At 48.6% G+C, this 140,249-nt stretch overlaps 6 protein-coding genes and 1 long non-coding RNA gene across 23 annotated transcripts in view; 3 read left to right on the top strand and 4 right to left on the bottom strand.

Annotated features, from left to right (window-relative positions):
* The first annotated feature begins 19,650 nt into the window (after nt 1-19,650).
* On the top strand, nt 19,651-29,439 carry Noxa1 (NADPH oxidase activator 1). 4 transcript variants are annotated; one of them, XM_038335951.1, is made up of 12 exons: nt 19,651-20,007; nt 22,266-22,348; nt 22,444-22,552; nt 23,759-23,893; nt 24,082-24,189; nt 25,272-25,325; nt 27,888-27,933; nt 28,075-28,163; nt 28,309-28,463; nt 28,777-28,888; nt 28,988-29,102; nt 29,209-29,439. In XM_038335951.1, the coding sequence occupies exons 1-12, from the start codon at nt 19,831-19,833 to the stop codon at nt 29,337-29,339; spliced, it is 1,314 nt and encodes a 437-aa protein (XP_038191879.1). In that variant the 5' UTR covers nt 19,651-19,830; the 3' UTR covers nt 29,340-29,439. The 4 variants fall into 4 exon arrangements, with proteins under 4 accessions (XP_038191879.1, XP_038191880.1, XP_038191877.1 ...); XM_038335952.1 differs by lacking the exon at nt 24,082-24,189; XM_038335949.1 differs by having other exon boundaries at nt 27,888-28,163.
* On the bottom strand, nt 29,345-35,962 carry Entpd8 (ectonucleoside triphosphate diphosphohydrolase 8). Of its 6 annotated transcripts, XM_038335945.1 has the most exons (13): nt 35,817-35,886; nt 35,175-35,248; nt 34,975-35,062; nt 34,647-34,858; nt 33,371-33,511; nt 33,166-33,283; nt 32,248-32,398; nt 31,901-32,060; nt 31,559-31,786; nt 31,198-31,458; nt 30,918-31,028; nt 30,358-30,492; nt 29,345-30,256 (listed from the first exon to the last, which is right to left on the bottom strand). In XM_038335945.1, the coding sequence occupies exons 5-13, from the start codon at nt 33,494-33,496 to the stop codon at nt 30,065-30,067; spliced, it is 1,482 nt and encodes a 493-aa protein (XP_038191873.1). In that variant the 5' UTR covers nt 33,497-33,511; nt 34,647-34,858; nt 34,975-35,062; nt 35,175-35,248; nt 35,817-35,886; the 3' UTR covers nt 29,345-30,064. The 6 variants fall into 6 exon arrangements, with proteins under 6 accessions (XP_038191873.1, XP_038191871.1, XP_038191875.1 ...); XM_038335943.1 differs by lacking the exon at nt 35,175-35,248 and having other exon boundaries at nt 35,817-35,962; XM_038335947.1 differs by lacking the exon at nt 34,647-34,858 and having other exon boundaries at nt 35,817-35,891.
* LOC119818503 lies at nt 34,179-38,252 on the top strand. The gene is made up of 2 exons (XR_005286136.1): nt 34,179-35,070; nt 37,936-38,252. It is a non-coding gene; the product is annotated as an uncharacterized LOC119818503 (long non-coding RNA).
* A 15,495-nt stretch (nt 38,253-53,747) lies between these two features.
* Nucleotides 53,748-62,525, bottom strand: Nsmf (NMDA receptor synaptonuclear signaling and neuronal migration factor). Of its 6 annotated transcripts, none has more exons than XM_038337434.1 (16): nt 62,004-62,525; nt 61,605-61,666; nt 60,530-61,030; nt 59,389-59,464; nt 58,645-58,650; nt 58,295-58,363; nt 57,554-57,606; nt 56,942-57,031; nt 56,395-56,519; nt 56,033-56,116; nt 55,868-55,901; nt 55,708-55,778; nt 55,470-55,549; nt 55,232-55,334; nt 54,990-55,065; nt 53,748-54,886 (listed from the first exon to the last, which is right to left on the bottom strand). In XM_038337434.1, the coding sequence occupies exons 1-16, from the start codon at nt 62,072-62,074 to the stop codon at nt 54,789-54,791; spliced, it is 1,599 nt and encodes a 532-aa protein (XP_038193362.1). In that variant the 5' UTR covers nt 62,075-62,525; the 3' UTR covers nt 53,748-54,788. The 6 variants fall into 6 exon arrangements, with proteins under 6 accessions (XP_038193362.1, XP_038193363.1, XP_038193365.1 ...); XM_038337435.1 differs by having other exon boundaries at nt 56,401-56,519; XM_038337437.1 differs by lacking the exon at nt 56,942-57,031.
* Nucleotides 62,526-62,656: 131 nt separating this feature from the next.
* Nucleotides 62,657-134,380, bottom strand: Pnpla7 (patatin like phospholipase domain containing 7). Of its 2 annotated transcripts, none has more exons than XM_038337432.1 (35): nt 134,130-134,380; nt 131,429-131,503; nt 131,246-131,333; nt 130,758-130,837; nt 129,143-129,234; nt 128,855-128,995; nt 127,371-127,530; nt 124,476-124,556; nt 119,988-120,116; nt 118,392-118,472; nt 116,997-117,123; nt 115,197-115,337; nt 110,337-110,437; nt 110,012-110,158; nt 101,365-101,442; nt 100,458-100,663; nt 97,551-97,682; nt 96,608-96,731; nt 94,088-94,201; nt 88,880-88,949; nt 83,439-83,588; nt 75,005-75,068; nt 74,270-74,438; nt 72,971-73,153; nt 72,078-72,196; nt 68,562-68,718; nt 66,557-66,673; nt 66,334-66,403; nt 65,709-65,825; nt 64,917-65,065; nt 64,499-64,651; nt 64,279-64,389; nt 64,061-64,145; nt 63,237-63,340; nt 62,657-63,055 (listed from the first exon to the last, which is right to left on the bottom strand). In XM_038337432.1, the coding sequence occupies exons 1-35, from the start codon at nt 134,157-134,159 to the stop codon at nt 62,945-62,947; spliced, it is 4,056 nt and encodes a 1,351-aa protein (XP_038193360.1). In that variant the 5' UTR covers nt 134,160-134,380; the 3' UTR covers nt 62,657-62,944. The 2 variants fall into 2 exon arrangements, with proteins under 2 accessions (XP_038193360.1, XP_038193361.1); XM_038337433.1 differs by lacking the exon at nt 134,130-134,380 and adding an exon at nt 132,967-133,086.
* Nucleotides 134,381-134,549: 169 nt separating this feature from the next.
* Mrpl41 (mitochondrial ribosomal protein L41) lies at nt 134,550-136,258 on the top strand. 2 transcript variants are annotated; one of them, XM_038337226.2, is made up of 2 exons: nt 134,550-135,275; nt 135,705-136,258. In XM_038337226.2, the coding sequence occupies exon 2, from the start codon at nt 135,727-135,729 to the stop codon at nt 136,132-136,134; it is 408 nt and encodes a 135-aa protein (XP_038193154.1). In that variant the 5' UTR covers nt 134,550-135,275; nt 135,705-135,726; the 3' UTR covers nt 136,135-136,258. The 2 variants fall into 2 exon arrangements, with proteins under 2 accessions (XP_038193154.1, XP_038193153.1); XM_038337225.2 differs by lacking the exon at nt 134,550-135,275 and adding an exon at nt 135,361-135,526.
* Nucleotides 136,259-139,183: 2,925 nt separating this feature from the next.
* Nucleotides 139,184-140,249, bottom strand: part of Dph7 (diphthamide biosynthesis 7) — an 11,544-nt gene continuing 10,478 nt past the window's right edge. Inside the window, exons 9-10 of one of the 2 annotated variants that reach the window (XM_038337010.2) lie at nt 139,620-139,822; nt 139,415-139,546 (exon numbers count right to left, since the gene is read on the bottom strand). In XM_038337010.2, coding sequence (XP_038192938.1) covers nt 139,544-139,546; nt 139,620-139,822 — 206 coding nt within the window. In that variant the 3' untranslated portion in view covers nt 139,415-139,543. Of the gene's footprint in view, nt 139,823-140,249 lie in introns of both variants that reach the window. The other variant, XM_038337008.2, reaches the window with a different exon arrangement.

Below are 140,249 nucleotides of genomic sequence, written 5' to 3'. Positions count from 1 at the left end.
CGGCCTGCTCGGAGGGCCTTTCATTCACTCCCCGTGATGGTCTCCAGCTCCACCCCTCCCCATACCAGACCTGGGACCAGGCCATGCCCAAGCTCACAGCTGTTGCTATAAGGACATCCTGGGCCTGCCAGCAGAAGGTCTCGCTGGCAAGTCTGGGACAGCAAGACAGATGGCTTCTGGCCAGAGCCTGACCCCTGACCCCAGGCCCTGCTTCACAGGAACACCGTGGCGGGGGAGGAGAAGCTACAACCTCGGAAAGCAGACTTACCGAAGTTCTGAACGGTCGAATCACAGATTCTTCAGAAATGCCATGCCTAGTGCACAAGTGCCCAGGGACAACCTCTGCATCTTTAGGAGGGGTCCTGGGAGCCATTTAAACCACTGACGTCTCCCAGCTGTCTTCATGCTTATCCTAACATGGCTCTAAGGGCTGCAGGAGAGACTCTGAGATGGTCCACAGGAGGACGGGGCGAGGCATGGGGACATTGGTGGCAGCACAGTGGTTGCTACTTTATCCACAGTCACACACAGCTGGCTGCAAAACCATCGATTCAGTCACCTACACTCTGAGGACTTCACAAACCCAGGTAGGGACTCTTGCTGCCAAGTCACCTCCCAAAGTCAGCTCCAGTACCATTATACAGTCAGGGTAGGTGGTAGGGACCACGGAACCTGGTGTCTGGGAGGTTGGGCAGTGATTGTCCATGCAGTCGTGGCTGAGGATGGCCGCACTATACTGGATACCTGACTGCCTCAAAGGGTCCCGTGGCACATGGTCTCTCCAGAGCCACTCAGAGCTGGGCTCAGCTCCTGCCGGACTCTGTTGACAGCAACTAGCACAGCAGTCAGGGCCCTCTGCCTCCCAGAGGAAGCTAAGCTGGTGCTCCATCAGGGCTGCTCAATGGGCAAGCAGCAGAAGAGCCCGAGAAAGGGCACTGCCATTAGCCCCCCTGGAGGTCCATAACACCCCCTATGATGCCTGAAACTGCCATCCCTTCTGAGAGTTACACTCTGGCATCGCCTTCCAACCTCGGTGGACTCTGGGTGCACAGGTCCTCGACCAAGGCCAGCTCTGTCTGTAGTCCAACCCTTCTTGGGCCACTGTTCTACCCACGTCTGCTGTGCTGTGTTAAGATACGGAACAAGTGTCCCCATGCTCAGGCAGGCAGCCGGTGAAGAGACCATCAGGCTGCATATGACAACCCACCCTGATGTCCCCAAGGGAGCTGCCTGAGCTGAGGCCAGTGGCCAGAAACCAGTGTGGCATCTAGAACAGGAACCCTTCCTCAGTTCTCAGTGCTCCACTCCATAGCACGACCTCCGGCCACAGTCTCATTGCTCGGTGCACACTGCTGAATGCTGTCCACACAGTGGTCATTGGCTGGCCGTGATCATGTACCATTCACTGCGTACCAGTTGGCCACAGTCACACACAGCTCACTATATAGTCACCGGATGTGGTCATACTACGTGTTGTACACCAGCTGGTCATGGCCACTTAACTGTTCATTGCACACCCACTGGCCACAGTCACACACAGCTGGCTGTAAAACCATCAGCTACAGTCAGATAACACTGGCTAGACACCTACCGAAGTCGGAAAGCTTGCTTCATAGTCTGTAGCCTGGCTGTGTTTATGGAGGCTGAAGACTGCAACAGAGCCGGCATGGACCTGAGACCCTGCTGCCGGCAGCGCATCTACAAAGACGCCATTCGCTCAGAGGTGGAGAGGAAAAGGAGGCTGAAAGGCCAGAAAAAGAGAAAAGATGCAACAGAAAACCCTTCACTGCCAGGATGGGGCTAGATTCAGCAGAGCAAAAGTGGGGAGCACCAGAATTCAGGGACACACCCAGACGTAAAGACCCAAGTTCCATGTTAGAGAGACGGCTCATAGGTCAAGAACACTGGCTGCTCTTCCAGAGGTCCTGAGTTAAATTCCCAGCAACCACATGGTGACTCCCAACAAAAGACCTAGGTTCCATCCTAGAACCTATGTAAAAAGCCAAGTGTGCTAATGCAAGCCTCTAACCCTAGTCCTGAGAAGTTAGAAAGAGGATCCCTGGTGCTTGCTGGTCAGCCTAGCCAAATGGTGAGCTCCAGGTTTAGTGAGAGACCCTGCCTCACAAAATAAGGTGGAAGACAGGTGTAGTGGTGCATACCTTTAATCCCAGCACTTGAGAGGATGTCTGTGAGTTCAAGACTAGCCTGGCTTACATAGAGAGTTCCAGGGTAGCCAGAGCTACACAGTGACACCCGGACTCAAACAAGACAAAATAAGTTGGAAGACAACCGAAGAAGATATCTAACATTCATATGTCCCTGGAGGGACAGGACCTATATATAAATACACACACATGTGTATGTGCACCCTCATGCATGTGTGTGCACGTATACCCCTCAGGTCCACTTGCAGTCTGGTGAAAAGCTGAGGGGCGAAAAGAAAACCCACTGACACTTGGCAGAAGGCTGTAAGAGAGGTATGATGTAGAAAAAGCTACAGACCACCTAAGAACCAGACTCTTTCTTCACCTAAGGTGACTCTTTCTTCAAGGGTCCCTTCCATAGCGGCGCCAAGAACACACACACCAGCCACCTGTTATCCTCAGACCACAGATTGTCACGTCCCGGAACTCCTCACACATGGTGCCTGCATCCCCAGGTGAGAGGCCTGAGACAGGCAGGTGGGAGCCATGTCCCCACCCTGGCTCGTTCAGCACCTGCAGCATCCTATGCACCTCTGCCTGTTAGGACAGTCATGAGACCAACACGTGAAGGAGTCAGATCCTTCCCAGCAGAAGGACTTCTGGGATCATCCAATCAGGTTTCATAGCACCCTAGGCAGGATGCTGGGTACCAGGAAGAGCACCAGGGCACCCAGACAAACTGTAAACAGTAGTACTCTGTCAAGACGACAAGAGGATCTTTGTAAACCGGAACAGGCTCATTCGGACGCTTAATGGGGAAAGGGAGACAGAAAAGCAAAGAGCAGAGAAGTGTTTTCAGTTTCACCGGTCTTCACCCCTCAGAGCAGCCTGTTAACGGCAGGAGAACACACCAACAAGGGGGCGGAGCTGAGCCAAGGAAAAACCGGATAGTGGGGTTGGCCTGGGAAGGAGGTATCTCATGGATCAATTGGCTCTCATTGGGATATGTGAGCGGTAGGATGCTGGGTGATTTTACATAAATTAACTTGCTTGGTGTTCACAAAGCAATGGAGCAACATATTGATAACATCGCGATTGTTCAAAAGAAAAACCAGAAGGGGGTTCTGTAACTTGTTCTCATGGTTTTATGAAGCCAGCTTGAACCTCCCTCCTATGGTCCCAGAGAGAGAAAGCTATCCTCAGTCGGCAGCTAGGCTTGGGCAGGAGCTGGGTTAGGGTGCATTTGACTCTCTTTTCAGACGGCTGGAGGAGAGAGAGGGAGAGCAGCTCCAACACTGGCTTGGGGCAGTTGGCACCAGGGAACTCAGGTTTGGGGAGGAAACAAGGTGGAGCCCAACAAGAAACAGGAGGAGCTAAAGGGAAAAGCACGGAGGGAAAGGGGCTGGCCAGGCTCTGATACGCGTCTGCCGGAGGCCATTCTAGCCAGAGGCCTCTTAGCTGAACTAGACACACAGGTAAATCAGGCAGGTAAAGTTCATGTCCTGTACAGACACACGGCCTGAGGTCCTTGTCTACCCGAAGATGACCTCAGGATAGGTGAGCAGAAAGGTCAGGGAAGCCCTGTGCCTGCCATCCCACTCCCTGTGGCTGGAGTCCACGAGAGGGATGGAGGGATGGCAGATAGACAGGTTAGGAGTCTGGGATGGTGATGTCTTGTCCCTCCGGGGACATTGTCTCGCCTCTTCGCTGCTCAAGGCCCTGGGACCCCTCTACTGGTTTTGACCTAGACTCCTGGCCAGAGCCAACTCCCAAGAGACAGTGACCTAGTTTAGAGCCTGCTGTGAAGAAAATTAGGATCAGGTGGTCGCCAGGATGAACGAGGCATTCTGGGAATCCTATAGCAGTTTCTGGCTTGATCATCCCCATGTCCAGACCAGAAGCACTGCCCAGGCACAGACCTCTGGCCTTCCGGGACTTAGGCCGCCCACCAGGGGAGAACAGGGCACAGGACCCTGCGGGAAGGGCCTTGGCATCAAGGCCGAGTAGGGAGCAAGGAGACAAACCAGTTTTAGGTTCCCATACTCAGATCTTGGCCAGGCATGTCTTGTTTTTCAGGCATGTCTCCAAGTCCCTTCTCCTCATCCCTCTTGGCAGGGTGGATAAATGCCTTTATGTCACGTCAGAGCCATACAGATAAGGGCTCACGCGGAGAGCAGTACCAGGCGCGGGGAAGGTCCCCTGGCTCCCCCATCCTCAGTTCCTCTGGTCTTGCTCAGACTTTATCTTGCTTCGTCTGAAGGTGGAAAAGTGAGGGATTCAGAAGAACTGACGAGGGTCTCAGCCTGGAGGACGGGACTCTCATGAAGCCAAGGTACAGCCTTGAGCGTGGACCTGCACATGTCCCAGCTGCCACTGTCCTAGGCTGATGAAGGAGTGTTTAACTTCAGGAGGCAGCAGGAGGCCCTAGGACAGCTGGCGCCATGGAGAGCCCGCCCCTCAGCTGCCGAGAGCTCCTGGCTCCCAAGGCTTTGCCCACAGAACATGCTAACTGCCTTTCTGTCATTTCAACCTCCAAACTGTGAGGTGGCTGGTGTGGAATATTCCTTTATGCTGCCTGAGGATGTGTCACTGTGACCGATTGGTTTAATAAGAAGCTAGATGGCCAGGTTGCTAAGCAGGAGGTCTAGCGGGGACTTCTGGACTGAGAGAGCTCTGGGAGGAAGAAAGGCTGAGTCACCAGCCAGACATTGAGGAAGCTGGATGGGGGAATATGGAGTAAAGGTAATTGAGCCCCGTGAGAGAACACAGATTAAAAATATGAGTTAATTTAAGCTATGAGAACTAGTTAGGAACAAGCCTAAGCTAAGACCGAGCTTTCATAATTAATAAAATGTCTCCGTGTTGTTTTATGAGCTGGTGGCCCCCCAAAAAAGTCTGACTGCACATGATAGGTATGAGTCTTAGCTTAAAGGGATTAAAAGGATGGCCCTTTATGAAAAAGCAACGAACTTGAACTAATACCACGGAAGACGGAAGAAACCAGTGGGCTCCTTGAATCTGCTGGAGGTGGGCATTGCCCCACCCCCAAGACAGGCATCAGTGCCTCCCTGGAATGCCCCGAGCAGTAGCACAGTGAGAACTCACATCCCATCTAGAAGAAGTTGATACTTGTTGCCAAGATTGTCCCTGAGTAGGTCTGTCTACACACAGAGCGTCTGATCTGTGGCTCAAGATGGTAGCCTTTGCTGAGGCCGGAGATGACCCCAGTCACAGGAGTCCTGTGCCTCCTAGGTTCACAGAAGCCTAGGCTATCACCACTAAGGAGAGGTCCTCAGGGAGGAGCCTGCAGGGTCCCAGGGAGGCCTCTGTGTGCAGAGACAAGTCGTTACCATACTGACCCCCACATCTCTCCTAAACACACTCAACTAGGGCACAGGCTCAACTATGGAGTAGCATGTGCCCACAGAGAGAACACCAAGGGGATAGTAGCAGCAAAGTCTCCAGCAGTGAGCATTTCAGGAGTGGGCTCTCGGGCAGTGGGGTCTTCGGAAGTGGTGTCTCTAGCAGTGGGGTCTCCTGGGTTCACGTTGGCAGGGTTGAGGTTGGGGACGCTCAACTTGAGAAAGGAGGAACTAGAAGAAAAAAGGTCAATGCATCCATTTTCTCCTGAGACAGCCTGGGGGTCTGTCTGGCAGCCCTGGGAGGAGACAGAAGGGCTTTGGAACATCAAAGCACACACATAAGCAGGGACCTAGCCATGAGCACAGGTGACCAGCGTGGTGACAGGAGAGACCAAGGGACTGCTCCTGCCACAGTGTCTCGAGCCCAGGGAGGGTCCAGGGGCTGAGAGAAGAGGTTGCTGCAGCTGACCAGCAACCATTCTGACCTTCTGCCTCCAGCATCTGTAGCAATGCTGCTCCTCAGGGAGGAAGTCCCACCATTAGATGCTAAGCCACTACTGTCACAAGCTGTTACCCTGGACTGCTGACTTTGAGGGCCTTGGTTTCCTTTGGGACTTAGAGACACTTGAAGGGCCCAGTCTAAACCCAGGCTGGCAACAGCCATAGCATCCCCAGGGTAGGGGATGCAGGATTGCAGTAAAGGTTTTACTTAAGACCCCCTTTCCATCCATTCCTCAGGACTGTAAAATGATGCTCTAGCTAACCTCGGCTTCAGTCTGCCTTCCACAAAGTTGATTGCGGTGTTCTGGATCCTGACGAAAGTGTGTAGTAAGGAGCTGCTTCTCCCCGTCCCCACATGAGGTAACCCCTGCCACAGGCATGACGTCAGACACTGGTGCTTTGTCAGGAGGGGCGTGTCCTAAGACCCTCACGGTGGTCTGAAACAGCAGTCAGTTCTGAGCTCACAAATCTAGCTCCTTCTCCATTTTAGTGTGTGCCCTGTGGCTGTAACGTTTGCAGTGCAAAGTCTGATGGCAGGACTAGCACAGATTTCTTTCACCATCTTATGGAAAGTGAGTTCTTAGCATTGCTCTTGGCTACCTCAGCTTTAAGACTTTTATTAGCTGGGTGGTAGTGGCACACTCCTTTAATCCCAACACTTGGGTGGCAGAGACAGGCGGATCTCTGTGAGTTTGAGGCCAGCCTAATCTAGAGTGGGTTCCAGGACAGGCTCCAAAGTTACAGGAGAAACCCTGTCTCGAAAAAAAAAAAAAAAGAAATCTCCTATCTTTTCCCTTAAAGGAAGCACTTTATGCTTCTCTGCAGTTTGGAAAGATCATGTCTATCCTTGTACTTTGAAATGTGAATATGGCAGTGTGGAAAGTTCCCTGACTAGTGAGAGCCAACAAGCAGGGAGCATGGCCAGTGTGGACACACTGTGCAAAAAGGTGACCTGTCCTCAAGTGGAACAGAATGGAGATGCGGATTTCTTCAGCTGACTCGGAATGGCACCTGACTTAAAAGCTGAGAGAACCGCTAATTTGTGGACTTTCCCATTTCACATGTTTTGGTCAGGGGATCCACCAAGACTGCAGGAAGTAGAGCTGGACGTAAAAAGGTCCTGGATTTACACTCAGGCATCTAAATTATCCACTCACATGGTTATTTCTTGGGTTTCTAGTTTATGTGTTATCGACTGCTTCCTGTACAAGGTGAAAATTCACTTGTCATTGTATTGGCTGACTGGAAGTCACAGCCTGGAAGGGCTCTGTGCAGACCTGCGGCCACTCAGCACTCTGTGACACAGCACATCCTGGAGTGTGACTCTCAGCTGGATTGCCCATGCAACAGGGTCTCTCCATATCTCCACACCTTACTGCTGGATACGGTGCTTCAGGCCACCAGTTTCTGAAGAAGAAGCAGCGCAGGACCATGCATCCTGACAGGCTACTCTCAGGGAGGTCATAGATACTGTCCACACGTGCATCACCTCCCATGCTGAGTCCCTGAGCATAAGTCAAGGAGGTAGTTCATCTAAGGGTGGTGCTCTGTAGGAAGGGCCCACAGGGAGCCCTCATGGGCGTCAGACAAGACTTCCAAGTCTCCCAGGAAAAGCTATGTATATAGGACTGCTTAGAGTCCAGCTCAGCCAAGAGAAAGGTTCTTGACTAACAACGGAATAGCCATGCTGAGAGCAAGGCCTACTTATGAAGCGGCTCAGTCCAAAATTAAGCTCCCCCCTCCCAAATTCTCAGAAGGCTGCTACAGACCATGGTCCCCTCCAGAATGAAGGTAATGAAAAAAAAAAAAAAAACGTCAAGTCCCTTGGGGCTGGAGAAATGGCTCAGAGGTTAAGAGCATTGTCTGCTCTTCCAAAGGTCCTGTGATCAATTCCCAGCAACCACATGGTGGCTCCCAACCATCTGTAATGGGGTCTGGTGCCCTCTTCTGGCCTGCAGGCATACACACAGTACAGAATATTGTAGACATAATAAATAAAGAAAAAAAAAAGTCAAGTCCCGAGGAACCATGTGGTGGTGATTTGAAAGAAAATGGCCCCTAAAGGGAGTGGCACAAGGAGGTGTGGCCTTGTTGGAGGAAGTGTGTCACCATGGGGGCGGGTTTTGAGGTGTCATATATGCTCAAGCCATGCCCAGTGAGACAGACCATTTCCTGTTGCCTGCCTATCAAGATGTAGGACTCTCAGCTCCAGCACCATGTCTGCCTGCATGACACTATGTTGTACCATGATGATAGAGGACTAAACCTCTGAAAATGTAAGCAACCCCAATGAAATGTTTTTCCCTTATAAGAATTGCCATGGTTATGGTGTCTCTTTACAGAAATAGAAACCCTAACTAAGACAGGCTATGAATGTTCAATATACCCCTAGGCCAGTCTTCTAGAGTAAGTCCATGCCCTCCACAGGATGACAGTAGAATTCAGCAGTCTGTAAGGTTTAATTAAAGATGATCAATTCAGCCAGGTGTGATGGTGCACACCTTTAACCCCAACACTTGGGAGGTAGAGACAGGAGAATCTCTGTGAGTTTAATGCCAGACAGATCTATAGAGTGAGTTCCAGGCCATCCAGGGCCTGGGGAGGAGAGGTTTGCTGCAGTCTGGCACGGGGTCAAACGCTTTTAATCCCAGAGTTCGAGGCCAGCCTGATCTACAGAGCGAGTTCCAGGACAGTCAGGGCTACAAAAACAAAACAAAACAAAACAAAACAAAAACACCTGCTTTGAAAAAGAAAAACAAACAAAAAAGGATCAGCTCAAAATAAAAAAACCAGAAAAAAACCAGAGATCCAGAAAGAAGGAAGATTTGTCTTATCATAGGCCAGAGAGATCACAGAATGAAGCTCTGACATGAATTAGCAAAGATCTGAGCACAGCTGGACACAGAAAACATACTCGATAAGTCAAAGGAAAATATGGTCTCAATGAGCAAAGAAGAAACGGAAATTATATGGGAAACTAAACTGGAATCCCCCCCCAAAAAAAGTCTTCCCAGGGCCTGGGGCGATGGCTCGGTGAAAACAAAGCCTGCTGTATGGTCACGAGGGTTTAGGGGTTTAGGTCCCCAGAAGTCATGTGTGATGTCATGCTCCTGTAACCTTAGGGCAGAACCAGAACCAGCTAGCCAACAAGTCTGGCCAATCAGAGACTCTAGGTTCACTGAAAACCCTATCTCAAAACATAAGCTGGAGGGTCAGTGAGCCAGTCCCACTTGCCAATAAAGCTCTTGCCGACAAGGCTGTCAACCTGAGCTTGGTCTGTGAGACTCCCAGGGTGGACAAAGAGGAGCCTCAGCAGGGCACTGCCTCTTACTCAGAAACTGATGACCTGAAACAAGGTCCGGTGTTAAGATGTGGAAGAGCCAGTCTGGCACTGGTAGTCATTCCCATGGCCAGAGCAGAGACATGGAGAAGCTTCCGGCACATTAGCAGCTCGGCAGAGACCCATACTCCAGGGTACGCACGCAGGACAGCTAATACAAGCTGTGGCAGTCTGAGTGTAATTGGCCCCCATAAACTCATAGGGAGTGGTCCTGTTAGGGGGTGTGGCTTTGTTGGAGTAGGTGTGGCCTTGCTGAAGGAAGAATGACTGTGGGGGAGGCTTTGAGGTTTGCTATGCTCAGAATATCGCCCAGTATCTCAGTTGGCTTCCTATTGCCTACAAGATGTAGGACTTTCAGTTACTTCTCCAGCACAACGTCTGTCTGCCTGCTGCCATGTTCTCTGCCATGATAATAAACTGACCCTCTGAAACTGTAAGCGAGCCACCCCATTAAATATATATATATATATATATATGAGTTGTTGTGGGGCTGGAGAGATTGGCTCAGAGGTTAAGAGCACTGGCTGCTCTTCCAGAGGACCTGAGTTCAATTTCCAGCAACCACATGGTGGCTCACACCGTCTATAATGAGATCTGGTGTTCTGGTGTGCCCAGGCAGAACACTATATACATAATAAATAAATAAATTTATTTATTGTTTGTTTGTTTGTTGTTTGGTTTTTCGAGACAGGGTTTTTCATTGTAGCAACCCTCCCTGGCTCATACCTTGTGCCTTAGTTAGGGTCTCTATTGCTGTGAAGAGACACACAATGACCACAGCAACTCTTTTTTTTTTTTGAAGATTAATTAATTTGTTTAAGCTGGGTGGTGGTGGCACATGCCTTCAATCCCAGCACTGGGAGATGGGGCAGGTGGATCTCTGCAAGTTCAAGGCTAGCCTGATCTACAAATTAAATTCCAGGACATCTAGGATTGTTACACAGAGAAACCCTGTCTCGAAGGGGGAAAAAAGACACAAGATGTCCATTCTCTCTCTCTCTCTCTCTCTCTCTCTCTCTCTCTCAGACACACACACAATACAATAAATAGAATAAAAACATTTTAAATATAAGGTACAGAGCACTAGAGGAAAGACACCCAAGGCTGACCACTGGCCTACAAAGGCATACACAAACACAAACACACCCACATGCATGAGCATGCAGGCGCACACACATACACACACACACACACACACACACACCTCCACCAACCGTCCCACAAATGTAAAAGAATGCATTATCACTGGGCAGTGTTAGCACACGCCTTTCACTCAGGAGGCAGAAGCAGGTGGCTCTCTGTGAGTTCCAGGCCATTCTGGTCTAGAAAGCCAGTTCCAGGACAGCCAGGGCTACACAGAAAAACAAAAGATTCAGCGAAAAGTTCCGTGACAGCTTGACATTCAGTTGGAGATGGCAGGAGTCAGTGAATCTAAAGGCAGAGGGACAGACCTAAGGTCTAAGGGGAGAGTGGAGGAAATCGGACGCCAGATCCCTGCAGTTGGTCCTGTCACCTGTCACCCTTGGTACCATGATAGCATCACATCTCTCCTGACACAGCCATACAGTTGCATGCCTCTCGGCAACTTTTCCACAGGGTCTCAGGCTCTGCCTACTGCATTCTGCACAGCTACTGCCTGGGTCTGCTATGCACATTAAAAATGCATATGCACCCACACACAAAAGATGGAAAAAAAACAGCAGAGAACTACAGACTTTTCTTGTAATCAGGGATAGGACCGGGAACCAGTGTTACTATAAACAGGAGAACCTAATCCAGTGTGGTAACACTTCCTGAGCATTCCAGAGCCAAGGTCATCCTCTGAACTTCCTCTGGGGTCCTCTCAAGGGATCATGTTGGGCAGAAGGGGAGTGGGACATAGCTCCTGGTCTCTTATGGTTTGGGGGACTCTAAAGCCATCCTAGAAAACTCCTGCTAGTAGTACAGCCCCGTATGAATAGCACAGAGTCTTTCTATGCAAAGGCCACAGACAGCCATTAGAAGCTGGTCTCTGGGCCCCTCTGCTGGCCAAACCCAGCGTCTCCTCCCGGTCTCTCTACAGCAGCAGGATCAGTCTGCTCCTAGTCTCCTAGTTACTGCTGCCTCAGAGCTCCTTCCTGTCTGCACGCTCAGGCAACTCTCTACATCAGGCAGGTCCTGCCCTCAGCTAGCTACGGAGATAACATACAACAGAACACGGGAACAACCACCCAGGGCCCAGTCCATCTCTCTGTCCTAACTGCAGCAGAATCTGGCCTCGCGGGGTCCATCGCGAACAGTGCCCTGTCTGGTCCCTCTGTTTCTTCTCTATTCCACCCTCAAGGCCACCTCAGGCTGGCTCTGTTGGAAGCGGCATCAGGCTAGGAGGCATCACTGGCAGGCAAGGTGAGTTCCTCCTGTCCTCCTGCTGGGTCAGAGCCTAGAGCCCTGGCTTTGAGTGGGTTCCCAGGACCCTCTGCATTTTGACTTGCAGCAGGTATGGACTGATCCCTGGTGGTCTCCTAGTAGCTCTCCAGGTCCCTCAGCCCCTGACACCAGGGTTGCATGTGATTCTGGACTACAGAGCCTGGGAGGCCAGGGGAAGGAAGAGTGGCAAAGAGCAAACCTCTCCTCTTCAGAGAGATGATGTAGGAGTATTTCTATCTATCTGCTGTTTCATTGGTTAATTAATAAAGAAACTGCTTGGCCTGGTAGGTTAGAACATAGATGGGTGGAGTAGACAGAACAGGATGCTGGGAGTGAGGCAGATGACTCAGGCAATTGCCCTGCCTCTCCTCTCTGGGACAGTCACCATGACTCTCCTCTCCGAGATGGATGCAGGCTAGAATCTTCCCAGTAAGCCACTCCTCGTGGTGCTACACAGATTACTAAATATGGGTTAATCAAGATGTGAGAGAATTAGCTAATAAGAGGCTGAAACTAATGGGCCAGGCAGTGTTTAAATGAATACAATTTGTGTGCTGTTATTTTGGGGCATAAGCTAGCCAGGCGGCCCGGAGCCGGGCGGGATGAGAAACAGGAACACAGCCTGCAGCTCCTACTACAGAGAGAAGGTAAAAGCACTGTCCCCAGGGCCCCAGGCTATGCTTCTCAGAGGAATGGGGTTTTAGGCAATGACCTCACAAACCTGATTCTAAACCCAGAAGACCTCATTCCTACCTGGGCAGAAAGAGACCAGTTGCTTCTCAGGGGACTTCTGGAGCCACTGGACTATAGAGGGTGACTTCTTGGTGCTCCTCCCTCAAGGTGTTACACACTGGGTAACACAGTGTGTCTTCTTACTCCTTACTGCTGTTAAAATGCATGGTGGTATATAGCTTTAATTCCAGCACTCAGGAGTTAGAGACAGACAAATCTTTATGAATTAGAGGTCAGCTTCATCTACATAGCAAGTTCTAGGCCAGCCAATGCTACACAGTAATACCTTGTCCCAAAACCCCAAACACCAGACCAAACAAAAACAAAAACAAGTGGCCTCCAGCTTCTGAAGTTATTCATTAAAGATGACAAGGCCAGAGGGCACCCTTTGGCCACACAGCACTGGTAGATGTGGCAGGTAGGACTACAGGGACTACAGGGGGGCAGACAGGTGGGCTCCAGGGGCCCCTGCAGATTTCTGGGTTCAGTTGGGGTGAGAGCAGGGTGATGACCAAAGAGTGGGTCCAGTGAACAGTCCCTACCCCATCTTCCTGCTTACCTAGCCTCCTCTCAACTAGGCCCCAGAGGTTGGTGTGGGATAGGAGGCAAGGAGGTGGGGTAACACTGGTGTCAGTGCCCCCAGGCATCCCTGTCTCCACTAAGCCCCACAAGGCCCAGTGCGTTGCTTTCTCTGTATGAGGACAGGATAATAGAGCACACAGATGACATTCTTATGACGTTCACATGTAGAAATAATTTGGGTAATTTGGAGTTAAAACAGACTATTAAAATAAATTTTGGAGCCAGAAAGATGATTTTTCAGTTAACTGTTTATCCAGAGGAACTGAGTTTGGTTCCCAGAACCTACATCTAGTGGCTCACCACTGCCTTTAACTCCAACCATGGAATCTGGTGTCCCCTTGTGACCTCTGCGAGTACCTGCACCTGTGTACACACACACACACACACACACACACACACACACACACACATACACACACACACAATTAAAAAGAAATTAATTTAACTCACTTCTCTCTCTTTTTTTAGTGTGTCTTAGGGTTTCTATTGCTATGAGGAGACACTGTGACCATGGCAACTCTTACAAAACAAAACATTTAGTTGGGGTGATTCGCTTACACTGCAGATGTTCAGTTCATTATCATCATGGGGGTGTGCAGGCAGAGATAGTGCTGGAGAAGGAGCTGAGAGTTCTGTCTACATCTTGCAGGGAACAGGAAGGGAACTGTCTCACTGGGGGTGAGCATATGTGAGACCCTCAAATCCCTCCTCCACAGTGACACACTTCCTCCAACCAGGCCACACCTCCCGTTAGTCCACTCCCTTTGGGGGTTATTTTATTTCAAACCACCACAGTATACTATTAGAAAATCCAGAATCACACATGTAGTTCAACTGTTCCTAGTAGATGTGCTAGGTTTGTCTGAGGAATATGGTATTGAAGTTGGCTGTCTCCTACTAATCAAACGCATGTGGCCACTAACCCTCTCAATAATATGGGGAAAACTTACAAATTCACTGTATCTCCCAGTTCCAGGGGGACAGATCTGATATGCAGAGTCTACTAGGAACAGAACCCACCATCCCTCAGATCCCAGAGGCACCAGGGTAGCCAGCACAAGGTAGATATTGAGGAGCCCGGCTGGCATAGCTGAACCTCTGCAGCCAGGCTGGCTCAGGCCTCCTCTGAGAACAGCACAACTCATGAGCTCTCCTCGTTTCTGCATGCATTTCAGAAACTTCCTATAGTTTATCTGTAAACAGAGACTATGCCTTTATTTCCCACCCGCCCAGACCTGAATAATCACACAGAAACTATTAATTACAACACTGTTTGGCCTATTAGCTCTGGCTTCTTATTAACTAACTCTTACATCTTAATTAAGCCATTTCTATTAATCTATATATTAAGCTGTGGCATGCTGGTAAGGTTCCGGCATCTGTCTTTTTCAGTAGCTACCTGATGTCTCTTTGACTCCACCTACTCTCTCTCTCTATCTCTTCCAGACTGGCTATATTCTGCCCTGCCATAGGCCAAAGCAGCTTCTTTTTTTAAAAAAAAATATTTATTTATTTATTTATTATGTATACAATATTCCGTCTGTGTGTATGTCTGCAGGCCAGAAAAGGGTACCAGAACTCATTACAGATGGTTGTGAGCCACCATGTGGTTGCTGGGAATTGAACTCAGGACCTTTGGAAGAGCAGGAAATGCTCTTAACCACTGAGCAATCTCTCCAGCCCCCCCCCAAAGCAGCTTCTTTATTAACCAATGATAATAAAACATAGTCATAGCATACAGAGGTTAATCCCACATCACTTATCAACATAATTCACAGTAAAGCTTACCTTCTGAAAGCACATGCTCAGTATACAATTCAATGAAAGAACTTTTCATCGCCTGCTAGGGACCACCCACACTCATCAGTTGTTGCCTGGGATTTCTGTCCCACCTGGTCCTACAGCCGTTCCATCCCAAAGAAACACACAGAGGTCTACATTAATCATAAACTGGCTGGCCTGTTAGCTCAGGTTTCTTATTAACTCTTACATCCTACATTAACCCATAATTCTTGTCTGTGTCAGCCACGTGGCTTACTACCTTTTATCAGCGAGGCATTCTCATCTTGTTTCCTCTGCATCTGGGTGATGACCACAGACCAAGTCTTTCCTCTGCCTAGAATTCTCCTGTTCTTGTCGACCCGCCTGTACTTTCTGCCTGGTCACCCTGCCTGTACTTCCTGCCTGGCTATTCGCCAGTCAGTGTTTTATTAAAACAATACAAGTGACAGGGTACAAGACCATTGTCCCCCAGCACTCAGTAGCCTCCTCGCCCCTCATCTTCATTTGACATCTATGAATTTACTCGTCTGGATATTTTCCACAAATAGGATCATAGTGTATCTGTGGTTTTTTTGTGTGGCATTATCTTCCCAAAGTCCAATCATGCTATGTCTGAACCTCATCTTTTTATAGGTAATTAATAGATAACTGTATAAATATGCCCAAGTTGTTTGCTAGCTTTATGTGGATACATTTCCATTTATCTGAGGAATCATGAGATTATTTTTCATTCTGGTGTTGGTATCATTTTAGGCTTCTACTTGCAGTATACTTTACTACAGCCTCACCCACACCTGTTAATGTCTTTCTGCAGCACCCTGCGCCCCCCCCCCCCGTCTGAGCTAAGTGCGCTACAATATAGTTCGCGAGCTTCAGGCAAGGGGCTGGAGGTTGAGAAAACACAAACAGAGACAGACAGACACACGGACCTCCAATCACTGGTACAAAGCCCTTCTTTAATAGCACCATGAAGGCTTAAATACCCAGCAGTCAATGGCCAACAGGTGAAAATCCCATCCTCTGGTCCTCTAGGGAAGGCACAGCTTTTTAGTAACTCCACTTAGAAGGTTCTAGCAGGGAAGAGCAGCTGAAGGTCAAGACTCCAATTGGTCCCAACATCTTTCTTCCATTTCATTCACCCCGTGGGATTCCAAAGCTCAAGGATCAAGAGCTGAGGTTTCCTCTTTTTTTTTTTTTTTTTTTTTGGTTTTTCGAGACAGGGTTTCTCTGCAGCTTTTAGAGCCTGTCCTGGAACTAGCTCTTGTAGACCAGGCTGGTTTCGAACTCACAGAGATCCGCCTGCCTCTGCTTCCCGAGTGCTGGGATTAAAGGCGTGCGCCACCACCGCCCGGCTGAGGTTTCCTCTTCAAGGACTTTGTTTCTCCTAGCTGTTACTGGGTTGTACCAGGCCTGGCCCTCAGTGGCTACCCTGGAAAATGGGTGACACCATTGCTGCCCTGGACAGAGTGTCTCATGTACACAGAGGAGACACTAGAGGTACCTTTCCATTGCTTACTTCCATCTGATCCCTAGACCCTACAAGGCCAGAGAAGGAGCAGCTAAATGACTCCATACCCTGTTCACCTCCCTGAGCATTCTGTCCTAAAGAGAAACTGAGGCTTGGTCTCAGATATGGACTTTTAAAAAATAATTTGTCTTTTGTGTATGTTGGTGTTTTGCCTACATGTATGTCTGTGTGAGGGTGTTGAATCCCCTGGACCAGGAGTTGTATTATAGACAACTGTGAGCTACCATATGGGTGCTGGGAATTGAACCTTGGTCCTCTGGAAGAGCAGCCAGTGCTCTTAACTGCTGAGCCATCTCTCCAGTCCCCAGATATGGCCTTTTGAGGCTGGCATAGCAGGTCCCTTGGACTCTTCAGCAAAACTCAATCCCCAGCATAGAGACAAGGGCCTACCTTCCACCTGACTTCTGCAGTCCTCGCTCCTTCTTCAAGATTCATGAATGGATTTGAAATCATCCCCAGAGGAACCCCTGATGCTCAAATGGCAGCCACACAAGGACTATGGACCCACACAGAGTCAAAGGCCATGTGTCTGTCCAACTGGCATGCCTTTGGACAGGACGGCATCACGACAGCTACTCCACAGGTCCATGTCCACTTAAACATAAGCTACCTGGCCTTCATAATCCATGTGAACTGTATGAGGAACTCATCATGCATGCTCACGGGGAAGTCACTGTGGCCGACCTTTGGGGTTCAGGAGGAAATCCTTGTAGAACTTGGGACAACCACGCAACATAAGAAAGCGGACTGTCTTAATTATTTTCTAGTGCTGTGTAGACACCATGACAAGGCAAATTATAGAAGAAAGGATTTACTTGGGGCTTACAGTTCTAAGGATGAGTCCATGACCACCAGGGCAGGAGGATGGTGGCAGGTAGGTGTAGCTTTACACTCAAAATAATTACACGGAAACTGTATTCTTTTAAACACTGCCTGGCCCTTTAGTTTCAGCCTCTTATTGGCTAATTAACCCATATTTAGTAATCCGTGTAGCACCACAACATGGTCGCTTACCAGGAGAGATCTTAACCTGCGTCTGTCTTGGAGAGGAGAAGCATGGCGACTGCTTGAAGCGTCTCCCCAACTCTGCTTCCTTTCTCCCACAATTCTGTTCTGTCTACTCCGCCTACCTAATTTTCTGTCCTCTTAAAGGGCCAAGGCAGTTTCTTTATTAATTAACCAATGAAAGCAACACATAGACACTCCTCCATCAGGTAGGCAGACATGGCACTAGAGCAGTATCTGAGAGCTTTAACCACAAGCATGAGGCAGAGAGTGAGCACACTAACTGGGAATGGTGCAGGCTTTTGAAACCTCAATCCAATCCCCAGTGACACACCTCTTCCAATGAGGCCACACCTCCTGGTCCTTCCCAAACAGTTCCACCAACTGGAGACCAAGCCCTCAAACATTTGAGACTTTGGGGGTCATTTTCATTCAAATCACCACATTGGCTATGGCCACTCTAGGAAGAATTGTGACCCATGGGAAAGAATATGGGCCAGTGGGAGGGCAGGGATGGAGGTTAAGGTGGCCTTCTGGGAAGGGGCACTGAGTAACAAAAGGGAATGGAGCCCACATGGGAGTGTGGCAGCCTGCTTAGAGACAACACAGGATGTGGGGATTGGGCAGAATGGCTGCACCAGAACCTAAAGAAGGCAGGTTAGCGTGGGTAGTGTGGTACACACCTTCAATCCCAGCACTCAGGAGGCAGAAGCAGACCCATCTCTGTTAATTTGAGGCCAGTCTGATCTAGAGCGAGTTTCAGGACAGTCAGGGCTACACAGAGAAACCCTGTCTTGAAAAAACAACAAACAAACAAAAAGAAGGAAGAGGAGGAGAAGGAAGAGGAGGACGAAGAAGAGGGGGAGGGGGAGGAGGAGGAGGGGAAGGAGGCAGGTTACTCCAGACAGCAAGTTTAGGGACGCTCACCCATAGAGGAAGCCAAGGTACACAAAACCCCAGGAGCTCAGGTTTACAAACTCTGCTAAGAGCCAACAGTTGGCTGACACCATCCGCATGATCTCATTCCGTTCTCATAAAGGTCTTGCCAGGATAGAATTGATCGCTGCTATTGCTACACCTAAGGATGAAGGGTATGAAAAGCTAAGTATCTGTTGGGGTCACCCAGGAAGGAAAACCAGCTGTATAACTCTAAGCACAGGAGACCAAGAACTAGGCCAGGAAGGTGAATTGGCCCAAGTACCGTTCGTTGATACTAGCTCCTTGGGCTGGGTGCTGCGGTGCTTAATCATGAGCCAACCTGGGCTAGTCATGGCACCTCAACACCTGGTCAGGGAGAAAATCTCAGCAGCTTTGGGTAAGGCGTATTACCCATACTGTGGGTGGGTCTCATCCAAGCAGAATGTTTGAAGGTAGACATCAACCTCCATGTGTCCTGCACAGTCCATATTGGGCCGCCCCACCTGTCATAAAAGGACACAAGCCCCGTCCAACTAGTAGTTTTTTGGACAGCTTTGATCACACAGGGTAAAAGGCACGTGGAAGAAGACCCAGTTTCCGTGGCCACTTTTGTAAAGGGGAGGAGCATCCAGGCCAGCTCCCACTGCCTGAGAAAGGTGTGCTGGCTGCACTACTAATAAACCTATGCCAGACTCAGAGGCCCCAACCAGGCTTCTGAGCGCCCTAGCTAGTCACATTGCAGCCAGTCCCGCACAGCTTGTAGCTCCTGGGCCGTCAAGTACTTGTTCCGAAGAACAAGTACTGGGCGAGGCCAGCGGCCGAGCTCTGCCAATCCTTGGGATGCTTATCCTTCAAGCCGCCCACCTGGCCTGAAGTCGATGATAGGCAGCTCTGCCGTGCACCGTCCACACACGTCCCAGGAATCTTGGCCCGATCGCTGCAGCACTTCCGGACGACTTTCCCCTAAACACTCTGCTGACCAGCGTAAAAGACGTAGAGTGCCCAGAACCCATTGAAGTTCTGAGCTTGCAGTGAGAAAGATGCGGTGGGCCAGGCTTGAGTAAGGGGCGTGGTCACGTCGGGCGGAGGCAAGAACCGGGAGGCGGGATATGTGAGGGGGAGTGTCCGTATGGAGATGGGCGTGGTCTTGTTGGCGCTGAGTTGGGTCAGGGCGTGGACAGATAGGCATGGAGGATGAAGGGGCGTGGCTATGTTATCGGAGGGAGACCGGGTCCTCAGTTCAATGGATTGAGGTTAGGTGGTTCAAGGCGGAGCCTCGGGGAGGCGCCTGGGACGGGGACGGGGCTTCGGACAGTCAGTCTCAATCACCTTGTGTCTCAACTCCAGGTGTCTTGCGTGCACTTTAGTCGGGTCTCATTAGGTGCTTTTCTCTGCTGTCCTGGCCCCCCGAGCCCTTCCTTGGCCCTGGCCCACGGCACCGCAACTCCTGTGAGACACCCTCTTCCCGCCCCGCGCTCTCCGACTAGAATCGCTGACTTCTTTCACGGCAGAGCAGGTGTCCCCAGCTCCATGAGCTCTCTTGGGGATCAGGTACGAGACTGGCATCAGGGTGTCCTGGCCGTGGCAAGCGAGGACTGGGATCGCGCCCTGTGCCTCTTCTCAGATGTCCAGGAGCCGCGGGCCAAGATGTTCTTCAACGTGGGCTGCGTGCGACTGATGGCGGGGGATCCCGAGACTGCCTTGCGGGTAAGTAAGCTTCCTGGGACTGGTGATAGAGACCTATAGGGGGAATGTCACAGGTGGAGGCCTATAGGGGAAGACGTAACTGAGGGCGTGAATCCTTATCTTGGAATGGACGCCCTGGGAAAGGACGCCCTTCTCCACCTCATAGACTCCTTAAAGTGGGAGAATTCCTGCCCCTTCACCTCGTCCTTTACCTAGAGATTGTTCCACTAATGCTCCCTCTTAGTGATTGCCTGAAGCAGGTAGAAAGTTTGTGGTTGGGAGAGCCCTCTCTTAGTTGAGGCCAGAATGGGGCACAGGGTACATAGTCACATGTACCAAATGCATCAGTCCTGTACTAGGCCAGGTCATCAGGTCTGAGGGTGGGGGACACCCTGAAGGCAGGCTGGAAGCTGGGCCAGAGTCAGCAGGCTGGGCTCTGCCTGTACTCTGGCTGGGCTCTGCCTGTCCTGTGAAGGCACACGTGTGGGGTAATGGATTTAGCCATTGCCTGTGGGGATGGAGGTGCACACAGTTGTCTTCCCAGTCCTAAGCACTCCCATGTCTCCCCACCGGCTTCTCAAAGCAGAACTCAGGGATGCACACTGTAGAGGAGGCAGTCAGGGCATCTCCTGCTTGTGCTCCTCAAAGTGACAGCTATTCTTGGGTGTGTGATATAAACCCTCAGCATCCTGCCTCTAACCCAGACATTCTAGTCAGTCACATGGCAGTGACGTACCTGGACACCACACAGATGAGAAGCAAAGACACCCAGGCGCCAAGAGTGAGAGGAGAGGCTTGGACTGTGCAGAGACGGTCTCTCCTCTTGTCTCTTTCTTGAAATGGTCATTGTTTATTTATTTACATATGTGTGCAAGTTAGGAGTCCACTTGTGAGAGTCGGTTCTCTCCTTCCACCACGTGGGACCCAGGGATCAAACTCAGGTCATTAGGCATGGTGACAAGTGTCTTTACCCGCTGAGCCATCTTGACAGCTCTCTTCTGTTACTTCTTACATATGCATCTGCCCCTACGATTACTTCAGAATTGCTTCTTTATTAAAAGGTTATTGCTCAAGCCAGGCGTGGTGGCGCCTGCCTTTAATCCCAGCACTAGGAAGGCAGAGGCAGCCGGATCCTTTGAGTTCGAGGCCAGCCTGGTCCACAAAGCAAGATCCAGAACAGGCACCAAAGCTACACAGCAAAATCCGGGCTTAAGAAACAGAAACAACAGCAACAACAGCAACAAAAATGAACAACAACAACAAAAAATAGAACCAAAAGGTTATTGTTCAGGGAAGGGAATGTAATGATCTGCTACCAGGTGGTTCAGCAGTGAGTCGAGTTAGTGTCCAGCGCTCACCTCCTCACACTGTGGCTAGAGAGGGCTTTGGAACGCTCTGCCCTAGAAGAATGGGCACTGCCTTAAGTCAACAGAACGAATGTGTACCAGCCGAGGCGTATCAGTTAGACCCGGAAACTCTAAGAAGCAGGTGGTGCAGCCGCAATAAGGAAAACTTAAGGGTGCAGCTCTGATGTGGCTGCACTTTACCCTGTCGGTGTGGCGCTTGCAATGGTGGATGCAGCTACTACAAGCAGCCACCCCGTTTCCAGGTTGATTGTGGCGTGGGAAAACTTCAGGTCAGATGGAGTTCAACAGTCAGTCCACCTGACCAGTTTCGGTATCAGGAAGCTACACCAGGTTTAGCCATCCGATGGCTGCTTTCCCTGCTGGGGACAGACATTTCTGTGTCTGCTTTAAGGATCTGTGCTGTCTGTACACAGAAGACTTCGTGATTCTGATTCTAATCGATATCTAGTGTACCATTTTGTGTGAGATGCTTAATGATTTATTTATTTTATGGGTGTGAGTGCTCTGTCTGCATGTACGCCTGCAGGCCGGAAGAGGGCACCAGATTACAGTTGGTTGTGAGCCACCATGTGATTGCTGGGAATTGAACTCAGGACCTTTGGAAAAGCAGCCCTCTCCAGCCTCTGAAAAGAGATTTTAAAAAGCCAAAAGTCTTACACAGTCCTGTCTCCCAGAGACAACTGTTACTGACATTTTGGAGTGTGTTCTTTTAGCTCTGCACTCACTGTGGACAGGATGGGTTTCTGTACCATAGAGATACGCCCTGATCTTATGAGGTGCATTTGTGCGGGCTGCAGCTTGGCAGGCACCGGCTGCAAGCAGCTCTTGTCCATTAATACATTTCCACATGCATTTGTGGGACTGGGTTCTTGGGTCACTGAGCATGCTGTTCCACAAGCATTTTTGTCCCAGGCATTTGACCAAGCAGTGACCAAGGACCCCGGCATGGCTGTTGGCTTCTTCCAGCGGGGAGTGGCCAATTTCCAGCTAGAGAGGTGAGTGCATGCAGCAGGGTCCCCTGTTCCTCAATGGATGATTCACAGGCTCAATTCCTCCCTTGTAGTTACTGAGAGGCCCCTGATGCTCACAGGTTTCAGGAGGCTGTGTCTGACTTCCAGCTCGCCCTGGCACAACTGAGAAGCAATGCTGTCATTGATTACACTCAACTGGGTCTGTATTTCAAACTGCATGCCTGGGAGGTGAGTGGACATTCCACGTGTGTAGAGTTAGACACCAAGTAGTGTTGCCGGGCCTTGGAGGTGCTCTGTGGCCCTGGGGTACTGCGGGGGGAATCTAGGGTTCATGGGAGTTCTAAGGTTCTGCCATGGTCCTGGGTTGCAATAGGTTGCAATACATCCTATCTTGTAGTCTGAAGTCCTGGCTGGAGTCCTAGGGTAAAATCTAGAGCATTGCCAGGGGCTGTCACCTTTATGTTGGTGTTACTGTCATCATCAGCCATGTGGAATGAGGTGCCCTGTCCAGCCAAAGACTTTGGAGCCCTGAAATCTCCCAGCTCCTTGATTGCCCAAAGAGGCCAGATTGGCCACAGAGGGAACAGGCTACTCGCACACGTGGGAGCCAGCCAGAATGGGCTCATGCGGTAGAAAAGCTGGACAGAATTAAAGATCATGACAAGGTGACAGACCAGTTTGGGGGAAGGGGAATGGCTCAGCAGTACCTGCAGCTGCACCAGAGGAAACAGTAGGAACAGAGGACCTAGGGAGAGTGGGTGGGTTTCTCTCTGCATAGCAAGGCTGGATTTCTTGTGTGTGTGTATCTCTCCAGGGTAAGAGGGTAAAGGGAGGGTGGACTCTCAGCATCGTGTGTTCATGTGTCACTAGGTCTGTAGAATAGACTTAACTCAGTTCATCCTGCCCATGAGAGCATTCTGAATGTGGGGTTCTGAATGTCCCTGGACAGCCAATGGGAACCCTTAGACACACTCTAGGTTCTGGGGTACAGAGAGAAGTTAATGGGGGGTGGTGGCAGAGTATAGAATTAGGAGGGTGCTAGTCAAGGGAATACTTAGTGAGCCACCATGTGAGAGTTGGGAATCTAACCTAAGTCCTCTGGAAGAGCATTGAGTACCCTCACCCCTGAGCAATCTCTCCAGCTACCACCCCTCCCCAGCAAAGGGGGACACTTTAAAAGAGAGAGCTACTTCTGCTGTTTCAAGCAGAAAAGCTCAAAGCAAAACATGGCCCTCTGAGGTCTAAACAGATACAGGGAATGAGCACTTGGCACCTAACAACCGAGCCAGCCAGGCAGCAGGCGGCCTGGTCCCTACCCATAGCACCTATGGCAGCTGAACACACAGAAGAACCTTCAGCTACAATGACTGGGGAGTTCAGATGAAGACCATCTGGGGGGCCTGGCCCCTGCTGTCACGTCTGCCCTGTTCCTAGGTCCTGTACAACATGGCATCAGCACAGTGCCAGGCAGGACTCTGGACCAAGGCTGCCGATACTCTAGTGGAAGCAATCTCCAAATGGCCAGAGGGTGCCCAAGATATCCTGGACACTGCCCTGGACCAAGTACGGGTAAGGAGGGCAGGTGACAGTCGCACTGGTTTGGAGCCAGGTTCTATAGCTTACGCCCTAAAGACAGACTATAGGACATGGAGAGAGGGAGCCGGGGTGCCCCATACTTTGAGAGCCCAAGCATCCCCTCTGCTTCAAGGCTCAGTTATTCCAGCCGTGGCCACCCAGGTTTGCATGCTCCATCCCAGAAACAGGTACCCCTGCAGCTGCGGCAAGTCCCCAAGGGTGAGGTCTTCCAGCCTCCCAGGCAATACCTACAGCATCTGGAACCCATGGATTTCCTCGGCAAGGCTAAGGTAAAGCACCAGGGTGTTTTCCAGCTTGGGTACCCAGCTGCCAAAATGGCAGTTGTAGCCCATGTCAAACTCACGGTGTGGTGGCTCCCACAATGGACATCCAATGTGCTTATGAGGTGTAGTTCAGGTCCCTTGAAAGTCAGACAGGTAAGAGAGTGGGCACACGGCTCCTAGGGTTGGGGTTGGGTGTTCATACATGAGGCTGTAGCCCCGGAGGCAGAACTTACCAGAAGTAAGTCAGTTTTAAAGGAGAGGGCTCAGATCTTTTGATGGGAATCCCTATTGGTGCCCCTCCTCACCCCGTACTCTTTTCCCAGATGCTCCCAGCGTCTGTCTGTGCATCTTCATGTATTTCTGTCTGCATCTGTGGTATGGACAGCAAGGGATGTGGTGGCCCGTCTGGGCCGTGTCAGACCCCCTAAACCACAGGCTATGGGGGAGTATTTCACCTTCAAATATAAGAGAGGAACTCAAAAGACTAGTCACTTGGATGTCACAAAGAAAGGCCAACTTGGTATTGCATTGATGACCCCTGGGCTGGCCACATACCTGTGGCTATTGACAACAGTCCTTGTGCTGGACCAACACTGTGTGACCATATGCAGCTGCCTGAAGTGTACACTGGCTGTGCTTGTCGCCTGAGGTGGACTGAGTACAGGTGGAAAGGACACTGTATCTGTGCATCTGTGTATCCATCAGAGTTCTTTTAGATGGCTGTTACAAGAAACAAGAATATTTTAAAAGTTGTACTAAAATTAAGTTGATATTATTAGTACAGGTTTCTCTTGGGCATCTTTTTTGTTTTGTTTTGCAAGACAGGGTTTCTCTGTAGCTTTAGAGCCTGTCCTGGAACTGGCTCTTGTAGATCAGGCTGGCCTCGAACTCCTGAGTGCTGGGGTTAAAGGCGTGCACCACCACCGCCAGGCTTTTTTTTTTTTTAAGCTGTAGTGGTCCAGCAGTCTTGAGCTAGGCATAAGTAGCCCACACCCTGCAGATTACAGCTACAGAGGTACCAGGAATTGGGGACCTGGAGGAGCAGCCTCAATGGGGCCCTAACCTAGCTGTATTCCTGCCCCCACTAGGTGGTGGCTTCTGTTATCCCTGACAACCGCACCTCAGACAGCTGGCCTCAGAAGGTAGGTGGGTAGGCATCGAGCAGATCTCTGCCTGGTTTGTAGAACAAAGCTTTAGTCACTGATGGGAAAGCCTTGAGAATGAGGGCCCCCTCCTTCTATGGCCTTAGACTTAGGCCTTCACTCCCACTCTTCCTGTGGAACAGCTCTGACCTGGCAGGGATGGCCGGTCACTTCGGTTCATTCACCTGTCATGAGCCAGAGCAAGCATAAGCTTCTGGGAGGGCAGGGATATCCTCAGTTAGCCATGGTGGCCTGACACCAGGGGATGGGCAAGCAGGGCCAATTCACTGGCACATACTCAAACCCACCACAGGGACCCGACGGGGGCTGTCAACAGAAGGATGGAACCTCTGTTGGTCATACAGTGATCACAAGACAGCCTGGGGCAAGACAGGCCAGAAGGCCCAAACAATGCCAACCTCCTTCCTGGCCATTGCAAGTCGTCAGAGCCCCTTGTGTGTGGGTAAGGAGTAGTTAGGCAGAAACCCCTGCTGCCCTAGCGCAGCCCTAAGAGCCTGGTGAGAGTTTAGGAGAAGGTGTGATGTCAGCGATTACAGGACATCACCTCCACCTCTTTTCTCTCCAGTATTCAGTTCATCCCAATCCAGCAGCTCAGTGTCCTTTACAGCTGTGTTCAAAACCCCCAGGTCCTTAAACCTGCATCTCCGAGCTCCTGCCCTGGGCTGTAAGCCTCACAAGGGCCAAACATTGCTTTTCTTTTTTTTCTTTTATTTTTTTAAAGACTTATTTATTTATTATGTATACAACACATTATTATGTATACATTCTGCCTCCATGTATGCCCACACACCAGAAGAGAGCACCAGATCTCATTACAGATAGTTGTGAGCCACCATGTGGTTGCTGGGAATTGAACTCAGGACCTTAACCACTGAGCCATCTCTCCAGCCCCAAACGTTGCTTTTCCATAGTCTCCCTTTTAAACCTAGTTCATAAGCCACGTCAGTGAGTGCCCAACAGAGGATAGAGGTTTCCACCTCCGTGCCAACTCGGGGCACCCGAGGCTGGGCACTTCTTTAGAGTCTGTCCTGGGTTTCTCGAGGTCCATGGAGAAGATACCAAACTGGAGTGGGGGATCAGTAGAAAGCCTGGGGAGCAGGCTGACTCCCCACCATTGGGGAATGGTGCTAGCCAACCTGTTTGTGGACTCTAGATCTATGGGGACTCAACCCTCCCAAACTTCCTGCCAACTGCTGGCCAAGCTCCCAGACCACATTTTAACCGCTGGCGGTGACAGGATACAGCCCAAGGAGTTTCTCCCTTGAGTCCAGACCCACCACCTCAAGACCCCTGTACTTTAGGTCCCAAACCCAGGACCACACTCTTCTGGGGGGGGGGGATGCAATTGTTTACAATATCCAACAGAGGTAAAGCCACGTCAGGGGAAGTCTAAGGAATGCCACCACACAACAGTGGCACTTCTGGATGCGGAGTTGATAAGTAGAAAGTAGCCAGGTTACCAGCTCCAATGAGAACTGAACACTTTAAAGGGGAGGGGGTTGGAAAGAGGCTGTGGATGTTAGGAATATTTCTTTATGCGAGCTCCCTGATGATGCAAAAATTCCCAATCAAGCCAAATCAAAACAAGCCAAATTAAAAAAATATCCAGGTTTAATGGGAGATCTGTGCTCTCCAATGGCCTGGAGCGGGAAACTGGGAAGCCGCAGGAATGCGACCCCCAGAAGGAAGAAAGGGAGACCACGTGTTCCTCTTTCAGGAGATCACTTAAGTACCCTGGGGAGTAGTCCTGACCCCATCCCCAGGAAGGCGTCAGGATCTGGCCTGCTGGGATTTGGAGTCCAGACCAGGCCTGGTGGCTGGGATAGAAGCAAGGGACTGGGACCTATGCTCCCAACTTAACAGTGGATGTATTTATTCTCCTTGACTCATGGTAGAATTAGATCTATGTAAATAGAAAACAAGAACTCATGCTTGGAGCAAAACCCTCCTGAGGACTGAAGTCTGAATTGTAAAATTTTGAAGAAAAGGTGACCTCTCTATTGAAACTTGGCAAAACGTTTTGCCTGGACTGTACTTTACACTTAGCTACAACATGCTTGTGTAACTTCTTAACATACAAAGTAGGCTCTCAACATCCAGTTAAACATGCTTTTAAGTGGAAGGTGGTAGCCCCACACCCCAACCTGGGCACATCTGTAGACAGACTCCTTATGTTGATTAAATTCCCTCCCACCTGAAGGAAAGTTGGCAAGCTAAATAATAAAAACACTGGCATGCATTCAAATCGTACAAAAATAAATTTTAGGCAATTTATGCAAAAACAGTTCTGTATAATGTGAGATGTAACAAAACCAACTAAACAAACTGTGTCAAGACAGCTGCAGGTGTGTGTGTGAAGACCAGTTCAGAACAGAACAACAGCAACAAAAAACCCTTTCTCAGCTCAGGACAATGCTCACTTCCTTGTGGCTCAGATCCACCCTTTTCTCCTGCAGCCTAGGGTCCCCTCCCCTACAGCTTTCTCACTCACCTGAGCTGCCCCCTCTGTTGAGGTCCTGCCACCCCTGTCTTCCTTTGCAGAGGTCCCAAATGGAGCAAGTTGGCCATCAGTCTCCTGCATCTATGGGTAAGAGGATCCCGAGCAATAGGGGGAAGGGGGAGCCGCCTCAGGAGAGCTGGGACATGGGCACTTGTCCCTTAAAGTTTGGGGCAGAGGACAGCTGCCTGCCAGGCATTCATCACTTCAAAGTATCTTCTTTGTGGAAAGGTGGCCACATGAGCCAGGCTCTATGCCACAGCTTTCTGGCATCTGGAGGACCTGACCCAGGCCCCCCTGAAGACTCCTCAGAAGCTGGGGTAAGAGCTATCCTCACCAGCCACTTGAGGCAAAGGCAGCCCTTGCTCAGATTCTATTTTCTTGTAGCCCGGTCCCTACTCTGACCCTTTGGGTACAAAGACTACCCTGCCTTCAAAGGCTATGCAACCCTGTTTCTGTCCTCAGGGAGCAGCTACTGAGGACCCTGAATCCCTGGTGACTGTCACAGTACAGTGCCACCTCACTGTGCCCCTGAAGGCCCCAAGAGGCACTGACCTGTCCGGCCTTCGAACACTGCTGGCTCAAGCCCTCCTTCACCAGGCCCAGAGGGGGCAGCTCAGGTGAGTCAGAAACTGAGAGGGAGGGGATCCTAGGCTGCAGGAGAAAAGCGTGGATCCCAGCTACAAGGAAGTGAGAGCTGTCCAGAGCTGACAAAGGGGATTTTTGTCGCTGTTGTTTTGTTCTGAACTGGTCAGTTTTCCTGCCCGGGAAGGGACCAAAGCTAAGGCCTTCTTAGCTCAATGCCTAAGATCCTAGGCAGTCACTGGAAGTAAGGGCTGGGGCTGGAGAGGGACCGAGGTTAACTTCCTTTCGGGGGGAGACACAAGGAACTCCCCTACATACTGTAGCACATACTCAGGACCCCCTTTGCAGTTACCAGGCCCCACGAGAGAAGTTCTGGACCCCAATCTCCACGGAGGATGCACTGCAGAGTGCATGGAGGAACGTGGCCGTGGGCCCAAGAGGGTTGCATCTCCAGTGCCGGGTGAGGCAGGGGGAGAGGCTGTGATGCCCACCAGCCCCGGCAGGTGGAGGGGGAAGCCCCTCTCTTGTGCTACCCCTGCAGCCCACCCTTCTGCCACAGGGGGCCTGGGGCCGACCAGTCCTCTACCAGGTAGTGGCTCGGCACAGTTACGCAGCCGGAAGGCCTGAGGATTTGGACTTCCGCCAAGGGGACACAGTGGATGTTCTGTGTGAAGGTAGACGGCCCTTCCCCAATGCTGCTGGCTTTCCCAGGCCTGGTGGGGGATCTATAGGGTTCGGTTTTGGCTGTAAGCAGACACAGCATCTGGCATGTCTCCACAGTGGACGAAGCATGGCTGGAGGGACACCGAGACGGCTGCATCGGCATTTTCCCCAAGTGCTTTGTGGTCCCGGCTGGTGCCTGTGTGGAAGCCGGAGCTATTCCAGGACCCAAGCCAGGAGATCAGCACTAGCAACATTGTGACAAGATCAGTTTTAATTTAAACAAACAAAAAACTATCCCCCTCATCCCTGTGTGGTCTGCCTTCTGGGGTTGATGATAAAGAGGATCAAACTATCCCCCTCATCCCTGTGTGGTCTGCCTTCTGGGGTTGATGATAAAGAGGATCAAACTATTCCCCTCATCCCTGTGTGGTCTATCTTCTGGGGTTGATGATAAAGAGGATGCAACCAAAAGTTCTTGGCAGAGGGAAGCTGGGCTGGTGCACAGACCTGGGTTCTGGCTGTCTGGTCTAGTTTGATTATAGTGAGGAAGCAGGGACTTCTGCTGGGCTGGCCATGCCTTCAGAGGTAGCCCTAGTCCTGCTGGGCTGGCCACAACCTTTGGAGGTATCCCTGCCCCACACCTGCCCCTTCCCAGAGCCTTCCTGTTTCCATCCCTTGGAAGACTAAGACCCCATAGCCAGTGCCATCCTGAGGGCAGAGAGGAGTCATTACTATCAGGAATTGGCCCACTTGGTCTGCTTGAAGGACTGGAGCCCTTAAAGGTCAGGGGTTCATGAGGGCAGACAACCAGGATGTGGGCAGAGGGTCCTGTGTGCCAAAGTCTTTCTTTCCTGAGGGTTGATAGCGTCCACAAGGTAGACAACACAGACTTTTATGCTGTTGCTGCTGAATCCGAATGCTGTTCCCACTTTAGATGCGGAGCAGCTGGTGATCTGTTTCTGCTTGGTTTCCCCTAGTCCTGGGTCCAGAAGAGCTGGACGGCAGCTGCTCCTAGAATGGCCACGAGGGTCAGCACTGCAAACACCACTCCGGCCGTCCAGATGCTGTAGCTCTGCGCCCGCCACTGGGTTGGTGCCTCTGCTGGAATCATGCCTGTGAGGTTCAGCATGTAGCCCAGTGTCCAGCCGATGTCCATGCCGCCTGCCTGCGAGACACATGGCTGCTCAGGGCTGCTGGGTGGCTGCCCTAGGCCCCATCCCCTTCTCACCCAGAACCAGACATGCTGAGGCTCTGGGCGCCAGTCACCTGCTTCTGGAACTGGATGTTGGGCCAGGTCTCCTCGTTGAATTTGTAGCCCTCCAACAGCAATACGAGGATGTACAGGCCTGAGGCACAGTAGTCCCGTAGCCAGCGCTCCTGCCCGGGGTAGCTGGCTTCCACCTTGAGTTCCAGAAGCAGATGTAAAAGTGAGTCCCCAATACTTCCTAAGACTCCCCCCTCCTCAGCTATAGTGGGACCTCCATACATCCAAACAGTCTCCAGACAGCAGGAAAGTGTTAAATGTTTTTTTTTTTTTTTAAAGTCCTTCTCTAAGTCCCCATGGAGACCATCCTCCAGCTAGGACGGGGTGGGGTGGCCAACCTCATGACAACCAGAAGCTGATCTCATCAGGGCTCTGGACTTGTTTCTACCCAAAACAAGCCACTCTCTCTACCACAGCATTTTCCTCCTCAATCCTGGTACCTAAACATGGCTTTGCCACAAATCTCTGTCCAGGAAGACCCAATAAGACCCCAGAGGCCCTGCTTGCCCATGGTGTGGTCTGGAGAGGGTGCTAAGGCCGCATCCAGGGTCACGTCACCTACCAGTTTCCAGGGTGTCTGACAGAACTTCCAGACGGTGTCATTGACAATGTTCAGCGGCTGCCTGGAGGTGAGGTTCAGGAAGTGGAAAGTGTAGTAGAAGTTGGAAAATGCCTGGGGGTGTAGAGAACCCCGTGTCAGCCTGAGGGAGGCCCAGGACACTTCAGTCAAGTATTCCCCCCCCCCCAGTTTCGGAATCCCTAAGAGCCAGCCGGGGCACCTCAGAAGGACACCTGGGGCCCCAGAAGGAAGCCAGGGCTGGGAGGGAGGGGAACGTGCTTACATAGAACTGGCCATGTACAGGAGGCTGGTAGACGCCATTGAAAGCACAATCTTGATCCTTACAGCTGGAGGAATTGAAGAGATTTCGGAGGGCCGCCACACAATCCCTGGGGTTGCCTGTCCCTTCAACCGTGAGGTTCTGTGTGAGGTTCAGGGAATCTGTAGTGTGGACACAGGGCGACTCATACACCGGGGCCAGTGACAGTGTGGCCTGGTAGCCGCTATGGTAGCATGGGTGTTGGACCCGGGGTTCTGAGCTGTTCTGCCGAGAGAGGAAACGCCGTGAACTCTAGGCTCTGGTACACTCCCCTACTCTACCCCCATGCCTTCCCACTTCTCCACCCTTCAAATACCACTCTAACCTGTGCCAGCTCAGCCAGGAGCCTAATCAGGACCTGGTCCCGCCCAAAACAGAGGTAGCTGTGAGTGTAGATGCGGTAGTTGGCCCCGTACAGACGGAAGGAAACCTGGCTGCTCTGGTTCAGGATGGGGCCCTGAGGCATGAAGCTGATCTGGGTGGAGGCTCCACCCAGGTCCAGAGCACCAACCAGCGTCCTCTCTTCTGGCAGAATCCACTGTCCAGAGGAGTACTGACCATAGAGGAAATGCTTAGTTCTGGGCAGCTGCTGGTCCCAGCCGCCGGCCAGAGAGCTGCAGGCACTGGTCGCTCAGACCAACCCCTCACCCTTGGGCTGCCCCTGCACCTTGAGGAGCATTCCCAGGACATAGTTGATAGTGATCCAACCAAAGGCACCTTCATCCTGCCCAGCCAGGATCTTGGCACCCCAAAAATCCACAGGAGACTTGCTTAGTGTCAGGGAGACTGCAGCTAGGATGTCTCTCGCCTGAGAGCTGTTCTTCTGACTGGGTAGAGGGGACCATGCTGGAGGAAAGCCTCACCCCAACCCCCACTGTACCTCACCCCAACCTCCACTGCACCTCACCCAACCTCCACTGTACCTCACCCCAACCTCCACTGCACCTCACCCCAGGGTATTCAAGCCTGGCTTTCGGGAGTGACCCTAACAGATGCAACCTGGTACTACCTCACCTGAGCAGCCTCATTCCTGCTGTGGCCCCCAAGAATGTGGGTGTCTCTTGATGCTGGGTCTGTGGGATCAGTGCCAGCGCCTCCTCCAGGCAGCTCTTCAGGCTTTCCCCAGCCTGTGTTGGGTCAGAGGCGTAGGAAGAGATCCCAGGTCCTGAAACACAGTACCCTAGGAAAAGGCTCCAGATCTGAAGGTTGGGACTCTGGGGTGGCACCCCAAGACGTCATCATGTCCTAATGCCTGGAACCTGAAGGAAGGGTTCTCAGGTTTCGTTAAGGATTTTTGAATGGGGCTTGATGGTGCTTGTCTATCATCGTAGTACTCAGGAGGCTGAGGCAGGGGGATAGAGGGTTCAAAGTCAGTCTGGGCTACACCGCAAGAGTCTGTCTCAAATAACAACAAAGGAAACCTACAGATAAGGCTAGTGTGTTCGTATAGTGGGCTCCAAGTCTCGTGACTACAATCCCTACAGGGAAAGGTGGGAAACCCTGAGTTTCTCCCACTTTGGGGCTTCTAGAGTATGGCTCTGCCACGCCCAGGCCTCAGGCTTTTGATTCTGGAACTGAGAGGAAGCCCAGGAAACGAACTCAGGACCCAGCACTTGGTGGCTTCTGTCATCAGTATGGTGTGGTACCTAAAAGGGATGCCCCAGGACACCCACTGGAGAAGGCAGATGTGGGATCAGATAGGGAGCTGTTAGCCGCAGGACCTGGGGGCAGTGCAGTGTCTGAGAGATCCGTGTGTGTATTCCCATCGGACACAGCCGGACCGAGTGACAGCGCTTCTCACTTCACCGCTCGGTTGAGGTGCCTTCCTGAGGACTAGAAACGTAGCTTCCACTGTCATCAAGTGATCCTCCTGCCGTTGCCCCCGGAGTCCAAGCCAGGTAGCAATGACCTACTATGGGACTGCCCACTGACCTTCTATCTGGCAAGCCAGGGTCTGACTGACCACTCCTGTGTCCTTCTCCTTGTTTGCTGGCCACTGGTACACAAACAGAGATGTGTGGGAGGAGCCAGCGTCAAACACAATTCCAAACTAAGGACAACATTGGGATCAGACAGGTGTGGAGGCCAACATCCTGGTTACCCAGCCCAACCCTCTCAGCAGGTCCCTGAGCCAAACCTTGGTGTCTGCAGGCAGGAAGACATTGGTGGCCTTCACCAGGACGAGCAGGAGCATGGTGAGGCCTGAGGCTGCTGCGATCCCCAAGAGGGCTATGAAGACCTGTTCCTTCCGGGAGAGTCCCATGGCAGGAGGGGCGAGCTGCAAGGGTCAGGTGGGTGGCAGTGGACACTCAGACTCCACCTGCTGTCCCAGCCCCAGTCTTCTAGAGGCAGGGTCTTAACACGTCCCAACTTTCCTTAGATGTTGTCAAATCTGAGATTCAGACAGCCTCTCTTGGTCAGGTTAGTAGCCAGGACAGTCACAGTTAAAAAAAGCCAAGAGCAGTGTCCAGAGTCCAGCTGGGCAGGCCCAATATTGTCACAGAGCCTCGGGGCTAGTACACGGCCTGGTGGAGCCAGGACAGTCATTTCTGACGCCACTATCAAGAGCTAATGGAGCCCTGGGTGAACCCCCTAAATAAGCCTTGCCTTCCCTTTTCTTCTGGACCCCTGCTTTCTTGACTCCCCATGAGGAGCCCCAGTTCTGAACTGAACTCAAGGCTTCATGCCAGGGTCTTCTCTCTGGGAGCCTCAATGCCAGACCCATGCCACTTGGAGTCCAAGGACCAGATGTGGGCCCTTCACAAGGCCAGCAGTCTGTGCTTCTTAACAAAGACATCTGCTTCTTTTGGAAATCCTAAACTTGGGTTTCTCTAATGGGGGTCTGAGAGAGTTTAGCTGACCCCAGATGAACCTGGGCAGCTGGCCAAGGAATGTTATTATCCTTGGTACCCAGGAGAACTACACCCTCATCTCCGCTGGAGTCCTTACCCACTCCAACCCACCAATGTGAAGAGAGGTCAACCCTGTTTCTTGACAAGCCGCACAAAGGATGCTGTTGCTCACTGGACTGGTCAAAGCCAGAGTGTTCCCTGAGCCTCCAGCAGTTTGAAAGTCTGTGACTTCATATCCCATGGCATATTTCCCAAGAATGAAGACATTCCCAGTGTTTTGTGAGTGACAGAGGACCCCTGGGAACAGGCTAAGTGAAACACGAGCCCATCTGAAAGAAGGGAGATTGTGGAAAGAACGGACAAAAGATCCAAACAGCACCCAAGTCCAGTGCTAAATGGGCCACAGGGAGGAACCAAGAAGACATAGATCCCACCTCAGGGAAAGTAGCTCCTAAGGCTAGGTAGTCATAAAATGAGGACAAGATAGGTTCCCCTCACCCAGGACAGGCAGTCCCCTACCAAGCCAGCCCACAGACCAGGACAGCCCCTTGGGTCCCTCACCTGAGCTGGAAGCCAACCTTCAAGGGTAGCTGGAGGAAGTTGTGTTCCTGGGTGCAACTGACCTGCGCACCTGTTGCCCTCCACACCCTGTCTCCGCCCACTTGAGCCTGGGGCTGTGGTGGGAGGGGCAGGTCCGCTTTCTGTCTGCTGCTCAGGGTCCACCGGCTACAGTTTTCTCGTCTGCACCATCAATTCCAAGCTTTCGTTTTGCTCTTGGAAAGGGAGGAAGGGCAGTGCTTCCAGAGCTCAGGGTGAACTTTGGAACTGTCCCGGGAATGACGGAGAAGGTAGGACTGGGGACCCCCCGCCCCATTACCATGGACCTTACCCTCTGTCCTGCTCACTTGGGCCAGGCCAGAGCAGAGTCAGGGAACAGGTGACGGAGCATCCTGGACTGGAGTCTGCGTGCTACAAACCTGCAAAGGTAAGAGGGCCAGATGAAGCCATTCTCCTTTAGATCTGTTGAATTTTCAAAAACATAAGGTACGGGCCCTGGATGTAGCTCAGTCGATCGAATTATTTACCTACCAGGCACAAAGCCCTGTGTCTGAGCCCCAGAAACATATGAAGCCACATGTGTGCCTGGTGACAATCCTAGTCCTCTGGAGGCAGGAGGATCAGAAGTTTACAGTCATCCTCTGAGTTCAAAGCCAGCTTGGGCAACATGAACCCTTGTCTCAAAAATAATGAGAACAAACTGGAGCTGGAGAGTGACTCAGTTGGTAAAGGGCTTGCTGTAGAAGCGTGCGGACCTGCATTCAGAGGCACAGCACACACATAAAAGCCAGGTGTGGTGACACACAGCTGTGGACAGGGTCGGGGCAGAAGCAGAGGAATCTCCAGATCTTACTGGCTAACCAGTTTAGCTGAACTGGTGAGCTACTTTCAGGTTCAGTGAGAGACCCAGTCTCAGATAAATGGGTGGGTAGGTAGATAGACAGACAGATGATAGATAGATAGATAGATAGATAGATAGATAGATAGATAGATAGATAGATAGATAGGAAGGAAGGAAGGAAGGAAAGAAGGAAGGAAGGAAGACAGGCAGACAGACAGACAGGCAGACAGAAAGGCAGACAGATAGATGGTGTCCTACTTAGGACTTCTATTGCTGCAATGAAATGCCGTGACCAAAAGCAGCTTGGAGAGGAAAGGGTTTATTTTGCTTACACTTCCAGGGAAGAGTAGCTCAGCACTGGGGGAGTCAGGGCAGGACTCAAGCAGAACAGGAACCTGATGCAGAGGCCATGGAGAAACGCTGCTTACTGGCTTGCCCTTCCAGGCTTGCTCAGCCTGCCTTTTTATACAACCCAGGATCACCAGCCCAGGGGCAACACTGGCTTCAGGGAGCTGGGCCCTCCCACATCAATCATTAATCAAGAAAATGCTCTACGGGCTTTCCCACTGGCCAATCTGTTAGGGACACTTTCTGAGTTGAGGTTCCCTCTCCCAAAATGACTCTAACTTGTGTCAAATCGACATAAAAACTAGCCAGGACAATTGACCTTGCAATCTTGAGATACACGTAACTGTTAAATACCTTCCTTTCTTATTCATCCCAATATTTCATATTAATAATATCACAGTATAAAACATTTCAACTTTTAAAAGTCCCACAGTCTTTAAAAATTCGAAGACTTTAAAAGTTCAGTCTTGTGGTCAGATTTTCTTTGGTCCCCCAGCTCACAAATGACAACATGGAGATTTATTATTGATTATAAAACCTTGGCATTAGCTTAGGTTTGTTCCTAACTAGTTCTTAGAACTTAAAGTAACCCATACTTTTTAATCTATGTTCTCCATGAGGTTGGTTACCTCATCTCTGTGCTACCATCCTGCTTCCTCCGCATCAGACTGGCAACTCCATCTTTCTTCTCCAAGTCCGCTCTGTTCCACTAACCTCTTCCTGCCTAGCTATTGGCAAGCCAGCTCTTTATCAAACCAATCACAAGGTGCCTTGGCAAAGACACATCATCACACTGTACACAAATATTCGACCACGTAGTCTCTTCAAAATATAAAGTCTCTTTTAAAGTCCCAGACTCTTTAAAATTACCAGTCCCCAAAACATGCAGTCTCTCTCAAATATATGAAGTCTTATAAAATAAAAAAATAACTACATACTTTCTTCAAGAGAGAAAAGTTAGGGCACAATCATAGTCAAGCAAAATCAAAACCAAAATTCAACAGTTTAAAAAGTGCTTAGCCACACAGTGGTGGTGTGTGCCTTTAACTCCAGTACTCAAGAGGCAGAGACAGGCAGATCTCTGTGAGTTCGAGGCCAGTGTGGTCTAAAGAGCCAGTTCACGGACAGTCAGGGCTACACAGAGAGACCCTGTCTGCTTGACATCCAGGACCTATGGTGTCTCTCCAGCCTCTGCGGGATCTGGCCTTGGGCTTCGTTTTCAGGCCTACCCTCGGCAACATACCCAGCCTGTCTGGTGGGCTCAGATCAGCCCCAGTGCATGGCTACTGCTGGCCTCGGCAGTCACCATGGTCCTAGCATCTCCAAAAACACTGAGGTCTCTGCAGCTGGGCTGCATCTTCATCAGTAGCCTCTGCTAGGCTCTCCTCTGGGACTCTGACTACCGCGTAGTGACAAGCCTCAGTGGCTCCCCATCTCTTCAGTCCTGGGCTTTGCCAGAGGACACATCTTCACCAATGACCTCCTCTGTATCTCTCAGAACTGCAGCCCTGAAACTCAGCACCAAGCCTCAGCGGCTCTCCGACCCCTTCCTGCCTTCAAAGTTAGTTCCACCTGTGTGGCTCTTCAGTTACTAAATTTGGCTGCCAGCAGGAGGTTCAGCCTTAGCCACCTCTCTACCACAACTGCTGTGTGCTGACCCTGAGGAAACCCTTCACTGGAGATTCTGCCTCAGTGGTGTGGGTCTCTTCTGTTTCCTTTGAATTTTGTTTGTTTGCTTGTTTTATTTTTTGTTTGTTTGGTTTGATTTTTTTTTGAGGGTTTATCTGGCTTGCCTGGAACTCACTCTGTAGACCAGGCTGGCCTTGAACTCACAGAGATCTGCCTGTCTCTGCCTCCTGAGTGTTGGGATTAAAGACACATGCGGGCCTCCACCTCCCAGAACTTTATTGGCTCTTAATTCAAAATGTCACATGAATGACCCTGATAAGTTCTGAGAGGCACTCACTCTTCTCTATTAAATTTTACATGGCAGGCTTCTGTTGTCTAAATTTCTTCCAACACTCTTACCTTCCAAGCTCACATAGAACAACCCTCTATTCAACAATCTATTGAAGGGACAAAACCAATTCCATTTTGTGCTAGGCATCAAGGTGGATATCAGCAGAGTGGGAAGTTCCCTAGACTGCAGCCCAGCTGCTGAAGGTGGATATCAGCAGAGCGGGAAGTTCCCTAGACTGGAGCCCAGCTGCTGAAGGTGGATATCAGCAGTGTCCCCTGACTAGAGCCAACCAGAGAGTCACCCGTACCCCTTACGCCCATAACAATAGATTTGTGATTTTTTGCCTTTAAAACTCTGACTAAGAATGGTGGGGCACTTCCTCTGGTCCCCATTGCATTGGTGTGCAAGATGAGTCACAATTTGTACTACAGGATTAAACCTTGCTTTTGCATTTTGGTGAGTCTGTGTCTCTGGTGGTCTTCTTGGGGTCTCCAGGACCTGGGCACTACACTATGAGCCCTGAGCACGCATCAGCTTTTCCACCCCGAAGTTCAAATGCTCCCACAAGCCTCCCAAAAACACATGATCAAGTCTGTTAATACTTCACTCCTAGTACTATTTTCTCTTTTAGTGAGGTCTTCTTGGTTTTTTTTTTTTCAGAGATAGGGTTTCTCTGTAGCTTTGGAGCCTGTCCTGGAACTCACTCTGTAGACAAGACTGGCCTTGAACTCACAGGGATCCACTTGCCTCCCAAGTGCTGGAATTAAAGGTGTGTACCGCCACTACCTGGCTTCTTAGTTAGGGCTTCTATTGCTGTGATAAAACACCATGACCAAAAGCAATTTGGGGAGAAAAGAGTTGATTTCACTTACACTTCCTGGTAACTGATGGTTGCTGAAGAAAGTCAGGGTGGGAGCTCATGCAGGACTAAAACCTACTGCGAAGCCATGGAGGAATGCTGCCTACTAGCTTGCTCCTCATGGCCTACTCAACCTGCCTTCCCACACCATCCAGGAGTGGTGCTGCCCACAGTAAGCTGATCCCTCTCTCATCAATCACCAATCACAAAAGTGAAGGACAGTTTTGCCCTATGCGAATCAAGTGGGGACATTCTTCTTTTGACCTAAGTTGTTCCATTTACCAATAAAGACTCAGGAGTCAAATGCTGGGGTGAAAACCTGCTAGATCAGAGAAGTCAAGAAGCAACAAACAGAAGTTCCTTTTTGGCCAGAAACCCAACAAGACAGCATCTCTCCATCCGTCCCAAACAAAAAAGGTCTGAGAATCTCTGAGTGCCTCCCTACTCCTTACTGTGTGTCTTTCTATCCATCTTCCCAGGTCCTCCATACTCTCTATGGCTAATTCTTGTCAACTAGTTGTTGGCTCTGCCCCTGATCCAAGGTTAATTTTGTTAACACAGTCTTGAAGTTGTACAGTGTGACTGAAACAAACAAAAATATCCCCAAATAGGGTGTTTTCTCAATTGAGGTTCCTTCTTCCAAAATGACTCTAGCTTGTATCAAGTTGACATAAAACTAGCCATCATAGATAGACAGACAGACACAGGATAGAAAGCATTAGAGGAAGAGACATCTGGTATCTATTTCTGACCGAAGCACACCCACACATTATACACATAAATACAAACACAAACTACATATAGACATAGAGTAAAAATGAGACTTAAAAAGGTACAGATTGCCGGACCATGGTGGTGCACACCTTTAATTCCAGCACTCGGGAGGCAGAGGCAAACAGATCTCTGTGAGTTCGAGGCCAGCCTGGTCTACAAGAGCTAGTTCTAGGACAGGCTCTAAGTTACAGCAAAACCCTGAGTCGAAAAACAAACAAACAAACAAAACAAAACAAAACAAAACAAAAAGTTGTATAGTCTGTTACCACCTTTGCCAGGGTCTCCCGTGCTGCCCTGTTCCACTGTTGGACCCTGAAATCCAATGACCAGGAGGAGTTGCCCCAAGAGACCATCTCTCACACCACAGTTGATGTAAACGCATGAGGATTTTTATTAATTCTGTCATGACAAGGTCTTTCAGCATTCGAGAATCCAGAAAGACCCCCGAATGGCTGGTACAGGCTACTTTTAAAGCAAAAAGCCACAGAAATAAGGGGGGTATCTGGGGGTTGTTCTTTAACTATTATGATTGGTTTATTCAAAGGGCTATTACCAATAATTGGCTGGAGAATGGTTGCTAGATCAGATGAGGTAAGAGGGAACATCTGAGGGTCACTTTGCCCCTTTCCCAGGGACTGAGTCAAAACATCAGTAACTGAGTCAACACCTAAAGGTTATCTTGCCCCTATTCAATAACTGAGTTCTATTTGGAGAACATTCACAAGGACGCAGGGAGATGGAAAGTTCCCAACATTTCAGTACGTGCATGTGTAGTTGTTAGGTCCTTGGTTCCCAGGGGAGGGGGGAGCACCACTGCTGAGAGGCCTCAGCTTAAAGTTCTACACCACCAGTTTGTCTCACGTTTGCTGCACAAGGTCTCTTTCTTTGTGCCCCCATTGATATCCCTGTGAAGAAGAAGTTCAGTTTGCTGTCCCATGGAAGAGGATGGAGGGCTCCACTTTTCTGACTGGCTGAAGCTGCTGTCAACATTCTTGTAGAAGGATTCTTGAACTACAGCTTCATTTATTCAAGGGCACCCATAGCTGGGCGTTTTGGCACACACCTTTAGTCCCAGCACTTGGGAGGCAGAAGCAGGTGGATCTCTGAGAGGTCAAGGCCAGCCTGGTCTAAAGAGCGAGTTCCAGGACAGTCAGGGCTATATAGAGAAACCCTGTCTAGAAAAAAACAAAACAAAACAAAATTTCCTCCGCTTCCTCACCCCCCCCAAAAATTGGGCCATTACCTTTACATTTAACCTCACTCTTGTTCTTAGTACGCAGATCAAATTCAGCTATATTCTTTGCCAGAATATTATATGAATGGCCCCTAGCCTAGTTCCTGATAGAACCCTGTTCACCTCCGAAACCTCCAAACCCCTCCACTGTTCATATTTCTCTTGGCATTCCTATCTTCCCCCTTCCCACAAGAACCACCCATACATAAAGGAACTTCTGGAGGCATCACAATCCTTGACTTCAAACTCTACTACAGAGCTACAGTACTGAAAACAGCCTGGTATTGGCATAAGAACAGACAGGAGGACCAATGGAACCAAATAGAAGACCCGGATATCAATCCACACAAGAACTCAAGAAATTTGAACACCTAAAGATCAGACCTAAACAGAGACCTCGCAACAGAGGAATCTAAAATGGATGGAAGACATGTAAGGAAATGTTCAACATCCTTAGTCATCAGAGAAATGCAAATCAAAACAACTCTGAGATTCCATCATTACACCTGTAAAAATGGCCAAGATCAAAAACACTGATGACAACTTATGCTGGAGAGGTTGTGGGGAAAAGGGAACACTTCTGCATTGCTGGTGGGAGTACAAGCTGGTACAGCCCCTTTGGATGTCAGTGTGGTGATTTCTCAGAAAACTAGGAAACAACCTTCCTCAAGACCCAGTAATACCTCTTTTGGGTATATATACAAAGGATGCTCTATCGTGCCACAAGGACATGTGCTCAGCTCTGTTCATAGCAGCTTTGTTTGTCATAGCCAGAATGTGGAAACAACCTAAATGCTCCTCAACCAAAGAATTAATAAGGAAAAGGTGGTACATTTACACAATGGAGTACTACACAGCAGAAAAAAATAGCAACACCTTAAATTTTGCAAGAAAATGGATGGAGCTAGAAAACATTATTTTGAGTGTGGTAACCCAGACACAGAAAGACAATTATCACATGTATTCACTCATAGGTGGTTTTTAAACATAAAGCAAAGAAATTCAGCCTACAAACCACAATCCCAGAGAACTTAGACAACAATGTGGACAGTAAGAGAGACTTACATAGACCTAATCTACATGGGAAGTAGAAAGTATAAAAAGACAAGATCTCCTGAGTAAATTGGGAGCATGGGTACTTTGGGGGAGAATTGAATGGGGGAGCGGAGAGACAGGGAGGGGAGAAGAGAAAAATGTAGAGCTCAATAAATACCAATAAAAATGTATAAAAAAATGAAAGGGACCAGAGTCTATATACAGCTAGCCATATCCAGGACTCCATACTCCATATTGGATTGGAGGCAGAAATATCCGGATCAGCAGTCTTAGCCAGGACCATAAGGAGAATTTTTTCCTGTGGAAGAGGGAAGTGGAAAAGACCTATCTTATTTTGTCTAGGTAAAAGTGGTGCGCAATCAATTCTCCAATGTTTGTCCACAGTCCAGGCTGGGTCCTGGCAGCAGGTGCTGCATTGGTGGTCAGTGTCACCATAATCCAGTGGAGATATCGTGGTGTCTCATAATCCTCTTTGGAGACCTTGGATCAGGGCTAGGATCTTGGAATCTCTGTCTAATACATAAGCTTTTTAATCATTATTTTAAATGTCAAATTCTGCATATCTCTGAAGTATTTGAGGGCTGCCTAGCGATATCTGATTAGAAAAATTTTGTTTCTAATTACTTGTTTTAAGTTTGACTTTGAAAACATATATAGGGGACTAAATAAGGTTTATCCCTATAATTAATTATGTCAGTACTTTAAGGATAACTTACCATTAACTTGTATTTCCTTACAGTCTATAATAAGTTAGCAGCTTTCATAAGACTACAACTTTACATTCTGTCAGGTTTAGCCTTAAAAATAATGATTTTCAATTGAAGTTAATAAAGAAACTAAATTAATCATTCTGAGGGTAAAAACAGAACAAGTTTGTATGCAGCTGTTAATGCTGTCTCCTGGAAAGGCAAGGAAAAGGTCCCTGGGCGAAATGAGAGCAGGAGGGAGCCTAGGGGGCTAGCATTGCCCATCATCAGTTCTAAGGCACTACAGCCATATGTTAATGGAAGGACTTGTGGACATAGAATCTGGGTGTGCTAACTAGTTTTATGTCAGCTTGTTACAAGCAGGAAAGCAGGGAACCTCAGTAGAAAATAATGGCTCCATAAAATCCAGCTGTAGGCAGGCAAGCCTGTAAGGCATTTTCTTAATTAGTAATTGATGGGGAAGGGCCCTACCCATTGTTGGTAGTCCCATCCCTGAGCTGATAGTCCTGGGTCCTATAAGAAAGCAGGTTAGCTGGGCAGTGATGGCACACACCTTTAATCCCAACACTTGGGAGGCAGAGGCAGGTGGATCTATGTAAGTTCGAGACCAGCCTGGTCTACAAGAGCTAATTCCAGGACAGCTAGGATGGTTACACAGAGAAACTGTGTCTCAAAAAAAAAAAAAAAAAAAAAAGCAGGGACTGGAGAGATGGCTCAGAGGTTAAGAGTATTGCCTCCTCTTCCGGAGGTCCTGAGTTCAATTCCCAGCAACCACATGGTGGCTCACAACCATCTGTAATGGGGTCTGGTGCCCTCTTCTGGTCTGCAGACACACACACAAGACAGAGTATTGTATACATAATAAATAAATAAATATTTAAGAAGAAAAAAGAAAAATACAATTAAAAAAATTCAGTTTAAAAAAAGCAGGCTAAGAAAGTCATGAGGAACAAGCCAGACAGCAGCACCCCTCCAAGGCCCTGCATCAGTTCCTGCCTCTAGTTCCTACCTTGCTTGAGTTCCTGTCCTGACTTCCTTCCATGGTGAAAAATGATGTGGAAGTGTAAGTCAAATAAACCCTTTCCTCCCCAACTTGCTTTGGTCATGGTGCTTCATCAGAGCAATAGAAACCCTAACTAGTGGCTGGAGAGATGGCACAGCTGTTAGGAGCACTGGCTGCTCTTCCAGAGATCCTAAATTCAATTCCCGGCAACCACATGGTGGCTCAAAACCATCTATAATGAAATCTGGCGCCCTCTTCTGGCATAAAGATGTACATACAAGATACAGCACTCATAAATAACAAAAATTAAATAAATCTTTAAAAAAGAAACCCTAACTAAGCAACAAGTGCTCTAAAACACTGAGCCATCTCTTCAGGCCTTCCTTCTTGCTACCCCATCCTCTAGCTGATAGTTAGTTTAGGCCCCATCTAATCCATTTATGGTTTCCTTTCTCACTTGGCACCGATCCTGTAGATAAACCCTCCCAGGGATCCTGCTCTAATCCTGGGAGTTGCAGACCTCTTTAAGCCTGTCCCTTTTCTGACCAGCATCTCTAATGACTCAGTAGACCGTTTCTTTCAGAGATCCCTGCTTTGGGTGTTTGGTTTAACAGTGTATGAGCCAAATAGGATTGTTTTGCCGCAAAACTGAGACCTTAAGTCATGGCCAATGCTGTGGGCAAGGAAGGCACTTTAGCTTGAGGACCCAACGGCAAGGTTTTCTGTTGCAAAAGGAAGACAGTTAACTAAGTCTTATTAAACCTTTTGTCTGCGTTTCCCTGGGGCCTAGAAATGCTACCGCAATACCAACTAAATTAACAAGAGATGGATAAAGACTGAATCGTCCTGGGAGTCCTCAGCAGAGTTGACATTGTAAAAGTCATTATTAAGAACTTAAGTAGTGTGCCAGGCAGTGGTGGCACAAGCCTTTAATCTCAGGATTCACGAGGCAGGCGGATCTCTGTGAGTTCAAGGCCAGCCTGGCCTACAGAATGAGTTCCAGGACAGCCAGGGCTACACAGAGAAACCCTGCCTTGAAAGACCAAACAAACAAACAAAAACAAAACAAAACAAACCTTAGGTAGTTCAGGTGGAAACCTAGTGCAATGGAAACTCCATGGAATCTATGACAGTAACTCTAGCAAAGACTCCTAGTGATGGGGAACATGGCGCTTGGACCAGCCATTTTCTGTAACCAGGCAAGTCCTCAAGTGGAGCGATTGGGACACCAACTCAGCCAAAAAACTTTTGACCTAAAGTGTGTCCCATCTTCAGAGTATTCTGGAACCGGAACCTAGCAGAATCATCTATAAAGACACCAGAGAGACTTCATCCAGCAGCTGATGGGAGTAGATGTAGAGTCCCATAGCCAAACATTAGGTGGAGTGCAGGAAGACCTGCAGAGGAGGAAGGATTGGAGGAGCCAGAGGAGTAGGGACATCATAAGACCACAGCCCACAGAATCAATTGACCAGGACTCAACTGGGCTCGCAGCAATCAGGGAGCCTGCAGGGGTCTGACCCAGATCTCCTGCATATATGTTATGGCTGAGTGGTTTGGTGTTCTTATGGGATTCCTTGTTTGTTTCTTTGTTTTTGAGTTTTCAGACAGGGTTTCTTTGTGTAGCCCTGGCTGTTCTGAAACTTACAATGTAGACTGGGCTGGCCTCAAACACACAGAGATCCGCCTGCCTCTGCCTCCCAAGTACTGGTACTAAAGGCATGCACCACCACACCTAGCTACAAGGCCTTCTTTCTTATGGGATCCTGACAGTGGGAGCGGGGCTGTCTCTGACTCTTTTGCCTTTTTATGGGACCCTTTTTCTCCTACTGATCACCTCGTCCAGCCTTGACGTGATGGTATGTACCTGGTCTTACTGTAGCATATCATGCCATGTTTGCTGGATGTCCCTGGAAGGCCTGCTCTTTGTTTTGAGGGGAGACAGAGTAGGGATGGCTCTGGAGGAAAGGAGATGTGGGGGAGAGAGGCTTAGGGGAGGGGATGGAGGGGAAACTGCAGTCAGGTTGTAATATATGGGAGAATTTTTAAAAATGGAAAGAGAAAAAGAGAGAGAGAGACAGACAGAGAGAGACAGAGACAGAGACAGAGAGAAAGAAAGAAAGTAGGATGAGGTAGGCTGGAGATGGAGCTCTCTGCTCTGTGGCAGAGCATTTGCCTGGCAAGTGGGAAGCCCTGTGTTAGCACCACAGAAAGAAGAGTAAAAGAAAAAATGGACAGAATGAGAAAAAGGGGCGTCGTAGAGCCCCCCACCCCAGGGTGGAAAGCTCAGGTCTTTACTGAGACATTTGGTGAATAAAACGGGTAGTGACTGGAGAATCCCAATGAGACCACTTAGGAAAGAGAGTTGAGGACTTGAGGTGACAGCTGGAGACGGGCTGGGATGCTTGGCCGCATGCCCTGTGAGTGGCGGCGTCCCTCTTACTCGACTGTATCAGGTTGGGGACGTAGCTTCTGACTGGGCTGCCTTCTTACTTTGTACTGAAAACCAGAGAGCAGGTAAACTGCCCTTCAAATAAAACCCACTGGACTTGCTCTGCAGGCCCAGGGAATTCTTGTGAGCCCACAGTGTGGAGCGGAAGCTGCAGGGGCTGGATGCTCCATCTGATGGCCCTTGGTGGGAGAGTGGCCGGGACTTCATGAAGAGCCCGTGGTGGCCAGCAGCAATTATCCTGAAACTGAAGCCAGATGGACCAAACTTCTTGAAGGTTGTCAGGGAAACCCAAGGGAACACCCTTGTGCAACAGGGTTCCACAGAAGTGGGGAAGTATCAGCACAGGGCACTACAGCCTGGTCAAAGGCGTGAAGACCAGTTCACACCCGAGACCACCTGGAGTTGTGTGTGTAACTGGGCTGTCTGTCCTTAGATGGTGTTCTATTGAGCAGCTCTCCCCTGACCCATGAAAGCTTCTAGGTTTGTGAAAGTTTCTGCTCTTGTGGAAGGTCTAGACAGTGGTTGACACCTGTGTTGGGCAGTGGCCTGGACGAATGAACGGATGTTCGTATGGAGCGCGACACTGTGGAAGTTCTCAGGTCCAGTGAGGTGAACACATCAGAAAACTTTCTTGCTTTACCAAGTAACTGCAACTGACAAGCAGACATATTCCACACTACTGATGGAACCTGGGTTCGTGATGTTAGCAGACACGGGGATAGCAACAGGATAAAGAGGGACAGAGCCATGCACGCTCTTCCCACATGCCTCAGATACAAACTGCTAGTAGGAACTATTGCGTTGGCCAGCAATGGAAACCAAGGCTGTGAGGGACACAAGGCGGGGCAGTATGGCTAGACCGGAGCTACACACAGCAGGAAAGACATTGGTTGCCCTGGTGCTGCAGGTGAATACTGACAGGACCAGACACGGGTTCATTGTTTATTAATTCATTTATTTTACATCCTGACTATAGCCTTCCCTCCCTCCTCTCCTCCCTCTCCCCATCTCCCCTCCACCCCCATCCACTCCTCCCTTGTTCAGAAAGGGGCAGGCCGCCCATGGGCATCAGCAAAGCGTGGCCTATCAAGCTGCTGTAAGGCCAAGCACCTCCCCCTGTATTCAGGCTGGGCAAGGTCATCTAGGAGGAGGAGCAGGTTCCCTAGAGCCAGCCAGAGCACCAGGGAGCCCTGCTGAGGAGGAGAAGGAGGAGGAGGAGGAGGAGGAGGAGGAGGAGGAGGAGGAGGAGGAGGAGGAGGAGGAGGAGGAGGAGGAGGGATTGTGGGAGTCAGAGGAAAGCCCACAGAAATGGCTAGCCTGGCTTGTGGGAATCACAGTCTTAACCAACAACCACGAAGCCTGCATAGGACTGACCTGGGCCCTCTGCAGATCTGTGACAGTTGTGTGGCTTGGTCTATTTGTGGGACTCCTGGCAATGGGAACAGGGCTGTCCTTGGTTTGGTTTTTTGAAAGATAGGGTATCTTTGTGTAAACCTGGCTGTTCTGGAACTCAATCTACTGTAGACCAGGCTGGCCTCAAACCCACAGGAATCTGCCTGCTGCCAAGTGCTGGGATTAAAGGTGTGGGCCACCACTGTCCAGCTCAGACCTCATTTCTTAACCGAGCTTTGTTTACTCAGGGAAATGGCTGTGCTCAGGTGCCACAGAAAACACACAGAAAGCACTGCGGGTTAAGATGACCAAGCGTCGTGTTTTCAGACAAGAGACACTCAGTGTAGTCACGACGCCGGTGGTAGGGGACATGGTCCTCAGAGTAGTCGTGTTTGTCCTGGAAGACATGGCCCTGTCCTCTGGCTTTCCTGAGAGACTGGGGACAAGGCAGCGGGCCGCTATCTGAGTGCATCTTTTGCCTAGGGGCATGCCGCCAGCATGACTGTACAAGCTTCCTTTCCTCCCCTTGCCAGGTCTTTCCTCCTTCCTCCCCTGAAACCCTGACCTTGGGACCACAGGGAAGGAGACTGTGGTGAGTCGAGCAGGTGACTACAGATACGTTCTCAGCCCTTCATCAGCATCCCACAGGCTGCCTGCCCTTGTCTCTCGCCAGCCCGGGATGCAGCTGTAACACCTGGTAGTGAACATCGTCCACTTGCCCTGAGCTTGTGTAGCCCACCTTATCTGGATGAAGGAAGCCGAGGAGAGGCATCTGCTAGGTGAGCAGTGTTGTCACAGGCTGGCCCAGCAGTGGCCTACTGCCCCTTCCAAAGGTGGTTTCTGTATTGATGAAGAGACTAGTAGCTGGCAGTGAAGAAATGGATGCATTGATGAGGGTGGGGGACCAAAGGCTGCGTCAGTATCTTTAGAGGCACAGGAGCAGGGGATAGCATTGTCTTTACTCAGTTATGCCAGATGACTGGAAAGAAGAGGCTGTTTGCCAAGTCTGCTCCAGTATCTGGAACCGAACAAGATCAAACGAAGCCCGCAAACCTGAGAGGCCTTGCCTTGGGAGACATATTTAGTAGGGTGATGGGTGTAACTAATTCTCAACTGGATGGCCATTCTACTGATGTCCTGGTATCTTTGGAGCTGTAAATTGCTTTGATTCAAGGATTTTGTGCTCAAAAGCCAGGAGTTTTGGTTTTCGTCTCTTATCCCTACAACTCTCTCCCCGACACAAGTCATGGACATTAGAATCACTAAAAACATGGCATGACAAGTGCAGAACTTCAGAGAAGTTGAACCGTGGAGGGTCCCGGAGGTCAGTCTCTATCCAGAGAACACGTGACGCTCCTATGCCCTTTCCTTGACCTTTGTCCTGCACACCTCTTCTTCTGTATTTTTGTCACATTCTTTGTAATAAACCAGAAAGCCTGAGTTCTGTGAGCCTCTCTAGCGAATTCACAAAGCTGAGGATGAGGGACTGGGGAGATGACTCAGTGGATAAGGGAGAGGGACCAGGGAGATGACTCAGGGGACAAGGGCCTTGCCAACAAGCCTGATGACCCGAGCTCAATCCCTGGATTCTACATGATGGAGAGGAGACTCCTGCCAGTTGTCCTTTGTCACATGCACACCATGGCATGCACACGCAAGCTCTCTCTCTTCAAACAGTGGAGGGTTTGGAGAACCTGGGTTTATAGCCAGTTATTCTGAAATACAGGGAAATATGACTCAGGATATGAAACTAGGATCCAGAGCTGGATGACGGCAGCCTTGGGGACTTTGCCCTCCACTGTAGGTGATGTGACTGTTGTGTGTACCCTTGACAGGCATGAAGGGTTGGCACGTGAAAACACAGGGCCAGATGACATCTGCAGTAGAGGAGAGACCCCAGAAGAACCAGGCCCTGGGTCCCTGCCATGAGACGTTAGTGTTTTTTTTTTTTTTTTAAATATTTCATTATTTTATGCAAATGAGGGTTTTGCCTGCATGTTTGTCTGTGTACTACATGAGTCCCTGGTGCCTGTGGAAGTCAGAAGAGGCCATCAAATCCCCTGAGACTGGAGTTACAGAAGGTTGTTAGCTGGCAGGAGAGCGCTGGGAATTGAACCTAAAGAAAATCCAGGGCTCTTAACTCTCCAGTCCTGTCCTCCTCTTCTTTTTTCTTGCTGGAACTCCCTAGTATTTTGAACACTGTTTTACAACCTGCCCCTGCCTGTCTTCTCGTCCTTGGTGTCTGTCTTTCGTGGTTTGTAGTATCTTGAATCTTACTTTTGAGGTTGAGTTTCAGCCCTCAGTGGGCTGTGAGCTCAAGATCGGTCCCTTTTCCTAGCCTTTGGGGCACTGTCTCATCTGGCAGCGTCAGGTTCCACAGTAGGGACGGATAGTCGGGGTCAGTTTGGACTTCATGCAAGTTGTGCGCAAGCATGCTGGGAAGTGGGACAGGGTAGCTGCTGAAATGCCATAGAAGATTCTGCAAGGGGAAGAGCTGGCCTGTCTTCTGGTAGGTGGTGGGCCTACCTGCAGAAATAGGTCTTATGCCTTCTCTGCCCCACCAAGCAAGACACCCAGAAGAGGAAGTGACTGCTCCAGTGCCTCCATCTAAACATTTATTCTCAGTGTGAGCAGCAAAGGAATCACACCTCTGCACGCCCTTGTTGCTGTAACCCTGGTGGGATGGCTCCCACTGGTACTCTGCGGGGGGCACACAGCAGGACTGCCCAGCGGTATCCATTTGGAGTTGTATGGATAAACCTGAACATGCAGGTCAGAGTGTCCCCACTTGAAAGCACAGGGCCTTCATAGAACAGCACCACAGGAGGCCCAGAAGGCTGAATGACCTCTGTGCTCTTGTTCCAAAGCCCTTTGGACAATTAGGGAGTATGTGCGTCAAGACAGTAGCCAGGAGGCGTCATCAGCCTGGAACATTATCTAATCACTTCAAACAGCTAGTATTCAGGGCTCTGGCAGCCAGAGCCATGCTTCCTCTGGAGTGATTAGGACTTTGAATATCTGGGTGTGCATGCCTTTAGTCCTAGCACTGGGGAGGCAGACGCAGGCAGATCTCTGAGTTCCAGGCCAGCTTGGTCTACAGAGTGAGTTCCAGGCCAGCCAGGGTTACACAGAGAAACTGTCTTGAAAAACAAGAAAAAAAAAAACTGTCTGTCTGTCCTTCAAGACACTACCTGGATGACCTGGCAATGCCCTGCTTATGGGTATAACATGGACATTGGGAGAGTAGCCTCATCAGAGAAGTTGCCACGGGGAGACTTCTGGCTGGAGAGTGGAGAGCTTGTCACCTGAATCTGCACAGCTGTTAGGAGATAACATCGTCTCAGGCTGGTGTCATTTACTCACGCCAAGTCAAGGTGAAGAGCAGCCCCTCACTACTACTTGTGGTGACTTCCCTCACAGATTTCCTTGTACTGTCTCTTCTGGCCTTGCTCCTTCTTATTGGCCTCTGTATTAGTCTATGTGGGCTTTTTAAGGGGTCTGGAGACAGCTCAGCTCCTGCAGAGGACCTTAGTTCCTATCACTGTGACATAACACCATGACCGGAAAGCAAGCTGGGGAGGAAAGGGTATATTTGGCTTACATTTCCATAGTGCTGTTCATCATCAAAGGCAGTCAGGAAAGGAACTCAAACAGGGCAGCAATCGGGAGGCAGGAGCGGGTGCAGAGGCCATGAAGGTGTGCTGCTTACTGGCTTGCTCCCCATGGCTTTGCTCAGCCTGCTTTTCTTTCTTCTCTTTTCTCTCTCTCTCTCTCTCTCTCTCTCTCTCTCTCTCTCTCTATCTCTCTCTCTCTCTCTCTCTCCCTCTCTCTCTCTTTTCCTCTCTCTCTCTTCCTCTCTTCCTCTCTCTCTCTCTCTCTCTCTCTCTCTTTCTCTCTCTCTCCCCCTCTCTCCTTCCTTCCTAAATTGTTTTCAAGACAGGATTTCTCTGTGTATCCTTGGCTGTCCTGGAACTCACTCTGTAGACCAGGCTGGCCTTGAACTCAGGGATCCTCCTGAGTGCTGGGCCTAAAGGGATATGCCACCACCGCCCGGCTTTCAGCTTTTCTTTTTTTTTAATTAATGAATTAATTTTACATTCGTGTCAGTTTCCTCTCCCACTTCTCCTAGTCCCTACCCTGTCCCCTTCTGTTCCCACCGCCCCACCCCCCAATCTGTTTCTGTTTAGGAAAGGGCAGGTCTCCCGTGAGAATCAACAAAACACAAGTTGCAGTTAAGACTAAGCACCTCTCCATGCATTAATGCTGGGCAAGGTGACCCAGTATGAGGAGTGAGGTCCCCAAAGTCAGTAAAAGAGTTGGAGAAGCCCCTGCCCCCAGTTAGGAGTCCCACAAGAGGACCAGCAACATGAGTGTAATATCTATGCAGAGTTCAGCATGCTTTCTTATAGAACACAGGCCCACAAGCCCAGGGAGGGCACCACCCACCATGGACAGGGCCCTCCCCCATCATTCGCTAATTAGGAAAATGCCTTATAGCTAGATCTTATGGAGGCATTTTCTCAATTGAGGCTCCTTCCTTTCAGATGACTCCAGCCTGTGTCGAGTTCACGTAAAACTAGCCAGGCCAGCACCTACGTTAGGAAACTCAAAATTGCTTGGCACTCCTCTTTTCAGGGCTTCTGACTTCTCTAACTGCCTGCACTCACATGCATGTACCCACACATACACACAGAGCCACAGTTCATGATATTTTTAATTGAAAAGCTTGTTATATATTAAGGCTAATAAGCTGAACTTGACAGCTACCGGAGAGGCTGGACGGTAGGACTGCAAGTTCAGAGTCAGCCTGTGCTATAGAATGAATGGGTTCAAGGCCAGCATGGACCAAAATAAAATTTAAAGGGGGATGGGAATTAGAGCTGTATCTTAGTGGTAGGATGCTATGTATTAGCATGCCTGAAGCCTGAAATTCAACCCCTTGGTAACACACCCCACAGCCACATCCAGACTAAACCATTCTTGCTGGGTGTAGGAGTGAGCACCTTTAATACCAGCACTTGTGGGGCAGGGGAGGAGGGTCTTTATGAGTTTGAGGCCAGCCTGATATACACAGCCAGTTCCAGACCATCCAGGCTACATAGTGAGACTCTATTTGGGAATTTAAAAAATACATATAATCTTAACACTTTGCATATTTTTTTTCAAATATTTCTGCCTGACTGTTTTTGGTGGCTGCCTGCTAATGTTGCTGGAGGAAAGCCGGTAGGTAGATGCTTCAGAAAGGCTCAAGGACACCTTGGATTCCGGTCCCCACGCTCTTGTCTTCCCAAATCCAGTCCAGCCACCTCCTTGCTGCCCTACACTTTCCCCATGTTTAACCCTGGGTGCTTTCTGGATTTTGTCTCTTTCTGGAGGCTAGAAGCATGAGGAAGGTCTGATCACTGCTCTAGCTAACCTTCAGAGCTATGGGCACTGCTACCCAGGTCAGACCCCAGGCTGAGCCTGCAGGGTCTTCAGAGCAAATGTTTGCCTGCTTGAAGGTTAAGGTCAGGAACACAGGATTAAATGTCCCTTCTAAACAGAAGTGTTGGCAGATGGAACCACGGACACTAACCCACTGACCTGTATAGCAATATCATGTAGATTCCACGTAGCAGTGACTAGAAACACACACCCACACACAGACAGGCACAAATGCACACATGCGCACACAGACACACACACACACTGTTGGATTGCATGTGATCCTGTAAAGGTGCAGACTAATCTAAGCCGACCTTCTCAAACTGTTCATGGTGGCACCCATGCTGTCTTCCTCTTGGTCCTTTCTGGAGTGTGGTGGCAGTCCCAGCACCTAGCCTCAAGCCTGCAGGCCTTGGTCATGCTGTATACCGCACCCCTACCCCAGCCTTGGTCATGCTGTATACTGCACCCCTACCCCAGCCTTTGTCATGCTGAATGCTGCACCCCTACCCCAGCCTTTGTCATGCTGTATGCTGCACCCCTACCCCAGCCTTGCTCATGCTGTATACTGCACCCCTACCCCAGCCTTGCTCATGCTGTATACTGCACCCCTACCCCAGCCTTGCTCATGCTGTGCACCTCTACCCCACCTCCAGCCCTTCAACTGCCCAGCTGCTCTGGTCCCTTCCACTGGACAGGAAATGGTCAAGTAGCTAAGTCTGGTTGTAGCTTGGACACTGAGGGAAGCTGGCCCACAACTGAGCCCATAGCCACTCTCTGGCTTCTCGCTCTGGTTGTGTCGCATGAACAGAGTGGCCTGGAGGAAGCTGGGGGCAGCCTTCTCTCATCCCCATGTTTTCACCTATAGGGAAAAGATGCCGTCTCCACTTTCTCCCGTGCCAGTTGATGGAGATCCCTACCGTATCTTCCCATGGGATGTATCTTAAGGGGGATGTGCTATGCAGGCCCAGGTGTGAGGGAAGCCAAGCAGCAGTGGCTCAGGCTGGCGTGCATGTGGACAGTGAGTACCAAATGAGAAGACCCACACAGCAGCTGCAGCAGAGGGTCAAGTTTAATGGTCACTCTAAGGGATATCGTACATTGTTCAGAGCCCAATCCTCACTCCCCTTGGTCAGGGACACAGCCAGGTGCCCTCAGACCCCAGGCTCTACAAAAGGGGGGCCTGCCCCCAAGCTCCAACTATGTACAAGAGAGCCCACCCTGCTAGACCCTGGGCAAGGCTGTGAAGGGCGTCGCGGGGACTTCACACTTCACCAGCTGCTTGACTTCGCAGCCTGGGGGACAGATCCAGGCCCCCACTGCAGTGGTGGTGAGGCCCTTGCCTTCCAGGGCCCAGCCCCAGCTGGCCCCCACCAAGGCCCTAAGCCTCTGTGCTGGGATGTGGCTTCCAGATCAAGGCTGGAAAAAGCTGAGCTCAACAGCAGCAGGGGAAATGGGGAAGCAGGAGGAGCTGGGCCACGGGCCCAGCGCCTCCTCTGAGAAAAGGGAAAATGAGGCTCCTCCCTCCTACCGCCCAGGCTGCCCCTTGCCAAGATGAGGTCAAAGTAAGCAAGGGGTCCACGAGAGGGGTCAAAGCAGACAGATGTGGCCAGTATAGACCGGGCCAGGCTAGACAGCCAGACAGTGCCGGCCCCACAAAGATGGGCCATCCTGGTGCTGGTGATCAAATACGGCAGAGCTGAGGGGCTGGGGGACAGGAGGACCTGAACACACACTGGGCCGGTTGTCTATACTGTAACTAGTAGCAGAGTGCTTAACTAGTTAACTAGTAATGCTGCTTCCCTTCAAATTGTTTCAGGGGGTGTAAAAAAATTGCACTTATTTCTATGAACCCCGTGGAGGGGATTCCCAATGCTGCGGCCTCCAGGCGAGGCATGACAGGACGATGGCCTCAGCGGCCCACTGGTGCAGCGAGGACCAGACCCTACGAGAACCTGAGCAATGTCTGAGGGTCCCTGAAGTAGCTGTGGGCAAGACCAGGGCCACATGGTTCTAAGGTACAAGAGGTGGCCCAGCCCCAGGTTCCCAGTCCAGAGGAAATGGCCTGGTGGTGCCTGGGCATGACCCATGCTCCTCACAGGACATCATCAAAGTCCAGCAGTTTTGAGTGCTGGCGGCTCTTCCAGAGGCGGTAAAGCCGGAAGTCAAAGTAGGTCTCAATCATCTGCTTCCCTAGGCAGGAGAGGGAAAAGCCAGGAGGCTCAGGCCTGACCAGGTCCCAGACGGGTCAGACCTACAGCAGCCGTCTACACTCTAGTCAGCTGGGACAACTCACCTTGGGCAGACAGCTCCAGGGGTGACTCAAAGGTAACCTTGTAAGGAGTCATGAGGGTCCTGAGGTTCTGGAATAGCTTCAAGGAGGGCAAGGTCATGAGTCTGGGGCTAAGGGCAGAACCCACCCTCCTTGCTTAGGACCCTAGGCACGAGAGAGATTTCTGTAGGAGGGCTAAAGCAGAAGGAGGTGCCAGGACAAGGAGAAGACCTTGCCCACCTCTCTCACAAGCCTAGAGCCCCTACCTTCTCCCCATTGGGGTTTCCCAGAATGTAGCAGCCCATGATATGGATGACATTCGGCTCTGGGTTGACTTTGCTCATCAGGCGGCTCAACCTCTTCCAGAAGCTGGAGGGAAGGACAGATGGCCTCAGCTCAGGGCTGAGCTCCACAGGAAGAAGCGTGGTGGAGGGCCGGAGTCAGAAGGAACACACCAGGTTCAAGATTTCCCTCCCACAACCCATGGCCCCCCTCCCCTCTCACTGGATCATGTCCTCTTCCTTCTCCACTTTGGCAAAGGTGGCCACCTTGTTCTTGAGCAAATAAAGGTGTCCAGGGCCGCCCTGTAAGAGGTCACGGTCAGGCCTCAGGGGTGCTAGGGCGGCTGTGATAAGACGTCCACAGACCCAGCCCACAGATGCACAGACACGCCCCCACCACGTGAACACATGCAGTGGGAGCTCGGGCTCGCCACCCCTACCATACTGATCTCTGGTTCTACCTGGCAGAAAATCAGCATCTTCCAGATCTTGGCCCCCTTGTGATAGATGTTCAGCTTCTTCTCTATCTCCTCTGTGGACAGGAGAGCTATGAGTACTGCCCCTCCCCATGCAGGGCCACGCTTCCTGCCAGCCACCAGATGAAGTGAGCAAGATACATACCCAGGATGTCCTCGAATGTTGCATGCTCATGGTCCTGGGAACAGACAGGCCACACATCAGAGCCCTTGCTAGCCCCCCAGGGCATTCAGGCACCAACAGCTGAACCCAGAGTGAGAGGTACACCCAGGATTTGTCTGGATGCAAAGAGTTGGAAAGGACACTCACGTAGAGGATGGGGATGATGGAGGGGTCATCCCTGCGGATGATGGTAGGGATGTACTCTGCTTTTGGCACCTTGGAGGAGATCAGCTGTGGGGGACAGGGAAAGTCCAATGAGGTGCACCCATGGTTAAGGAGGGGAAAGCCTAGGGAAGCCCCCCCTACTCTGCTGTAACCAAGGGTAGAACCCTCGGGAACTTCCCCCAGAAAGCAGAGGGCTGAGACCCTAAAGACCTTCACAGCTAAGGTGGAGCCTGGAGGTTCCCTCCCCAAGCCAAGGATGAAGTGTGGGCATGGTGGGGAGGATCAGGGGACAAGGCTGTGCTGCACCCAAATGCCATGAGGGTGCATCCAGGGGCAGGCCTCACCATGACCTTGGGTGGCAAGAAGCCCTCGGTTTCGCAGGCCATGGCCTCCAGGCCTTTCTCTGTGTCCCAGTCCAGGTCCTCACAAGCCTCATCCAGGGTGCAGTGTGAGCTCTGCAGGTCACTGCCTAGGAGGCAGGAGGAGTCACCAAGACAGCAACATACTACCCTTAAAGCCCAACCATGTCCTGGAGGGTCTCTGGGTAGCTGAGAAGGTCATAGTCACAGGCAAACTGCAAGGCTGGGCCACTGACACCAGTGGGAAGCAGCCCCACAGAGGAAGAATAGAGACATGTGACGTTGGGATCCAGCACAAACGTCACCTTTGGCTAAATGTGCCCTAAGAGACAGCGGGTACCACCTTACAGATGCCCCAGTTAGCACTGCTTAGCCATTAGTTAACCCCGTCTATGAGGTAGGAGATGCCGGGTACTCCCCTCTCATAGACAGGTAAACTGAGGCTCAGGGAGCAAAAGCGCAGAAGCCTAGCAGTACTGCATGGGACCCTTGGCAGGGATGGAAACGGGCCAGCCTGCAACTGGACACCTACTGTCTCGGGAGTCGTGGGAAGTGTCGGCTTTCATAGGGGTGGGGTCGCTCCAGGACCGGCTGAAGCTCCGTTCGCGCCGCTCAGCGAACGCTGTGGTAAGAGCAAAACCCCCATTAGCCAGAGGGGGCAAGAACAGAGCAGACTCAGGCCCTAGACTGGGGGCTGAGGAGAAGCAGACACTGACAAGGATGGGGCCTGAGGTCACATATAGTGGACGGAGACCAACGGTAAGTTTCCAGCATTGTGCTCCTAGTTAGGACACTAGGAGCAGAGTCTGAACTGGAGGACATTAGGGTGCAGACAAAAGGCACACAGCAGACTACCAACTGGGCTTAGGGTGGAGCCTAGGCTAGGCAGAACACTGGGTTAGGATACTGGTCAAGTAGGGCCTGGGCGAGACGGAACACTAAGACAGGGCTGCACAGAAGCAGAACACCAGGAAAGTGGGAAGCCCGAAGGGAAGGCAGAACACGGCCAACGGGTGGAGCCGGTAGATGTGTGGGGCTAGAACAGACCGAGGGAGGTGGACTGCCAACATGCAAAGCCCCAGCTTGCCACAAAGCCCCAGCCTGCCAAGCACAGCACTGCCCGCTTCCCCAGTGCCCATCTTACTCTGGGCCTTCACCCGCCGACTGCCAACCATGCGCAGGTGTTTGCGGAAGTTCCTGAATGAGAAACCACGGGGTGATGAGGGTCCATAGGGAGGTGGATGGTGGCTCCTGCCCACCTAGTCCCTGACCACGCTGAGGCTGGACACAGAACAGTCTCCCCGAGGCTTATATAGAAGCCCTGCCTCCTCCTGAGATCCTTCCAGAACTCTAGACCACAGGCATGAGTATCTCTCTTGCCAGTTTTGTTTTTTTACTGAGGCTTCTCACGGTCATCTCCACTGTTGCAGAGATACCCTAATACCCACACCCACAAGTTGGTCTGGGGGTTTCAAATTGTCCCTTTCCTACTAGGGAGACAGGTGCTCTCTTTCCGTAAATTTTGTGCCCTGCCAAGACCCCAGAAACAGACAGACGGTTTCCCAGGCACCTCTGAGGTTGGTGGGAGTTGGAGGGGGCAGGCTGTGCCACTGGGTGAACAGCTCTGGGCCTCAGGGCTAGACAGATGTGGATGGGCCAGGTGGCTGTGGTATGACTATCATGTTCCCTCAAGTATGTCTAGGTCCAGGGGCAGAGATGCAGCCTGGTCACGTGGCCTCTCCTGCCTGCCACGTCCCCAGAGCAGGGCCAGGCCAGTGGTCGCCACCACCCTTCCCCCATCAGGTCTTCCAGGGCCAGGAGGGCCCTGGCCAGGCCAGTGCAGACCAGAGACAGACCCTGGTGGCGAGTGGCTGGCAGGCCCTACCTCTGGATTACAGACGCGGAATCATTCTCCCGTTTCCGACGCTTCCTCTCCGCGTAGCCCCTGAATACCCTGAGAAACCGCCGCAAGTCAGCACTGCCCTTGGCTGAAGGCAGGAGGGACACAGACGTGGAGACAGAGGTGCAAGCACAGGGCCCAGTGGGGCATCCGAGGCCCAGCTCCCAGCAGGCCCTGCTGAGGCCTAATTGTCCACAGGAGGCTGGACTAATGGGAGCTCAGTACTATCAATGCCCAGGCCCAGGGTCCCTGACCTGCAGACATCTATCCAAGGGTGGGAGGGTCCCCCAGGGCAAAGGCTGTGCCCCTAAGTGCACAATGCATGGCATACTTACGAGATGCTGAAGTCACGGTGTGAAGAGGCGGAAAGAGAAAGAAGACAAAGTAAGTGTGGATCTCTGGCTCCCTTCAGCCCCCCAGGTCCCCTGAAGGTGGTTTCCTCCCAACAGGATGGCTACTGGACTCAAGGCCAGCTGTCAAAGGGCACCAGGCGCTGGGTTCTGGCCAGGCAAGGATGGGTTTGGCTCTACAGAAGCTTGCCTGTGCCCTGCCCACTTTGCCATAGCAACTGAAGGCAGGGCAGGACTGCCTTGGTGTGGGAACCTTGCTTCTAAGGCATATCTTTGGGAGGACAATTTAGATGCTTGTCAGATAAAGAAGAGACCTCCAAGAGGTAACTGTCACCTGTCACATGAAGCAGAATGAGGTTGGAGTATGGGGTATACACGAAGACAAGACACCCACCCACCCCCAAAACACTTAGTGCTAGTGTTCAGCTGCAACTCTGTCTGGGTCAGGTCCCCTAGCAAAAATGAAGATAAAAGGCCATGAGGAAGTGGGTAGGCTGAACGTAGGGAATGACCCAATGGCTATTAGTAAGGAAAGCAGCAGAAAACAGTAAAAGTATGGTCAGAGGGAGCAGGTGGCCCACCTGCTGGGACTCAGAGCCCCAGCTTGGTCCATCAGCACAGTGTGGCACACACAGCCGCTCACAAGAAGACCCCAGCTGGGCCGGGGGCCGGGAAAGAATTGTCACTATCTCCTAAGCCCTAGACTCTTGCAGTGGACAGTGGACTCACGCTTGCATAGTTGTGGTTGCCGTCTGGAAGCTGAAAAGGTTTTCCTTGGGGAACCAGGTACGGATGGGGACATCATCTGGAAGAGAGAGGAGGCTATGGCTATGGCTAACAAGCACAGGTGTCCCGAAGCCTGATCCCTCCCGATTGGGAAGAGACTCTGGGCCAGTTGGGTCAGCAACAGTAGCAGAGTCAAGGCAATAGGACAGAGTCCTCCCAAGGAAAGCAAAAGCTGGCTTGGGATAGGGTTCTGGGACGAAACTCCACCCACCTACCCTCTCTGACTTGAGGCTTTAAAAAAAAAAAGACTCATTTTAATCTTTTTTTTTCTTTTGAGAGAGAGAGAGAGAGAGAGAGAGAGAGAGAGAGAGAGAGAGAGAGAGAGAGAGGGGGGAGGGGGAGGGAGGAGAGGCTGGGGTGTCTGGTCCTGCTGGAGCTAGAATTACAGACGGTTGTGAGTGGTCTGATGCGGGTCCCACACAGGAGCAGTTAGAGTTCTTAACCACTGAGCTATCTCTCCGCCCCTGGCTTGAGGCTTTCTCCGTTAAATTTCCCCGTTAGCTGTTAAGAGTGTGAGGAGTCTCCTGCAACACTGGCGTCACATTTTTGTCTCCCTTGGACATAAGGTAGCCCTTCTCAGCTACTACCTGGTGAGACATTCCCCTCCTCTTAATGAACTAGAGGTCCTGAGAGTGGAGACTACCCTGCTGCGGGCTGTCCACTCCCCAGAGTTCCCTGGAGTTATCCTCTGAAGTCCAGGCTTGAGGCAGCTGGAATGTTCTAAGGGGACATTCATGCCTTGTGGGGAAGGGTAGAACACAGCATGCCCTCAGGGTATTCAAACTCCTCCTTCCAGTTTACCAACACTAATCTCAGGGCTCAAATAACTTGCCCTCCCATTAAGCCTCATTCTTTACCTCTTCAAGAACCTCCCAGGCCCCCTCCTCCAGGAAGTATCCTTGATAAACTCTAATAAATTTGCTTGGGATCTGAGGGAGGCCACAAGTCATAGGATTTGGGAAGGAGGGTGAGCCCAACGTGAAGGGACTTCATCCTTCACACCAGCTCGGCAGTGTCTACTGCTGCTAAAGGCCAGCAGGCTACCCCCAAACCTGCCCAGGTCCAGAGAGATAAGGCCTCTCACCAGACACTCGATCAACGCTATACATCCTCTCCAGCTTCTTGTTGCGGCCAGAAGCCTCAGGTAGAGGTGGCTGTTCCAGCCCAAAGGCCCGAGGGGAGGGACCAGGGACCAGCTGGGCACATCCTGGGCATTCTTTGGAGCCCTGGCGGCTGCCGGCCCAGCTTTGGCAGGGCCTGTTGATGTCCTCCCGGCTGCTGCCTGGGCTGGCACGCAGGGGCTGACTATGATGGTGAGGGTGCCGCTCCCGCTGCCTCCTCCCCTTTACCACTGCTAGCTCAATGGCTTCAGCTCCAGAGCTGGGCAGCAGGGCTGGCTCTCTAGAGATGGTGTACACATGGGGCTGGGGACCTTCTGTAGCCGGCTTCCCGCTGACAGCCTCATCAGAGATGCTGCCCTCATAGCGGCCATTGGAGACGAGGGAGAGGCGGCGCTTGTTCTGGGGGGCAGGCTGCATCTCTGGGGACCCGTCGTGGCCGGAGTAGGCGTCAGCCAGCAGGTGATCTAAGGGAAAGACACCAGGTGAGCCTTCAGCCTGTTGGTCTACCCTCCCAGTCTCTGGGCACACGGGGGGAACAAACACTAAGCTTGATGAGAGGGTTCTGGGTGCTAGAAAAGGTTCTGCTAGGTGTCCCTGTTCCTCTTATTTGGGCCTGAAGCCCTTGTGCGAGTGTGGACTGGGGTGGCAAACAGGCCTTACTACCTGTGCACCATCATCAAGGGTAAGAACAGACAGGCCAGTCTCCCCCCACGAGCCTGCAGATACACCCATTTGCCTGATGCCAACTTCTCCCCTCCCCCCCTCCCGACCAGCTGGCCCCCGAGACAGTGGTGCCAGCCCTGGGGGTGCCAAGAGGCCTGTTGCCATGCCAACAACCCAGGCTGGGAGGGCGCCATGGAGATGGGTGATTGGAGCTCCTCCTGGGGTTCTGGGCTCTGGAGGGCAGGGGATGTGAGGAGGAGAAGCAAGCGAGGCGTCTAGGTTGGCTCACACTCACACTCCGCTGGCCCTGGCCCTGGCCCTGGCCTGGGACAGAGGACTCACCCTGCACAGCCCTTTTGTTTCCTGGGCCCCTACCTGCACCGTTGCGGTTCTCAGGGTGACTCTGGGACAGGTACTCTCCAAACGCTCGAGCTGCTCTGCAGGGTAGGCAGAGGGAACACAATCAGTGCACGCTGGCCACCCGCCTTTGACAACGGCAAGACCCTTCCCACCAGACCTCCCCCCACCCTAGCCCTCCACACCAACACGAGAAGAGGTGGGCTCTTCTCCACCCACCACAGAGAACCAGGACATCCTGGCCACAGACCTCCGACCGCTCTCTGTCCGATCTGTCCAGCCTGTGGGCGTCAGGTTGTAAGGCCCGAGGCCCACTCTTGTCGGAACAGGGAAGCTGCAGGGGGCCGGGGCAGCAGCACACACCACAGCGGAAGCCGGCAGCGGCTACCTGACCTCCGGTCAGCCCGCCGCACTCACCTTACTTTGGCCGCTACCGAGGACATGGCCTCGCTCCTCAGCGCCCTCCTCCTGGAGGCGGCGGCACCCATGGTCACGGTGCCCGCGCATCCCCCGGGCTTCAGAGCGCGCCCCGCGCCCGCCGCCTCTGCCGGGGGAGCCGTACAGCGCCTGAGGTCGTGCTAGGTCTCGGCCTCAGGGTCAGGGTCACACTTAGGCCCGGGCCCCGCATGGCCGCACCCAGCGCCCTGCAAGTCCAGCCACTGTAGGAGAGCGCGGCTGGACCGGGGGCGGTGCTCCGCCTCCTGACTGACGCCAGGCCTGGTACCACCCCCCATGATGACAGATACGGGCGTGGCTAAAAGGCGGCTCCTCCCGCGGGCTCTCTTCCAGGGGCGACCCTCCCTGGACTGAAGTGAAGCTTTTCCCCTCAGGGTCGGGCCCATGTATGCCTAGAGGTGAGGAACACTTAAGAAAGCCGAGAGCTCACCTTGTTTTAAGGGAAACCTTAGCTCCATCCAAACCCGGAGCACCCTGCCTGCCTAGCCTACAGTTGCTGCCTGGAGGTTGCAGGAACCAGCCAAAGGGTCCCAAGAGGTCATATGACCACCCTGTGGGACCTTCCGGACCTCAGGTCCACTTAGCTCTTTGCCACAGCCGCCTTCACACCGGAGTGAAATACCACACAATCAGACTGACTTTTATTAATACACCAATCCCACGCTCCCATGCCTCACAGAGGCTTCAGAGCCCCTCAGTATTGCTTGCTGTGGGAATACAAGGCGTGCCGTTGAAGAGGAGAGGCCCATGACTCCTCTAACACAGCGTACATCCACAGAAGAAACCAGCTTGATCTTGTCAGGCAACTGAAGCAGCCTCCAAGGAGTGGGTGCAGCCTCAGCCTAGGGGTCAGACCCAGGAGAGGACTGTGCTGTCCTGTGTTAGTCCAGGCAGGAAAGACATTAGAGTTTTGACCCCTGCTCATCTTGACCAGGGAGCCAACAGCAGGAATCCTGGGACTGTTTTGGGGATGTCAGGCCTGAGGGCCCTTGCCATAGTGAAGACTCATCCTCCTGGAAGCAAATCATACATGGTCAAGATATGTCAAGTAGGGGCTGCCAGGTACCAGGCTGCATCATCTGGAGTGGGAGGGAGCATCCAGCCCAGAATCAGAGACTGGGGGCAGGCCCTGTCTGGGAATCTCAGAGTGGACACAACTGAGGCACACTGGCAGAACAGGGCCCAGCACCTCACCGAGTCAGAGTCCGACTCAATCCCAGTGCTCTGGAAGTCAGCATATGTCTCCTTGGAGATGTCCGGCAGCTCCTCCTCAAACTCAGTCTGATAGTCAGACTCATCTGGAGCAGAAGAAAGGGCTACACTGGTCCCCTCCCCAAGGACAGTGGCTGTGTCCAGCACCGCTAAAGCTAAGGCAGAGCACGGCCATAGACCCACTGTCCCTAGCTCCACAGTAACACAAGCACAGTCCTCTACGCAGTCCCAGGGCTGCCAGACCCAGCAACACAGCACACTTGCCTCTGTCCGCCTCATCCACCAGCTGTCCTATTATGTCTTTCACAAAACCACGGAGGAAGCTGGCCCTTCTTACCTACCAAGCATGCCCGGGGGCCCGGTCAGGGCTGGATAAGGAATGGCCAGCACAAACTCACCTCAGTGCCTCGGCTCCCACCCTGGGAAGCCCTCAGGGCACCTCTCAAGTTCCTCTTTAAGACGGAACATGCAGCAGGGAATGCAGCAGAAACATGTTCTGTTGCAAAACGGGGATAAAGGTGGGGATGGTGGCTGTTGGGCCTGGCCCTCAGGCTCCCCTGAAGGTCCGTGGTGTGGTTAGGATGCTATGTGGAGTGACGAGGGAGAAGCCTGAGTGGGCTAGGGGATAATCTCATTGCTATGGGAACTCTTGGGCAGACAGAGGTCTTGACACAATGGAGCAGCAGTGGTTAAGCTTCTGGTCAGCACAGCTCAAGTGCCAGTGACTTCAAGAGCAAGAGTGAGGGTCCAGAGTAGCCTGTCCCTACCTTTGTTACACAGGTCTACTTTCTGGACATCTAACTCACCGTCCACTGCAGTCACCTTGGCCGGCTCAATCCGTGACACAATCTCAGCGAGGTCCGTGAAGGAGGCATTGGGGCAGGTGAGCACCTGGAGGGAGGCAGAAGGCAGCACGGGGAGTCAGCACATCTGGTCTCAGACTGCACACAGGCGGAGCAGATACAGAGGATGCTGCCAGGGCCCCAGACTCCCACCCGGCTAGACCCTCCATCCTGCTTCTCACCCCACAGTCCTTCCTCTTGCTTGTCCCCTGCTGGTCCTGCAGCATCTTCTCCAGTACGCCACTCCGAACCCAGATGTCGAACACCGTCCGCCCATGTTGATACCCAACTTCCTGTGTACATAGGAGGCCCCAACAGGAACTTGAGGGAGCCCCTTCTTGCACTTTTAGAAAAGAGGCTGAACTGACCCCCAGGCCCTCGTCCTTAGCTGCTGACACTCACACAGATCTCGTCAAACTTGCCGAAGTCCAGGGTGCGGTAGCTGTCGATGGGTGGCCTCAGGTACTCGCAGTAGTCGCTGTTCTTCACCATCTCCAGTTGCCGGACACAGCACACATAGGCCAGGCGTGTCTGAATCTCTGCCATGTTCAACACCTGCCAAGAAGGCTTGAGTCTCCTACCCTGGCCCTCCCTCCAAACCCAGAAACATGATGGGCTCCGAGCCAAAGTCCTGAAGATGTGACCTAGTGAGCCCCTCGTGCTCCAGAGTTGGTCCCAGGGACTGGGAACCAGCACAAACAAGTGTCCCAGCTGGGCTGGGTTCTGAGCTTGGGAGGTGCTTCTACATCCCTACGGCCAGGGACGGCACAGGGAGGATGAGAGCCCAAGCCCCAGAGAGGCTATTTAGTCCATCTGGTACCTTGACTTTTGTGGCTAAGGGGTTCCAGCGTTTCCAAAGTAGCCACCATCCAGACAAGGCATCACCGTAGTTGGTGAGGTCCATCTCATCCCGGCTGCCAACATCAATGGCAATCACAACCTTTGCCCCCATGGATCTCGCCACATCCGCTATGGAGAAAAAGGTAGCCTGGTCAGCATCCAGGTTAAAGATGCAAAACCAGGGTATGGGGTAACACTCCTGGAGGAATGGGAAAAACAAATGGGAGGCAGACCCTGCTTTACTAAGCACCAAGAGGGCCTTGCTTCTCTTGGTGGCTCCACCTGGGGACCATGTGGTCCCTCTCTAGTATTCTTCCTGGGCCTAGCAGGGGAATCAAATGTCCCAGCTTGTGTGTAGCCACATACACAGAACTGTGTTCTGAGCCCTTCTGAGTATGTAGCCAACAGGTAGCAGGTACGGCCTCACGCACAGTACACCCAACACCTGCAGACTGTTAGCTTCCAACTGTGGGCACAGATGGAAATCAATTGCTCCTGGTTTGTCTCCTTGGCCTTTGTTCTGTTGCTGCTGTGCTAACAGGCAGAGCCATATGCTGGGAGCATGCTGTGCGCATGTGCAAGCATGGGCACATGCGCATGTGTTCTCTGTGAGCTGATGCCAGCCTGACATTTTCTCTTGGCATACTCCAAGGAAAACGTGTACCACCCCAGCCTTCCTGGTGTGGAGGCGGTTATGGCAGGCAGCCACGGGGCAGAATGACCAAAGAGCTACGTACCAGCATGGGGGGCACTCCCCCACCCTCAGCAGTACCTGGGAGGTTGTTGATGTAACCCCCATCCATCAGCAGGTGTCCATCCTTGGGGTCGCAGAGAGGGGGCATGTAGCCCGACAAGGACATGCTTGCACGGACATACCTCCACAGCGAGCCTGAAGCATCAGCAAAGGTCTGGTGGGAAAAGGGCTAGGGAAGACCCTTTCTCTGTCCTCTGTGCTCCCTGCTGTATCTCTGTCGTCTGAAAGCCCATAGATCCAACCTCCAGGGAGAACACTAAGCTTGACAGACCACCACCAGACCTCTCATGCCCAAAGGGCTTTGCCTTGAAAAGAGATGGCATTGAAGTATTCCTCTGTGGTCCCCAAATATCCCACTTTGCCCAACTGAAGAATCCTGTGCCTGAGCACATCCCTAATTCTGCTCCTTTCCCAGAGGTCCTTTTACTCACCTGAGACCCTCGCCCCTGCCTTACTTCACACAGTGTGCCTATGGCAGAGACATCCTCTGCCCACTATGCAAATGTGGCTATGACCTTCCTTTGCAAGATCCTCAGGGCCCTCATGGAGCTGTGTGTCCATGCCCCATACCTGACTAAGATCCTAGAGCTACTGACCCCACTAAGCCGACCCTATGGTGTTTTTGGTTGGAGAAGGCTCTCACCATCTGTGTGAACCCGCATGGCAGAGGCTGTGATGTCGGTGGTGATGGCAAAATAGGGGAGCCACAGGTCCTGTGGGGAGGACAAGGATCAGAGGAACCCTCCTCTCAACTGTTCCCTGCCCCACACTGGCAAGGCCATCTAGGGACAGAGGAACGTAGAGAAAGCAGGACAGTGTCAAGGTCACTGAGCATCTAGTGCAAGCCAGGTGTGATAGGGACATGCCTCAATCTGCCGGTCTCTGAAGATGCTGCTGATGCTGCTATTGAAGCCAGTTCCAGAAAACATAGATGTGATTGGGTAGGTCAGATCTAGTATAGTCTTCAGCACTGATGTCATATCCTAGAGACATGGGAGACCTTTAGTGAGGAATCACATTTCTGCATCAGAATAGGGGCGACCAAGAAAACCCACAGGTCCAACTGCCTGAAGTCTCAGGAGAGCACTCTCTGTGGGCTTGAGCCTAGTGTGGACAAAGAGGCCAGCAGAAACTCCTGGGGCTTAAAAGCTAAGAGCCTCCCATAGCTCCACACCCCTGTCCCTTCCTCACGCAGCTATACACTGAGAGCCCTTCAGGACTCCAGAAGACCTCTGTGCTCTGGGCATCCAAAGTTTCCTACACAGTAGAGGGAGCGCTCAACTAGACCCACCAACTAGAGCCACCAGCCCTAGACCCTTCTGTAAGACAAATGAGTGACACAGAAAACAAGGAATAAGACAGCTTGAGATTCTACCCAAGATCTGAGCCAGGGAGGCCGCTGGACAAACTGCCCTCTTTAGCATGGCTGGTGGGTAAGTATGTCCATAGCTCATCCCCATTACGTCCTGTAGTCGTCTCCTGCAGGGCAGCCACTTCAGCAAGGTAGCATAGCTTAGTTCACCCTCAGGGGTGGGAGGACCAGCCCAAAGGGCCCTGATTCTCCCCATTGCTGATCCTTAGCACCAGCTGAGCAGGAGGAGAGAAGGAAGAACACTTCCCACAGGCCCTGGGCTGGGCTTCCCAGCCCATGACTACAATCTAAGCTGTTCTACACCAAGGGGACACACTTTCCTGTGGTAATGGCTCTTAGAGACCACCCCCAGTGAAGCTGACAGCACTAGGGACAGGATGTGTCACCAGGCTCTCACTCCAGCAGAGACATGTTTCTGGACAAAGCCTCAGCTGTGTTCTCAGCTTTGTGAATGCAGCAGAGAGCCCACTCCTCAGCTTCTGCACACGGATGACCAATTTTCTCCTCTTTGGAAAAGGAGAGCACAAAATCTTTTGATCCCACGCATGGTTTCAGCAGGGTTCCATTTGTTCCACAGGAGCAGCCCAGCCTCGAGAAGGCTAGGAGCGGCCTGCTGGCAAGACAGAGCTAAGGGAACCGGTTCTGCTTCCTTTGATTTTTGCTTGACGCTTTGATTCTGATTCTGGTGTCCATTTTTGACAAGGCTGAACTAAGAGCAGAGAAGTGCCGGCTGCGGGGTAGCCTGGAGCCCACACTCAGCCCCTCCTAGTCTGACTCACACCAAGGCAACACTCCCTTCCCCCAAACCATCCAGGGCTAGGTAGGCACCAGGCAACAAGGAATGTCTCCTAGGCATGCTGGAATGATCCATGCTAACAAACTGAAGCTGCATATCCTGCCTTGCCTTGGCCTCAGAAACCTGAGGCATGGCTGGGGTGTGGGAGACTCTTGGAGTAGTTGGGGGAGGGGATGAATGTAAACAAAATATACTGTATGAAATTCTCCAGCAACTAATGAATAAAAAGGTAAAGACGACATGACGTTGGGAAGAAGACATGCTGGGGAGAGTATGGGGGGTTGGAGAGGGTAAGTGGGAAGTAGATATGATAATATTTCATTATATACACATATAAAAGTCTCGAGAATAAAAATATGTTTTAAAAAAGAAATCTGAGGCCTGTAGTCTCCTGATCCTGACTGACTGCAGTTCCATCTTGCCTTCCTGCCCATTGTAGCCCATGGTTTAGCTGTGCCTCTTGCTTCCTGAGACCATAGGGTCCACTAGTTCCCCCTTCACTGGCACTGGACCTCCGTGTTGTCACCTGATAAACCTACGAGTTAAGACCACCTCCCACACCTGCCTCAGGCCACCTCCTGTCACAAGCTCTTGGCCATCTCCCACTACCTGCCCAATCTTTTCCTGCTTTATGCTCTCCGCCTGCCACAGAGGCCACGCTCTGACCTGCGAACCTTCCTGAGGGTGGAGGGCACCTGCTTACCTCTGCCCATTGCTTAGCACGGATCCGCATCTGGCTGTAGCTCCGCTCCTCAGCAAACAGAGCACTCATAAAAGCCCCAATGGACGTCCCTCCGATCATGTCCACTGGGATGCCACACTCTGCTAGGGCCCTCAGGATACCCACCTGGGCACAGCCTCTTCACCAGCAAGAAGAAAGGGAGAAAATGAGCACCATAGTCAGGCCAGCCCTTACCCTACATGCCCTGTGTGCCTCAGAGGCAGGTCACATGCTCAGATTACTCTTCCCTCCTCAGAACCAGAAGTTACATGACCACAGACAATGGGGCAAAGAGAGGAGAGGCTCCCAGAGGGGTCTGGATATAATAAAATTCCTCCCTCTGGAGGTGCACAGGTGACCGAGGGGCTGAGACAGGAGAGGATGGCTTTACTGAGGAGAGCCAATGGGTGACTGCTACCATCTACTGTTGAGTCCAATAGAGTATCACAGAGGCTGAGAAGCTGAACAGACTTTGCCACAGTTGTAGTGGGGAAAACCGGAAAGGAGAGCCCTCTAGGAAAAAAAAAGGGTCCTGGTAAACACCAAGGGCTGCCCCTAGGAATCAAAGTAAAGTAGAAATGAGCCAGCACCCATGAAGACCAGAAATCCAGTTCCCCAATTTTTTTCAAACCAGGCTGAAGTTATGACCTAAAGCCTCAAAACCAAGCATAACAAGTCATAGAAGAAAAGATCTTATGATTACAAGACAAGATTAACAAACACCAAGATTGGACCAAGGACTAGAGGTCGTAGAGTACTTGCCTACCGTATGCACACTTGGTTGATCCCACTACCATACACTTTAGAGAAGCCATGAACAGTCTGTGTTTAGCACCAGAGGTGTGGGAGAACAAAGCGCTGTGTGTATGCCCGCAGGGAATATATTAGTGTGCTTAGTAAAGGAGGCAGGCGCACAGCACATAGAGGTGTGACTCCGGTTACAGGAGGGGTTCTCTAACAGGCAAACTTATGAACATGGAAAGGAGGAAGAGTTACCAGGGGGGCAGAGCATGGGTGAATGTGCAGTGGATACGGTTTATCCAGGATGACGAAACAGCCTAGAAATAGATAGGCCTGACAGCTGTATGACAGTGAGAACGTATTTCATTGCACTATAACGGTTAAAATATTCATTTACTGTGCATATTATTTAGCACATAAAAAAGAATAATATGTAATACCACCAAAAAAATTAAATAAGTAGAACTCTTAAAACAAAAGTTGAGCTTGGCACAGTGGTGCAAGCCTTTAATCCCAGCACCTGAGAGACAGAGGCAGGTGGATCTCTGTGCGTTCAAAGCCAGCCTGGTTTACTTTTATTTTAGGTGTTTGGATGTTTTACCTGCATGTGTGTCTGTACAGCCTGTGCATGTAGTGTCTGCATAGTCCAGATCCCTTGGGACTGGAGTTACAGGCAGTTGTGAGCTGCCATGTGGGTCCAGGGAACTGAACCAGGGAGAGTAGACAGTGTTTTTGAACACTGAGCCTTCTCTCCAGCCCTGGTTTACATAGTGAGTTCCAGGACACAGAGTAAACAAGTAAACAAAACAACAACAACAGAAACAACAGTTGAGAGCTGGGTGTAGTGGCGTACGCCTTTAATCCTAGCACTCTGGAGGCAGAGGCAGGTGGATCTCTGTGAGCTCAAAGCCAGACTAGTCTACATATAGAGTTCCAGGCCAACAGGGTTATATAGTGAGACCCTGTCTCACAAAAAGAAAAGGAAAAAAAAATCCCCCAAAAAACAAGAGTTGAAGGAATTCAAGACAGGATTGGTAACTGACGGAGAATGGGAAACTATACGCGGGATGAAGTGGAGATTACAGACATGAAACACATAACTGGGATGAAACAACCAACAAATGAGTTTGAAGAAGACTGGAGGACACAGCTGCAGAGAGACACGGTGTAACTCTCTCTTGCCAGCAGAACTCAGATATTGCTGTCCTGAAACCAGAGCAGCTGTGACAATCTGCATGACAGAGGCCTTGCACAGCAGGGCCTCCTGCACCTTTCTCCTTTTTCCTTAGCTGTCCTTTCAAAGGCCACACTTTTGCTTTGTTGACACTTTCTAATGTATGCTTTAATTTCAGCTCTTGTCTGTTTTTGGAGACACTGTATCCTGTACTGGCCTCAAATTCACCATCCTCCTCAGCATCATGGGAGCCCTGTTCCAGAATATAGGCAGGCTGGTCTTTCCACTGTGTCAGAATTTACTTTATAAATTACAAGAAACTCACAAGCTACCTTGATTTCATTGGCTGCAACTTATCAAGCAGCCCTGATTTCCTTAGATAGCTGGCTCTCCCAAGCTCTTTTACTGCAGTCTTAATTACTAATTAACTTTCAAAGTGCATATTAAATAGTGTGTGTGTGTGTGTGAGAGAGAGAGAGAGACAGAGAGAGAGAGAGAGAGAGAGAGAGAGAGAGAGAGAGAGAGAGAGAGAGAGAGAGAGAGAGAGAGAAAGGAGTTACAAAAAAGCAGAAGAGGGCGTTACTGGCAGTGGAGTCAATACGGATGGTGACTACTACTTAGGGTCACAGAAAAGTCAATGTCCAAACAGACTTTGAAAGTATTTGGCTCCAGGAAGGGCAAGCAGAGGACTGTTCTTTGTGTGCCTTGCAGAACCACTCAGCTTTTAAGTACACCTAGAGCCAAGTGGTAGAGTCTTCAAAAATGCTGTTGGCCTGACATGCAAACCAGGACCAGGTCTGTACCTAACCTTTCTAAGTTTCTATTATCCAGGCCCACAGGAAGGACTAGGGCCTCCCCTACCTGATAATGTCACACCCCTCTTCTAGGTCAGTTCCCCCATGATTCAAGATACAACGAGCACGCACTGGGTGGGGTGGGGTCACTTCATTGTAGACTGAGCAGAGCCAGGACTCAGTTCACAGTGGGTCAGCTCCAGAGCAACCCTCCTCCTGGAGAGATGTGGAGTCTGACACGGCTCCTCCTGAATATCTGGATCACCACTTCATCCTCCCACGATGCCATGGGCCGCCACATCTTTCAGCTCGGAAGGGTCAGATGACAATTCAGGGCAGGAATTGCATGGGCTAAAACTCCTTTAAAGAACCCCAAGCCTAAAGAACTGAAGGATATTTCTCTAGTTCATGAGCAGAGCAGGTCATTCCTTCATAGAGAATACATTAAAATGGAAAGAACCTCATGGGGAGCCCAATGGGGAACTGGCAAAGGACAAGAGCAGACAATGTGCAAAGCGGAGACACATGGCTAACCCAACAGATGCTGCTAAGCATAGATAGTCGGACAACACACTTATCTTCTTCTACCAAATGGCAACAGTGAAATCCAAAACATTTAGCTTATAAACACACATGTACCTAGACACTTTGGCATGTGGACCCCACTCTTGCCATCCATGGGGACTCTCCTGAGAATACTAGAGTGGTCCAAGGATCTTTGCATCTGCGGCACCTATGCTCAGGGTAAGGCCAGTGGGAGTGTGGCACAAGGTTGGGGTGAGGGCTCACCTTGCTCCACCTCCTCCAAGCACCAAAGCAATGGCATTGCCTGTCAGCACCCGTGCCAGGCGGGAAAAGTCTGAGTGACGGTCTGGTGGCCGTTGGAAAACGCGCGTGTACATTTCAACCTGAAAGGAGCCAAAGGAAGACAGAGGTTTGTGTGTTTCTCCAGCTAAAGGTTGGCATGTCCTGATTTGACTCATAGCCTCTCCTTTCCAGGACACAGGACACAGCATTAGCACCCAAGTGCCTGACAGGGTCCAAGCTCACCTGAGGGGTGCTGACCTAGAGGAAGCTTCTAACTGCCTAGGACCATAGAGCCCCTCAGGATGCCCTCACAGGAGTCTCTCCTCTGGCCCTTTATGTAGGGAGTGCTCTTGAGGCAAATGGTCCCAGACAGGGATGCAGTCAACAGATGCTGCCCATTGAATGGGCTGTAGCATGTGGACAGCACCAATGCTTCCCACCACCTAGTTTTCACACTGAGCCCAAAGAACTAAAGATGGTCCAAGGAAGAGGTGTCTTAGGATTGTATCTGCCTCTGCTCTGAAAGAATAGCACAGTGATCTAGCCATAATATCTCTTTAGGGCCCCAGCTAAGTGTGAGACTCTCACAGCCTTGATCCCTGAACCTAAGTCAAGCCCAGATTCCTGAGCTCACTGGTTCCCAGGTCTGGACGGCCTCTCTGTGCTTTGTGCTGTGACTTCCTCAACCTGCAAGGTAGCCCAAGAATCCCAAAGTTATGATCACAGAGTTCAGAAGCAGAATAGGCAAGCTCAGTAAGAACCCACAAGCCTTGATGTGCATAAAGAAGGAGAAAGACAGCTCTAGATGTATAACAGGAGGCCAGAGGTAGTGTAGTCAGAGCTAAGTCCTGCTGGGCCAGCCCACCAGGCCTCACCAACTTGGGCAAGCTCCTCTTAGAGAAGACACGGCGTGGGCAGCGGAGGTGCAAGTGGCCAGAGCACCAGCTCCGCATGTTGAGCCACTCCACTGTGCGGGCAGGCCCTGGACCGTCCTCTTTGTGCAGCAAGATCAGCTGCTTCTGGGCACGCACGGCTGTGTTCTCCAACATCCGCTCCAGCTAGAAGAGAATAAGGCATGGTCAGCAAGTCCAGGTAAGCCTGAGGGCTGAAAACAGAACAGAACCAAGGACCGCCACAGAGCTGTCTCCAGGGTTGACACTCAGCACTGCCCTGATAGCTGGCCCCCAAACAGTGTGGGATGGGTCTAGTTAGTAGCCGGGCTGGAAAGATGGCTACTAACACCCTGACCACATGGTCCACTAACTGCTGGTGGCCAACACGGGTACCAGGGGTGCTGGGGGGAGTATGAGACAAGAGTGCTTCCCCCCGCGTCTCAAACACTGCCGTGTGACTGTAGGCTGTCACCTTCACAGACGACGCACTTTTTGGGCACCTGCCTTACAAAATAGCACTGCTCCTGAACAATGGGAACAGACATCAGAGGGGCTGACTTTAGCTGCTCCAGGATTAGACAGGTAGGGCAGATGCTTGAGATGGAAGCTCAGCAGGTAGAGCAGAGAGGAGATGGGCACACTAATTCAAATGACGAGGAATCACCTCATACTGCTTAGTTAAAGGGCATGAATGGAGCCAGAGTTCCTTCTCCTGAGAAGGACGTGAGCTCTTCAGCCGCACCTGCAGCCATTCACAACCGGGGAAGCAACTTGGCAGCGTCTAGTAAGTACACACATTTCCTTTGGGGTCAGCAACTTGAAAGTATCTGAAGATAACTCGACCTTGCTTGTTACTATAAAGTAACAGGTAGAGACTGTATGGTGGGCACTCACAAACGGAAAACCAAACAGCCATAAAAAAATGGGTAAAACAGTGGGATCTTTATCAATCCTGGTATCGATGAAAAAGTAAATTTCATGAGGGATGGTGGTGGCACACGCTTTAATCTTAGCATGTGGAAGGCAGAGGCAGGAGGATCTCTAGGGTTCAAGTCCAACCTGGTCTACACAGTGAGTTCCAGGACAGACAGGGCTGCACAAATAAACCCTGTCTTCAAAAATCAAAACGAACAAACAAACACAATTTCAGAATGATATAAAACGGCACTATTTCTATATAATCTTTAGGCGTGAACATAGCAGAGGTCTCTAAAGAGACCAGCAAACACGTGGGTACGGAAAGATAGACGGGTCTGGGCTGGAAGCCCCCTGAGCACTCACCTCGCCCACTGCTGGCTCTTGCTCCCCCAAGCCCACAATGAGGATGCAGTCAGCCTGCCTGATGCAGCGCTGGGTCCAGGGTGTGAGTGTGCTGTCTGCTTGATATAGCACAATCCGGTGGATGTCCTCCTGCTGCCCCAGCCAGCTGGATAGCCGGTACTCATGGATACTGAAAGACATAAGGCAGCACCTCACCTTTTTTTTAAAACAAAATTTAAATTAAAATTTAAAAGAAAAGAGTTTTTTGAGACAGGGTCTCACGGTATAGCACAGGCTGGCCTGGAACTCCCTATGTAGACTAGGGAGCCTCAAACTCACAGAGACTGGCCAGCCTCTGCCTCCTGAGTGCTGGCACCTCATCATCTATGGGGTCTCCTAAGGCTCCTCATCTTCATTAGCACCTCTCCCACAGAGCAGCAGTGGGTGCTTGGAACTGGGCAGTTGAGCAGAGGCTGTGGCCACGCCTAGAAGTTGGGGGCTTAAGAGAAGGTGAGATGCAGAGCTGCCTATATGGTAAGGAGGGCATTGTTGTCTCCTGGGACCTCTGATGATGGTACCCAAGTACATATAAAGACTAGAGGGTATAGCTGGACAAGGAACATGCTAGAATGTGCAGACACCAAGGCACAGGGTTAATGAGGTCCATCTCAAGACTATGCCAGGACAGCTAAGAAGGAAGTTCAGGTTGACTAAATTTCTCTCCATGGGACCATAAGGGGGTCACCTTGTGCGCACCTGTCTAGAGCAGCGGAACCAAGGCGTTGTTTGATGTTGTCACTGGTCAGCAGCAGGACAGGACCTGAGAACAACCACCCATTTCACAAGTCTGTCCCAGCAGCCACCTCTAAGAGTGCTTACACCTTGTCCTGAGGTCAGCTCCCTGGGAGGGACTGCTGGCAATGGGGATGCAGCAAGTTTTTAAGCTGCCTCTCCAAATCTGGGTCTCCTGTTGACATATGAACCAAGTCTTTGCAATCCTGCCATCACGTGTGTGGACACAAGCTAGGGCAAGGGCAGCATGCAGCAGTAAACCCTGAAATCCTGTAATTTCCCAAAGAAACATCTGCAGTGGCCTGGATCCAAATCTAGTTCATTCACATACAGATGCCAAGCGTTCCCATCCATGCCTCTCAGATTAGCCCAGGAAAGGTCAGTGGTGGCTCAGAGGCAATGCAGAGTGGAGAGCACCGGTCACTCTCAGAAGCTGCCTCAAGAGTACACTGGCTATAGGTAGAAAAGAGCCTAGCAGTGGGAAAGCCAATGATGATATACAAGGAGACCTAAATCATTCTTCTTTAATGGTGTTTAGCCTGCATAGCCTGCACATATGACTGTGTGAGGGTGTTTGATCCACTAGGACTAAACTTACAGACAGTTGTGAGCTGCCATGCGGTTGACTGGGAATTGAACCCGGGTCCTCTGGAAGATCAGCCAGTGATCTTAACCACTGAGCCATCTCTCCAGCCCTTTAAATCATTTTTAACAAGCCAGCTGTTGTAACTCAGCCTTTAATCCCAGCACTTAGAAAGCAGAGGCAGGTGGATCTCTGTGAGTTCAAGGCTAGCCTGGTCTACATGCTTTCAGTTAGTCTAGGCTAGAGCTACTCAGACATTGTCTCAAAAAACAAAACAAAAATCATTCTCAACAAGCTCATCCAAGAGTGTATAATTAAGAGCTAATTCAGGCTGGGTGATGGTGGTGCATGCCTTTAATACCAGCACTCGGGAGGCAGAGGCAGGCCGATCTCTGAGTTTGAGGCCAGCCCGGTCTACAGAGTGAATTTCTCAGGGCTACCCAGAGAAACTCTGTTTCAAAAAAAATACAAACAAATGAACACAAAGACTAAATAGCTAATTCATAATACACTCCCCGCAACACACACACACACACACACACACACACACACACGGGGTGGGGGGTGGGGGTCTTAGGCTCCAGCGCCTTGAACTCCTAAATTCAAGCAATTGCCCCAGCTCTGCATTTCAAGTAGCTAGGCCTACAAGCGAACACCACTGCATCTGCCAACAGTATCATATTTTAATTAGCAGCAGTTTCTGAGAGGCACACAGAATAAGGGCATCTTTACAGTTGGGAAGGCTGCCGCAGTGTGCTTATCACAACTCTCATTAAATTGTGCAAATGGAGCCAGGCATGGTGGCACCTGCCTGCAGAGACAAGAGGATCTTGGGGAGTTCCAGGCCAGCCTGGCCTATACAGTGAGTTCCAGATCAGCCTTGTCTCAAAAAAATTAAGAACAACCAGAACAACAACAACAACAAAGCCAGTGGAAACATTTTAAGCAGGCAAATCTGTCCCAGTACGGAGGTGAAAAGAAAGGGCAGCAGGTCCTATATGCACTTTGAGGCCAATGCTTCCTCAGCCTGGACAGTAGTAGATGGGGCACCACCATCTCCACCTCCTCCTGTTAAGAGGCCTTCCTGCATGAGATAGATGGATTCTCGCTACATATAACATCAAGGTGCTGGTCTGGCCCCAGGCTAGATCCACTCACCCCCAGGTACTTCTCTGTCTAAGCGCCCTTGCTAGATTTGGGAGCTAGAAAAGAAGTGCAGAGCTCCCTAGAGATTGTATTCTAGGCTCTCACGGTCGAGACTTCCAGCTCTTCCCTTAGACAACGCTGATCGTGTCTCTGCCAAAGGCTCTGGGTTCTGTGGAGGGAGGCAGGATGCTTCCTCCTGCAGAGCACAAGGTAGGCCAGCCTAGTTGAGGGGAGCCCCTGGCCTCATTGGAAGCAGGTATCCCAAAAGTCAGGAGGCTCACCAGAACTACCTGTCTCTACTTTGAGGGGTGTAGCCCAAGGCAGCATCCAGCCAGGTTGCTATCCCAGGTCCCTGCAGGCTTGGACAGCACTGCACCAGGCTGCCTCACAGCTTCGCTGCTAGGTTCCCAGATCCAGAGAAGCTAGAGGAGAGGGGAACACCTCCCACGACAAAAGAAAACTTCTCTGCCTGGATTCTTCACAAGCAATAACAACCTTGGAAATGAAAGGATCGTACCAAAGGCAGCCACCTGACTCAAGGCAAAGGTAGGCACAATGTGGCTTTTCTAAATGAGGGTTCTGGTTCAACTGACAGGACAGTTCTCCCCTTTCTTACTTGTAGTTCTCAAGAATCAGCATGGGGTGTGCTGGTTCCTGAGATAGGAAGGGGCAGGTCAAGAGAGCTGGGCTCAGCTTCTGCTCTTAGACGCAGAATATTCTCCAACATTTTGACCCAGCGAGTCCTGTCCCATGGGGTATAATGCCCAAGGCAGGCTGCTTTCCAGGTTCCTGGGCCCTAGAGACCAGCTGATATTGAACCAGTGCACTGTTGTTCCTTGCTGCCCACTCAAAGAAACTTGCTCTGGTTGTGTGGCAATTTCCTCCTAGATAAAAAACAGATAAAGGCACAAGCCTTTAATCCCAGCACTCAGAAAACAGAAACAGGCAGATCTCTGTGAATTCAAAGCTAGCGTCTTCTATAGAACGAGTGCCAGGACAGGCTCCAAAGCTACAGGGAAACCCTGTCTCGGGGGTGGGGGGACTCCCATCTTTGAGGAAAGTTGATTGACACACAGGATATTAAAGGGGGAGAAACAATGGGATGTTATAAGGGAAGATGAAGTATTCCATCCTTGAGGCAAGTTCTATAAGCTAAGGAAGTAAACAATTCTACATAAATCTAGGAAGTCACTCAAACTAACCAGATTCAGTAGGCTCTTCCCTCCCCAAGGATATATAAGCATCAAGAACTGCGGAGAGACACTGTCTCAGACCAGCTGAATGACCTACAAGAAGCAGATTAGCCAAGTACCTGAAAGAAGCTACCTGAGAAGGACACTCTTCAAGATGTTAAACTGCCTATTGTTACGTAGTGAGCTCTAGGTTTTCAGCTTTCATGGTTGTCACCCAGACTGGGGTGGGCTTTTGGTGATGCTGCTGTCTTTGAGTTATTTCTGCTCTTGTAATTAACCCTTCACCCAGATTCCTATAAGAAACTGAATAAAACTTACTGGTTCACTGAGTTTGGTGGTATCCGTACTTTAGTTTTTTATTGGTTCCCTATCAGGGTCGAGTAGCAAGCCACTTGCTCATGTTTTGTTGTGGAACATCTGCACACTGTATGAAGATGCGCTGCTGTGATTGGTCGACAGCTAGGCAGGAGGTATGGGTGGGATATCCAGGAAGAGAAAGAACTCTAAGAAGAAAGGAGGAGTCACCAGGTAGATATGGATAGGAAACAGGAGGTGCATGATGAAGAGAGATAATGCCACATGGCAGAACGTAGATTAGTATAAATGGATTAAGTTTTAACATCTAGTTGAGACAAGCCTAAGCTAAAGGCCAACCTTTCATAATTAATAGGAAGTCTTCGTGTTGTTATTTTGGAGTTGACAATTCAAAGGTAGTCTGACAAGAGAGCTTGCTACAATGTTTCCCCAGGAGCAGTGTAACGTACATGTGTGCATCTTGTGTGTAACTATTCTCTCTCTGACCAGATGCAGACCAGCTGATAAGCAGAGCACTGTTTGGTGAAGGCAACCCAAAGACATGATTCAAGAAATAAGTAGCCAGTAAGGTTTACTTGCATTATATAAAAATCCCTACTCTGTAAAAGGCACTGTTCAGTGAACGAAATGACAAGTCACTGGCCAGGAAAATATAGTCACAAAAGAAATGTCTTATGGAAAACTTATCTAAAATAGATATAATAGACTCTTGAATTTCAACAATATGAAAACAACCAGGGAGCCTGGAGAGATGGCTGAGTTTGCCAAGTACTTGTCATGCAAGCCCGAGGACCTGCATTCAGATTCCTAGCGCTGGCGGGACAGAGACAGGAGACTCCTGGAGCTTGCCAGCTGGCTAGCCTAGCTGAATCAGTGATACACAGATGAACACAGCACATGAAAAAAGATCCTGCATCACACACCATAAGGGAAACCATAAAGAGATTAGTGGTTTCCACATCTGTTTGGAAGAAGGGATGAGTAGGCAGAGCAGAGGACCCTTAGGACAATTGATTGAAGCCACCTTGAGTGACACTGGAGTAGTGAACACACACACACACACACACACACACACCCCTCGCATGCCCACTCTGAACCCTGGGCAGTGGTGAACTGAAACAAGCTCCGCTCTGATAAGGAATGCTGATGGTGGGGATAGCTGTGCATGGTGAGGGAGCAGGGATGCATGTGAAATCCATACGACAACCCAAGTTGGCTTTACTCCTACAACTCTTCACAAACCAAAGGTCTGTTTCTTTCTTTATTTATTTATGGCGTCAAGGTCTTTCTATGTAGCGGTGACTGGCTTAGCACTTACTATGAAGATCAGGCGGGCTTAAATTTGCAGCAATCTTCCTGCCTCTGCCTCCCAAGAGCTGAGATGACAGATGTGTATCATCTTTAAAAGTAAGTCCCCTTCCCCACCAGCCTCCACAGTAAGAAAACTAATGGCCAATTAGAGAAGGAGAAAAGGAGACTGGGGTGCAGTTGAAAGTGTAGGTGCTTGTTTAGCATGCATGAGGCCCTGGGTTCTACCCCAGCAGTCAATAACACAAAAGCAGAAAGAAAAAAAGCAAGGAAGAAGAATATATGAATAGACATTTCATCAAGAGAATACATATAGAGAGCGAATCCGTACACAAAATGTTTAGTGCCATAAGCCAACAGAGAAAAGCAAATTAAAATTAGTGTGTGTGGATCAGGCATGGTGGCACATTCCTTTAACCCCAGCACTCAGGAAGCAGAGGCTGTGGAGCTCTGTGAGTTCAAGGTCAGCCTGGTCTACAGAGTGAATTCTTGGCCAGCAAAGGCTACAAAGTAAGACCGTTTCAAAAAAAGAAAAAAAAAAAAACAAAAAAACAAGCTATAAATAAACAACGACAAAAAAAAAACCTCAAGAGTTGAAGAAATTAAAGCGCTTCAGACCAGCCAAGACAACATAGTGAGAACCTGTCTCAAAAAAAAAATAAGAGTAAATAAATGAAAAAATAAAATTAAGGCATGCTATAGCTATGTCCCTATTAAAATAGCTAAAATTAAAATAGTGATGACACAATATTGGCAAGGATGTGAGGAAACTGGTCCTCACACGCTGCTGTTGGGAATACAAATACTACAGCTACTGTGGAGAAAACCTGGCCGCTTACTATTAGACTGACACACTCAGACACCAGAGAAATGAAAAAATTCCATCCATTACACAAATGGTCACAACAATTTAATTTACAACATTCCCAGCTGGAAACTATGCAAACACCCTTCAATAACGTGTGGCTAGAGAAATTGAAATGTGTCTTGGGTGGTGTCAATGTACTGTAGCAATAAGAAGAAAGCAAGCCATGTTTGCTTTGGCAGCGTATATACTAAAAATGAATAAAAATAATACAAAGATTAGCATGGCATCTGAAAAAGAAAGATATTCCAATTTGTAAAGGGTTTCATATTTAAAAAAAGAAAGAAAATCTCATGTGGGCACACGCTATGATTCTATGTTTATAAATTTCTCAGAACGACAAAAATCAGAGATTAAGGAGAATTGTTTGGATGTCAGTGAGAAGGGTGTTGATACATTGTGGCAGCTTTAAAGTGGAAGCTAGAAGGGTTTCTATGGCAATGAGGGTTTTGCAGTGCTGGTATGGGCCTGATGCCCATGTCAAAGGAGGGGCAATGCGCATTTACATACATATATGTGCAGGTATACAAACACAAGAACAGCTAATGATTCTGGGCTGACCTTTGAGTAGTCTTAGCATCCATCCTATGTGGCGTTATCATTGGAAAACATTGGGAAAGATTAGGGGCCTTTCTTTACTTCACCATTTCTTGTGATTCCATAATTATTTTGAAATAAAAAAGTTTTCTCCACAGAGAACCTTGACACTGTACTGGATGCAGCCTAAACAATCTGACCAATGTCACCGAAAATGAAAGGAATTTTCTATACACCTACAATATGGACTGCAAAACAAAGATGAAGACTATCAAACAAGCCAAGTATGGTGGCGCACGCCTTTAATCCCAGCACTCTGGAAGCAGAGGCAGGCTGATCTCTGTGAGTTCAAGACCAGCCTGGTCTACATAGAGAATCCCAGAACAGCCAGGGCTACACAGTATGTGAGACTCGGTCTTAAAAAAAAAAAAAAAAAAAAAGCAATAAACCCAATAATTTTAAACTATATATATATCACAACATTGAGCTTTTAAGAATAATTTATAAATAATAGAAACTGTGGTATCTTTCAATTTTACAGATCTTTGGTTTACATTATTTAATGTTTTATTTCAGTGGTTCTCAACCTTCCTAATGCTTCGATCCTTTAATACAGTTCTTCATGCTGTGGTGACCCCAACCATAAAATTATTTCATCGCTACTTCATAACTGTAATTTTGCTACTGTTATGAACTGTAATGTAAATATCAGATATACAGGATATCTGATGTGCGACCCACAGGTTAAGAACCACTGTTCTATATCATTTAAGTATCCGCAGGATAGAGGATATGTTTGTGCTGTACTGAAATAGATATCCCAAATAGTATCTTGTTTATGATCACTGGACATAGGGACTGCATTCACTATTATACCACTTTACAGAGACATTCCTGAAACTTTTACTATAACATACCATGAGTATATATAATCATATCTCACTTCAAAATTACATGAACACTTGTAAATAAAATGTTAAGAAAAGAGGCCTTGACCCTCTGCACATGGGTGGCAGTTGTATAGCTAGGTCTATCTGAGCAGCCCCTGGCAGAAGGACCATGATCTATCCCTAGTGCATGAGCTAGCTTGTCAGAGCCCATCCCCTATGGTGGGATGCAATACTCAGCCTTAATGCAGCGGGGGCGGGGACTTTGGTCCTGCCTCAACTTAATGGGCCAGGCTTTGTTGACTCCCTATGGGAGCCCTTACTCTTGGGAGGAGTAGATGGGTGTGCTGTGGGGTAGAGGTGGGGGGTTGGAAAAGGGAGAGGGAGAATTGTGGTTGGAATGTGAAACAAATTTTAAAAAATCATTAAAGAGGGCTGGAGAGATGACTCAGTGGTTAAGAGCACTGCCTGCTCTTCCAAAGGTCCTGAGTTCAATTCCCAGCAACCACATGGTGGCTCACAACCATCTGTAATGAGGTCTGGTGCCCTCTTCTGGCCTGTAGGCATACACACAGATAGAATACTGTATACATAATGAATAAATAAATATTTTTAAAAAAGAAAAAAGAAGCGCCAGGCGGTGGTAGCACACACCTTTAATCCAAGCACTCGGGAGGCAGAGGCAGGCAGATCTCTGTGAGTTCGAGGCCAGCCTGGTCTACAAGAGCTAGTTCCAGGACAGGCTCCAAAGCTACAGAGAAACCCTGTCTCGAAAAAAAAAAGAAAGAAAAAGAAAAAGAAAAAAGAAAAACAGAATACCTTACAAACTTGGAAATCCTCAAGAACTCTCCTGAGTTTTAATTTCTTATTCTTAGATTCCAAAATTTTGAGCATATATTTGTTGGTTGATCTGCACTTGTGGAGGAGTGGCTGCACATGACTGTGGAGGTCAGAGGATAGCTTGTGGGAGCTGGTTCTCTCCTCCTACCATGTAGGTACTGGGGATCAAACTTAAGTTGTCAGGCTTGGTGTAAAACATCTTTAACTGCTGAGCCATCTTGCCAAGCCAGGGCTCTAAAATTTAACAGCTTCTTCCTGATGGACGATCAGCTCTGGGTTTCATCCTAGGACTAATATACTCCAGCTGTTGACCCAAGAGTGGTCTCGTTCTAACCAACCCCCTACTAAAGCTACCTGATCCCATCCAAGCATTTTTCCATTTTCCATCAGGTCAGCCAGTTCCAACACCCACTCCAGCAAGCAGGGTGCTGGCATATACTTCTAGCAGCCTCAGAACCCAAAACGAGGGTCCTGTGATGGGGGATGCCTATACAAAGGAGTCTCCTAATGTTTCTGGGGCCCTCCATCTCAGGGTTCCTAACACATCATATACTATTACATTCTCTGTGCCCATGAAGATCTCGGAGCCTGGAATTCCCTTAATGTGGAAAGTTCCCTTAGAGTAGCGCCTCCCCTAGGTCAAGTCCACCCAGAGTGTAGAGGGCAGCCCACAGCTCCGGAGGAACCGACTAATTTTTACCTTCAGGACTTCTATGGAGCTTACCAATGGCACTGAGGGCATGCTGGAGTTCCAGGGCAAAGGCAGTTAGGGGCACATCCTCAGACACAGGCATTGCTGCTACCGTGGACAAGTTGCCAGGTGGGTTGCCCAAGTCCCATTTGTTGTTTTCTGTGTAAAGCCCAAGCTGGTGACCTGTAAGCACAGAACCAGGAGTCAATTTGGAACGTTAGGCCACCGGTTTCCAAAGTCCCAGATGACACAGGGCGCCACCAAGAAGGATCAGAGTCCTGCTTTCACTCTTACAGTGACTAAAGCAGGCCCTTGGATCAATACCAATCTAATGTGTTCTAGTTTTGGCCCAGCCTGAATTATCTTGACCCTCCAGAGCTTAGGAATTCAAGGAGCAAGAAAATTTGGAAAACGTTTTGTCAGATGAGAGCCCCCGCCCCAATGGTCTCACTATGTAGCCTGGGCTGGCCTCAGCTCCGCCTCTCTTAATGGGATACATACAAGCCTGGAAGAACTCGCTCTCTATAGCTTTTGTTTTTTAATCACCCTGGAAACTGGAAACTAAGAAGAGCAACAAACACACCTTTATCATTTCTTAGCCACATGGATTTTCAAAAACCAAAGGAAGCAGAGAATAAATGAGGAAGGTCATTCTGGGGCAGGGGCAGGAGCATCCTAGGGAGACACCAGAAGTGACCCCTGAAGGAGAAATTGAAGCCAGAAGAGATTTCCTAAGACCAGGATATCCAAAGGTTCCACGGTGCCTCACCCAGACACAAAGAGCCTGAACCTCCTCCCAGGGCCCTACCCAGCTGCAGGGGCTAAGGGCCACTCAACTAACACAAGTGCAAGACCAAAGACGTTTTTGTTTGCTATCCTGTAGCAGAAGATCCTGGTACAAGTTCTCCTCCAGTACAAAGTTCTCTTGAGTGAGTCCCTCCTGTGTCCACAAAGGTGGCTAAGCACATCTCATGACAGCTGGCAGGCAGGCCCCCACTTGATCAGGTTTCCTGTGGCACCGTCGTGCTATGGGCTGCCTGGCCACCGGTAGCCCACCCTCCTCTACAGTGTCCCTCCACCCCTGACCTTTTTTACACTGACACAGACCTGTCTTCAGACCTGGGCCACCTGTCTCCTTTGAGGGCAGTTTCCAAATGCCTGGCATCTTCTCTGCTCCTCACCCTAGGAGCTTCAGAAAACTATCAGATACACATTCCCAACTGGCTGGACATTAGAAGTCCGGTGCAGAGGCACAGGTGGAGCTCCAGGGATATGTGGGGCCCCATTTAGTGACTGGTAGGCACAGAGCCAGGAAAGCCCCGTTTCCAGACAACACGGGTACAGGATATAAGAGACAGCGCTTAGGAAGGGTTTGCCATTTCAAGCAGACCTAAGTGCACACTCAGGCTGTGACAAGCGGACACAAGTCTGCAATCCTAGGAGGACACATGCATCTCACCTACACATACAACAGATATTATACATATATCCTCCTACATTACACATAAATCACACATACGCTATGCATACAATTCACACATATCTCACACACAGCATATATATACCACACACACTACAACAGACACCATGTATATACCACACACAACTCATTCATGGCTTCATAATTACCATATGTGTACCACATACACATACCTCACATATATATGTCATATACACACATACACAAAGATTTTACTGCAGTATTGTTTAAAATAGTTGGGAAGGCCAGAGATAGTGGTGCACACCTTTAATTACAGCACTTGGGAGGTAGAAACAGGAGGATCTCTGTGGATTTGAGGCCAGCCTGGTCTATATAGTAAACTCCAGGCCAGTCAGATAAAGAATGATAACTGTCTCAAAAAGCAAAACAAATCAAAAACACAACAACAACTAAATAAATAAATAAATATGTTTGGTAATGGGGAAAACATCTAAATGAATGGCCCTCTTAGCTATCAAAAATAAAACACATCTTTAAGCTAGGTGGTAATATTATACACCTTTAATAATAGCACTCAGGAGGCAGAGGTAGGCGGACCTCTGTGAGTTCCAGGCCAGCCTAGTCTACAGAGCAAATTTCAGGACAGCCAAAACTACACAGAGAAACCTTGTCTCAAAAAATAAAATAACAACAACAAAAAAAAAAACCCCTCCACATCTTTATATAATGGTAAGAAAAGTTACTGGATGGAATAGCTATAGTTAATTTATAAAAAATAATTCTTTTATTAAATAAACATCTCAAACCTTCCAAAACTAAAGTACCTGTATTTCTAAATAAACAAAAACAACAAGCTGACATGGCCTGCTCAGCATGACCCAGACCGGCTGTGGACTGGGCTCAACCCCCCTCCTCCCCCCCACACCCCCGTGCTTGTGCCTGACACGGCTCCCTGTTCGCAGGCCTCAGCCCCAAGAGGTAGCTCTGGGCCTCTACTACATAGCCTCTTATGGCTTTGGTCACAAGGCCTGAAATGGGCCCTCTTTGTGCCACATTCTCCAGTACCCTGCCCCACACTCAAGTGAACTGACGATAACAAAGCGGGTGTGGCCCTGTGGTTCCTCTGACATCTCCTGCCATTTCCTAGTTACATCCATGTCCTGCTCCTTCCCCTGCTCTCCTAGGTCTTCATTTCCCAGGCCTATGGAAGGAAGCCTTCTTTATTTATCCTCCTGATCCATTTCCCCTGCCTTCCTGTTCTAGGGGCATAGGTCCCTCTTGAGGAGGACCTGTCTGGCCCAGAGGCCCCACCCAGGAAACTCCTCTCTTGGCCACTTCTGTGTCCCTCCCCCCCTTTTTTTTTAGTTTTTGGTTTTTTTCGAGACAGGGTTTCTCTGTAGCTTTGGAGTCTCTCCTGGAACTAGCTCTTGCAGAGCAGGTTGACTTCGAACTCATAAAGATCCACCTGCTTCTGCTTCCTGAGTGCTAGGATTAAAGATGTGCGCCACCACTGCCCGGCTGGCTCTTCTTGAAAGAGTCCTTTCCAAGGAGGCTGTTTCAAAGGAACCTTACCAGCATGAACAAAAAAAACAGTCTTTCTAGCTAGCAAGCAGAAGCCCTGCCCCAGCCAGAGGAGGGAAGCAGAGAAAGCAACTCTTCAGCTATGCCTGTGCTTGTCAGATCAGAATCCACAGAGGATCGGAACAAAGGACAGCACATAACTCCAGCAATCGTACTGGCTCAAGGAAACACAGGCTGACCAAACTACCAGGGCCTTGACAAATCACAGTCCAGAAAACTGGGGCAGAACTTGAGCTACGAATACAAACATGTTGGCAGCCACAGAAGATTTAAATGGGAATATAATATTCAAAAATACATACTTGTTTTATTCAATATATTTTAAAATTTCAGTATACTCCAAATTACCAGGTACATTGAGAACCAAGAATTTTTGTTTGTTTGTTTTTGTTTTTCGAGACAGGGTTTCTCTGTGTAGTCCTGGGTGTCCTGGAACTCACTCTGTAGACCAAACAGGCTGGCATCAAACTCAGAGATCCGCCTTTCTCTGCAACCTAAACCCTCAGATTAAAGGCATTTACCACTTCTAGAGCAAGGAATCTTAATTTGAGTGAGAAAAGTCAGTCAACAGACAAAATAACAGCACAAAGGTTAGAATATTTGCAGGAATAATGAAATATGACCAGTTATAGCCAACAATCAAAATCGTGAACATTTCTGGAAAAAAAAAAAAAAAAAAAAAAAAAAAACAGAAACAGAAGACCTTAGCAAAACAAAGAAGAGCCAGAACACAAAAACAAATAAAAGGTTCGGGGGGGGGGGGGGCAGAGTGATAGTGACATACACCTGTGCTCCCAGCAGGGGGTGCTAGACTAGGAGGGAGACTAGGGCAGGAGGGTGGCAGGTTCTAGGTCAGCCTGGGCTATATAATGAGTCAGAGGCCAGCCTGACATACACAGCAAGCTCCTGTCTGAAAATAATAATAACATCCAAAAAATATTTTTAAACCACTTTGTATAGGCCAAGTAGGAGAGTGAAGGTGACAGGAAAGAGCAAGTAATATTGAGGACAGACCAAAGTAACAGTTCTATTTGAACATCATAGCAACAAAAAGATAAAAAAGTGACCAGTGCCCCAGATACCTCTGGAACAATAACAAAAGGCCCAGCATTCGTGACATTTTGTTTTCAGAAGAAAGAATACAAGGTTGAAAGAAGATGTGAAGAAAGAAAAGCTAAGAATTTCCCAAATTTGCTAAAAGATATAATCTATAGATTAAAGCAAAATTAACCCCAAAGGCATAAATCCAAAGACTTCCAAATCTCTGACTGTGAGACGAGAACAATGTAAGGGCAGGGCAGGTGTCATTTATCCACAACTCCTGAGGCCACAGGCCTTGGAGTTCTGGCTTTCTCAGATTTTAGAACATTCCCAGACTACCAGTTAAACATTCCTCATCTGAAAGTGGCAAATGCTCCAAAATTCACAACTTCTGAATGCTGACATGGCATTTAAAAAGCTTTGGATTTTGTATTGCAGATTTTTCAAGGCAAATGTTTGGTTCTCAAGGCATGCAGGAAAAATGATTATGACGCATCTCAAGGGCTGGCGGGATTGCTCCTTGGTTAAGAGCACTGGCTACTACTATTCCAGATGACTCAGGTTTGATAACCAGCACTCATATGGTGGCTTACGACTGTTTGTAATTCCAGTTTCAGAGGATCTGACACCCTCTTCCGGCCTCCAAAGGCACTGCCAGCATGTAGTGTACAGACATAAGCAGGCAAAACACCCAGATGCATAAAAATAAATAAATTGGGCTGGAGAGATGGCTCAGAAGTTAAGAGCACTGGCTGCTCTTCCAGAGGTCCTGAGTTCAATTCCCAGCAACCACATGGTGGCTCACAACCATTTGTAATGAGATCTGGTGCCCTCTTCTGGCCTGCAGGCATACATGCAAGCAGAACACTGTACACATAATATATAAATCTTTTTAAAAAAATCTTAAAAAAACAAACAACAACAAAACCCAAAACACATTAAGAAAAGGTCACAGAATAATGTCACCTAAATGGTGATAAAGCACTCTCATTCCACTTAAAATGAAAAACTATCGCTATTAATGGATTAGGAGTAGAGTTCTAGTTCTTGGTGCCGAGGTTACTTCACCATCTTTTTATACTGGGCACTTGATAGACAGCGACGGCCGCCAACCATACCGCTCTTCCAGAGGCTTCACCTCTCTCTCCTTTTTTCTATCAGCTGACAAGAATAGAAGGCAGATATCTCACTTCTTCTCACAGATAGCTGGGTTTCCTCTGTGCTGCCCATGCTGAGACATATCTTGGCAAAACAAGCTGGCACGGTCAGAGGCTAAGCCCTCCTTACTCAGAGCTGCAGCACAGTATCCCACAGTGCTCCAGAGGTCTGCCCTGGCTTCTCTGCTTCTTTCCTCGACCCCTGCCAGGGGAAGGGTGGGGCCGTCATTGGGGTGGGAAGAGCTGAGACTCACCTGTCCCAGAGCCCTGCTGGAGGCTGCCTAAAATCTTCTCACCCAAGAGGTGAATCAGCCGGGTTACAACCTTGGGGTAAGGAAGGAGGAAAATCCCAAACCACATCGTTAGACGCTGAAACACTGGGGACTGAAAACGTCACAATGATGTTCAAACAGCACTGGGCCTGCTTTTCCAAAACTGTCAGTGACTGGAAGCAAATGTGGCTACAGATGACAAGAACCTGTGCACAGTTTTCTAGGTGCCGGATGAGACAGTGTTAATTGCCAGCTTGACAAATACAGACTCATCTGAGAGATGAGCCCCTAGACATGCCTACGGGATTCTCCCAACAACATTAGCTGGTACCTGGGCTACAGAAACGGAGACGTGAGATGAACACCATCATGCTCACACCCGTTGCTCTCCATCCTGATTACGAATGAGATGACAGATACCCCTCTAGCGCCTGTCCCTGTGGTTTCTCTACCATGAGGGACAGCAATGTGAATCAAAATAAAACATTTTTCTTTTGAGTTGCTTTTGTCAGGGTTTTTTATTTTATTTTATTGATTTTTTTGTTTTTTCAAGACAGGGTTTCTCTGTAGCTTTGGTGCCTATCCTGGCACTTGCTCTGTAGACCAGGCTGGCCTCGCGCTCAGAGATCCGCCTGCCTCTGCCTCCCAAGTGCTGGGATTAACGTGCGCCACCACTGTCTGGTTTGTCAGGGTATTTTTATCACAACAAAAGGAAAAGAAATTATCACCAGGAAAAAGGAGCATGATTGTGTGGGGGGGGGGGGAGGGCGGTATGCAGTGGTTGCTCAGTCCAGGGGTGACAACAGAGAAATGGAAACACAAAGGTGTAAAAGTGCACACTCTGTGACCTGGAGCCTGCTCCAGGCTCCCACACTCACTCCAGGTAGCAAATGACCTAAGGAATGCATCCATGGCCCCAGGCATGGCAAAGACAGTTGACAAGGCAACCTGAGAGTAGGGTTCACCTCAGACAGGGTGCCTGCTTTTGTTTGATATCATTTACGTGGCACCAGCGCTACTTCATTATTTGTAGCTTTTGTTTGTTTGTTTGTTTTGTTTGCAAGACAGAGTCTCTCTGTGAAACCTTAGCCAAGGAACTAACCTGAAACTCGCTCTGTAGACCAGGCTGGCACTGAACTCACAGAGATCCACCTGCCTTTGCCTCCCAAATGCTGGGATTAAAGGCGTGCGCCACTTCTGCATGGCTCACAAGGGCCACTTCACAAACTAAATGAATTAGGGATGCTTATTTGCCCAAGGATGGTGGGGTCAGAAACCACAGAAGATGTAAATGAAACTGCCCATATTTTCAGATATGAAACAAAATATAGTCTAAGTAGAGAAGTCTGAAAGTAAGTGCTGTGGGATAATGCTCTTGTACACTGTAAAGATTTGTCACTTGGGCCGGGCGGTGGTGGCGCACGCCTTTAATCCCAGCACTCGGGAGGCAGAGGCAGGCGGATCTCTGAGTTCGAGGCCAGCCTGGTCTACAAGAGCTAGTTCCAGGACAGGCTCTAGAAACTACAGGGAAACCCTGTCTCGAAAAACCAAAAAAAAAAAAAAAAAAAAAAAGATTTGTCACTTGTATTAGTTTAATAAAATACTGATTGGCCAGTAACCAGGCAAAAGTACAGGTGGAGCAACCAGACTAGGAGAATTCTGAGAAGAAGAAAGGCAGAGAGTCAGTCACAAGCCAGACATTGAGGAAGTAAGATGAGAATGCCTGAGAAAAGGTACTAAGACACATGGCTAAACACAGACAAGAATTGTGGGTTAATTTAAGTTGTAAGAGCTAGTTAATAATAAGCCTGAGATAATAGGCCAAACAGTTTATAATTTATATAAATTATATAAATTGTTCATTGTCCAGCAGTATCCCACTGTGTACTCAGTCCCTTTGTCTGTGGTGGGTGTTGGGATGGTTTCCAGTTTGGCACTATTGGGTTTAAAAGGCTGTTGAACACATCCTTGACAAATGTTATTGTAAACAGATGATTCATTTCCCTTATATAAGTTTATAGGTTTATTCTTTGGGACTGAATGGCTGTGGGACCAAGTGGGACAGTGATGGTTCCAGATGAGGTTATTGTTAATATATTCGACCATATACATACAAAGCAGAGAGGAAAGTTCAGGAAACCCCCTGTCCCTTCAACCAGGTCAGTAGTAGTATTTCATAAACAAGCCCTTGGGAGTACTCGTGGAATTCTATTATGAGTATCTAAATGTTTCTCTAAAGGCCAAGAGTCAAAACAAACACCTGTACTGGGCAAAGCATGAGAATGTGCACCTCTCATACCAGCAAAGGGAAGCTGAGGTAGGAGAAGCTTAGTTTGAGGTCTGCCTGGACCACAAGAGAAGTTCAAGGTCATCCTGGGAACCTAGCAACACCCTGTCTCAAAATTTAAAAAGAGCTGGGATAAAGTTCAATGCTATAGGCCCAGAGCTTAATTCTAAGTACCACAAACAAATAAATAAAATTTAAAAACAAGCAAATTCAAAGTGAGATTAATTTTGTTGTTGTTGATGTTGTTGTTTGGTGGGGGAGAGAGTTTCACTATTGTAGTCCTTGTTACCCTGAACTCACGATGTAGACCAGACTGGCTTTGAACTCACAGAACTCACACCTGTGACCGACTGACTTGCAAATACTGGGATTAAAAGCGGACCACTGTGTCTGGCCATTCAAGCTAAATTTTTAAAAGGTTATTACTCTGTCAAGTGGTAAAGGTTCAAGATAGGACAATAAGTCCACAAAAAGGCAGCTGTATCTTTTAAAAAAAAATAGAGGAAGCACAAATTCACACCTCTGTGATGTACCCATGAGAACTGTGGTTAAGCAGCTGCCTGTGTGTTTGCTAACATCCTAGGCTCAGGAACTATATCACATAGGGCTGGGAAGCAGCACAGCAACTTTGGAGAACTGTGCAGTTCCCAAAACACACATCTATCTTGTGACCTAGCAAGAGAACAAGGGAAATGAATCATCTGTTTACAGTAACATTTGTCAAGAATGTGTTCAACAGCCTTTTAAACCCAATAGTGCCAAACTGGAAACCATCCCAACACCCACCACAGACAAAGGGACTGAGTACACAGTGGGATACTGCTGGACAATGAACAACGCCGTTCACAAAAAGCTGCATTTTGTACTAGTTCATTCATCTATAATTATCTTTTTTTTTGTTTGTTTTTGTTTTTTTGTTTTTCGAGACAGGGTTTCCCTGTAGTTTCTAGAGCCTGTCCTGGAGCTAGCTCTTGTAGACCAGGCTGGCCTCGAACTCAGAGATCTGCCTGCCTCTGCCTCCCGAGTGCCATTCATCTATAATTAACAAACAGGCTTGGATTATAAATCAGAGGTAAAGTAAATACTAATATACAATGCTCTGGGTTTCATTACCAGTACCACACACATACACACACAAATCAAAAAAAGAAGAGGAGGAGGAACTGGAAGGGAGGAAGAGAAGGAGGAGAGTTGGAAAGAAAAAAATAGACAATGGAAAGCAGTTTTAAGACTAAGGACAGTGACGTGGTGGTGGCACAGACCTTTAAATCCCAGCACTCAGAAGGCAGAGGCAGGTGGATCTCTGTGAGTTCAAGATTGGCCTGGTCTACAAAGAGAGTTTCAGGGACAGTCAGAGCTGTTAAGCAGAGAAACCCTGTCTCAAAAAACAAACAAACTATCAAAACTAAGAGCAGAATGCTGACTGGGAGCACCACCATGGGGCTCCCTGGGTTTTAGGCCAGTTAGGTTTTCCCCTTCTCTTCTGTGGCAACCTTGTCACTCACAGGCAGGGAGGACAACCAGGAAAGGACGCTGACTGACAGCTCAGAGAAGGGCTGAGTACTCCTCTTCTACCAACCACGGTGGATACCAAAGCTCTCTTTACGTTGCTATCCTAAGTTACAGATATTGTAGCAATTTCCTCCTACATAACACCTTCCACCTTAGAGGAAGCCCCTTAAGACATGGGATATTTTATTTATTTTTTTTTTTAAATATATTTATTTATTTATTTATTTATTATGTATACAATACTCTGTCTGTGTGTATGCCTGCAGGCCAGAAGAGGGCACCAGACCCCATTACAGATGGTTGTGAGCCACCATGTGGTTGCTGGGAATTGAACTCAGGACCTTTGGAAGAGCAGGCAATAGCTCTTAACCTCTGAGCCATCTCTCCAGCCCAAGACATGGGATATTTTAAAGGGAGGTTATTAATCTATCCTGCAGGGAACCCTTCAGGTTCAGGAAGTAAACTACTTAAAGGCTTCAGGACATTCCTGAAACTTATCACATACACAAGTCTCCTCTATGTAGAAGCATACATAAACAGTAAAGTCTGTCGAAAGACACTCTCAGACCAGCAGAGCTGCCTGAGAGGCTCAGGTCGTCTGGTCTATCTGGGAAAGACGCCGTCCAACATTTCTGAGCTGCCTGCAAATTGTGCAGTGAGCTCTATGATTCCAGCTATTGTTAGCCATCACCCATGATGGAGCTGTCTTTGGGACATTTCTACCCCTCGCCATACTCTTGCAAGCAACCCCAGTGAAACTCACTGGGTTCATCAAGTTGCACTCTGGTGGCATTCTTCCTTTAGTCTATATCAGTTCCACATCTGAGCTAAGTCTGGTTTTTGCTCATGTTTCCCCAGGAATAGTGTCACACAACAACAGGTAAAAATCCCCTGTCTGAGAGTATGACCTCGTGTGTCACTTTCACAACCTTCCACCCACCTGTTTCCAGTACATCTGTGTGATGTGGGATTCTCCTCTGTATGCTGTGAATATCACTGCTTAATAAAGAAACTGTCTTGGGCCTGTGCAGGGAATAGAGGTAGGTGGGAAAAACTAAATTGAATGCTGGGAGAAAAAAGGAGGCGTTAAGGAGAAGCCATGTAGCCCCCACTGGAGACAGATTCTGGAAGGAACTTTACCTGGCAAGCCCCAGCCATGTGACGATACACAGATTAATGGAGATGGGTTAGTTTAGGATATGAGTTAGCCAGAAACACGCTAGAGTCATTGGCCAAGCAGTGTTCTAAATACTATAGTTTCTGTGTGACTATTTTGGGGCCGAGCAGTCAGGAACAAACAAGTGGATCTCCTTTCAACATCTATGTGCACTTGATGAAATCCTGCCTGGGCCAGAAATGCAGCTAGAACAGGGGCTGTGCACCACCCTTACCTGTGGGTACCTGCGCTTGATGGATGTCAGAGCTCCTGCTGGCAGCTTGGCCAGTTCTGAGTCCCGGACAGCATGCACTGTGGTTGCTCTGGCCTGGTGGGTTAGTGTCTCCACCTAAGGAAGAAAAGCAAACTCTGAGGTCTCATAAATCAGTCAAGGTTCCAGAAGGCCAGACGGACCAAACCTGAAATACAGGCAAGTGTATGTGCAAGGCAGGTGGATAGAAGCTGTCTCAGAGTGTCTACTGCTGTGATAAAATACAATGACCAGAAGCACCTTTGGGAGGAAAGAACTTATTTCATCCTATACTTCTAGGTAAGTCTATCACTGAGGGAATTCAAGGCAAGAATCCAAACAGAGCAAGAACCTAGAGGCAAGAACTAAAACAGAGGCCATGGAGAAACGCTGTTTACTGACTTGCTCCTCTGGGCTTGCTCATCCCACTTTCTTAAACCACCCACAATGAGTTGGTCCCCTGCCCACACCAATCAGCAATCAAGAAAATGCCCCATAGTCGAGGGAGGAATTTTCTCAATTGAGGTTCCCCCTTCTAAAATGAACATAGCTGTGTCAAGATGACATAAAGGTCGCCAGCACAGCAGCCTGGAGGAACTGTATGATCAAAGGAACAAAATGACCTAGCCAAGCCTTTACTCTGCATGACGCTGCTGGGCTCTCATGTGCGACTGCTGTCCAAATTATTGGGATGTTCTAGAAGCCACAAGCACTCCTAGCAACCTCGAGAGTTCTCAGACATGGGTAGCAGCTGTCTCAGGGAATTCTGAACACCCCTCTAAAGGAGACACTCCCCTCCTCTAGGGGGTATCATCAGATGCATCCCTCAGAGCCTAAAGGAGTCCTGGAGCAAGACTCCTGTTTCCGCTTCTGACCTGTTATAAGAGCTCCCAAGTAGGAGTCTGCATCTAGACTCACAGGCCGCACACAGCATGGCTACCCTAAGGTCAGGGAGTCCCACACTCTGACATGGAAGAGCCACTGTGAGGCAGAGCGCAGTGGGAGGTTGCCAGGTGGGAGCAACACTGGGATGGGGGCTGCACAAGAGGAAGTGGCCATCAGCACATGCTTGCCAACACCAAGAGGCTTCCCTAAGACCTGTTATCAGGTAGCAAAAGCCCCTGAGCTTCCTAAAATAGCAGTTTAAAACTTCTTTACAAGCAGAAAGTGGTCCTGGGTGTACAGGAAAGTGGTGAGCAAGTCCTGGGGAATCGTGTCAGTACGCAGCACTCCATGCCTCTGCCTCAGCTCCTGTCCTGACTTTCCTCAGTGACGGCTTGCTAGCTAGAAGTATAAGAGAAATATTCCCTTTCCTCCACATGTTGCTTTTGATCAGGGTGATTTATTATAGCAAAAGAAACCAAAGACACTGGACTACACAGTGAGACCTTGTCTCAAAAGAGAAGCAGAGGAGGTGCGGGTGGCTGGGTGATCAGGAAATGGTCAGGGTACAAAAAACAGCTAACCAGACTCCAGAAGGAAACAAACTAAAGGATATAGCCTTTTAGGTAATTTTGTTTGTTTATAGAGTACAGGTACTTTTTAAAAACATTTGTGCTTAGGGCAGAGAGACGGCTCCATGACTAAGAGTACTAGCGGCAGCGTGAGTCTAGGGCAGTCAGAGCTACGCAGTGAGGCCCTGTCTAAAAAACAAACAAACAAAACAAAACAAAGGAGCACTGGCTGCTCTTCCAAAGGACCTGAGTTTGATTCCTAGCAGCCACAAAATGGCTCACAAATATCTATAACTCCAGTTCCAGGGACTCTGATGCCCTCTTCTTTTTAAACTCTAGCCCAGGCTGGCCTAGAACTCACAGAGCTGCACTAACCTTCTAAGATTAAAGGTGTGTGACACCACTGTAACCTTTGATGCCCTCTTCAAGACTCTATGGGCACCAGGCATCCAAACACATCTACAGGCAAAATACCATACACATTTATATATATATATGCTAATCCATATAGGTTTACTGCTTTAAAAACCTATAATCCAAACACAGGATGCTGAAGCAATAGATTCATCACAATTAGGTCAGCTCAAATCTTATGGTGAGTTCCAAGCCTACCTGGGCTATTGTAAGACCTTGTATCAAGAGAAAAACAAACAGCAGAAGTCAGATGTGCAGGCTGGAATTTACTGTTCTATACTGCTCTACAAGCCCAACACTGCAACATCCTGGGGCTGAGCAGCAGCAGACCAGGACAGAGAAACTTGTCCATGTAGGCAGCATTGGGAAGCTAGGATAAGCTGCTAGTTACCCTCAGCCAAGTCCTTCTGGACACTATTCACCATGGCTTCAGCATTGGCTGGGCACAAAGAAGCAACCAGAAACCAGGGAGCAGAATCCTGGACTTCCCTGAAGGCTAACCTAGGGCTCTAGACAAAGACAGGCCAGCAGGGAGGGTGGGGATGGCTATTCTCCTGCAGGTCACTCAAGCTTCCTCCTCTCCAGGTAGGCAGGGTCCAGACTACCATGGAAGGCAAAAAGGGTAGCTGGCACCTACCACACCAACAAGGTCTCCGCGGCCATATTCCCCTGCCAGGCGTTTTTTCCCATCATCCTTCCGGATCACAGAGCGCAGCCGGCCACTGAGAACGATGTATGTGCAGTCAGACTTGTCCCCTTGCCTGCAGAGACACAAAAGTGCTCAGCTCACCAGCCTAAGCTGCTCACAGAACCAGCTTCACGACAGCCAAGTGGACCCCAGGATGCAACAAATTAAAAGAACATAGACTTCTGGGTAATTTTTTGGTTTGTAAAGTACAGTTACTTTCCCAGGCAGGGGTGTCACATGCCTTTAACCCCTGCACTCAGGGACAGAGGCCAGCCTAGTCTACATCTGTACTTTCTTAGTCAGCTAAGGCTACATAGTGAGACCCTGTCTCGAATAAGAAAGTAAATAAGTAAATAATTTTAAAAATGCAATTACTTTTTACTTTAAAATATTTGTACTAACACAAGTATTTACCACCACTTCAAACAATTTTAACTTTTTCTTGACTTACATTTGAAGTGCCGATAAATATTGATAGCTACAACCTAGGTCTGTCTACGACCTGAGCTAGGGTCAGTTAGCATAGCAGCACCTTACAAAGCTGCTTCAAATGGCTCTTGGGTCTCTTGATAGGATGGTTTGGGTTTCTGTGTATGCACATGGGAAGATGTTTGTTGAAAATGCTTTTGTGTCTGTGTATATGCACTGAGCCCAGGATGACATCAAAGAAAGTCACTATGGGTGCCAGAGGTGGGGGGAGGATAAGAAACGCACTCTTTTCATTGTGCAGCCTTCACAGGTATGGAGCCTTGTCTACCAGCTATACCATTATACATCAATAGGTAGATCCAGGGATGGAGACACCTGCAGGCCTCTGAACAGTGCACACCTTTGAGCCCCTCTATATACTATCTGTGGGTTCCTTTGTACACTACACATCTGTGAGCCTCACCTGTATATGGCACGCCCAGCTTCTACTTCCATCCAGTCTAGAGCAAAGTCAATCTGCCGTACAAAGGATGACATCCTCTTCACAACTGTGTGTGCCACACCCAGGACGATATCTGGCCGTTTCCTCATGATCCTGTCATGCGATCTCAAGTCATTTCTGTTCCATCAGGTCTCCTCTCACCTCCCAGTCTTCAGTTCAATCCTGCTATACCCACTCCTCATACAGAGTCATGGCAACTGAGAGTAGGCAGAACCTTTAACTCCACCTATCACACAAGGACTCTTGATGCTTACTTTGAGGGAAAAAGACACTGAGGGCTGAGACAGAATGGTGCCTAGGCAGCCATCTGCTCTTAGCTGCACAGGGACAATGGATTTGAGGGGATAGGAGAAGGCCACCCATAGGACTGTCCACTCTATGAAAGTCCCCTGAACACAGGCTGCTCATAAGTTCCAGGTTTTGGCAGCAAGGTTCCACCCACCACATACTCAAACCCATGAATACAAGCAGCAGCAAATACAATGAGGTATCCCAATGCTAGCAAAGTTGTTTCAAGGAACTTTGAACCTGAAGGGCATGGAGTCTACCATGGGTGGGTACAGAGTGATTAGGTTCTGACCAAGAACACTGCCATCTCCCTGGTGACTGTACATGGACAGACAATGGAAGGCAGGGCAATAAGGTTATCGTGGTAGCTCCAGGGCTGGGGGTCAGCTCATGGGTGGGAGGGAAAGAACCAAAGCCAGTCTATAAGAAACAGAAAAATAGAGCATTGCCTCAGGCACTAGAATGGGAGCCCCTTCACCATCCAGGGTAGTAAGACAAATACTAGATGATGATAGCTTCAGAGAAGTCAACTAGATGTAATTTTATCCCCAAGGCTGGATGAGAGTCCCTAGGACATTTGCTGGACCATGTCTGCAGAGTGAGAAATACTTCTATCAGGAGTTTTTATGCACATACAACCACATACATCCAGACAAGGACATTCAATATAAGATACATAGAGATACACATGGGTAAAGATATGTAACACATATACACATAGACAAAAATATGTAAACAGGTCACAGAGACAGACATGTACATACATAGACAAAGATATCTACATGTGTACATGGATACAGATGTGGACATAGACAAGGATATGCAAACACACATATACACAAAAGCTCACAGAAGGCTGGAGAGATGGCTCAGAGGTTAAGAGTACTGGTTGCTCTTCCAGAGGTTATGAGTTCAATTCCCAGCAACCACATGATGGCTCACAACCATCCATAATGAAATCTGGTGCCCTCTTCAGGCCTGCAGGGTATATACATAATAAATCTTTAAAAAAAAAAAAGCTTATAGAGAAACATAAGGATATATAGACACACGTAGAGGAACATAGACATGCATACACACACAGTACTATAGACACACTCAAACATGTGGACAAGGACATGTAGTCACACACACACACACACACACACACACACACCCTACATAGATTTGTAGGATAACAGACAGACACACATGCATGGGAAGGCTATGTCAAGGCCAGAGGATCAAAGAGAAAGAGAACAAGAATGGGGTCCTGACAACCATGAGGCAATTCCTATCCTTGAGCTTTGCCCTGGTGCCAAAGACGGGGCAGGGACAGCAGACTGAGAGCATGTTCTCTATCCGAGTAGATCATCCTAGGGCCCCTTGCTACTAGAGGGACCTAGGCATAGATCTACCTGCCTGAGTGTGCCTCCCATCTGTAAAAGGTCCTCACCCTCAGCAGATTGAAAACATCAGGGGACACAGCATCAGGGTACCAGGCCAGAGGCATTCTGGGAAGCCCTAAAAGAGGGAGGCTACATAGGGAGGAGGTCTTCCCTTTCCTTGTCCCTACCACTGATTTGAAAGCACCTTGGTTAAAACATTTTTTTTCTTAAGATCTTTTTGTTAAATGTACATTAGGGTTTTGCCTACTTGTGTGTCTGTGTGAGGGTGCCATATCCCCTGGAACTGGAGATACAGACAGTTGTGAACTGCCATGTGGGTACTGGGAATTGAACCTAGGTCCTTTGGAAGAGTCGCCAGTGCTTTTAGCTGATGAGCCATCTATCTCTCCAGCCCTGAAACATGGTTTCTAAGCCACTACCTTCTGGCCCCTGACCGCCATTCTCTGTCTGAGCATCCATCCAACTTTTAAGCAGGAGAGCTACAAGGTCATAGCAGGCATCAGGCATGGATGAAGAAGAGGCCTTCTAGCATTGTGGATAGAAAGATGGGTTCTGGCTAGCACAGATAAATGTGAGGGTAGGCAGCTCAGAACTGTGGACCCTGATGGACCAAACCCCCAGAGCAAGAAACAAATTAAAAAAATTAAGCTAGTTTTTAATCTTGTGCTCTAGAACTCACAGGGACAAGTAGGAAGGCCAGCAGAGGATGCGGCCTGCAGCCCCTGAAACAAGCTGAGGATATCACGGGGGCTGAAGGACATAGTTGGTGGATAGGTAGGTAATTTTTTAGTCCCACAGATACAAAACAACCTATACTGACTTAAGGAAGGAGAGTGAGCAAGACACTCCATGATCAACATCCTGCCCTTCCACCCAGACCCATCTACTGTGAACAGGCGGATGGACAATGAGCCAGACCCTAATTCCATTGTGTGTGGCCACAGAGTGTAAACAAAGAGATGTGATGGGCCAGAGCCACACTCCAATAGAGAAAGCAGCATATGTCAGATAGCACAAGTCAGGGTATGGGTACGAATGTATGCAGTCACATAGCTAAAGAGCCAGGAGTAGCTCTAAGCCTGAGAGCCCTCAGGGACAGAGGATCCAGGAGACAGGTAAGCAGGACAGAGAAGGGCATAGAACGTGCCTCAGCATTTCAGAGTGGATCAGAGAAGGGAACAAGGTGACTCACTCATAGAAGTGGGCCTTAGAGATAGACAAAAAGCTGCAGTCTCTGTTGGCTTTGATGGTGAACATTAGGGGCTCTCCAGTGAGCACTGCCAGCTGCCCCACCATTTCCCCAGGATGTGTGAGAAACAGGCACGTATCCTCCAAGCTGTCGATCTTCTGTTGGTATACATGCAGCAGTCCCGAGACCACAAACAAAATATTGACATCCTGATAAAAACAGAGAAGGCTGGCTTCAGGAAGATATATATGATAGTGGCCTAGTAGGCCCCATGGGCCCAGAACCTAGGGAGGATCACTGAGCCCCACCGAGTCACACATGGTACAAGCAGCTGCTTCTTTGCTTATTCTAGGGTAAACTAGTCTTTGGCACATGTTTCCACTGAAAATATTATAGCAGTTCTATAACTTTATTATTTAGTTGAATGGTATCTATGACTTACTTATCAATTACAAGAAATGTAGTTTTTCAAACCTCAAACACACATCCCTTCCCTCCTTACACACCTTTCTGCTGCTCTACATAAATGTCAGCTATTTTCCTACAGAGGCGAAGACTCCACGCTGTGAAGCTGTCTATAGAACTACACCTCTGCTACCTTTAAAGTCACATATTTTAACTCAACATCCACAAAAACATGCAGGTCCAGATTTCAACTTATTTGTATCTATTATGGGACTCTGCAAATCTTCTCACCCCAAGTCTTTAGATTCCACTAAAGGAGCCTGGGTAGCAGGAACAACCATGGAGAAGCCTGGTGTTGAGGCCCCAAGCTGCCCAGAGACTAAGACAGTCCCCAGAGGCGAGAAGTCTGGTATCGTGACAACTTCACCCACACTCCACCCAGCATTGAGCTGCAGGTCCGGGCAGCTGGATGACCAGTTCTTTAGGATTGAGGTCCTTCACTCACCTGGTCTCCCTGTTTTGACACTATGGTGCCTGCAGGAACATGAAGAAATGTCACCCGGCCATCCAACAGGGATGGGTCCTAAAACAAAACAGATTTCAGGAACTGAAGAGGTACTTACGAGAAGACACAAAAGATGGGAGCTGAGAGGATAGAGCAGAGGCTTCATGTGTATGGCTGTATCAAGTGCTTATATCTAAGGACTGTCTACTAACTTGGACGAGGCAGTATGCTGCATAAAAGATAAGTGGAATGCAGCAGAAAATGCAGGGATGCAGACCAGTATGCATGTGACTTACACAGGACAGAGAAGGAATTTAGTTTCAGTAAGAAAAGGCAGTTCACTCCATAAAGGTCACCGGCAAAAAGAGAAGACACCAAACCGGGCCGCCCTGTCCACACTCTACAGAAACTAGCCAACTGCCAAGTGCAGCAGTGTGCACCTAGAATCCCAAACACTCGGGAGACCCAGGCAGAAGAATTACTTCATCTTAGAATTTCTGGTCCAGGGGATGGAGAGTTAGCTCAGCGGTTAAGAGCACTGGCTACTGGCTGCTCTTCCAGAGGTCCTGAGTTCAATTCCCAGCAACCGTATGGTGGTTCACAACTATCTGTAATGAGATCTGATGCCCTCCTCTGGCCTGCCTGTCCACCAGCCTGGTCTACAAGAGCTAGTTCCAGAACAGACACCAAAGCTACAGAGAAACCTTGTCTAGAAAAAAAACAACCCCCCCCCAAAAAAAAAGATTTTCAGGTCCAGCATGAGAGCTCTCGCTCTTTCCTTTTATCTTTCCTTCTTGAGTCATGGGCTCATCTTAGATAAATCTAATGAGGGTACCGTCTCCTATTCCACCTGCAAAATCTGACTTTCCTACATGCCACATAAGGTCAGGAATAGGCTGTAATTCAACATGACTGGGGAATGCCATAGCAGTCAGGAGCTTGCAGAGATTGAGTCTGTATATACGTGGACATGATACCTGCAAAGGCCAGGGAAAAAAAATTCCAAGTACTTAAATCCACAGCTCTTGGTGATAATAAAACAAAATAATAACAAAGGTCACTGGCCACCATTAGGAAATATCAGTAAGGGGCTGGAGAGATGGCTCAGTAGTTAAGAGCATTTGTTGCTCTTGCAGAGGATCCAGGGTTGTTTCTAAGCACCTACATGGTGTTTAAATCATCAGAAGCCATCTCTGAACCTTCACTAAACTCGAGGGAAGAAAAGTTAGCTGAGAGAAAAGAAAAGAAGTTGTGAGAAAAAAGTCAGAAAGGGAAGGGAATCAAATAAAAAAGCTGTGGGGCCACAGCTAGCCCAGCAGGGACCTCTCAGTCACTTACGGGGTTACTGGGCTACCTAGAAAGTCAGACACTAGCCAAACAGTCTTGTCTACTGCAGAAAGAAGAGTGTCATCTTGGGGCTCCCATAATGTCCCACTGAATGCTCCAGTGCCACACAGAACCACAGACGGCCTGAGCAATAGCCAGAAGGGACTAAGCGCACATGGTTCCAATGAAATGACCTCTTACAGGGAACACTACTGAACAAAAAGGAAACTCTAAGACATTTAGTAATACCTAGAAATATCTTTGTGTGTGTGTGTGTGTGTGTGTGTGTGTGTGTGTGATAAATGCATGTGTTTGCACAGGTGCCCATATGTGTATATGCAAAGGTCAGAAGTTGGCATCAGATGTCTCTACAATTCTCCACATTTAAAAAATGCTTATTGCATTTATGTATTTGTTTGTGGGGGAGGTATCAACACGTAAGTGCCACACTGCACATGTGGAGGGCAGGGGACAACCTGCAGGAGTTGGTTCTCTCCTTCCATTATGTGGTCCCAGGGATCAAACTCAGGTCATCAGGCTTCGTGGCAAGAGCCTTTACCCATGAACCACCTTGACATCCCACTTTTGGTTTGCATTTAAATTTTATTTGGGGCTGGAGAGATGGCTCAGTGGTTAAGAGCAATGACTGCTCTTCCAGAGGACCTGGGTTCAATCATGGCAGCTCACAACCGTTTGTAACTACAGTTCCAAAAATTCCCAATTTCCTTACACAGACATGTATACAGGAAAAACACCAATGAACATAAAAAAATTGAGACAGGGTTTCTCTGTAGCTTTGGAGCCTGTCCTGGAACTAGTTCTTGTAGCCCGGGCTGGCCTTGAACTCACAGAGATCCACCTGCCTCTGCCTCCCAAGTGCTGGGATTAAAGGCGTGAGCCACCACTGCCCGGCTAAATTAAAAAAAAAATAAGTATTTATTTTTATTTTCTGTGTATGGGTGTTCTATCTGCATATAAGTGTACCAGGTACATGCAGAGCCAACAGAGTTTAGAAGAGGGTGTCAGGTACCCTAGAATTGGAGTTACAAAGTTGTAAACCAACATCTGAGTGCTGGGAACTGAAGCCTAAACCTCTGTAAGAGAAGCAAATGCTCTTAACTGCTCTAAACATTGCTCTAATCCCTCCACCTTATTTTTTGCAACTGGGTCTCTAACTAAACAGAGTGCTCCCTGTTTCAGCTAGCAGCTAGGCATACTATTCAGCAAGCCCCCAGAACTTGCCTCTTGCCTGTTTCTTTCTGTGCCAACACTGCCCTAGGCCTGAGGTTACAAACACACACACACACACACACACACACACACACACACACACACACACACAGAGAGAGAGAGAGAGAGAGACAGAGAGACAGAGAGAGAGAGAGAGAAGAGAGAGAGAGAGAGAGAGAGAGAGAGAGAGAGAGAGAGAGAGAGAGAGAGAGCTACATACTATGATAGCCACTCTCCCTATGAGTGCTGGGGATATAAACTCTGGTCCTCATACTTGGACATCAAGCAAGCACTTTGCCCACTGATTCATCTTCCAAGCCCCAAATTAGAAATATCTCAACAATGACATCAGATTTCTCTAAGTAAAAATCATAGAACCAAATAAAATAAACAAACTTAGGCCCCCAACTTGGGAGACATTTGCTGCTCAAGCGCAGGCTCATCAGTCAGAACAGGTACTCACCGTTCAGTTGGAGACTCACTGCTGGACTAGAGGCCACACTAGCTGCCAGGACTCCAGACAGGCCACCCACGGGCCTCCCCCGCTCCCTCCATGCCCCTGCAACACTATTCCCAATCCCCTCTCCCTTCCTGATCACCATATCCCAGCCCTCAACTTACGTGGAGACTCCCTGCTCAACCACAGACCACACTGGCCACCAGAACTCCAGGTAGGTCACCCACCCGTGGACCTCCTCTACTCTCTTGGTGTCCTCCACTATCCCCAAGCCTTTCTCCCCTCTTCCTGGCTGTGACCTACCCAAGTTGGATGGAGACCTCCTGCTTAACCACAGGCCACACAGGCCAGAAGACCACAGAGGAAACAGAAACCAAGGAACAAAACGTTCATCAAAAGAAGACAAACTCAGAGCTGGGCAGCACCTAGAGCTCTATAATCACCCCAAACCCAGAAGCCTAGACACAAAGTTTAAGAATAAATAACAACAACCAGGGCAATATGTCACCATCAGAGTCTAGCTATCCTACTACAGCAAGCCCTGAATATTCCAACACAAAAGAAGCACAAGAAAAAGACCTTAAAACCAACTTTATGAAGATGATAGAGGTCCTTAAAGAAGAAGTGAAAAAATCCCTTAAAGAAATCAAGGAAAAGACAAACAAAAAATTGGAGGGAATGAATAAATGCCTTAAAAGAAAGCCAAGAAAACAAATGAACAGTTGAAGGGAACAAATAAACATGTTCAAGACCAGAAAATGGAAATAGAAGCAATAATGAAAACTCAAACTAAGGGAATTCTGGAAATGAAAAAATCTAGGTAAGCGAACAGGAACTACAGATACAAGCATCACCAACAGAATACAAGAGATGGACGAGAGATCTCAGTTGTTGAAGATATAATAAAGAAAAATAGATACATCAGTCAAAGAAAATCTAAAAAAATTTCTGACACTAAATATCCTGCAAATCTGGGACACTATGAAAAGGTCAAACCTAAGAATCATAAGAATATAAGAGAAGAATCCCAGCTCAAAGGCCCAGAAAACATTTTCGACAATATCATGTCATAATCTAAAGAAGGAGATACCTGTAAAAGTACAAGAAGCTTACAGAACACCAAATAGGTTGGACCAGAAAAGAAAGTCCTTTCATCGCATAATAATCAAAACACTAAACATACAGAAGAAAGAAAGAATATTAAAAGCTGTAAGGGAAAACCTATTGGAATTACACCCAACTTCCCAATAGAGACTCTAAAAGCCAGAAGGGCCTGGACAGATGTCCTGCAGACTGTAAGAGACCACAGATGCCAGCCCAGACACTATACTAAGCAAAACTTTCAATTACCACAGATGGAGAAAACAAGATATTCAATGACAAAGTCAAATTCAAAAGTATCTATCTACAAATCCAGTTCTACAGAAGGTACTAGAAACTGCAACCCTAGGAGGCTAATTACACAAGTGAAAACACAGGAAATAAGTAATCTTACACCTGCAAAACCAAAAGGGAAGCAAGCAAGCGCGTGCACACACACACACCACCAACAACAACAACAAGATGACAGGAATTAACAATCATTGGTCATTGATGGACTTAATTTTCCAATAAAAAGACAGAGCCTAACAGAATGGATGCAAAAACAGGATCCATCCTTCTGTTTTATACAAGAAACACACCTCAACATCAAAGATAGATATTACCTCAGAGAAAAGTGTTTAAAAAATTTTTTTCCAAGTAAATGAACCTAAGAAGCAAGCTGGTGTAGCCGTTCTAATTCTAACAAAACAGTCTTCAAACCAAAATTAATCAAGAGATGGAGAAGGGCACTTACTCATCAAAGGAAAAATCAACCAAGATGATGTTTCAATTCTTTTTTTAATTGTTTTTATTGAGCTATATACTTTTCTCTGCTCCCCTCCTTTCCTCCCCTTCTACCCTCTCCCATGATCCCCATGCTTTTTACTCAGGAGAGCTTGTCTTTTCCTACTTCCCATGTAGATGAGAGATGTTTCAATTCTTAACATCTATGTCTCAAATGTAAGGGCACCCACATTGTAAAAGAAACACTACTAAAGCTTAAATCACACACTGATAGTGCAAGACTTCAATACCCCACTCTCACCAATGGACAGGTCATCCAGACAGAAAACACTGGAGCTAACAAACATTATGAACGGAATGAACCTAATAGATATCTACAGAACATTTCACTCAAACACAAAATAACATACCTTCTTCTCAGCACCTCATGGAACTTTCTCCAAAATTGGCTTATTTGCAAGCCACAAAGCAAGTCTCAATACATACAAGAAAACTGAAATAACCCCCTGTATCCTATCAGACCACCATGGATTAAAGCTTGATTTCGACAACTACAGAAACAACAAAAAGCCTACAAAGTCATGGAAACTGAACAACTCTCTACTAAATTACTGGGTCAAGACAGAAATAAAGAAGTTAAAGACTTCCTAGAACCCAATGACAATGAATGCACAATATACCCAAACTTATGGGACACAATGAAAGCAGTGCTGAAAGGAAAGTTCATAGCACTGAGTGCCTACATAAAAAATTGGAGAGATCTTACACTAGCAACTTAATAGAACACCTGAAATTTCTAGAACAAAAAGAAGTTAAGCAAACCCAAGAGTAATAGACAGCTGTTCATGTGATGTGTTGGTTCAGCTAAGAATATGGCTCTGAAAGTGGAGTCTCCCTACCACACACACACACACACACACACACACACACACGCACACACACATGCACATGCACACTCATACAAGCACGTGCATGTGCACGCACATACACATGCACACTTACACACATACACCATTTCAGACCCAAGCATGTGTGTCTCACAGTGTGCCACAAGGCACTTTTGTAGCACATAAAATATGGAAGGCACTGACTTCACTAGTTACTAAAGAGAAAGCTACATAAAAATTTGTCTCTATACCTCCAGAACATTCAATATTGAAAACTTTAGAGACCGAGGTGTGGTTCAGGAACACAGTTCTTACCTACCATGAAATATCACACATACACACAGAGTAAAGAGCACACACAGAGAGAAAAGGTTTGACACTCTAATGATACAAGTCTTGAATCTACCACAGGTTCAGAGGGAGAAAATTAGAGATGCTCATGGCCTAGCTTCCATGCCCAGTCCCACATCAAAGGTGAGCAAGACACCCCTAGTGACTGGAAACAAATGGGTCGGGTCACTCTAACCTCTCAAAGCAACCCTGTGCTGGCACTCTCATGTATCCACCAGTGATGTAGGTGATCCAATGACCAAGATCAATATACTTACAGAATGGGCAGTGATGACAGGGACAAAATTCCAACTCAGGCCACCATATGAGTGAATCAACATGCTGAACACACAGCAATCATTCTAAAGAACATACCTAGCAGGAATTACTCTGCTTAGGATCAAGTGAAATCAACCAGGGCATCTAGGAATATACCATGACACAGAGAAGGGCCTCTTTTGGGGAGAAGGGGCTGGACCAAGATATCAGAGTGGGTCTGAGGACTGTTCACAGTTTGCATCCCATCCATGTGCTAGTATGATAGTTTGAATGAGAATGATTCTAGCCGAATAGTGGTACACACCTTTAATCCTGGCACTCGGGAGGCAGAGACAGGCAGATCTCTGAGTTCAAAGCCAGTCTGGTGTACAGAGTGAATTCCAGGATAGTCAGACCTATGCAGAGAAACCCTGTCTCGAAAAACCTAAAGAACTGTCATATTTGAATACTTGGTCCCCAGTTGGTGAAACTGTTTGTGAAGGATTAAGAGACATAGTCCTGTTGGACTGGTGTGTCACTGGGGGAGGGCTTTGAGGTTTCAAAAAACTCACATAATTCCCAGCTGTGCCTCTCTGCTTCCTGTTTGTGGATCAGGATGCGAACTCTCAGCAGTTGATCCAGCACCATGCTTCCCGATAGCTGTCATGCTTCCCACTATGATGGGGATTGGCTCCTGTCCTGAACTGTAAGCCCCAAATAAACTCTTCCTTCTATAAGTTACCTTGGTCATGGTGTTTTACCACAGCAAAGAGAGGAAGTAATATAGCTGGTTTTCTGGGTCCTCATTAAAGTGAACACAGGTATTTTCCTAGCCTCTGTATACAAGGTCTTCAATTTTTTTTTATTTATTATGTATACAGTGTTCTGCCTGCGTGTATCACTGCAGGCCAAAGAGGGCACCATATCTCATTACAGATGGTTGTGAGCCACCATGTGGTTGCTGGGAATTAAACTCGGGTCCTCTGGAAGAGCACACAGTGCTCTTAACCACTCAGCCATCTCTCTAGTCCCCGGTCTTCAAATTTTTTAAAAGCATGAGAGACGTGGCAAGGGACATGGCTAAGTCAATAAAACTTATCTTACAAGCACAAGGACCTGACTCTGGGCCCTAGAAGCAGACGCACTTAGAATCCCGGTGCTGGGGAGGCAGTGACAAGGGGATCCTGGACGTTCACTGGTCAGCCTGATCAGCAGTCTTCACTCAGTAAGAGACCCTGTCTCAAAGGAGGTGGATGTGTTCCTAAGGATAACACCCAAAGTTGTTTCTAGCCTCCACGTGTATTACCAACACTGTGGTGGTCTGAATAAGAATGGCCCCCATAGGCTCACAGATTTGAGTGCTTGGTCATTAGTGAGTGGCACTATTTGACAGGGACTAGGAGGAGTGTCCTTGTTGAAGTAAGTGTGTCACAGGAGATGGGGGACTAGAGGGTTAGGCTTTGGGGTCTCAAATGGTTAAGCCAGGCCCATGGTCTCTCTCTTCCTGTTGCCTACCCATCCAGATGTAGAACCGTGTCTGTCTGTGTGCTGCCATGCCTTCTGCCATGACAAATAATGGACTAAACCTCTGAATGTAAGTGAGCCCCAATTAAATGCTTTCTTTTATAACTGTTGCCATGTTCATGACGCCACTTCACAGCAACAGAACACTAAGACACACGCATATATGTGTGTGTGTGTGTGTGTGTGTCCACACACTTAAAAAATATGAGCGATACACTGGGTGTGGTGGCACATGCCTTTAATCCTAGTACTCAGGAGGCAGAGGCAGGCAGATCTCTGAATTTGAGGCCAACCTGATCTACAGAGAGTTCCAGGGCAACACAGAGAAAGCCTATCTCAAAAATCCCCAAACTAAAGCCGGGCGGTGGTGGCGCACGCCTTTAATCCCAGCACTCGGGAGGCAGAGGCAGGCGGATCTCTGTGAGTTCGAGGCCAGCCTGGTCTACAAGAGCTAGTTCCAGGACAGGCTCTAGAAACTACAGGGAAACCCTGTCTCGAAAAAAACAAACAAACAAAAAAAAAAAACCAAAAAAATCCCCAAACTAAACAAAATATACAACAAGAAACAAAATCCACAAAAAAATAACAAAGAGGGAAAATTACTAAAAATACGTATGTGAGAATGAAGCTCTAAACGCCCCCCACACACCTGCAGATGGGGAGCCCCACTACTGGAAGGCCTGGATGAAAAAGAGGAGCACAGTGCAGGAAGCATTAGAGGGATGTGCTGCCCAGAGCAGGGGAAATGAAGGAGCAGCACTGTGGGATCAGAAATGGTCACGCCCCCTCTCCGAGCCCACACACTTACATCTAACTTCATCAGCGTAAGGAGGTCCTTCGTGGCGGCTCTGAAGATGGTGTCTGCCTTCCCTCTGGCCCCAGCCTCATTCCAGGATTTTCCTGAGCAGTGGTAAATGGCGGAGGGGGTCTCTGCAACAACCACGCTTTTCCTCGACTTGAAAAGGACAGAGACACGAGCCATCAGAAGAGGTGCCATGAGGAAAGGATGCAAGTGCATCTCCGTGACCCACTACTGACACTGGTGTTGTCAGACATGGACCACATCCCAAGCACTAACAAGTAGGGGAGTGGGCAAGGCCCCAAGGGGACACTAGGAAGAGGCAGGGATATACCTTGCTGGCCACAGAGTTCCCAAGTTGCTCATCTGAGTGTGGCCAAACCCTGGCACGGTTGTATGCCATCCCAAGGTCTGAGGTGGCCCCCTCGTGGCTTTCTAAAAACAGAAAGAAGACTCAGTTTCTGCCCTCCTGCTAGCCCATATGCACAAGCACACAAAGCACAGGCTAACTGAACAGCATAAACTTGGTAGGTAGGCCTCAAATCTCTAGACAGCAAGGCTGCATTGCTGTCATTTCCAATACAGTATCATTGGTCCATTCTGTACGCTATGCCAGGACATCTGAAGGTGATACCAGAGAAAGCCAAGATGCTCATTTAGTCCATGGTTTCAGAGGTTGGAAGTCCAGCACTGTCTGGCTTCTCATGGTCAGTTTCTAGTAAGGACACTCTTGTTCCATCACAATAAATCAAAACAGCAGAAAGAGAAAGTTACATGCGAAAAGAACTAAGCAAATGTAGTGGCCTTGCTTTACTTTTATTTCTTTTGTGTTTTTTTGAGACAGGGCTTCTCTGTGTTGCCTTGGCTGTTCTGGAACTTGCTCTATAGACCAGGCTGGCCTCAAACTCACAGAGATCCACCTTTCTCTACCTCCCGAGTGCAGGAATCAAAGCCATGCACCACCACCACCCGGCTTGTAACCTTGCTTTTAAAAAACGTTTTATTATATTTTTATTTATTTATTTTGTGTACATGTTATTTGTGTATATAAGTTTTTTTAAATTAATTTAAAAAGAAACAGCCAAGCTGGGCAGTGGTGGTACACACCTTTAATCCTAGCACTTGGGAGGCAGAGGCGGGCGGATCTTGGCGAGTTTGAGGCCAGCCTGGTCTACAAGAGCTAGTTCCAGGACAGGCTCCAAAGCTACAAAACCCTGTCTCAAAAAAGAAAGAAAGAAAGAAAGAAAGAAAGAAAGAAAGAAAGAAAGGAAGGAAGGAAGGAAGGAAGGAAGGAAGGAAGACAGAAAGACAGAAAGAAAGATGAGTTGGGAAATGGGAACAGAAAGATCCTTATTGTTCACTCATTAGCCAGATTTGCCAGTCTAGCCTACTGGGCAAACCCTAGGTCCTAGTGAGAGATTCTCTCTCAAAGAAAGCTATGGCTCCTGAGGAATGATATCAGTGATTGTCCTCTGGTCTTCACAAGCATACACATACACACACACACACACACACACACACAAAAACACACAGAGATACACATACAGATACATACATACATGCATTCATTCATACATACATACATACATACATACATTCATAATTACACAGAGAATGTACAAGCTCAAGCAGGCTTAATCTGAAGCCAGACTGTAGCAGTGAGGGTCCACTATGTTTCTCTGATGAAGGAAACTGGCCTCTGTGTGACAGGGGAAGCACTACCTGCAGTGGTTACACATAGTATTCCAATTGGAAAGAAAATTTAAGGTCAAAAATCACTGATTTAAAGCAGTTCTAGAAGCATGAAAAATGGTTCAGTATTAAGAGGAAGTACCGTTCTGGTCTTGCAGAAGACCTAAGTTCAGTTCCTAGAATCCACACTAGGTGGCTCACAACCCCCGGTAACTCAAGGTCTAGGGGGATTAGGTCCTCTGACCTCCACAAACACCAGCACTCACGTGCACATACCTACACAAATAATTTTTTTTAATGAAAATCAATCTTTAAACTAGCTCTAAGTGATCACTGAGGCTGGCATCAAACTCTGCGGAAACTGTCAGTAATGTGGACACTCAAGTTTAGACGAGAGCCATTGAAACATCTGGGAGCCCATGGCCAGATGTTTCAAACCTGCACCACTATAGAAGGCACATTCTACCCAGAGCAGTCAGCCACAGGATGCTGACAGAGCCAGAGAAAGGTGCAAAGAGCCCAAAGAGAAGCCCTTGACATACACTTCATGCCACAGAGAGCATGTGCCCAGGTAAAGGGCTGTGGTTTGACGATACTACCTAAGTCAGCCATGCAGGAGGCTCACACTTGAAACCTAACCATTCAGGAGGTAGAGGTTGGGGATTATGAATTCAAACCTGAGCAATACAGAAAGACTCTGCTGAGGGAGGGAAGAAAGAGAGGGCTATGCCCTTAATATAATCTTTCATATGCTAAAGGAACATAGCTATAAACAGAGGTTGGGAGCTGGATAAGTGGGTAAAGTACTTGCTATGCAAATGTTAGACCCTGAGTTCAGATCCTAGCACCCATCTAAAAGCCACCGTGATAGCATATTAGGTATAATCCCAGTGCTGGGAGGCAGAGGCAGGCAGATTCCTGGAAACCACTGGCTAGTCACATCTCAAAAAACAAACAAACAACAACAACAAATAACAAATAAAAGCTAATACTTTAGGGATGAAAAACTCACATAGACTAAGAAATATAATACCTAATGAAGACAGCATTTTTAAAAAGCCAGAGAATGGGAGCTGGAGAGATGGCTGAGCAGTTAGGAGCACTGACTGTTCTTCCCAAGCACCTGGGTTTAGTTCCCAGCACTCACATGGCAGCTCACAACTGTCCATAACTCTAATTCCAGGGGACCCAACACACTTACACAGACATACATGCAGGTGAAACACCAAGGCACATAAAATAAAAACAAACAAATAAATAAATAAAAGTCAGAGATTGTTTCATGAATAATATTAGGCAGACTATCATACAGAATACAACATGCTAAGTTTCACTGGTTTACACTATAAAAATGAAAAACAGGGGCTGGAGAGATGGCTCAGTGGTTAAGAGCATTGCCTGCTCTTCCAAAGGTCCTGAGTTCAATTCCCAGCAACCACATGGTGGCTCACAACCATCTGTAATGGGGTCTGGTGCCCTCTTCTGGCCTGCAGGCACACATGGGGACAGAATATCGTATACATAATAAATAAATAAATAAATATTTTAAAAAAAAATGAAAAACAGATGGAACTAACCAAATAATCTAGAATATATGTACGATCTAAGAATAAGTAAAGAATAAAACATAAAAAGCTAACTACAGCTGGGCGGTGGGGGCTCACATGTTTAATCCCAGCATTCAGATGGCAGAAGCAGGTGGATCACTATGAGTTTAAGGCCAGTCTGATCTCCAAAGCAAGTTCCAGAGCAGCCAGAACTGTTATACAGAGAAACTTTGTCTCATGGCGGGGGTGAGGGGAGGAGCTAACTACAAAAGTACCCAATATTCACCCTGCCTTCCTTCCTTGGATTCTTTACTTCCTCCTAACTTCCTTTCTGCCGGTCTTTCTTTCTTTCAAGACAGAATTCTCACTATATAGCCCTGACTTTGGATTCATCATGTAGACCACTCAGGCTTGAATTCACAAAGATCTCCTGCTTCTGTCTCCCCAGTTCTGGGGTTATGAGCATGAGCCACTGAGCATAGTCAATTCCTTGTTTTCAATGGAAGCACAGTGTTCTGAAAATGAGAAGGCCCCTGAAGTGAATTTTCTGACAGGAGGAGACAGGAGAAAGTATTTGTTAACAGTTAAGATTAAAGAAGCAGCCAGGCAATGGTGGCACACATCTTTAATCCCAGCACTTGGGAAGTAGAGGCAGGCAGCTCTCAGTGAGTTTGAGGTCAGCCTGGTCTACAGAGTGAGTTTCAGAACAGTCAGACCTGTTACACAAAGAAACCCTGTCTTGAAAAACAAAAAACAAACAAACAAACAAACAAAAAAGATTAAAGAAGCTGGGACTGGAGAAATGACTCAGAGGTCAAGAGCACTGGCTGCTCTTCCAGAGGTCCTAAGTTCAATTCCCAGTAACCACATGATGTTGGTTGAATAATGAATAATGAATGAATGAATGAATCTGGCACCTTCTTCTGGACTGCAGGCAGAGCACTCTATATATAATAAATCTTTGAAAAAATAAGATTAAAGAGACTGAGGCAAGAAGATTGTGAGTTTGATGCCAGCATGTAAGTATATAGTAAGACTTCATCTCAAAAAAAAAAAAGTTTAAAAGAAAAAAGAGGTGAGACCTCCACTAGAGCACATAAACAAGGGGAAAGCTCCAGAAGCCACGTAGAACACAGTGGCCATCAACCAGGTATGAAAAGATGAAGTCTGACAGCTTTTAAATGAAACAGAAAGCCAACAAGCTACACAAAAGAAAGAGAGGCAGGGAGCTGGAGAGATGGCTCAGTGGTTAAGAGCACTGACTGCTCTTCCAGAGGTCCTGAGTTCAATTCCCAGCAATCATCTGGTGGTGGCTCACAACGATCTACAAAAGGATCGGATGCTCTGTTCTGACATACAAGTGTTAAAAATAAATAATTATCATTTAAAAAAAATCTTTCTTGCCAGGTGGTGGTGGCACAGAGGCAGGCGGATCTCTGTGAGTTCGAGGCCAGCAGGCACAAAAGCTACACAGAGAAACCTTGTCTTGAAAAATAAATAGATAAATAAATAAAGGGAAACAGAGAGGAAGGGAAGCAGTGAAGTCAGGCACCTCTGGGCATTAGGCAGCAAACAAGAAGAGGCTGAGAGGACACAGAGTATGTCAATTTATGATGGGATCCCCAGCAGAGGTAAGCCTGTCACTAAAGATGGGGCCCCCAGAATGGCAGATGGTGTAGGTGGGTCCAGGGCTCAGCAGAAGAGGCATCATACACAGGTCTGGTAGAAGACAGTGGGCAGAATTCACCATACACACAGCAAGATATCACCAAAAGGATTCAGCCCCAGGAAGAGAGTGCCTCGGGCCACAAGCTCTTGTCCAACCATACATGATACCAAGTTCAGGGTTTCTAGGTCAGGACAAGATAATACTGGGGGGAGGGGAGAGCTTGACTCATCTTCCAGACATACAGAACCTGTCATTAGAATGAGCTGTAACAAGAGGGGACTTTTACCTTGGGAGGATGAAAGATTAAAGCCTCTTCCTTGGGACTGCCTGAGCTCATCTGAGATCTCCCCATGGATGGAAGGCAGAGGTACGGAGCAGCTCCTCTTCAGCAGAGGCACAGAGACTGCCAGGCGGCCACTGTCATGATCTGGTGAAGACAGGAAAGAGCTACTCCAGTTCCATAAGGTCTGGTGTCTGCTTTAGTTACTACCACAGATGGCTCAAAGAACAGAGTCCCCCAAAACAGCACTTGACCAAAGCCTTCCAAGTACCCTGTGAACTTGCAGATCATTTACCCAAACAGGGCCTTCAGAAAATCTCACTGGTAGCACTTGCCAGGAGAGTGATGTAAGATTGTGAGCCTCAGGTTGGTCCTGCTCTCTTCCCTCCAACCCTGCATCTCTCCTGGCCATCCTTCCCCATGGGCCTCCTGAACTGACTACCCCTGCTGCCACCAAGTACTTTGAAGGTAAACCCTAAACCAGAGAATCTGCCAGCGCCCCTTTTCCATGGCCTTCTTCTTCTGAGATGACCATTAGCACACAACAGGGCACAACAGGGCTTGAATGTTCTGCCTCAGCTTCAAAGGACCCTGACCTTGCCCACCACACAGGACACTATCTGCTACTGCAGACTCTGATTCCAAAGAGGTTCATAAAACTCAGTCCTGCTGGGGGGTGGTGGTGGCGCACTCCTTTAATCCCAGCACTTAGGAGAAAAGGCAAGTGGATCTCAGTGATTTCGAGGCTACCCTGGTCTACAGAGAGAGTTCCAGGACAGCCAATCCTATTACACAGAGAAACCCTGTCTCAAAAAAGGCAAAAGCAAAAACAAACACACACACACACACACACAAAAAAAAAAAAAAAACCAAAAACAAAAACAAACTCCTCAACCCAACCTCAATCTCTGTGAAGATGCAACACTGGACAGCTGCCCTGAACCAAACACCTTCAAGAGGACAGGCCTCAAGGTTCATCACTCAAGCTAACAAAGGTTCAGAGAGAAAAGCACTACTCAGGAGAAAGATTTAAATGGCACCTATTTTAAAGTACATTTCTGGGGAAAACCAGATCAAAACCAGGATGTTTCAAGGTCACTAAGGTCCAAAGCCTCATCCCAGGTAGAAGCATATGGGCAGCTTCAGTCTACCTGACACCAAAGGCCATTTCACTTAGTGTCTTGCTCTCTTTTTAGTCCCTTGGAATCCTTCACAGATATGATAAACTATTAAGACACTGAAGGTCTATCTACTTTCAATGCAGCATTGTGGGAATAATGCAACGTAGGCAATAGATGTTGCTCAAGCATTCCTGGGCAGCGTATTCCCCAACCTAATTTGTTCTTGAGACTGAAAGCAGTTCTCAGGCACAGGTCTGAAGACAAAACTGAGAACTGGCTCCCCAGAACAGCATTCCCATTGAACAAATCTCTCACCAGGGTACCAAGAGACAGAAGGTATGATTCTTGGACACATGCAGCAGAGCACGGGAGGTCACCTGAGTGAAGTTAATAAGACCCGAGGACAGTGAGGTAATCCTAGACCATGAAATCTGGGCATCTACAAAGAGAGGGCAGGTGAGGAGACCTGGGACTACATAAACAGACCTGGGGCCTGTGAGGAAACCTGAGGGGCAGATCAGGAAACACGGAGACATGGAATAAGACCTAGGGGCAGGTGAAGAGACATGGGGCAAGTGAGGAGACTAGGAGGCATGTGAAGAACCTGAGATTAAAGTGAGCAGACCGGGAGGCACATGAAGAAGCCTGGAAAGTGGAGTGAGAAGGACCTGAGCCAGGGTAGTACCTGAGTTGCAGGGTTCCAGGGATCTTGGGAACCTTTCAAACTGCTCCTCTGAGCCATATGACATCTGTCTCTTGGCCTGTCCAGTTGCCACACTGGCTACTGACAAGAGCGGGATGGCTTGGCTCTCCTACGGGATGAGAAGAACATTAGATATGCTCCAGGAATCCCCTGGATTCCCTATAAACATGCTATTAGAGAGTACAACATTTATCAGCTGTGATGACAACAGCAGACACTACAGGATCCAGGCAGCTCAGAGAGGATGAGCTTGCTGAGGCCCAGCATGTTCTTCTCTTAGGGTCTGTATACATACAGAACATACATACATACAAACTCTTCATACAGCCAAAATAATAGCCCATGTAGCCAACTCTTCACTAATAGAAAAAAATTATGTAACATGATAGAATATTCAACTCTTCATTCATAGGAAAAATCTTGTACCATAAAAGAATATTCCCTAAATATGACAAACTCTAAAACATCACCAAAGAAATGATAACTCGCCGGGTGGTGGTGGCTCACGCCTTTAATTCCAGGACTCAGAAGGCAGAGGCAGGCAGATCTCTGTGAGTTTGAGGCCAGCCTGGTCTACAAGAGCTAGTTTCTAGGACAGGCTCCAAAGCTACAGAGAAACCCTGTCTTAAAAAACCAAAAAAAAGAAGAAGAAGAAGAAGAAGAAGAAGAAGAAGAAGAAGAAGAAGAAGAAGAAGAAGAAGAAGAAGAAGAAGAAGAAGAGGAAGAAGAAGAAGAAGAAGAAGAAAAAAGATAACTCATGGGTACCAAGCACTTCTTACCAACTGCCAGGACTTCTGCTGGGGTGTCACTTGTATATTTCACAGTGACTTCCTTTGCCCTTGCTTCAGGTACAAATAGAATAGTTGCTATTGAGCCCTTCTAAGGTGAGACCCAGTTCTGTCCCATTTCACAGGCTATGACTAGCCAGGTTTTTAGCAGCAGGTACAAAAGTGAAGATTCAAGGCCTTGGCACCCTTGGCAATACTCCACACCTTCCAAGTCACAGTTTAGTGTTAGCTCAGGTCAGTGTTATGTCAAGGGCAGGACAAAGAGCCAAGAACTAGGAAGAGGAACAGGTGGAAAGGAGTGAAGGCCCAGCCCACAGTCTCAGGACCTGGGCACCAGATTCTGGTCTTAGGGGTACAACAGGACTACTGGCAAGCAACAAAGCAGGCTAACACCTCAAAAGCTTGACAAGCCTATACGCCCCAAATCCTGCCTGTCTGTCATAGTCACTCAGCCCACCACCACTGCTCAGAGTGCAGACCCACAACCAGGACTGTTTGCCAGACAGCTGCCTTGGTTGGCACAGGCAGGGTTGTTCTGGCGAGAGCTACAGCATCCTGACAGGAGGCAATGTAGGAGGCCTGCACTCACAGGGTTGAAGAGCTCTGTAGTCAGCCCCAGGTAGTTGTGCAGAGCCAGGAAAGTCACCCGCTGCAGCCGGACCATGATGATCTGCAAGAGACAGAGGTGGGACAAGTGAGGCTGGGCCCCAGCCATCCACAGCAACTCCTGCTGACCCACAGCACAGGACACAGGCCACAGCTCACATTTTCCAGGGCCCAACAAGTCACCACTGTGCAGCAAGGTGCTAACATGAGGGACAATGTGGGACAGAGAGGAGTCAGGCAGTGTTTTCAAATCGTCTGTAAATCTGAAATTATTCTAAAATATTTTGTAAGAAATTTTAAAATTTTCTTTTGGGAAATGGGAGGTCTGAAAACTTCTATGGAGTTAATAATATCAATCTGTGTGTGTGTGCACGCATGTGTGTGTAACAAGAACAAGAGACGTGTGAGCGTGCACATGGAGAGCAGAGGTGTTGCTCCTCAGGCGTCAGCAAGGTTTGCTTCTGAGACAGGGTCTCATGGGGACCTGGGGCTCACTGACCAGGCTGGGCTGGCCAGACAAGCCTTAGGGGTTCACTTGCCTCCCCAGGTCACATGCTCTCAGCTTTTTCACATTGAGTTTTGGGGATCAAATTCAGGTCCTCACGCTAAGAAGGTGAAGGTAAGCACTTTACTGATTAAACTACCTCCTCAGCCCCCACCCTCACCCACACACACTGCCTTCTCTATTTTGTGATGAGTGTGGGTATGAACATGCCACAGGACACAAGTGACTCACAGGAGTCACTTCTTTCCGTCCACCACACCAGTCCTGGGGATCAGACTCAAGTAGTCACGCTTAGCAGCAGGGTCCCTTACTTGCTGAGCATCTTGGCAGCCCATTTTGTGTTTTTCTGAGGCAGAGTCCTGCTCTGGCAACCCTAGTACGTGCTATGTAGCCCAGCTGGCCTTGAACTCAGGTCAATCCTTCTGCCTCCTTTTTTCCAAGGGTTGGGATTACACCCATGTGCTACCAATTGGACATGTGTCCAATTTATGACTATTTTTTAAAAAACTGTCTTTTTAGCCGGGCAATAGTGGTATATGCCTTTAATCCCAGCACTCAGGAGGCAGAGGCAGGCAGATCTCTGAGCTTGAGGCCAGCCTGGTCTACAGAGCAAGTTTCAGGACAGCCAGAGCGACATAGAAAAACCCTGTCTTGAAAAATATAATAAAGACTTTTTCTATTGAAAAATTTTTTCTCATACAATATATTTTGATCATGTCCTTCCCACCATTTTTCTGAGACACGGTCTTACTATGTAGCTATGGCTGGCCTAGAACTTGCCACATAGAACAGGCTGACCTGCATTTACAGATAACCTCCTGCCTCTGCCTCCTGAGTGCTGGGCTAAGGCACACTACCAACATAGACCTGGATTACAAAGCACTCCCTAGAATTCATATCCCCAGCAGTAATCCTGCCAGCAAAGCCAGGTCAACATTCTCTGAATTCACCCACAATGCCAAATTCAGAACTGACACAACCAGAAACAGCTCTAACGGGATCCATGCCAGTGCCCAGCTCTGGGGCCTGAAAAGGCCCATGGCAGATAGGAAAGGCAGCTAGAAAGAAACTCACCTGCACTACCCTCACCAGAGTTTCTGGGTATTTCTCAAAAACTCCCTGGAAAGCTGCTGCAGGAAGCCAGAGGATGGTGGACGAAACAGCTGCGCGGGCAGAAACGGTTTTGTAGGGTGCAGTGTGGCCCTGCAACAACGACTTGGTTAGTCCCACACAGCAGACCCAGACAGCTCCTAGGGAATTCCACAGCCCGCAGAGGTTTCTGGAGGTCCTGCCTGGCTCCTACTTACACAGCTGTACTCTTCCCAGACATACTGTGGACACTGGTAATTTTGACGTAAACCACAATTTGTCGCTGACGGGAGTTGTGGATAATGCTGTTACATGCTCTTTCCTGAGACTCTCAGGCCAGGTTCTTCAACATCCCACCCTGTCAAAAGCCCCTTGCCAAAAAGGCACAACTCAACTCGTGTGTTTTCTGTAAAGGTCACTGTGAGCAGAAATCACCGTCATCAAACAGTTACACAACAGTCGTCAAACACTCACTAGGCCTGCTATGCATATTCCTGTATCCCCGGCGAGGGGCTGAGCTGCTTCTAAGACACAGTAACTATAAAGATGTGATAATACACACACATAGGGTTCTGTGAGCATATTTCTTGCTGAATATATGGGAGGCGGGTTCCTTGGTGACACGGTATCTGCATCCTTAACTCCGTAAAAATCAATCAAAACAAAGAAAAACGTCTACCAGGTAAGTAAACAACAACAAAAATCACACCAGATTGTCTTCCACAGTGGCTGTGCCCTTCTGCATTCCCATCAGCTGTGAGTGTGATCTCCTGCCACTGTCAGAGTCACAGGCTCATCAGGTTTGTGAACCCTATCTCCCGCTCCCATCAGCAGGTCTTCCCTGCCATGATGGAACTCGAACTGAAATCAAGTAAACTCTTCCTCCCTTAAATTGCTTCTTGTCGTGGCAGTAAGAACAGTCACTAACATACAGCTGTTTGGGGAGAGGGGTCATCCATGCTCCTATGCTTAAGTCAAATAAATACACTGGTTCAGCAAGCTACACTTGGGCTTTTTTTTAATATTAATAATTTTTAAATATTTACTTTGGTCTGTGACTGGTACCCTATCTGAGCTAACTACATGTCTGACCATGTATCCCCATGAAAATATCACACAACACTATAATCTCTCTTTTACTGTTGTGATTACACCTTGTGGGTTTTCTCTAGCAGGTTGGTCTTTTAGTTGCTATATTGTAGGATATTAAACTGGTTAGGTTCACACCACAGTACACACCTATGAGCAGTAGCTTTAATTCCTTCATTTCCAAAGACTCTGATGTTCCAAAGGCTCTGCTATCAAATGTCACTCTAGAGTTAATCTGGAATTTTAAATGAAGTCTGAATATTAATCTAATTCTCATTGCCTCTGCTATGTTGCTTATGGCTTATTCTGAGTTTAAAGAGGTTCAAGGACAGAATCAGTGGATTTTTTTGCTTTCATTAAATACACAATGTTTATCTCTGCTCTCTAAAAGGATATAAATGGTCATAATCCCTATGATTAAGACAGAGGCCCGCTAGGAATGGTAGACATGATAATCTGTGCTTGGGAAGTAGAGGCAGACAGATTCAGAACAATACTGAACAATACTGTCTCAAAAACACAAAGAACAGGGGCTGGAGAGACGGCTCAGAGGTTAAGAGCATTGCCTCCTCTTCCAAAGGTCCTGAGTTCAATTCCCAGCAACCACATGGTGGCTCACAACCATCTGTAATGGGGTCTGGTGCCCTCTTCTGGTCTGCAGGCATACAGACAGAATATTGTATACATAATTAATAAATAAATGAATGAATAAACAAACAAACAAACAAACAAAGAACCAGGAGTATCCAGTTTATTCTGTCCTGTCTCCTGCATAGACTCCCCAGTTGACAGCCTGGACCATATACATGAGTTTGTCTTTTTTAGTATGTGCGTGTGCATTCACAAGCACACGTGTGAGCACAAGAGCATACAGTGCAGTGTGCATGTGGAGGCCAGAGAACAGCATTTGGGTATCGACTCTCTCCTTACACCTTGTTAAGTCAGGATCTGTCTTATTTCTGCTTCTGTGAAGCTTACTCCAAGCTAGCAGGTCTTCAAGCTTGTGGCCTCTGCTCCTGTCTCTACCTCCTGACTGCTGAGATTAAAGAAATGTGCCACCATACCTACTGGGCCCTGGTTTTAATCATTCTTTTTTTTTTTTTTTTTTTTTTTTTTCGAGACAGGGTTTCCCTGTAGTTTCTAGAGCCTGTCCTGGAACTAGCTCTTGTAGACCAGGCTGGCCTCGAACTCAGAGATCCGCCTGCCTCTGCCTCCCGAGTGCTGGGATTAAAGGCGTGCGCCACCACCGCCCGGCTTGGGCCCTGGTTTTAAATGGCATTTTTCTTTTCATAATTAATCCTTGTATTTACCAGTTGAGTCAAGGACTTTTCCAGCAACCAGAATGTCTCGTGCTATCCTGAGTCAATACCCAGCATAAACCCCTGACATGTAGCCACTGGTCCTATCTCAGCCACAGGGCTGGTACAAGCAGCCCATGGTCAAACCTTCTCATCACCTGTTTTGGAAACAGTATTTTGGGCACACTGTCACTCATTAATCTACACACTGTTAATAGACAATATAGCCTATAAAGCTAAAATATATACCACTGAGCTTGGGGGGAAAGGCTGGCTAGCCTCTGCTCTCCCGCACACCCATGTCAGCAGCCTCCTCAAAGCTGAGCATCACAGGCAATTCTGCCTTGCTCAAAGGTGGGCATCTCTTTTCCTCAGGCAAGCAGCCTTCCCAACTCAGGTCAAATGTGGCACAGCAATACACAGGGGTCCCATCTCTGCCTCTTGGCCACCAAATAAAACAAAGTATTCACTGATAGGCAGCAGTGTAGACACATAAGACATCACAGTGTATGCAAGGAATTTGATGCTTCAGTAACAAGCACACAGCTAAGGGCTGCATCAGTGGGTCCCACCAAGGAAGACTCTCATGTGATCCTATACAAAAGCCTGGACTCCGGGTGCTGAATCTACCCAAACAAGGTTCTATTAGCTGCTCTGGAGACACAGTAACAGTCCGGAAGAATGGGGCGGTGATAATTAGTCATCATTGTTAACTTGACTAGATTTGGAATCACCATAGAAACACATTCCAGGGTATATCTATAAGAATGCTTCTAGAAAGGTTTAGCTTAGAGGGAAGGCCCACCTTGGATGTGGGCAGCACTATGCCAAGGACTAAGATCTCAGACTGGAGATCTTAGTAAGGAGAAAGCGAGCAGTATACTGGCACTCATCTTTCTGCGTCTCAACTGTGGACACCCCTCTCCTGCTGCCACGCTTTCTCCACCATGACGGACTGCACTTTTAAACTGTGAACAGAAACAAACCTAAAACTTGCCCAAACTGCTTTTGTCAGCTCTTCTTGCCATAGCAACAAGAAAAGTAATTAGCCAGGCATGGAGGTACACACTCTTAGTCCCATTTGGTGAAAGACATACGGGCTGGTGTGATGATTCTGTTCACTTCTTTTTTTTTTTTTTTTTTTCGAGACAGGGTTTCCCTGTAGTTTCTAGAGCCTGTCCTGGAACTAGCTCTTGTAGACCAGGCTGGCCTCGAACTCAGAGATCCGCCTGCCTCTGCCTCCCGAGTGCTGGGATTAAAGGCGTGCGCCACCACCGCCCGGCTGATTCTGTTCACTTCTGTGTGTGAACAAATACAATAAAGAATAAAAAGAGGAAAGCCAGGTGGGGGTGGTGCACGCCTTTAACCACAGCACTTGGGAGGAAGAGCTAGACGGATCTCTGTGAGTTCGAGGCCAGCCTGATCTACAGAGGGAGTTCCAGGATAGTCAGGGCTGTAACACAGAGAAACCCTGTCTTGAAAAACCATTAAAAAAAAGAGAATGAAGAGTGGAAAATGTCTGGCACAGCAGCACACACTTGTAACCCAGTGTTCTGGGGGCCACGACAGGGGATGAAGACTGTGAGGCAAGTCTGGGCTAACACAGCAAGATCCTGAACCAGACAGAAAGACGGACAGACGAAGAAGAAATAGAAAGGCCCACTGAAGCCTTACTAAATACATTCTACTAAAATACAATGTCAAAGTTGTTCCCACAAGCCGGGCGGCGGTGGCGCACGCCTTTAATCCCAGCACTCGGGAGGCAGAGGCAGGCAGATCTCTGTGAGTTCGAGACCAGCCTGGTCTACAAGAGCTAGTTCCAGGACAGGCTCCAAAGCTACAGAGAAACCCTGTCTCGAAAAACCAAAAAAAAAAAAAAAAAAGTTGTTCCCACAGACGGACACCTCCTTAACTACAGAATGAGAGCTGTTCTCATCCTAGACAAACCCTCTCACTGTGTTATTGCAGAGACATAGCCGTTAACAATAAGCAGCTCATTGTCTAGCAAGACAGGAAGAATAGGCCTTGAGGGCAGACCAGAGATGCTTGGGCTCCTATGGCAGGCGGGGGGTAGGGTGGTACTTACAGTGATCACGTCCAGAATGCTGAGGAGGCTGTGGACACTGTCCCCTGGTAGAACCTCTTTGACCACCACCTCGGTGCCATCCTGCGCTTAGATACAGAACCACAGTACAGGGCAAAGAGGCCAGTCAGCAACCAGGACAGTTGGCACATGAGAGTTCATCTCTGAGTTGCTAGCTCAGAGAAAAGACAAAAGTATGAGATACCATGAGCAGGGCTGGGAAAACGGCTCAACAGTAAATAGCACTTGCTGGTCTTCTAACAGATCCAAGTTTGGCTACCAGCACCCACATCAGGGGTTCACAATCAGGGCATCTGATGCCCTCTTCTGACCTCTACCCACACACATGTGTAACACATACACACTCATACACAAATGAAAATAAATCTTTTAAAGAAAAGAAGAAGAGATACCACAAGCTTGAAAATTGTTAAGAAACAATAATAGGGGGCTGGAGAGATGGCTCAGAGGTTAAGAGCATTGCCTGCTCTTCCAAAGGTCCTGAGTTCAGTTCCCAGCAACCATATGGTGGTTCACAACCATCTGTAATGAGTTCTGGTACCCTTTTCTGGCCTGCAGACATACACACAGAGGGAATATTGTATACATAATAAATAAATAAAATAGTTTTAAAAAAAGAAACAATGATATCTGGGTGTGATGGTGCATGCCTTTAATCCCAGTACTTGGGAGGCAGAGGCAGGCAGATCTCTGAGTTTGAGGTCTACAGAGTGAGTTCCAGGGATACACAGAGAAACCCTGTCTTGGAAAACAAAACAAAACGAAACAAAAGGTGTGGGGGGGGAACACATCTCAATCAGTAAAGTGCTTGCCTTAAAAGCACAGAGATCTGAGTTAGATCCTCAAAATGCATTTTAAAACTATCTAATTGGATCAGAGGTTGTGGTTCATACATAACTTTAATACCAGAACTCAGAAAGTAGACCTCTGGGAACTTCAGGCCAGCCGGTCTGTAGAGTGAGTCCCAGGCTAGCCAGGGCTACATGTTGGCTTGAACACATTCATGATAGCTTCAGAGCATCCAAAAAGTTTCAGCAGTATTAAGGAGAAGAAATTAAAAAGCACTTCCCCTTCCTGTAATTTAACACAGAGTGAGATCTGAGTTCTCTACTTCTCTCTCCCTGTGTCTTCTATCATCCCTGTCTGTTGTATGTTGTGGAATAGTCCTTTACACTGTATGAAGATGTGTCACTGTGATTGGCTTAATGGAAAGCTAAATTGCCAATAGCTAGTCAGAAGGTATAGCAGGGACTTCTCGACAGAAAGAGCTCTGGGAGGAAGAAAGGCCTAGTTATCAGCCAGACACAGAGAGTATGCAAGACATGCAGGAGGAGAGGTAAAAGCCGTGAGTCTTGTGGCAACACACAGATGAATAGAAATGGGTTAATTTAAGTTCTAAGAGCTAGTGGAAAAGCCGAGCTTTCATAATCAATAATAAGCCTCTATAATCTGGATTTCTTGTTATTGTTGTTTTTTGCTTTTTTTAGGTTTTTTTTGTTTGTTTTGGGGTTTTTGTTTGTTTGTTTGCTTGTTTGTTGGTGAGTTGGTGGCCCAAAGAAAAATTCGTCTACAGTTGTTTGAGTCTGAATCTGTGTCTACATGAATATTGTCTTCTGAATTTGTCTATTCCTGTCTCTTTGTCCCTAACAAAGGGCTTTTCTCTTTCTTTTACTGAACAGTACAGAAAGCATCACATGGAGGAGGAGGGATATGTCACAGAAATCTTTAGCAGAGTTTAACAAGGGTTTAAGTCACTGACTCCAACTGGCCCAGATAAGTAAATAAATGCTATCAAGCAATATTCACATGTAGTCTCCAACACCATGGCAGATATTCATTTCATAAGGTTGCTTTCAACCTTTATTTGCTGTTTCTGGCATTAACTACCAAAACATATATACATACAAACATTATTTGTGAGTCAGGGGTAGGAAAAGTACATAATTTAAGATTACAGCTATACATTAGCTTAGCTTGTAAAAGTTTACACATGGGAATCCAAGGCAAGGAAGGTTGGCTGCCACATTGTCCTCTTACAGACAGGCCAAACAAACAGGCTGAGTGTACGGCAGAGTGTCAGTGTGGTCTTACGTGACCTCAGGGTCTACCATTAACTCTGACTGCAAGGTCCAGGAAAAGTTCCAGTCTCTTAAAATGTAACATGTATTTTCATAACATTGTATTGTCACACAGAGTGAGATTCTGTCGCCACCCAACTTCCCCAAAAATGTCAACTATGGCCCAGCAGGATGGCTCAGCAGTTAAAAGTACTGCCCTGCAAGATTGAGAACTTGAGTTTGCTCCCTGGAACACCAGAGTAAAAGAAGAAAACAAATCTCCAAAAGTTATTCTCTGACCTTTACATGTGCACACCATGGCATACTCACACATGCATGCATTCGCACACACATCACACACACACACACACTAAATAAAAATATTAAATGTCGGGTCTGGTGGTGTGTATCTGTAATCCCAATGTTGAGAAGAGACAGGCAGGTCTCTGGGGCTCACTAGCAAGTCAGCCTAGCCTACTTGTTGAGTTCAGACTAGGAAGAAACTATGTCTCAAAAAACAAAGTAACCAGGCATGGTGGTACATGCATTTAATCTCTGCTCTTGGGAGGCAGAGGCAGCCAAATCTCTGTGAGCTTGAGGTCAGCCTGGTCTACAGAGTGAGTTCTAGGGCAGTCAATACTTTTATATAGAGAAACCCTGTCGCAGAAAACAAACAAACAAACAAATAAATAAATAAATAAAGCAAGCAGCTGTGTTTGAACACTTCATTTTTACCAAAGAGCTAAGGTTTTAAAGTTCTACACTAACTTTTTGATGGAGAGTTTTCCAAGCATCCCCTTTCCCACCTGGCCCGACTCACAGCATCTTGGATGCAGACCTCCAGCCGTCCATCCTGAACCACATAGATACTGGTGTCAGGCTCCCCAGGCTGGAATACATGCTCCCCCTCCTGCAGCTGCACAAAGACCATATGCTTGCAAAGCTCCAGGAACAATGGCTTCTCAAAGTGGCCCAGGACCCTGCAACAAACAGAATATAATACAGAACATGCTTTCAAAGAAGGCAGAGTAAGAAATATAGGCCACTGTCCCCACCAGTAGCAGGACCAGGACTGGCCTAGACCTCTATAAGGCCAGTTTAGCTCATCGGGCATCATAGTCAATAAGTTTTCTTTTTTTTTTTTTTTTTTTGGTTTTTCGAGACAGGGTTTCCCTGTAGTTTCTAGAGCCTGTCCTGGAGCTAGCTCTTGTAGACCAGGGTGGCCTTGAACTCAGAGATCCACCTGCCTCTGCCTCCCGAGTGCTGGGATTAAAGGCGTGCGCCACCACCGCCCGGCTCAATAAGTTTTTTTGTTTGGGTTTTTTTTTTTTTTTTGGTTTTTCGAGACAGGGTTTCTCTGTAGCTTTGAAGCCTGTCCTGGAACTAGCTCTTGTAGACCAGGCTGGCCTCGAACTCACAGAGATCTGCCTGCCTCTGCCTCCCCAGTGCTGGGATTAAAGGTTTGTGCCATCACTGCCCGGCAAGGGGCCATTCTTATTCAAACCATCATACAACATAAAAGTAGAGAGAACTAACTCCACAAGATTGTCCTCTGAAATTCTACACAGGAGCTATGACACATGTGTGCCTGTCCTCACTTATATCACACACACACATGCACAGATAATAATAAATTTCAAAAATTGAAAATAATGTAACTTTTTTTTTAAAAAAAATGAAGCTGCCAGGTGGTGTTGGCGCATGCCTTTCATCCCAGCACTCGGGAGGCAGAGGCAGGCAGATCTCTGTGAGCTCAAGGCCAGTCTGGTCTACAGAGCGAGTTCCAGAACAGGCTCCAAAGCTACAAAGAAACCCTGTCTTGAAAAACAAAAACAAACAAAAAAAATGAAGCAGACATAATAGTACACAGTTGTGATCTCAGCATTCGGGAGACTGAGGCATAGGATTGTAAACTGAAGGCCAGCTTAGGTTACTTAGTAAGATGCTGTCAAGAAAGGCAAGAGAGAGAGAGAGCGACAGAGAGGAGAGATGGGAAAACCCTGCCTGCCGTTCTTGATCCATACACACACTTCTCACACTTGCTCTTAATTTGCTGAATTGCTAACTAACAGCTAAAAAGGTGAGCTGACCACAGATTCCACACACCTAGAGCACCTTGACCCTGCTGACCATGACTACCACCATGAAGCACAGAAGCCAGCAGTGTCGAGGTGGAAAGGAGATAGGCTTTGCCTACCATCCCTGACATAGGGAAGCTAAGTCAAAGACAGCCCAGGACAGAAGGAGACCCCTCCAGCAGCACAGTCTCGCCAGGACCCTCCTGCTGCCCAGTCACTATCTTACCGAACATTTTTCAGCATGTACAAAACTTCTGACGGCAGATGAGAGTTCTTCACATCAAACTCTGTAAGATCAGCCTCTAGCAGGGAGGGTGGGGGCTCTTTTGGCTGCAAAGTAGGGTATTCTTTCTTAAAGCGTAGAAACCTACAAAGTAGCGACACTTAGGAAAGAATTGAGGAGCCCAAACCCAATACTGTGAGCACTCCAAAGCCCCAAGGTGCTCTTCTTTGGTGTGTCCTGACGTGGGAGAAGCCACAGTTGTGGTTAGGATCTTCGAGGAATTCCCAGTACCTCTTGGCCAAAGAAAGCACTTTGGTTCTCTTCCTGACCCGCTGCCGGGGTGCAGCTGTATTCCCAACCAAGGTATGTGGGAGCGTGGTCACCTGCGGAACCAAGAGAAAGACTGAGCGCTGACCTGGGGACTGGCAAGGTCTACGCTCTCAGCCTCAGGGTCTGTCCCCAGGACCTGCCTATGAGCTGCTGCCTTACTGACCTCAGCTACTGGGAGCTGCTCTCACCAACCCCCACCTGCCTGGCTTCTTCAAAAGGCTATAGCAGTCAAGGAGGAAGGGATATCATTTGCATAAGGGCACAGCACAGTCCCATATACCCCACAGTATGGTCCTCACTGCCCTCAAGTAGCCACGTCTTCAGAGCTCTGTGGCTCCATGCCTCTGGTAAAACTCCTGAGGTAAGTGGGAGAGAGCAGAAGGGACCAGCTGTGGCAGTTCACCAAAGGCAAAGATTTGGACTAGCCTTCTTATTCCTGGCCACCAGTTCCTGACCTTCAGTGCAGGAGGACCATACATTTATGATTCAGAACTCCCATATGGAAAAGAGGGCTTTTTACCTTAGGACAAAGAAGGCCATTAGGAAACTGCACTGTTCCACCCGGGTCCCCAGGAGCTAGGTAGGTTCCTTCCTTGGCTCAGCCTTCCAAATCTGGCAGTGACCACTGACCTTGGAGCAAACACATGCCCCCTGTGCCTGTTCGTACTGCACTCAGGGATGTCCCTGGAAAGCAGTTTCCTAGCCTATTTCTCGTTAACACAAACCTGCACCTCAGAAAGTACCCTTCTCCTTGACACTTGCCAAAGCAGTTCAGGTGTTTCAAGCCAGACAGATAGAAACCCACCAGCACCATAACTCCAAGAGAGGGATTTTCCAGGTAAAAATGTAATGCTTCCGCTGGGGACGTAGATAACTAAGACTTAAAACATCTCCGAAACTTGTTTTTGTTTTTTTGTTTTTTTTTTGTTTTCTTCGAGACAGGGTTTCCCTGTAGTTTCTAGAGCCTGTCCTGGAACTAGCTCTTGTAGACCAGGCTGGCCTCGAACTCAGAGATCTGCCTGCCTCTGCCTCCCGAGTGCTGGAATTAAAGGCGTGCGCCACCACCGCCCAGCTCTAAACTTGTACACAGTGGCAGGAGCCATGGGACCAGAGGAGAGGAGGCAGCACAGATCAGGAGCCTCGGGGCCTGGGAAGCAGCAGGCCCACATTCCAGAAGAGACACCTGCCCAGTGGCAGCGCACGCTCCTTTAACCCCAGCACCCCAGGGCAGAGGCAGGCAGATCTCTAAGTCTGAGGCCAGCCTGGTCTATAGTGAGTTCCAACACAGTCAGTGCTACACAGAGAAACCCTGTCTTGAAAAACAAAAAATGGGGGACCTGGAGAAATGGCTCAGTGGTTGAGATCACTGGCTGATCTTTCAGAGGACCCAGGTTCAACTTCTACATGGCAGCTTATAACTACCTATAACTCCAACACCTTCACACAGACATACACACAGGCAAAGCACAAATGCACATTAAATAAATATAATAAATAAATTATTTAAAGAGAGAGAGAGAGAAAGAGACTCTCACCACCTCCACATTGTGCAACCCAGGGCTTCCATACAAGTTACCTTCCTCATAATCTTTCGGCCATAAAACATTACTTTGTCTCTCTTCCGGAACCTGTACTGAGGAGTGGGCTCTGCTTGTCCTGTGAGAGGAGGGAAGGGGCATGGTGAGAAGGCAGGGATCTGGATACAGCCTTGAATGGGTAGGCAGTAAACACAATTGGAACCAGCACAAGACAGGCTCTGAAGGCGCTGACAAGAAACCATGCTCCCGATTTCCCTATCCCCGGCTGCTGCTCAGACAGCAGGTGTCAGCAGTAACATTGGGGACTCATCTCAGCAGAGTCAGGAACTTCTGTTCTTACTGGATCCTAGCTTTGGAAAGAGCAGAAAAGGGTAGGGACAGACTGGAAACCTCAACCTGATCATTAGTAGGTGACCATATTTCAACAAGGCTTTGAGGGAAGCTCCCAGGAGCTCCAAATACCTCATAAGACACAAATGCCCACCCCACCCCACTGCTCAGCCAGAGTCCAAACGAAGATACTTACGCAATCTGCTCACCCTTCTGTACACAAAAAAGACGGCAACACTAACAAAGGCCAGTGTTATGAGGGCTCCAATTCCAATCCCGACCAGCTACACAGGATGGGAGATAGATAATAGGGTCAGTAGGGCCAAACACAGCCACAGGCCAATCACAGCCCAGTCCCTGGGAAGCCCACAGTGATTACCATGGTGAACTGTGAAGACTCCTCCATGAAATGCAGCCCCCAGGAGCTCAGGGTACTACCCAAACAATAGCCAGCCTGAGGAAAGAACAGACAGGGTACCCAGTTTTTTCTCAGCCTGGACTTGGTCAGAGAACAAGAGTAAAGTCAGGAGCTAGGGGGGAAGTCAATAACCCTGAAGATTTTTGAGAAATGGATCCTACCAGACAATTCGGTGGAGAAGGCATTTATTGCCAAGTCTGATGACCTGAGTTTAATCCAGGAGACCCATATGGTGTCAGGATAGAACAGATTACCATAAATTGTCCTCCACACTCATGCTATTACATTTGCATAGCTACACACACACACAGAGAAATATTATATATATACATATATATGCACATATATATGTATATATATATTAATTTTAGATAAATGATCTTGTCAGGGGTGCCAAGACCCTCTGAGCACAACTGCAAAAACAGAAAAGCAGCAACCTGTCTCCTTTGGCACTGGGATGAGCAGGCACAGTAGCTATGCTACTGGCAACTGCCATGCATGATAATGCACAACCTCCAGCTCTCCAGTCCTCAAGAAGCAGGCCTACAGGAGGTCAAAGCCATCTCTTGGGACCCTCTGGATACCAATAGGACTGCACATCCCAAGATCCATGAAAGCCCACACAGAATAAATGCTCAGACACTCCTAAGAGTGTGTGAAGTTACTGACACCCACATTCATTTTGATTCCAGCTACCTGAAAGGCTGAGTAAGAGGATCGTGCACACCCACGTTCAAGCCCTGCCTAGACAACCAGTGAGACCAAGTTTTAAAAACAAAACAAAACAAAAAAAAAGGACGGAGGACAAAAAGAAACCCCAAGGGAAGATCCATTTGGATTTAGAGATATCCAAAATCAGTTCACATGCCAAAGAAGAAATGGAAGGAAGGTTCTGCCTCTACCCCCCTGCTATCTACAGGAAGCCACTGCGGGACTTCAGTTGTCCAAGGAAGGGAAGGAGGCAGGAGAGCAAGGGCTCAGGATATAAGGGTGAATGGGTGACCAACAGGGGAAGCTGGCTCATGGTGGGGAGGGTTGAGCTCCAATCTATTGGAGAAGGGCTGCTTGTTGGTTCCTGGCCACCCGGCTAGCTTAGACCCGAAATAATCATAAAGAAACTGTACTGATTAAATCACTGATTGGCCCATTAGCTCTAGCTTCTTATTGGCTAACTCTTGCATTAATTTAACCCATTTCTATTAATCTGTATATCGCCGCCACTTGGCTGTGGCTTGCTGGGTAAAGTTCCCAGTGTCTGTCTCTGGTAGCTCCATGACTTCTCTCTGACTCCACCCTTCTTTCTCCCAGTATACAGCCTAGCTTTCCCTGCCTAGTTCTGTTCTTCCCTGCCATAGGCTCAAAGCAGTTCTTTATTCATTAACCAATAAAAGCACCACATAGACAAAAGGACCTCCCACACCACTCCCAAATGCTAAAGGCAGAAGAAACCTGACCTGCAGCTGTCCCTCGGTCCTCCAGTCCTCACCTACCCCACCTACCCCGTCCTCTCAAGCAGCAGTCAGGAACTGAATAGGGCCAGCGCCCACCCACTCATCCTTTGCAGTTTCTACCTAACTGCCAAGGACCAAAGCCTAGCTTTAAAAGCAAACAACGAACAAGTCTCAAACTCAGCAATCCCTGCCAAAAAAAAAAAAAAAAAAAAAAAAACCAAGGAGAGCTGAAGGCCACTCAGGAAGGAACCCCAAAGGCACAGGTCTGCCTCAGAACAGAGTAAGTGGGTCGCCTAGAAAACAGCCTTGTGATCTTTGTTCAGGAGACAAATAGCTGAGTATTGGTTAAGGGAGGGAAGAACATGTCCCAGTAAGTATGTTCTTAGGTAACTGCATCATTGAGTGACTGCCACAGGGTGCATTTACACAAGCACTGTTATCCCACCAAGCAATACAATCTGTGGGATCAATATTGCATGTGGTCTATTGTGCAATGTACAGCCAGTATGCTTTTAGTTTCAAAACTAAGGCACTCAACTTCCCTTCTCCTCTGCTCCAGCTCAGCTCTCAAGACTGGGGTGTACAAGAGCACCCCAATCACACTTTCTACTTTCCCCTGAGCTTGCCTTATCCAAGGAAAACCACCTACCTGCATACACAGTCTACCACAGTGCACCACCTCAGCCAGTCTAGCTTTTTACGGTTATTCTAATGGGTCCACTCTTCTGGTTTAAAAATGGAGGTGTTGGGTATGATGGCACACACCTTTAGTCCCAGCACTTGGGAGGCAGAGGCAGGGCAATCTCTGTGAGTTCAAGGCCAGCCTGGTCTACAAAGAGAGTACTAGAGATGTGTAGATCAACCCTGTCTCAAAACAAAACAAAACAAAACAACCACCAAAATACTACTTCTAATAAAGGCCTTTGGTTTGTATTGAATTGAGAAAAAGACTTCAGATACCAAAGTTCTATAAGAAAGCAGGAAGTAACAACTGCTACCTTAAGGGAAGAAAATAAGGCTTCAGTAATGACTTAACAGCCAGGTTCCATTGTCCAGCCTGTCAGAAACTATTGTCTAATAACAAGTGTCAAAGCTCTGATAGGGAAACAGATTAAGTCACCATTCCCACTTTTAGGAGCTTCTGTAGAAACCTGAGGCAAAGGATCCTTCTGTCCTCTGGAAGTGTTCTCACCCATGCCAGGTCTACCTACCTTAAGGCAGACATCTTCGTCTTTCTGCATGACTGAAAGCAAGGCAATGTGGAGGGCGAAAAGGAGACAGGCTGAGACCAAGCTGCTCTCCCTGAACCTTTGCAGCAGGACAGCTGTGGTTCCAGCCTTGCCAGCTCCTTTCCAAGTCAAACGCTCTTATTGGAAGGGACTCGAGAACTCTGTGCTCCAAAACAAGTTGTTTTCCAGAAGCGTCGGCTCTCGGTGTGCTTCCGTCTCCTGTAAACAGCCCTCACGTGGTCTAAGGGGAACCCATAACTGTGGCTCGGGGTGGGAATGAGAGTGGCGGGGGTGTGGGGGGGAGGTAGGGAATGGAGCGACAGTCAGGGATCAAGCAGCCACCCAGGGAGGGACAGGGGACAGCGGCTGGGGTGGGAGAGGAGAGCAGAAGTGTAAGTTGGCTGACAGTTCAGGGAGGGGAGGTGGGAGAGCTTGAGAGTGGCGGTACAGATAAGAGAGTGGTTCAGGAACGCGGCGGAACAACAAGCTAAGAGGAGGGAGACTAGGAGGGGGTGACCGACTGGAGGGTGAGCCTCACCCGGGAGGCTTGATGTCGCCAAGAGGAGAGACGAGGGATGGGGCGTAGAGGATTTACAGCTCAAGAAAGATCTGGGCCAACAGGGGTCACAGCCCAGAAGGGGTCTCGATTAGGAAGGGTAAGGGACGGGAAGGTGGTTATTGCCTATGAGTGATCACGGGAGGAGAGCCTTGACAGCGAGGGAGGGAAAGGGAGGAGGGCATGATATCAAGGAGAAGCGTGAAGGGCGAGGAGGAGCCCAGTCATAGCGGGAAGCGTGTGGACAGGCAGCGCAGGCACGGTGGGTGTGTTGGGACCAAGGATGATTAACTAGAGGGCCACTAGGACCCAAGTAGACTTGGCCACGAGCCAGACCGCCGTTCACTGGCCTAGTCTCCAACAGCGCGTCAATCCCGGAAGCCACGGCTCGGTAGTGACTCGAAGGGTCCACAAGCCCCGACCTCCAGACCTAGGGCAGCACCGATGACGCCCGCGCCAGTCCGGCAGCCGGCCTTCGGCGCCGCGGTTGTGAACGTCCGGTCGCGGGGCTGACGAGGGCCAAGAGCGATCTCTGCACAGGCCAGCCCTAGATCGCCACCTCGCGGCGCAAGGTGAACTTGCACGGCGGCGCGCGCTCCACATCCGGTTCTGCGCGGCTGAGGCTGGGCATTGGGCGCGCTGGCGACCAATCCGCGAGGCTCTTGCTGCGGAGTGGCTGGCCCCGCCGACGGCAGGAAACGCAAGGGTGGCCCTTGCAGTGGTAGTTTTATACGACTCGGGTCGGGGGGGATCGGTGTCTGAGCGGTCTCAAGTCGGAAGCGACAAGGGGCCTGCGGGCCGAGCTCGAGAGCCATCTGCCCAGGTCGGTTTGAACGCCTCCCCTGCGGAGTTCTTCAGGGTCCGGGATTAGGGGTAGTATCCGCTTTTGGGGTCTTGGGTCATCTGCACCCGCAGGGCCCACAGCACTCTCTGCTCGTGAGTTCTAGGGTGCCGAGTCACTCTGGCTCTGATTGGTCCCCTCAACTGCCTTGTTCTTTCAGACTGTCTTCTGCAGAGCCCGGCATGGGTTTCCTGACCGCGGTGACTCAAGGCCTGGTGCGGGGAGCGGACAGGATGAGCAAGTGGACAAGCAAGCGGGGACCACGCACCTTCAACAAGAGCCGAGGTGCTAAGAGAACGGGCATCTATGCCTCAAATGGGAAGTTTGTGCAGATAAAGGAAATGGTTCCAGAATTTGTCGTCCCGGACTTGACCGGCTTCAAGCTCAAGCCCTATGTTAATTACCGAGCTCCTGCAGGCGTAGATACACCCCTGACCGCCAAAGCGCTCTTCCTGGAAACGGCGGCTCCTGCTATTGAAAAAGACTTTAAAGAAGGGACTTTTGATGCTAACAACTTGGAGAAATATGGCTTTGAGCCCACACAGGAAGGCAAGCTGTTCCAGTTGTATCCTAAGAATTTCCCACGCTAGAAAACCGACAGAGACCAAAAGTTTGCCTATGAAGTGGAGACAGTACAAGCCTTCGATTCTGAGTGTCTCGAAAAGGAGGGGCAGCTTCTTTGTGCATTTCTATTAAAGGCCTTTGGTAACTCGTGCAGTGTGTGTTTTGAATCAAGTCACTGAAGTGAACCGCAGGGCAGAATCCATGCAGTAGCTACAGAGTTCATAGGTCTGGGTACCTCTCTGGCTCCAAGTCAGAGAGTAATAAGTATCCCCAAGGAAAACCTAAAGATGGAAGTAACAAGAGCAATTAATGCCAAACTGCTTTTTCATGACCACTGGACCTGATTTGTCAGTTCCTCAGATGTTATATGTCCCTTAGCTGACCCTTACATTTAATACCTTTTATTGAAATAAATGGGCCAGTAACTGAGAATTTTGGTTTTTTGAGACAGGGTTTCCCTGTGTATCTCTCTCTGGCTGTCCTGGAACTGTAGAGCAGGCTGTCCTTGAACTCACAGAGCTTCGCCTGCCTCTGCCTCTGCCTCCTGAGTGCTGGGATTAAAGACATGTGCACCACCACTGTCCAGAGAATTGATCACTTTAATGATAATCAAAAAATAAAAATGTTATTTCATCAGAAAATAACACAAGGACTGAGAGGTAGTTATGCCCATATAGTGCTTGCCATGTAATCATGAAGACCCAGCTTAAACCCTTACTTATAATCTCAGCACCAGGAAAGCAGCAGGATCTCTAGGGCTTGCTGCCTAGTCAAGTCTAATCAGTTAGCCTCAGATCCCAGTAAGAGACCTTGGCTCAAAAAAAGACAAGGTCATCTTGAATGGCACCCGAGATTGGCCTGTCTGCCACACTCACACGTATGTTACACACACAAGCAAAAACAAGGCGTAGTGTTGCACACTTGCAGTCCTAGCATTTAAGACTAGGAAGGGATTACAAATTTCAGATCAGCCAGGGCTGCAAAGGAAGACTTTTCTTTCTGAGACAAGAGTCTTTCTGCACATCTTTGGCTGTCCTGGAACTCGCTATGTAGACCACCAGGCTGGCCTCAACCTCACAGAGCTCCACCTTCACGTGCTTCCTGAGTACAAGGATTAAAGACATGCACCACCACTCCTGGCTAAGGCCCTGTATTAAAAGACCTGAAGGGCATAGTATCTCATACCTATGAACTCAGCATTTGGGAAGCTGAGGTATGTAGGCCTCCAAGAGTTCGAAGTCAACCAGCCTGGACTACACAGGCATGGGGAAGGAAAAGGTAGTGAGGCTAGGAGTACAGTTCACTGATGGACAACCATAAGTCCTCGAGCATATGCAGTTCTGTATTTGATGTCCATCATTTAAAAGAAAAAAACCAAAACACCATTTTCTCTTCAAAACACTTGTATATCCTACTGAGGGTTAGACACATTCCAATGCCTTTTCCTCCCAGATAGGACATTAAAAATGGGAATGTTGATCAATGCACACCTGACATTCCTATAAAAACCCATCTATCTAGACATGAAAATTGATCAAGCTATTAATGCTATAAGTATCTCATGCTGACTGTGCCAAATACCCCAAGTTTGTGTTCCCTGAAACAGCTTACAATGTTTACACACCTCCTTTTATTCTATTATCCACTTTTAAAACTAGTTCAGAGTTGAAAATAGTGTTTGGCTAGCATTCCAGTACCAAAAAAAAAAAAAAGTATAACCTCTGTTTAGGAAATGGCTTCTAATGTAATAAAGTGAGACTTTAAATGAGGGACTATGGGGCTAGCAAGATGGCTCAGTGGTACTTACTACCAAGACTGATCCCTAAGTTGGATCCCTGGGTCCCATGTTAGGAGATCCAACTCCTGCCAGTTGTCCTCTGATCTCCACATGTGCACAGTGGTATTTGTGTACTCACACAAAAATTAAAAAAAAAACTTAGGGGCTACAGGCTAGAGATGGCTCAGTGGTTAAGAGCACTGCCTGCCCTTCCAGAGTTCGATTCCCGGCAGCAACACAGTGGCTCACAGCCATCTGTCCTGAGGTCTGGCGCCCTTTTGTGGCCCATCGGGAGAAAAAAAGAGTACTGCCTGCTCTTCCAGCCCACACAAGGTGGCTCCCAGCTGTCAGTAAGTCAGGTGATCCAACATCCTCTTCTAACCTCTGGGAGCACAGACAGACACATAGGTGGATCACAGCAAAGCACTCGTTATACATAACTTTTTTTGTTTTTCTAGATAGGGTTTCTCTGTGTAGTCCTGGCTGGACTCAAACTGAAATCTGCCTGCCTCTGCCTTCCAAAGGGTGGGATTAAAAAGGTATGTGGGCACCTTAAATCTCTCTCTCCTCTCTCTCTCTCTCTCAAGATTTATTTATTATGTATACAGTATTCTACCTACATATATCCTATAGGCCAGTGTAGGGCACCAGAACCCATTACAGATGGTTGTGAGCCACCATGTGGTTGCTGGGAATTGAACTCAGGATCTTTGGAAGAACAGTCAGTGCTCTTAACCTCTGAGCCACCAGCTGCCCCCCCCCTCTCTCTCCCTCCCTCTCTCCCTCTCCCTCCCCCCCCCCGTCTCTAAGACAGGGTTTCTCAGTAGCTATGGAGCCTGAACTGGAACTAGCTCTATAGCCCAGGCTGGCCTCAAACTCACAAAGATCTGCACACCTCTGCCTCTTGGGTGCTGGGATTAAAAGGCATGCACCAGCACTGCTCAGCTGTTTTTCTGGTTTCTTGAGACAGTGTTTCTCTGTGTAACAGGCTGTCCTGGGACTCATTTTGTAGACTAGCCTGGCCTGGAACTCACAAAGATCCACCTGCCTCTGTCTCCCAAGAGCTGGGATTAAAGGCATGTGCCAACACTACCATGCAGATGGAATTTTTTTTTTAACTGAAAGGTTTAGGATCTTATTGGGCAAGAGCATATATTCTTGCAGAGGACCCAAATTTGGTTCCCACATAGTGGCTCACAATCACCTGTAACGTTAGCTCCAAGGGGATCCACTGCCCTCTTCTGGCTTCTTCCAGAATCCACACACAGACATAAGCACACATATGATTACAATTTTTAAAAAATTAAAAAATTTGAAGTTATTTAATTAATATAAACAAGGACTTAAATACAAATGAAGGGTTGAATGTCAAAATACACCAAGATACTTAGTTTTAGAGCTGAAAAACCCATTCACTGCCAAAACATAATCACAAAGTCCATTCTCAAAGGCCAGCACTCCCAAGTCATATCCGGTATAAATGCAAAGAGTGCTGCCTCAAGCTTGCTTTGTCTTCCACTTCCAGAGGTGGAGAACATGGCTGTAAAAGGAGCAGGTGGCCAGGAGGCTATTGTCAAAATTCCCTCCACCAGAGAAGAGGCTGAGACCACAGATCTTGGAAGAGGAGTGTAGCTGGCTGCTGCTTTTCATGTCCTCTGTTACTGGAAGGAGAGAAGCCTCCAGTTCAGCTCTACTGGGCGTGTTAGCAGGGCCATCCATGTGGTGGTCCACTACCTGTTCATGGAAAGGCACTGGTGACTCCTCGGCAACCTTCAGACTGGAGCGGTCTGCAGCTCTGGTTCCCATCGCATTCTCATCAAAGGAGCAGGTGGATGTGGGCTTCGGGGAATGGCAAAGAAGCCAGGACCAGTCAGCCCCATACACTAATGAGTTAGGCATTTCCTGGGCTATTGAGACAGTCATGTCCTGCTTCTCCTCTGCAGCAAGAGACGGAAAGGAAAACCAGCATCACTCAAAGCCAACCAGCCTCCACTTATGTCTCCCTCAGCTTCCACCAAGAGCAGCCAGTCTATCAGCACACACATTCACCGTCTGCAGAAGAATGAAAATGTGCACGGGTGGACAAAAAAGAAACCAGATGTGCATTTTGCAATGTGCACTGTGCCACTGAGCTCAGCCAGGTCTAAACGACCCACAAACAAGGGGCTTCCAAACTGGAGGATTTGGCAAAGGCTTTCTTTTCTTTTCTTTCTTTTTTTTTTTAAAAAAATATTTCTTTATTATGTATACAATATTCTGTCTGCATGTATGCCGGCAGGCCAGAAGAGGGCACCAGACCTTATTATAGTTGGTTGTGAGCCACCATGTGGTTGCTAGGAATTGAACTCAGGACCTTTGGAAAAA

This window comes from Arvicola amphibius, chromosome 7 (genome assembly GCF_903992535.2).
Source record: "Arvicola amphibius chromosome 7, mArvAmp1.2, whole genome shotgun sequence".
In the NCBI taxonomy this organism is placed as follows: domain Eukaryota; kingdom Metazoa; phylum Chordata; class Mammalia; order Rodentia; family Cricetidae; genus Arvicola; species Arvicola amphibius.
Note: the sequence above shows the minus strand (reverse complement) of the source record. Positions and strands in the feature narration are given on the sequence as shown.

What these genes read in the sequence shown, in the direction of transcription:
- Noxa1 (XM_038335949.1), top strand. Translation starts at nt 19,831, where the DNA reads ATGAGCTCTCTTGGGGATCAGGTACGAGACTGGCATCAGGGTGTCCTG. An exon ending in ATTTCCTCGGCAAGGCTAAG is followed by an intron (nt 24,190 to 25,271) that starts GTAAAGCACCAG and finishes TGCCCCCACTAG; the next exon opens with GTGGTGGCTTCTGTTATCCC. An exon ending in CAGACAGCTGGCCTCAGAAG is followed by an intron (nt 25,326 to 27,887) that starts GTAGGTGGGTAG and finishes CTTCCTTTGCAG; the next exon opens with AGGTCCCAAATGGAGCAAGT.
- Entpd8 (XM_038335943.1), bottom strand. Translation starts at nt 33,496, where the DNA reads ATGGGACTCTCCCGGAAGGAACAGGTCTTCATAGCCCTCTTGGGGATC. An exon ending in GTCAGACACCCTGGAAACTG is followed by an intron (nt 30,493 to 30,917) that starts GTAGGTGACGTG and finishes CTGGAACTCAAG; the next exon opens with GTGGAAGCCAGCTACCCCGG. An exon ending in ACATCCAGTTCCAGAAGCAG is followed by an intron (nt 30,257 to 30,357) that starts GTGACTGGCGCC and finishes TGTGTCTCGCAG; the next exon opens with GCAGGCGGCATGGACATCGG.
- Nsmf (XM_038337434.1), bottom strand. Translation starts at nt 62,074, where the DNA reads ATGGGTGCCGCCGCCTCCAGGAGGAGGGCGCTGAGGAGCGAGGCCATG. An exon ending in TGAGAACCGCAACGGTGCAG is followed by an intron (nt 61,031 to 61,604) that starts GTAGGGGCCCAG and finishes TCTTTCCCTTAG; the next exon opens with ATCACCTGCTGGCTGACGCC. An exon ending in TCGGCGGGTGAAGGCCCAGA is followed by an intron (nt 57,032 to 57,553) that starts GTAAGATGGGCA and finishes CTCTTACCACAG; the next exon opens with CGTTCGCTGAGCGGCGCGAA.
- Pnpla7 (XM_038337432.1), bottom strand. Translation starts at nt 134,159, where the DNA reads ATGCAGAAAGACGAAGATGTCTGCCTTAAG. An exon ending in TCAAGCGCAGGTACCCACAG is followed by an intron (nt 88,950 to 94,087) that starts GTAAGGGTGGTG and finishes CCTTACCCCAAG; the next exon opens with GTTGTAACCCGGCTGATTCA. An exon ending in TTACATCAACAACCTCCCAG is followed by an intron (nt 65,066 to 65,708) that starts GTACTGCTGAGG and finishes TTTTCTCCATAG; the next exon opens with CGGATGTGGCGAGATCCATG.
- Mrpl41 (XM_038337226.2), top strand. Translation starts at nt 135,727, where the DNA reads ATGGGTTTCCTGACCGCGGTGACTCAAGGCCTGGTGCGGGGAGCGGAC.